Genomic DNA, 144179 nt, shown 5'->3' on the forward strand with positions numbered 1-144179 from the left:
CCCCCCTCCTCCTGTCACCCCACTAGTGACCCTGCTCCCCCTCCTCCTGTCACCCCACTAGTGACCCTGCTCCCCCCCCCCTGTCACCCACTAGTGACCCTGCTCCCCCTCCTCCTGTCACCCACTAGTGACCCTGCTCCCCCCTCCTGTCACCTCACTAGTGACCCTGCCCCCCCCCTCCTGTCACCCACTAGTGACCCTGCTCCCCCCTCCTCCTGTCACCTCACTAGTGACCCTGCTCCCCCTCCTCCTGTCACCCCACTAGTGACCCTGCTCCCCCTCCTCCTGTCACCCACTAGTGACCCTGCTCCCCCTCCTCCTGTCACCCACTAGTGACCCTGCTCCCCCTCCTCCTGTCACCTCACTAGTGACCCTGCTCCCCCCTCCTCCTGTCACCCCACTAGTGACCCTGCTCCCCCTCCTCCTGTCACCCCACTAGTGACCCTGCTCCCCCCTCCTCCTGTCACCCCACTAGTGACCCTGCTCCCCCCTCCTCCTGTCACCCCAGGGAAGAAGCTTAACAGACTCCACCGACTATGATGGGATCCGTTCAGTTTCCGTTCAGGATCCTGTCTTTTTACCGGACACAAACGTGCTGCATACAAGGCTTTTTTGGTCTTTCGACAGAATCTGCAACAGAGGCTCCAAACGCAGATTTGAAGGCCTACGTATTATGTATTTTAGTAATTATCACACGTGCCCCCTCACAGTGTTTGCATTTCTTTCTGGCAAAGCTACCTGGTTCTGGCCCGCAAAATTTATACCATGTCTAATGCGGCCCTCAGACGAAAAATGGTCGGGCACCACTGATCTAGACAAAGTTAATACAAGGCACTTACTAATGTATTCTGATTATCCATATTGCATCCTTTGCTGTCTGTATTCATTTTTCCATCACATTATATAGTGCTCCTTTCCATGGTTACGACCACCCTGCAATCCAGCAGTGGTGGACGTTCTCGCGCACAATAGGAAAAAGGACCAGCCTAAGCGTGCTCCCAGAGAGGTCTGCGTGTATTCCTATAGTGTGCTAGATTGCATGGTGGTCATAACCCCTGGAGACGGGCCGTGTATAATGTGATGGAAAAACCACTCCTGTCAGTTCAATAATGGCTCAAATCCTACTTATCACAATCAACTACCTTATGTGTCACCCCCAATTCCTCATAGATTGTAAGCTCTTGCGAGCAGGGCCCTGACTCCTAGTGTTTCAGTTGCATACTATCCAGTTATTTTAGTTTTTGTATATGAACCCTATGAACTTGTAAAGCGCTGCAGAATATGGTGGCGCTATATAAATAAATGTATTATTATTATTAATCAATCCAGCCAGCAAAGGAGGCAACATGGACCATCACAATACATTAGTAAGTGCCTTATATTGACTTCATCTACATGATAAATTCCACTTGCTGAAGTAAGACCACGAGCATCACCAGAGAGACCACGGGAGCTTAGTGAGTTAAATAAGTGGCTCAGAAGATGGTGCAGGAAGGAAACAAGAACCTGTTACATACAAACATCAACCAAGGTAACCAAAAAATAACAGATATTCACTTTATAGGTAATAGAAATTTAAAATGTATTTTCACAAATGCCAGAAGTCTAGCTAGCAAAATGGGGGAGCTGGGGGCTATGGTACTAGAAGACCACATAGATGCAGTTGGCGTGGCTGAGACATGGTTGGACTCTTCACATGACTGGGTTGTTAATGTTGAGGGTTTTACACTACTTAGGAAAGACTGGGTCAATAGAAAAGATGGTGGCGTGCGCCTGTATGTGAGGAGTGATCTGAAGACAAGTGTGAAAGAGGCAATTGTGGGTGCGGATGGTGAGGATGTGGAAACCTTGTGGGTGGAAGTTCAAAGGGATATAAACACTGAAAAAATAATACTTGGTGTAATCTATAGACCCCCTAACATCACAGAGGAGATAGAAACGCAACTGTATAACCAAATAGAGCGGGCGGCACAGGCTGGTACAGTGGTCATAATAATGGGAGATTTCAACTTCCCAGACATTGACTGGGGTCATATTTCTGTCTGAAAATTCCTCAACTTGCTGCAGGACCACTTTATGGGCCAGTTTGTAGAAGCTCCCACTAGGGGCGATGCTCTGTTGGATCTGGTCATTTCTAATGATGCAGAGCTTGTTGGTAATGTTACTGTTCGAGAAACACTAGGTGATAGTGACCACAATATAATTATATTCCCCCTACACTATAAGAAGCAAACTCTGTCAGGCAGAGCAAAGACACTGAATTTTAAAAAGGATAATTTCCCTGGGTTGAGGGCAGCATTTCAGGGCAGCTACTGTCACATAATAATACTGAGGATAAATGGGAGAGCCAGGGGCGTTGCTAGGTTAAAACATTCGGGGCCTGAACCCCTAAAGTTTTGTCCCAGGCCTCGAATGTCCTGCCTGCCTGCTAGATATTAAGGACAGCAATACAATTTAATCTAATGCCCTGCAAAAGCCGAAGGACCTGTGATGACATCACAGTCCATGTGATCAGTTCTTAATGCAGTAGCTGAAAAGGACCTGCGATGATGTCACCGTCATGTGACCAGTGCAGGAGAGGACGGCTCAGCAGTGAAGAGAAGTCCTGGGAAGAAGCTGTGGTGAGGTCTGTACATGAGGAGAGGTAAGTAAAGATTACTCAGTGTGAGAGGCAGAGCAATGTTGGGAGTTGTAGTTATTTAACTGGGGCTGTATGTTAGGGCTGAAGGGAGGAAAGTTTATTTACATGGGACAGTGAGGTGGAGTGATGTTATTTACATGGGACTGAAATTTGGAAGTGGCTGGGGTAGGGTGATGTTATTTACATGGGATTAAAAGTTGAGGGGGGTGATGTTATTTACATGGGAACACATGTTGGAGGTGGCTGTGGGAGGGAGTGATATTATTTATATGGGACTGAATGTTGAGGGGTAATGCTATTTACATGGGACTGCATGTTGGAGGTGGCTGGGGAGGGGGTGATTTTATTTACATGGGACTGTATGTTGAAGGTGTCTGGGGGGTGATGTTATTTACATGGACTGAATATTGAGGGGGTGATGTTATTTACATGGGGACTGTATGTTGAAAGCGGCTGGGAGCGGATGATGTTATTTACGTGGGACTGTATATTGGAGGGCAGGAGAAATGGTGTGATGTTATTTACATAGGACTGTATTTTGGAGGGGGCTGTAGATAGGGATGTTATTTATATGGGACTGTATATTGGAGGGGGCTGGAGAGATGGTGTGATGTTATTTACATGGGACTCCATGGTGGAGGGGCTGAGGAATTTTAATTTCTTAGGACAGTAAACGGAGGAATAAAACTACAGGGGGCACTGCAGGGAGCATTATAAATACTGGGGGCACTTCAGGGCGAACATTATAACAGTTGGGGGCGATATAAATACTGGGGGCATTATAACAGTATGGGGCGATATAAATACTGGGGGCACTGTGGGGGCATTATAACAGTAGGGGGCGATATAAATACTGGGGCACTTCAGGGTGAGCATTATAACAGTAGGGAGCATTATAAATACTGGGGACATTAGGTGTTCTTATTACTACTGGGGGCTCTATAGGAGGGACTTATAGATCCACATTATTTCTACTAAGAGCACTGTGGGGGTCTTATTACTACTGAAGAGTCTGTAGAGAGCTTTATTACCACTGGGGGAACAATAGGGGGCCTTATTTCTACTGGGGGCTTTGTAAGGGCATTATTAATACTGGAGGGCTGTTCTACTAATGGGGGCACTCTTGGGGAGCACTATCACTGTTGGAGGCACTGTTGGGGGCAGTATTACTAATGAGGGGACTATGAGGGGCACTATTACTATGGGGGGCACTCATTTCCTTCAGGATAGTTTTTGGGGGGTATAGCGAGCAGCAGGATAACACAGTGGGGACTCCAGGTTGTGAGATGATGATAGAAATGTGAGGAAGCTAAGATGTCCATGTGTCACACTGTACAGAGACGAGGCGCGGCTGAGAGAAGTTGTACGGACCAAATGGAGAAGATGACAGAGAAGATCTACATCAGAGGAGACGTCACCTGGGAGGGACTGGATGTGAGCGGTACGTGATGCTGTATAGCAAGTACAGCAAAATGTCTTCAGTGTTAGTGTTTTACGGGGGGGGGGGGGGGGGGGTATTGGTTGGGGGGGTGCGTTTGGTCCATATGCATTGGGGCTTGGGCACCAGATTTTTTGAGACCCTAGCAACGCCCCTGGGGAAAGCATTAAATCCACATTGAGTAATTGCACAAAAAAAGTATCCATTTAGGTAACAAGTATAAACTGCTAAAATTAAACCCCCCCATGGCTTACAGCTACTGTAAAGCGGACAATAAAAGACAAAAAGAGAGCATTTAAAAAATACAAATCTGAGGGGTCAGCTGTAGCGTTTGAAGATTACAAAGGGGGCGAAAGACAGCAAAACAAATCCCAAAAAATTCTTTAAATATATAAATGCTATAAAACCAAGGTCGAGCAGGTAGGTCCCCTAGATAATGGTAAGGGGGGGGGGGTAATGGTAAATGAACAGGGAATGTAAATGGATAGGAGGAAAGAGGGGAAATAAGGAGTAGGAAGGAAGTGCTTATAATTCAGAATCAATAAATAAACGAAGGAGGGAGGATTGAAATCCCAGACTGAAATCCCCGATATGAGATCAAGAAATCAATCTCTTCTCTTTTTTCTATAGAAACCACCAAGACAACCAAGGGGGGGGGGTTATAATTTGTTATTATATATGTATGATATAAGAAAAGAAACAGGATAATGATAGATTCCTGATGATTAATGATAATTATGTAACAAACATTTGTGTATATCTGGGAATTATCACTGTTTATATTTTTGGTTCCCTGTCTGTTCTCTTGTTTTTTTATTTCTTATTTATATGCTGAAAATGAAAATAAAAATAAAAAACCAAGGTCGAGCAGGTAGGTCCCCTAGATAATGGTAAAGGGGGCAGGGGGGGGTAATCGCTGAAGATAAGGAAAAGGCAGAGTTACTAAATGTTTTTTTTTCGCTCTGTATATTCAAAAGAAGAGAAAGGAGCTGATATATGTGGTGCTGGGGCTGTTAGTACATCCCGTAATATACTCAATTGGCTAACTGTAGATAAGGTCCAAGACAAGTTAAATAAGGTAAATGTGAACAAGGCTCCGGGTCCAGATGGAGTACACCGAAGAGTGCTTAAAGGGATTCTGTCATGAGATTTGAGGCCTATAACCTAAACATATGGCCAGGTCCCTACTAATACCCTGAATCCGAAACTGACCTTATTAAATGTGCCTGTGGCTCTATTAGCACATAAAACAGGTTTATATAACCTGTCACTCACCTACCTAATGTGTCCAAGGGGACGTCGCTTCATACAGGGTGCCCGGCTGCAGCCGCCTTCCTACTAGAAATCACTGCCCTCTCTTTCAATAGAGCCGCCTACCTCACCTCATCACCGCCTCCCTCTCCTCAGCCAGATCCCGCGCGTGCGGGGCCATACTACCTCCCCAGTGTCCAATAATACACTTCCGAGCTTGGAAAAGAAGTTTGGATGCAATTTCCCGATGTTGTGGGGCATCAATTTCATCCATCACCCCCAGTATACATGTCTCAAATTGGCTAGGGACTTTAAACCGATGATATTGCTCTATTCTATCATTAACCTTTCCCCAAAACAATATGTGACGAAAAAACAATCTCAGAACGGCCTGGATAAGTCAATGCGTTTTAAAGTTATGAGCACTTAAAGTGACACTGGTCAGATTTGCAAAAAATGGCCAAGTCCTTAAGGTGAAATAGGGCTGAGTCCTTAAGGGGTTAAAGTTTTGTCCCAGGCCTCGAATGTCCTGCCTGCCTGCTAGATATTAAGGACAGCAATACAATTTAATCTAATGCCCTGCAAGAGCTGAAGGACCTGTGATGACATCACAGTCCATGTGATCAGTTCTTAATGCAGTAGCTGAAAAGGACCTGCGATGATGTCACCGTCATGTGACCAGTCTTTATCCATGTCCAGAGTATATGAACATCATCCGCCCCTACTTCTCCACATTTTAAACAACTAAAAATGTTGAGTTTATAACACTTCATTAGTATCTTAGGGGAATGATACAGACGCTATAGTATATTAAATTGAGTAATCCTATGGGAAAAGTTCTTAGAGACCCTATTTTTCTCCTTTATGGCCAATTCCCAAAACTCTTCTTGCTGGGGATCTACGGTATGTCATCTTTCCATTTGTACATTAAGCTATTGGCTGCTTTATTCTTAGTCTTTTGATGCAGTAAACCTTCATATATTTTTTTTCTAATTTCCTGTATTTTAGGGGCTACATTCAGCTGACTGTAGTCCTTGGGGTTTGGAGTTATTTGGATACCCAGATATTTAACGGGTTCATCAATCTGCTTAATTTCCAATGGTCCAGGTATGAAATTGTTCAGAGGATCAAGCGGGATGCAGGCCGATTTAGCCCAATTTATATTAAGCCCAGCATGTTTAGCATATTGGTCAAATACCTGGAAAATCTTCAAAAGTGAACCGTGTGAGCCTACAAACAACATAATGTCATCTGCATATAGAGCAATTTTTTCCTCATGTTCCCCAAACCTGAAACCCACAATCTCTTCATCTTGCCTAATCATATCAGCTAACGGTTCTATTGCTATTGCAAAAAGCAGAGGGGAAAGGGGGCACCCCTGTCTAACCCCCCTGCAATTTTTTTTGTTATCAGAATATTCCCCGTTTAGTATCACTTTTGCTGAGATTTCGGTGTATAACAATCTTACCCATGATATGAAATTATTACCAAAACCCATCTTGTCTAGTGTTGTAATCAAGAAGGGCCATTCTATAGTATCAAACGCCTTTGAGGCATCTATGGTAACAATCAAGCGTTCACCACAATTTGTGGGTTCCAGCTGGGTGTTCACAAAGTAGCGCATAATATTATCAGTTGTAGTTTTGCCCGCCATAAATCCTGTCTGATCCTCATGAACAAGCCCCGAGACCAAACCTCTAAGTCTAGTTGCCAAAATCCTAGCCAATATTTTATCAGTATTAAAGTTCTGCATCTTGGTAGTGATAATCTCTGTGCTACATCCCCTAGGGCAGGGATCTCAAACTGCGGCCCTCCAGCTGTTGCAAAACTACAACTCCCACAATGCCCTGTTGTAGGCTGATACCTGTAGGCTGTCCGGGCATTGTGGGAGTTGTAGTTTTGCAACAGCCGGAGGGCCGCAGTTTGAGATCCCTGCCCTAGGGGATGTAGCACTGGGGGAGTCACTTATAGAGAAGGATTTGGGTGTCCTTGTGGATGGCAGATTAAATAATAGCACACAATGTCAATCAGCTGCTACTAAGGCCACCAGGATACTGTCATGCATTAAACGAGGCATGGACTCGCAGGGCAGGGATGTGATATTACCACTTTACAAAGCGCTGGTGCGGCCTCATCTGGAATATGCAGTCCAGGTCTGGGCACCAGTCCATAGAAAGGACGCACTGCAGCTGGAGAGCGACTAAAATGATAAGAGGAATGGAGGGTCTTAGTTATGAAGAAAAAAGTTAAAAGAATTGAATTTATTTAGGGCTCTTTCACACCTGCGTTCTTGTCTTCCGGCATAGAGTTCCGTCGTCGGGGCTCTATGCCGGAAGAATCCTGATCAGGATTATCCTAATGCATTCTGAATGGAGAGAAATCCGTTCAGGATGCATCAGGATGTCTTCAGTTCCGGAACGGAACGTTTTTTGGCCGGAGAAAATACCGCAGCATGCTGCGCTTTTTGCTCCGGCCAAAAATCCGGAACACTTGCCGCAAGGCCGGATCCGGAATTAATGCCCATTGAAAGGCATTGATCCGGATCCGGCCTTAAGCTAAACGTCGTTTCGGCGCATTACCGGATCCGACGTTTAGCTTTTTCAGAGTGGTTACCATGGCTGCCGGGACGCTAAAGTCCTGGCAGCCATGGTAAAGTGTAGTGGGGAGCGGGGGAGCAGTATACTTACCTTCCGTGCGGCTCCCCGGGCGCTCCAGAGTGACGTCAGGGCGCCCCAAGCTCATGGATCATGTGATCACATGGATCATGTCATCCATGCGCATGGGGCGCTCTGACGTCATTCTGGAGCGCCCCGGGAGCCGCACGGACTGTAAGTATACCGCTCCCCCGCTCCCCACTACTACTATGGCAACCAGGACTTTAATAGCGTCCTGGGTGCCATAGTAACACTGAACGCATTTGGAAGACGGTTCCGTCTTCAAATGCTTTCAGTACACTTGCGTTTTTCCGGATCCGGAGTGTAATTCCGGCAAGTGGAGTACACGCCGGATCCGGACAACGCAAGTGTGAAAGAGGCCTTAGTCTTGAGAAGAGACGTCTAAGGGGGGACATGATTAACCTATACAAGTATATAAATGGGCCATACAAAAAATACAGTGAAAAACTGTTCCATGTAAAATGCCCTAAAAAGACAAGGGGCCACTGCCTCCAACTGGAGAGGAAAATGTTCAGTCTCCAGAAGCGTCAAAGCTTCTTTACTGTAAGAACTGTGAATCTGTGGAATAGACTTCCTCAGGACGTGGTCACAGCAGGAACAGTGGACAGTTTTAAAAAGGGTTTAGACAAATTCTTAAAAGTAAAAAACATTAATGCTTATGAAAACCTGTAGAAATCTGAGTCTCACTTCCTTCTGGGATTCGCGTCCCCACCTATCTCTTGGCTGAACTTGATGGACGTATGTCTTTTTTCAACCGTATCAACTATGTATATCCACCCCTTTAAAGGGTTGTGGTTTTGGTCCGCATCCGATCCGCTTTTTTTGCACATTCATCTCAATAGGGATGCAAAAGAGGCGGACGGTGCACCCGCGTGCTGTCTGCATCCGTAAGTCCCTTCTGTGGCCCCGCAAAAAAAAAAAAAGAAGAAGAACATGTCCTATTCTTGTCCGTTTTGCAAACAAGGATAGAACGTTTGTGAAGAAGTGAAAAAAAAACAAAAAAAAAGTCAGCATGCTCTTGGCCGGTATCCATGTTTTGCAGATCCGCAATTTGCAGACCGCAAATACAGATACAGCCGTTTGCATGAGCCCTACCGGGAGTCTTTCGCCAGGGACCTCCCTATCCAATGGTTTGCTCAGACACATCACTGTGGTTCACCTGATTAAAAGGCTGTTTATCCTTTGTTGATCCAAGGCTTGTGTGAGCCTAAAGCCTCATGCACACGATCGTTCCGTTTTTTTGTGGTCCGCAAAAAAACGGAAGCCACCCGTGTGCCTTCCGCAATTTGCGGAACGGAACGGGCGGCCCATTGTAGAAATGCCTATTCTTGTCCGCAAAACGGACAAGAATAGGACATGTTCTATTTTTTTTGTGGGGCCACAGAACGGAGCAACGGATGCGGACAGCACACACGGAGTGCTGTCCGCATGTTTTGCGGCCCCAGTGAAGTGAATGGGTCCGCATCCGAGCCGCAAAAACGGCGGCTCGGATGCGGACCCAAACAACGGCCATGTGCATGAGGCCTAAGCAAAATCGTAACTGTCAGTACCCCGGCTCCCTCACCTCTCCTCCAGTGGCACACCACCATTCTTCTGCTATCTGGCCTTCTATTGTATAGCATCGCAACATCCACAGGACACACAGGGGCCACCAAGCATATCATGTAGAAAGGGACATAAAAAGAGGAATGGGCTCGTTTTGAAGCATGGGGTCACCAGCCTTTTTTGGGGGGAATTTATGGCACTGGAAATCAGTTCATCTGAATGGAGACTTTTTAGTGGCAAACACATGGATTTCTGCAAGTCTCATTCAAATTAAATTTCTGCAACAATATCCGCTGCATGTGAAGTCACCTATAGACCCTTAAAGGGCATCTGTCAGCAGTTTTGTCCCTATGAAACTGGCTGACCTGTTACATGTGCACTTGAAGACATCTGTGTTGGTCCCATGTTCATATGTGCCCGCATTGCTGAGAGAAATGATGTTTTACTATATGCAAATGATCCTCTAGGAGCAATGGGGGCGTTGCCGTTACACCTAGAGGCTCTGCTCTCTCTGCAACTGCCGTGCTCTCTGCACTTTTATAGGTACACAGGTACAAATCTGCTTACTAATGCCCTTTGAAAGGGTTGTCCAGGACTAGAAAAACATGGCTGCTTCTTGCAAAAACAGCATCACACCTGACTATAGGTAGGGTGTGGCATTACAGCTAAATCCCATTCACTTTAATGGGGTTCAGTTGTAGTACTGGAAACAACCCATGGAAAGGGGAGGGGCTGTTTTTGGAATAAAACCGCCATGTTTCTGTAATCTTGGACGACGCTGTTAAAGCGTTCCCTTTGTTATGGTAAACGGATGCTTATTGCAGTTTGAACGCACATGCAAATGAATTGTTAGGAGCCCTATTCCTTCGGCGCACCCTTATTCCTTCCCTCCGCTCACTGAAGCCCTCCTATCCCTTGGTGATTGGCAGGGCCAGGCGACTGAGTACTGCTCTTGCCTGACCCAGTGATCTTGCGCATGCGCTCTGCGGCAAAATTTTGTTGCACGCAAAATTTGCTACTCTCCAGGGCAGGAGCGAGATGTACTGCACATGCGCCAAAATGTTGGCACCCAATGCATGTGCGAGATTACGAGATACCTGGCCCTGTCAATCACCAAGGAGCAGAGGGAAGGGACAAGGGTGCACCGAAGGGCAAAGGTGCTCCGAAAACATTTGCATATTTATTAAAACTAATTTTTCTGCTCATTGAAGTGAAAGGCAACGCTTTCAACGTCTCTGTAAGCACTGTATGGCGCTATGCATAGTTTAATGAGCAGGGGCGTTGCTAGGGTCTCAAAAGATCTGGGGCCCAAGCCCCAATGAATATGGCCCAGTTCTCTAAGTCGCCCCCCCCCCCTCCCCCTACACACCGCATTTTGCTGTACTTGCTATACAGCAGCACATACCTGTCACATCTAGAGCCTCCGGGTGACGTCTCCTCCGATGTAGATCTTCTCCGTCATCATCTTCTCCATTCGGTCCGGACACTTCTCTCAGCCGCCTCGTCTCTGCAGAGTGTGACACACGGACATCTTAGCTTCCTCACATTTCTATCATTATCTCCCAACCTGGAGTCCCCACAGTGTTATCCTGCTGCTCGCTGTGCCCCCCAATACCGCCAGATACTATCCTGAAGAAATAATAGTGCCCCCATAGTAATACTGCCCCCTACAGTGCCCCAAACTGTGATAATGCTCCCCAAGAGTGCCCCCATTAGTAGAAGAGCACTCCAGTATTAATAATACCCTCACAGGGCCCTCAGTACAAATAAGGCCCCCCCTATTTTTCCCTCAGTGGTAATAAAGCTCTCTACAGACCCCTCAGTAGTAATAAGACCCCCACAGTGCTCTTAGTAGAAATAATGTGGATCTATAAGTCCCTCCTATAGAGCCCTCAGTAGTAATAAGAACGCCTATAATGTCCCCTGGATTTGCAGTGCCCCCTGTTGTTATATTCCCGCCTCCACCATACAGTCCCATGTAAATAACATCACACCATTTCTCCTGCCCCCTCCAAAATACACTCCTATGTAAATAACATCCCTCTCTATCTACAGCCCCCTCCAAAATACAGTCCCATGTAAATAACATCACCTCCTCCCCAGCAGCCTTCAACATACAGTCCCAAGTAAATAACATTGCCCCCTGAACATTCAGTCCAATGTAAATAACCTCAGTCCCTCCCACAGCCGCAATCAACATACAGTCCCAGGTAAATAACATCACTGCCTCCCCCAGCCACCTCCAACATACAGTCCTAGGTAAATAATATCCCCCTCCAACATACAGTCCTATGTAAATAACATCACTCCCTCCTACAGACACTATCAACATACAGTCCCATATAAATAACATGACCCCCTCCCCAGCCACCTCCAACACACAGTTCCATGTAAATAACATCCCTCCCTTCAGTCCTAACATACAGTCCCAGTTAAATAACCACAACTCCCAGCATTGCTCTGCCTCTCCCCTCACTTACCTCTCCTGATGTAGCAGACATCCCCTCAGGTTCTTCACTGCCGCCCTCTGCTGCACTGGTCACATGATGGTGACATCATCGCAGGTCCTTCTCAACCACTGACTGTTTTACTGGTCACATGACCAGTGATGTCACCACAGGTCCTTCAGCTCTTCCACCGCATTAGATTCAATTATATTGCCGTTGTTCTAACAAAAATCCTTACTCGTGAAAATACCTTCCCTCTCGTGACTTCCAGATCTCCTTACCCCTGAGGGCGCACACGCGGTGTCCGTGAGTCAGCGCTCCCTGTAATTTTACCTTACCCGCGCCGTGGTAGTGCGCTTGCGCTGAGGCGCACACCCCCCGGAAGTCACGACGGGTAAGGTATTTTCACGAAGTAAGGATTTTTGTTTGAACACCGTCCAGTGGATGGCAATACAGTTGTATCTAGCAGGCAGGCAGGACATTCGGGGCCTGGGACAAAACATCAGGGGCCCAGGCCCCGAACTAGCAACGCCCCTGTTAATGAGCAACACAAGGCGACAGACGCCCTCAAAGCGGTATTCCAGTTTTGGCACGTCCTGTGGATAGGGGATAACTATTAGATCCGACCACAGGGACCCCAACCGATCACCGAGACTCGGGACACCCCGAAATGAACCACGTGGCAGGTCGGGCATGCACAGTGCTCATAGAGATGAATGGAGCTGCAGTATGCATGCCTAACCAGCCGCGTGGTTCATTTTGGAGGGCCCCGATTCTCAAGTTTGGTGGGGCCCCCACCAACCTAATATGGATTATTGTTTAACTTGCCACAAGTGAAAGCCCCTTTTTAAACCTACCATGTATTCGGGACACACTGGAGGTCATTTATCAAACTGGTATAAAGTAGGGCTGGCTTAGTTGCCCATAGCAACCAATCAGATTGCACCTTTCATTTTCCAAGGGAGCTGTGAAAAATGAAAGGTGGAAGCTCATTGGTTGCTCTGGGCAACTAAGCCAGCCCCACTTTACACCCGTTTGATAAATGACCCCCACTATTCGTGCAGCAGAGTTCCCCTTTAAATAAAATTCCACCACTTACAAACAGGAGTCTAGGAAAACTGTGCGACAACCTTACAATTTACCATATGGGTTGTCACCCAGCTTTCCCAGAAACGGATAGGAATAAGAGGACGCCACAATGATTTGAAGGCACAGATACGTTTATTTTTTAGGAAGAAACGCATTCAAGAGCATAATGTGAACGGCAGAGAGAAAGTGACGGGATATGGAGCGTGAGACGTAAACAGAGCGCCCCCGTCCCAGTCCCCGCACCACCTCACTGCAAAATGGAGGAAACAAACAAGGAAACGAAGACGCTTTTTCTGTGAATGAGGAGGAGGAGGAGGCGGGGAAGGGCGTGCCCACGCTGGCGTAAAAAGCACCCACGTCATCCAATCAGCGGCGGGCGCAGGACAGCCTCAGCCAATCCGGCGCGGCGTCTTCCTCTGAAGCTCCTCCCTTCACCACCACGAACATTGTTGTGGAGTGACGTCAGCTCCAGACGATGCGGGCGGCCATTACTGTTGGCTGCTGTGTGATCCTTAAAGCCATCTGAGGAGAGGGGGAGAAGGCCATGGCCAGGACCACTAGCCAAGTGGTGAGGACCCCCGGCTTGTTTTTTGGGGAGGGGGGCAGGAGGGGTTCGGGCGGGAACCGGCGGGGCTGGGGAGAGTGTGAGAAGCTTTCCTGAGGGAGAGAGGTGTGCGCAGCGGCGGCGGCAGCAGGCCTCTCCCCTCCATAGATGCAAGGATGGGCATCTACCCCTGTGTGCAGAGTCTGTCAGCTGCCCCCACATGGAGAGGAGGTGCTGCCAGCTGACAGGCCCTGGCAGGGTGAGGGTGATGGCACTGCCTGCGTCTTCCTTGCCTTGTTTCTATGGCAGACCCCCTGTAACCTATAGATTCTCTTACATAACAGCCTCGACCCCCACAGCTACCGCCGCACACCGCAGCACACATGTCGTACACCCGCTGTAAGGGAAAGAAACATGTTCTGCTCGACCGTCTCCACGTAAGCAGGCCGCCTGCTCGTCGCACTGCAGATGATCGCGACTCTCCATTAAGAAGCCGTGGTCGGGACGTGCAGGCGGAATCCTCCCCGGTATACAGGGGGCATGCTCCGTCCTGGTGACCGCTGACTTAAAGGGCATTTCCACTTGGTATAACTTGCGTAAGGAAAAGTTCTGCCACTTTCTAATTCATGAGGTATATTACAATTTGCAATATCTCTGCTTGCTGTTGGCGCATGAGGGCCGTCAAAGGGGTTGGTCCATATGAGACACTGATGGCATATCTCTAGGTGCCTGCTGGGACCCCCCTTCTATCTATAGAACGGAGCCCCTGAAGTGAAGGAGAGCGCACACAGCGCTTGTGCAGCGTGTTCTCCATTCATCGCTCTCTTAGCCCTTAGCAGGGAATGGAGAGCGTACTGCGCAAGCGCGGCCACCTCTCAAATTCACCGCTATGGGACTGCAGAAAATGGGTGAGCGGAGGGTGGCTGCGCATGCGCGGCTGTTGTGTGTTCACTTTGGGGGCCTCATTCTGGAGATGGGAGCCGAGAGTTTGCTTCCCTGGGAGGGCCCCCCAGGCTTGTGGTTGGTGGGAGCCCCTACGATCTAAGGCTCCTTTCACACTCTCGTTTGGTGCGGATCCATGACGGATCCGTTCAGATAATACAACCGTCTGCACCCGTTCAGAACGGATCCGTTTGTGTCATCTGTCACGTAGCCAAGACGGATCCGTCATGAACACCATTGAAAGTCAAATGGAGGACGGATCCGTTTTCTATGGTGTCAGAAAAAACGGATCCGTCCCCATTGACTTGCATTGTGCGTCAGGACAGATCCGTTCCCTTTCCTGTCCTGATGGTTTGCTGCAATGTATCGGTGGAGTGTATCACGTCGGAGATCATAGGAGGTAGTCAAGACTGGATGTGATTGTAGCAAACGCTCAGCTGTGAGAAGTATGGGATGAGTACAGGAATGACGGCAGAGATCTTGGGTTGCCGACAACCTGGTCAGTGGATATGTAATAAATGTCTGGATGGACCCCCACCTATCTGGATGTCGGGGTCCCGTAGTCCTAGAAGCGGCGGGTGTTTGGCTTTGCCGGTTTCTAACCCCCCGATAGTGCTGCGGACAGTGCAGCCATCGCCGTTCATTCTCTACCTTGAAAGTAGCAATCGGCAGCCTCCCCCACTCCAGCTGTTGCGAAACTACAATCCCCAGCATGCTCTATTTGCTCAGCTGCTCATAGAATTTGAATGGAACATGCTGGGAGTTGTAGTTTTAACAGCTGTTCCTGATGCCTGACCTAGCAGATCTGGTCGGTGAATGTCCCGGAGCTGTGACCCTACAGTCCCCCTGTGGATGCGTTTCTGTAAGGCTCTGTTCACATGTGCATTGGGCGTTCTGTTTTTATGTTTCATTCCAGAAGCAGAATAAAAGCTGTGACGGATCCAGATGCCGATGGACCCCCTTGACCTAATGGGAGCCATCGAGTTGTGTCACGTCCGAACGCGGAGCTGTTTTCCTCAGAAAACCTGATGGAATCTGCTGCGGAGACTCTGATTGGGTGTGAGCGGAGCCTCGGGGTACGGGCAGATTACATAAAGGGGTCCTCTATAGCATATACTGGCAGGCAGTGTGCAGCTTTGTAGTGGTCTCCCTGCGCCAGTTATATTTCTATGGAATGACTGCAAGCATTGATACGATATATTTATTTCAATGGAGTTGACATAATAGTGTGCTATCCGCATTTGCGGAGCGCAGCCCCTGATCTTTGGGTCCGCAGCTCCGCAAAAGATAGAACAACATGTCCTATTCTTGTCCGCAGCTCGCGGACAAGAATAGGCATTTCTATAGGGGTGCCGGGCGGGTGTGTTGTGGATCCGCAACACACCACGGACGTGTGAATGGAGACTAAGTATTCCCTTAGGTTCACGTGAACTTGGAGGCCCCTAAAAGAGACTTGAGTGTTCACAGGAAGTCGCTAGGATATGCCCCCCCCATGTCTGCTATGTGCGGGTCCCAGACTCCCACCTCTGAGACCCCCACCTACTCTTAGGCCCCTTGCAGACGAACGTGTGCGGATTAGGTCCGGCTGCGTTGCGAATGCGTTCAGTGAAAAATGTGCGATTTCGCAAACAGTCAGTCAGTTTTGTCTACGATTGCGTTCAGTTTTTAACCGCGCTGGTGCAATGCGATTTAATGCGTTTTGCAGGCGCATGATAAAAAAACTGAATGTATACAAACAACATCTTAGCAGCCATCTGTGAAAAACGCACCGCGGATGCGATTTTCACGCAGCTCCATTCACTTCTATGGGGCCTGCGTTGCATAAAAATAGCAGAATATAGAACATGCTGCGATTTTTCACGCAACGCGCAAGTGATGCGTGAAAACCAACGCACATGTACACAGCCCCATTGAAATGACAGGGGTCCGGATTCCGTGCGGGCGCAATGTGTTCGCATCACGCATTGCACCCGCGCGGAATACTCGCTAGTCTGCAAGGGGCCACCCTACATTAATTTCTATGGGAGTGCCGAAAATAGCAAAGCGCTGCGTCGGCTATTTCCATTAGTCCCATAGAAGTGAACGGAGCGGTGCCCGCGCTTGCGCTTCCTTCCATTTCATTGGGATTTCCGGAAAAAGCCATGTGTGCCACTCTGCTATTTTCAGCACTCCGATAGAAATGAATGGAGGGCGGCTGCGCATGCGCTGTGTGCCTTCTGTCACTTTTTTCGGCTCCATTCTAAGGATAGGTGGGACCCACAACTGTCAGACCTTGGGGGCATGTCCTAGAGATATGCCCCCCTATGTACAAAATGCGCCAACCCCTTTAAGCCTCTCTTCGAGAAAACACGAGACGTGTCAGAGAGACCCCCAAGGAGAGATGTGTACAGATGGTAGATAGTGTGGAGACCACTAATGCTGCCTGTCCTAAGGGAGGTGGAGAATGACACTCGGGGGGGCCCCCTATAAGATGACGGGTACCTCTGAGGGAAGATCGTGGGTGCTGTGGCCACCCACACAGTTCGCCCATGGACAAGATCTGTGAACTTACACAGTATGGACTCATTCACATGACCGTATGGTCGCCGTGTCCGTTTTGCGGACCGCCAAACATGGGCACCGGCTGTGTGAAGTCAGCATCACAGATGCGGACGGACCCATTGACTTGAGTGGGTCCGCATTCTGCAAGAGACAGCAAAAGATAGGACACGGACCCGTAAGCCCAAGGAAGGGCTTCTGATCTGTGTCCTATCTTTTGCCGTATCGTGCAGATCGCAGACCCACTCAAGTCAATGGGTCCGCATCTGTGATGCTGACTTCACACAGCCGGTTCCCATGTTTTGCGGTCTGCAAAACTGACACGGCGACAATACCGTTATGTGAATGGGCCCTAAGGATGGTATATTAATCGTTACTTTGCTTCCCAATAGTCCAGTCCTGACAGCTGCCCCCAAAAAACAAAACGACTTAACATGTGCCCGATAGGACACCGTGCATCCACATGTCCTGTCCATTTCAATAAACTTTATTTATAAAAGCGCTGCGAGCCCTTTAAAGGTGACCGGCTGTGACTCCAGTAACTTTGTGCAGATCCCTATTTGTTTTGCTCTCGTAAACCATGTCCCAGTTCCCTTTCTGGCGAGTGAAAATGGGAAGCGAGTCAGAAGGGTGAAGCCGGCGCTTTACTGAATGGTGTCTGGTTTCTCCAAGTCATTCACAAGTGCATTGTCATTCACGGCGGAGAGGAGCGATCTACTCACGTGCTGCGCGCTGTTATCGGGCAAGTTCCCTCCTAGTTTCTCTCCCACATTTATGGCAGGCGTTGTATGGGATAATTATGGCTGCATGTAACTACTTGTGGATGTGTACAAGGCTCTGGAATGTGGAGGTGGCATTTGCTTGACTTTGCCAGATCAGTTTTCTTAATGATTTTATTTTATATATATATTTTTTTTTATTGTGTATGTACAGTATAAATAAAAATAAAACCCACTTCCTGCAGTATTAAAGGGGTCCTCCCTTCTGGGACATTCATGGCATATCGCTAGGATAGATCATCAAGGTCAGATAGGTGCGGGTCCCACCTCTGGCACCCACTCCTATCTCCAGAAGTGAACAGAGAGCAGCCACCCTCCGTTCGCTGCCATGGGAGTCCCAAAAATAGCCAATCCCCGGCTTGACTATCTCTGGCAGTGCCGTAGCGGTGAACGGAGAGGTGGCAGCGCTTGCACAGTGCGCTCTCCATTCATCGCTATGGGGCTTCCAGAAACAACTGAGCGTGCTCACTCTGCTCTTTTCAGCTCTCTCATAGACATGAATGGAGAGCATGCTGTGCAAGTGCGGTGTGCTCTCCTTCACTTCGGGGTCCCCATTCTGGAGACTGGTACAGGTCCCACCTCTGGGGCCCACTCCTATCTGACATTGATGGCATAATTTAGCAGTATGCAATCGTTGTCACAAATGGGGGGCTTTAAGTGCAACTCTAGTTTCTCACGTTTCAAAGTCTTACCTTGACTTCTGCATGGTCGATGCTTTCTTTGGGCCGTACAGTTAAAGGGGTTGTGTTGTGTTTTTATTTTTATTTTTTTTATATTATCTACTTTCTGTGTCAAGCCCCTCCTTCACTGCTTTGATTGACTGACAGGTGCAACAAAAGCATGGGGGTGACACCCTCATTGCACCAAAAGCCTAATTTGCATATTAAGAAAAAATACCATAATTCGGGAATGGAGCCGCGGATCAGGTGAAGCACAGCTGGATGGGGTTGTCGCTGGGGACAGGTTCCCTTTAAGCGTCTGCATTAGCGCCACAACAGTAGAACAAAGCCCCCAACTAAACACCAACTGTTCACTTGCCAAATGGGCCACCCATGTAGAAAGCCAGTCTGCAATACGACCTAGCAAGGCACCGTCAATGTGCAGACTAGTTGTGGACGGACTTGATTAGCGTTTGTAGGCTTGATGGTGACTTTTATGCTTTCTCTCTCTTTTTACATTGTAATTTTGACTTATGTGTAGTTATTTGCCTGTTTATTTGGCTCTTTATATACTTGAGTATTTGAAGATATCGGTGGTTCATAAAGCAGCTTGTACCTGATGGACATGGTTGCCGGTATGATTTGAGAGGTGTGTGGTGGCCCCTGGTTAGAACTTTGCTGGATGAGCTGTCCCCTCTCCTGATAGGTCTGTTTTACTACTTGCATTCCTCAAGTAATAAGTCTGGGGCATCTTAGGCTAATTTCAGACAAGTGCGTTGAATCCGGAAAACACGGGAGGGTTATTACCCGGCCTGGTCTCTGCTTCTGTGACGGGACCTCATGGCACAATAACAATTTATAATGCTGTGTGTCCCTGTTCAACATCGGATGTAATAAATCGTACTGACTGCATTGTGTCAGTACAATTCATTACTGCCGATTTCGGCCAGGGACACACAGCATTATATATGTACTGTATACACTACTCTTGAAAGTTAGGGATATTTGACTTGTGGGTGAAACTTCAGGATGAACCTAAAATGCACTCTAACCTTTACAGATGAACGTTATGTGATCTTCTCTGAACCTTTTGAATGCACCTTTTTTGCACAACTTGCTGTTCTCTAACGAGGAGTTGAACGGCAAAATTCACAACAGATGTTTGATCCATTAATCGCCCAATAAATTTCCTGCTTCAATTAAAATTGGTATTTAACCAGTCCTCCTCATCATGCTGTTCACAATTTGACATCATGAGACAAAGGCGACACCTGACAATTAATCAACAGAACCTCGCCTTTGTGAGGCTTCATGCAGGATGTTCTCAGGTGGATGTGGCCGCTGAGCTTAGAGCGTCATCAGCAGGTTGTATCAGAGATACAGAGACTAGAAGAGTCACAGCGAGGCAGAGAAGTGCCACATCCCATACTGATGACCGCTTCATTGTGAACAATGCCCTGCGGAACCGGATGATGAATGCCACACGACTCCAGGCACAAGTGTCACGTCACATCATTTGAAAGTGTTTACATCGGTTTGGTCTGCATGCTGGACATCCTGCAAGTGTACCTGACCACAGGCGTCATCATCTTGCATGGGCCAGGGAGCATCTACGCTGGATGAGGGACCAGTGGGCCTCAGTGCTGTTCACTGATGAAAGTCGATTCACGCTGAGCAGAAATGATGACCGCCAATGATGTTGAAGACGTCAAGGAGAGCGCTATGCATCAGCCACAGACGAGCCTTTGGTGGTGGTGGTGTGACAGTGTGGGGAGCTGTGTCTAGTCAATACAGAACTGCCTTACACCTTGTGAATGGTCCAGTGACAAGGCCGTACTACCTAAATACCATCATTAATCCCGTCATTGTGCCTCTGCATGAACAACACAGGCCTCATTTCATCTTCATGGACGACAATGCGCCAGCTCATCGAGGTCACGTCATTAGGGGAACAGCTGCTGGATCCTGGGGGACCTCAAATGAAGTCGCTTGCACTTTATCCAGACCTGAATCCCACTAAAAACCTATGGGATCAGCCGAGTCACCGTGTAGAGGCTCGTAACTCTGTACCTCAGAACCTCAATGACCTGAGGGCCGCCCTTCAAGAAGAGTGGGATGCCTCAGCAGACACTAAGTCGACTTGAGAACCGCTTCAGACGTTGTTGTCAAGTTATTGAACACTGCCATTTTGTGGGGGTGTACCCTCCGGTGTTGGCTTTTGAGATGAGGAAATCGCCATTGCTGCTTCTGCTTAAATGCCCGACTTTCATGATACATCCACTTTATTCTAAGCTATCCTGACCATTAGGCCGCCTACACCCTGGTGCGGGTGAATCTGCACTAGTTTCCGTGCGGATGTACGTGCTTTTCTGCGCCAGATCTGCACCAAAATCCACAATTTGTAATTGCCGACTAGATGCGGTTTTGCAGTAGAGCTCGTCCTTCGTTTGGAAAAAGGGTGAAATCTGCAGCTAAAAACGGAAGCTTAATTGACATGCTGCGGATTTGGAAATCCGAAATGCAGGTTAGTTTCCGCACTGCAATAATCGGCAAAGTCTACGGGAGATTGGTGTCATCTCATATGCTTTGCAGCAGTATTTCCGCACTGTAATCACACGCGAAGAAAAACGTGCGTATTCCGCAGCGTGTGCTGGTGACGTTAAAGCTGGAGTAATATGTCATTTTAAAAAACCTAAAATTAAACTCTTAATGTTTTTGCATTATATTTTTCACTTGCCCTGAGGCTCATGTCTGTCCTCCTGGAAATCTACTGAAAATATGTTTTTGTGTTTTCTGTGGCATCATTTAATTTACTGAATTTCACACTTTGTAAAATTCCACTCCAAACAGTGAGACTGATAAGCGGCGCGAGACGGCCTCTCCGTCTCCCAGGCATGAAAATGACTACCACACCTAATATCTGCTTAGGCTACTTTTCACCCTAGCGGTTTCCAGTATTGAGATCCGTCATAGGGGCTCAATACCGGGGGAAAAACGCTTCCGTTTTGGCCCATTCATTGTCAGTGGGGACAAAACGTAACTGAACAGAACGGAGGGCCCCAGAATGCATTCCGTTCTGTTTAGTTGCATTCCTATACCAGAGAGCAAACCGAAACATGTTGTAGTTTGCTTTCTGTCCTTGGATGCGGAGCAAGACGGATCCGTCCTGGCACACAAATCAAGTCAAGGGGACGGATCCATTTTCTCTGCCACAATAGAAAACTGATCTGTCCCCCATTGACTTTCAGTGGAGTTCATGACGGATCCGTCTTGGCAATGTTAAAGATAATACAACCAGATCCGTTCATAACGGATGCAGATGGTTGTATTATCAGTAACGGAAGCGTTTTTGCTGAGCCCTGCCGGATCCAGCAAAAACGCTAGTGTGAAAGTAGCCTTAGTCATTCTGTTTAGGCCTCTTTCACACGACCGTATGGCTTTTTCAGTGTTTTGCGGTCCATTTTTCACGGATCCGTTCAGTTTTTTTGTTTCTGTTCAGTTTTTCTGTATGGCATATACAGTAATTACATAGAACAAATTGGTCTGGGCATAACATTTTCAATAAATGGTTCTGGATGCATTTCCGTATGTGTTCCGTTTTTTTATTTTTTTGCGGACCCATTGACTTGAATGGAGCCACGGAACGTGATTTGCGGGCAATAATAGGACATGTTCTATCTTTCAAAGGAACGGAAATATGTTAACAGAATGCATACGGACTACATTCAGTTTTTTTTTTTTTTTTTTTTTTTTTTTTTGCGGAACCATTGAAATGAATGGTTCCGTATACGGGATGCAAAAAACGCCCCGTAAATGGGGGAAGGAAAAAAAAGGTTGCGTGAAAGAGGCCTTAGGGCTCGTTCACACGACCGTTGGTGTCCCGTTCCCATATTGCGGCCCGCATTTGTCATTTCGCATCACGGATGCGGACCCATTCATTTCAGTGGGTCCGCAAATCCGGGGGTGCGGAACTGAAGAATGGAACACTACGGAGTGCTTCCTGGGGTTCCGTGCCTTCGTCACCGCAAAAAGATAGAACATGCTCTGCGATCCCCATGCGCCTGCCCCACGGAAGGTGCCCATGCATTGTGGACCACAATTTGTGGTTCACAGCACAGGCACGGGACTCCAACAGTCGTGTGAACGAGCCCTTACAGTGTGGATGATGGGTTTCTTTGCATTTGGATTTTTATTTATGCTTGTTTGGCTTCATGCACATGACCGTTCCGTTTTTTGCGGTCCGCAAAACACGGAAGCTGCCCGTGTGCCTTCCGCAATTTGTGGAACGGAACAGACGGCCCATTGTAGAAATGCCTATTCTTGTCTGCAAAACGGACAAGAATAGGGTGTGTGTGTGTGTGTGTGTGTGTGTGTGTGTGTGTGTGTGTGTGTGTGTGTGTGTGTGTTGTGTGTGTGTGTGTGTGTGTGTGTGTGTGTGTGTGTGTGTGTGATATATATATATATATATATATATATATATATATATATATATATTTATTTTTTTGCAGGGCCACGGTGTGCTGTCCGCATCTTTTGCGGCCCCATTGAAGTGAATGGGTCCGCACCTGAGCCGCAAAAAGGGCGGCTCGGATGCGGACCAGAACAACTGTCGTGTGCATGAGGCCTTTGTGTCATTCTTGATTCATGTAACTCCTCAATTTGTTTGTGGAAATTTTATGAAAATGTTATCATTTCTTATTGATTGGAGGATGTCTGGAAAAAATGTAGAGAATTATTCAAAAATCAATGATTCAATAAGGTAATAAGTTATTAAATCTAACCTGTAGATCTCCAAGAGGAAAAATAACTATTAGCCCCTAATAATTATTGTATCTACCGGTAATAACCCGGCCGCTCATGTGATATTAGATGTAGACTATAAATAATACCGTCACGTGTCGTGTTTTCTATATTCCACAAATGATGAGTCTTCTGCTCTTAAGAAGTGATTGAATTGTGAGCACAAAGAGCCTTTCATTCAAAGTAACCACGTGCTAGAGATTGATCAAATCGCTGTTATCTGGAGAAAAAGAAAAATCAGGGGATGTTCATTTTACTAAATATTTCCATAGCAAAGTGTATCCGTAGCGGCAGCCTCCACTTAGTGGGTTTTCCTGTGGATGGCATTTATGATGATGAAATAAATGATATATTTATTGTGTATAATATTTGGAAAAGATAAAATAATCTGCATATCCGGCCGTGATTCATAGATGGGGAAAGTATCTTAGAAGTGAGCAGTGATTGGGATGTAAAGAAGCAAGAAGATATCCAGGCATCGGCTTCTATCTAATTATTCCTTAGGCCTCATGCACACGACCGGTTTTCGGCTCCGTCCCCATTCACTTCAATGGGGCCGCAAAAGATGCGGACAGCACTCCGTGTGCTGTCCGCATCCGTTACTCTGTTCCGAGGCTCCGCAAAAAAAAAAAATATAGCATGTCCTATTCTTGTCTGTTTTGCGGACAAGAATAGTCATGTCTACAATGGGCCGCCCGTTCCGTTCTGCAAATTGCGGAAGGCATACGGACGGCTTCCTTTTTTTGATGATCCGCGGTTTGCGAACCCCAAAAAACGGAATGGACGTGTGCATGAAGCCTTACAATGAATGTATTTAGCGGTATAACAGAACAGAGGCCAGAGCATTGTGTTAAATTTGGGTATTTTCATCTTGTTTGATAAAAATAGCAATAATAATAGTATAATATATAGTAATAACATTCAAATCTAAGGCTACTTTCACACCGGCGTTTTGGCTTTCCGTTCGGGAGATCCGTTCAGGGCTCTCACAAGCGGTCCAAAACCGATCAGTTTTGCCCTAATGAATTCTGAATGGAAAAGGATCCGCTCAGAATGCATCAGTTTGCCTCCGTTCCGCTTGCAGCGTTTTGGTTTCCGTCTGACGAAACTGAGCCAAACGAATCCGTCCTTACACACAATGTAAGTCAATGAGGACGGATCCGTTTTCACTGACACAATCTGGGACAATAGAAAACGGATTCGTCCTCCATTGACTTTCAATGGAGGTCAAGACGGCTCCGTCCTGGCTATGTTAAAGATAATACAAACGCGAGTGTGAAAGTAGTCTGTTAACATTTAAATAGTAATAATATAATGTAGTAATATTTAAATGGTTTGCTTTTTGAAGAAAGGATAGCTTGTATTTAATATGTTTTTGCTGCATTTAAAAAAAAATAATTGCAGGACTGAGAAATTAAACTTGATTCCATGACAAAAAATCATCTTAAGTCGTCTTGGAAATTAATAAACTGTAAAAGGAGTTTCCATGACTCCCCTTTTTTATACTTTTCTATTGAAAAGGAAAAACCTGTATTGCTTTTACCACATTTTATTTTTTTGGACCGTTTTTAGATATTTTTTTATTTACAATGTTTTATTTTACGCACTTTTATAGCACTGACATATTCCGCAGCGCTTTACAGACATTAGCATCACGCTGTCCCCAATCAGTCTGTCTTTGGAGTGCGGGAGGAAACCGGAGAACCTGGGGAGAACATAGAAACTCCATGCAGATGTTGTCCTTGGTCGGATCCGAGCCCAGGACCCCAGCGCAGCGAGGCACCAGTGCTAACCGCCGAGCCAGCGTGATAAGTTCCAGTTTAGCTTTTTAGACTGTTGCCTTGAGATAGAAGTTTATTTTTAAGAATTTTTGGCATTTTATTGTACCTGCAGTTTCTGCGTTCTGCCCGTCAATTCAAAGAAAACCTTTAGTTTCAAGGAATATTCGCACAATCGCAGTTCTGTCGGCTGCTTCTTACTGCCAGACGACAAGCTGCCACTTTACCCTTCATTCTGTTTCTAAAAAAGCATTGGCTGTCTGCGAACCGTGCAGTTATAGGAAGGAGGACGGGGGAGAACTGACAATAATACTGGATCATTTTCGGCTGTGGGCTTTCACCAGGGAAGGTCCAGCGCACTTCAGGTCTGTAGTTCAGGTGTTTTCCAAATGAAAATAGTTTTTCTGCAGTTAATTTGGGACAGATCTTCCAGCTTTGTTCCCAAAAATCACTTTTATTAAAAAAAATTTAGTTTGCAGAGTGCTGTTGCATTGTACATTTTATTTTATTTTTTTGCCTTTGTGCTTTCAGCCATGGCAACGCGCACCTGCGCATTGGATGTGCTGACTGACCCCCAACTTCTCTTTGCAGTTAAATTTTTTTTGTGTATCATTTTTTTTTTTTTTTCATGGGTATATGTATCCAATAAAATGACTACGGTATAGTTTTCACTTTATAACATGTACTTCATGCGACGCACCTAGGTTTTAGAGGAGGAAGATCGCGTAAAAAAAATTTAGATTTTTTTTTCATCAGACTTCAAATCAGACCCCAATTTCCATCAGACTTAATTTTTATAAATGTGGATACAAACAACAAAGCCTTAACAGCTGGTAGAACATCCAAAGTACACTCACCTAAAGAATTATTAGGAACACCATACTAATACGGTGTTGGACCCCCTTTTGCCTTCAGAACTGCCTTAATTCTACGTGGCATTGATTCCACAAGGTGCTGATAGCATTCTTTAGAAATGTTGGCCCATATTGATAGGATAGCATCTTGCAGTTGATGGAGATTTGAGGGATGCACATCCAGGGCACGAAGCTCCCGTTCCACCACATCCCAAAGATGCTCTATTGGGTTGAGATCTGGTGACTGTGGGGCCATTTTAGTACAGTGAACTCATTGTCATGTTCAAGAAACCAATTTGAAATGATTCGAGCTTTGTGACATGGTGCATTATCCTGCTGGAAGTAGCCATCAGAGGATGGATACATGTTCTCATTCTGTTTACGCCAAATTCGGACTCTACCATTTGAATGTCTCAACAGAAATCGAGACTCATCAGACCAGGCAACATTTTTCCAGTCTTTAACAATCCAATTTTGGTGAGCTCGTGCAAATTGTAGCCTCTTTTTCCTATTTGTAGTGGAGATGAGAGGTATCCGGTGGGGTCTTCTGCTGTTGTAGCCCATCCGCCTCAAGGTTGTGCGTGTTGTGGCTTCACAAATGCTTTGCTGCATACCTCGGTTGTAACGAGTGGTTATTTCAGTCAACGTTGCTCTTCTATCAGCTTGAATCAGTCGGCCCATTCTCCTCTGACCTCTAGCATCCACAAGGCATTTTTGCCCACAGGACTGCCGCATACTGGATGTTTTTCCCTTTTCACACCATTCTTTGTAAACCCTAGAAATGGTTGTGCGTGAAAATCCCAGTAACTGAGCAGATTGTGAAATACTCAGACCGGCCCGTCTGGCACCAACAACCATGCCACGCTCAAAATTGCTTAAATCACCTTTCTTTCCCATTCTGACATTCAGTTTGGAGTTCAGGAGATTGTCTTGACCAGGACCACCCCCCTAAATGCATTGAAGCAACTGCCATGTGATTGGTTGACTAGATAATTGCATTAATGAGAAAACGAACAGGTGTTCCTAATAATTCTTTAGGTGAGTGTAGATCAAGTTCACAATAACCCCTCACCCTGATGGAAGTATAGCACTGGGGAGAAACCCTCTACACTGAACCTTTCTAGGATTACGCCACAACGCAGTCACTTGCGTAAACCCCTCCACGTGTAGCAGTTCTTCAAATTATTTCCACGCCCTGCACAGTAAACTGATTGTAGGGGTCTAGGAAGTGTGCAACCACGTGCGACCCCCCCCCCCTCCCTCAGTGAGGTGGACAGAGGGAAAAGTTCAGACAGCAGGTGGCGCTTTACAGATACATTTTATTAAATAACTCTGTAGCTATACTAGATTTTTAATTACATGTAATTACAAAAGTATTCCGATCCGGGTGCTGGATCCCATTCCCCTTGTGACCAATGGGGTTGGAGCGCTCAGATCAGCGGACGGTTGCATCGGTCATGACGACGTATTGATATGCGCTCTGTAGGTGCCATGTAATGATGTCCTTGCCTGTTTTGGTAGCAACAATGCTCCATGTATATATAATTAAGATGTCTTCTGGACGTCTGCGGAGTAGAATACCATCCTTTATTCTTCCTTGGATTAGACAAGGACATTAGCGAGGTTAACCAGTACAAGGCCAATTGTTGTTTTCGACCTGATTGTCGTCCTGCAGTAAAACCCTCACCCGTGAATGACACACAATAAAGTTCCTGTTGGCCTTTGTATCTGAAATTCGATAGGTGTGTAAGCAGCGTCTGGTATGCGACCTAGAATTCTTGCTCCTTCCCCCCCCCCCCCCCTCAGAAATTTGCTGAACCGAGGAGGGACGCTACTTTCCACCAGCTCAAGAAATGCCAAATATAATTCGCCCAGTTTTCTACCACTTTCAACATGTCCAAGTATGTCGCTGATCGCCTTCATAGCACAGAGGAGCAGAAGCCGTGGTGGGGTGTTATTGGTGACGGATATCTCCATCTTTTTTTTTTTTTTTGACTTTTTAAATTCCTGTGCGACAATATATTTATTACAGTGTTTCCCCCCCCCCTGCTGTTTTCAGCACATAGGAGTGGCAGGGGCCAGGAACCCCAGCTCCGGTGAATTTTATTAATTTGACCCCAGGAAAAAGGTATAAGAGTTGCCACAAAACTATGTCCGCAAGGGGCTAGAGTAGATTTTCCAGCAGATGCAAGGGCTACCTAATTGAGCACATGCCCCGTCATAAATTAGGCGCATTGGCTGGCAGCAATGTCAGTGTAAAGGACGCGAAAGACCACCAAAAAATGAGTCTTAGTAAATGACCCATGTTGTACCCATTGCTGCAGAGTGACCGTGTAAACCAGTCTCATTTGTGCACATCTTTCCATATATATTATTTGTGCCCTTATTCTGATCTCTGTTGTTTTACCAGCGATACTCATCCTATTCTGGTTGAAGCACAAGTGTCCTACTCCTAGGACCCCCACCGATCACGAGAACAGGGACCCAGTACCTTGAGGGAACCCCCGGAATGAAAGGAACAGCAGGTTAAGGGTCGATTTACACATCCGTATGTGTTTTGCGGACCGCACATCATTGGCACTCTCATAGAAGAAAATGCCTTTTCTTGTCCACAATTGTGGACAAGACAAGAATAGGACATGTTCTATTTTTTTGCAGATCCGCAAATGTGGATGCGGACAGCACTTTCCAGCCCCATTGAAAATTAAAAAAATTAAAATTGCGGAACGGATGCGGACGTGTGAATGGACCCTAAAGGGGTTGTCTCACTTCAGCTAATGGCATTTATCATGGAGAGAAGGTTAATACAAGGCACTTACTAATGTATTGTGATTCTCCATGTTGCCTCCTTTGCTGGCTGGATTAATTTTTCCATCACATTATACACTGCTCGTTTCCATGGTTACGACGACCCTGTGATCCAGCAGAGGTGGATGTGTTTGCACAATATAGGAAAAAGCACTTGCCTTTCTGGTGGCCGGGACGGCGGGAGTGCACATGGTCCAGTACTTTTTTTTTCTATAGTGTGCAAGCACGACCACCACTGCCAGAATGCAGGGTGGTCATAACCATGGAAACGAGCAGGTGTACAATGTGATGGAAAAATTAATTTAGCCAGCAAAGGAGGCAATATGGACAATCACAATACATTAGTAAGTGCCTTGTATTCACTTTCTCTACATGATAAATGCCATTCTCAGAAGTGAGACGACCCCTTTAAGCATGTGGACTGCTGCTCCATTCACCTCTATGGGACTTCTGGAAATAGAGGAAAGCTATACTATCTCCGGAGCTCCCATAGAGATGAATGGAGAGGCAGTATGCATGTTTGACCTGCTGCTCTGCTCATTTCAGGGGACCCCTTGAGGTATATGGGGTTCTTGTGATTGGTTGGGGTCTCCCTGGTAGGAACTAATAATTATCCCCTATCCTGTGGATAGGGAATAACTTGCTACAACCGGAATTCCCCTTTAAGGCGGCGTCCACACACGATGGCTAATTTCCACCAGGGATTTTGCTGTGGATTTCACCGAATGCTTTGCAAAGTGTGAAATCCTTAGTGAATATCTGGGGCATGTGCGGAGCGGCTTGTTCTGAAGTTCTCTGGTTGATGCGAATGGGGTTTTGAAAAATGTTAATTAGTGCGGAATTCGCCCCTTCCTCGCGCTGTTGATACAGAGAGCAGTTTTCTCAAGTTAATCAATTATTATTCAATTGCCTTCACCCCAAAATTTTTTATAAATTTTGTTCCGCACAGTTGATGCATATGGCTGTGTGTCGCCCTGTATCCTCCCGCTCAGCACTCTGCTGGGTGCCAGTCACATTAGATGACCCTCAGTGAACCCATCAGTTTCGACAGGACCGGCCTACCATCTAAGGCCGCCTGATCAGTGATGGGGGGGGGGGGGGGGGCACGTTCCGACATCTGTTGGATCAGGCATGTTGGAGAGGAGTGTGGCCATGTTCGGGCCGAGCATGCATGTGTATTGAGAGTCAGGAGGCTGAGGGATAGCTTCTGAAGGTCAGTAGGGTATGACTTTGCTGCTTGCCTAATGTACAGAAAAGCTAAACGTGGACAACCCTTCCAGCAGCGTGAGCTTGTGTTTCCAGAAATGATGAGCGCGGAGAACATCCACTACAATTAGGAGGATCTGTGTGACTCATTTGTATTCTCTCCAGCCCCGGGGGGATTTGCAGCCTCCATTAGCCGGCTATATTCAGACTGTGTTTATGTGAGGATTTGCTCAGACCTGCGCCCGGTTTAGAGGGGAAGATCACATTGTACCTTCCGGAGTTGCTGCTTTTAAAAAAAAAAAAAAAAAAAAAATTCTGGATGAGCCGTCTTATCTGTGTGACAGAAGGGATGGTCCGCTTCCTCCCAGATAGTGCAGACTCATTGCCTCATTCTGCGGTGCCACCGTGCCCATGCCTTGTGGTGCCCATGGCTTTAATCCTGTAACGGCATTATTATTACATCCTTCTGAATCCCAAAGCGGCTGACCTCAGGGAGACCGCTTGAGCTTGGCGACTTATCCCACGCAATGTATCACTGGGCACCGAATAGAGCGTTTTAAATGATATAATATTGCATCATATGAGCAAGAAATATTAGGTTTTTACGTGTATTACGTTTTCCCCCTTAGGTGGCGCCCCCTGCTGTTTTCCCTTCTGGTAGACTAAGCTGCTCAGTAGCTTCCTTGCGCCATTCCTGTTGTGATCTCGTAGAGAAGCAGGTGAAGCGACCCTGACACCTTGTCTTTCACTCGTCCCTATATCGCTATATCTCTTTATAGACAGTGAGGGCGTTACATCCTATATGTATATGAGGGGGAATTAGGGGTTAAAGGGAGTCTGTCACCTACTTTAGACACATTAGGGCTCATGCACATGACCGTCTGTATTTTGCAGTCCGCAAATAAATCCGGATGACATCCATGTTGCATCCTTTTTTTTTTTTTTTTTTGCAGATCCATTGTAACCATGCCTGCCCCTGTCCGCGAAACGGACAAGAATCGGACATACAGACACAGAATACACACGGAGTCATTTCCGTTTTTGTTTTTTTTCTTCTTCCAAGCCCCATTGAAATGAATGGTTCCGCATACTGACCTGTAAAAAATTGTAACGGAAACTGAAGAAAAATACATTAGTGTGCGTGAGCCCCTAAACAGTTTTCACTGTCCTGTGGGTGACAAACAGTTAACAGATCGTACCGTTCTTTCTTATTTCTGTGTATTTGATGTTGAATAAACAAAGTTTGAAGATATATGCAAATGAGCTGCAAGTGCCCAGGGGCGTTCCTCCCCGAATGCCAGTGCCCATGTCCTCCGGAGAACGGAGTTAGCGCTCCTCCCATGTTTCACTGTAAGCCGGCCCAGTGCCCTCACATCACGGACTCTGCTCCCTGAAATCCCGCGACAGCTCGCGTCACTGCTGGGCATGCGCCGTACACTGCCCACTGTGGGCAGCTGCATTAGTAAAATGACTGCGCATGTCCGGGCCCGGCATTGACGCGAGCTGTCGCAGGATTTCAGGGAGTGGCAGAGTGATGGTGCACCAGACGTAGGAGCCCCGCCCTTTGTGCGCCAAACGCCTTATTTGTGTCAAGATAAAAAGAAGCATTTCTCAAGATTATGGGACCGTATTTTTGTTTTGTTTTGGGGCAGCTACCCTACATGGTGGTATGCTTACTTTGTTTGCAGGTAACGGAATCCCTTTAAATTCATGCAATAACCCCTTTAACAACACTAGTAAACGTCTCTGCCTATACGGGATGGTGCATGCACCGTTGTGGGTTTTACTAAAGGTCCATCTAGCAGTTTTAATGCCTTTTATATCCTCATTACAGAGCGGACTGCCTTTGGGTATCACACATGACTGATCCATCAGTTTATCCAGCGTGGAAAACTATAATAAAGTCGTGTAACTTCCTACTACACTTCCTGTATTACGTTGCATCTGAAAACCTGTTCTGGCTCGTTACAGTGTATCGATGTAGTCATCGACCTGGAGTCTCCAGAACAGGGGATGGATTTGTAGTAATATCATGCTCCGACCTAAGGTAAATGCATACGTTCAGGATTCACGTGCGGAGAATCCGGAGGTGTTCGCAGGCAAATCCGTGCGGTCAATCTGCATCTATTGGTGCAGATTTTCCGCATGTGGATTTTACGAAGTGAAAGAAGAAAATCCGGTCAGGATAAAATAAAATAAATTGACAGGCTGCAGATTTTAAAATCCGCACCGCAGGTCAAAATCCGTGCGAAAAAAATAAATAAAAAATCAGCATCGTGTGCATTTGAGAATTTCAAATTCTCATAGAATACAATGTACATGACCTACGGTGCGGATTTTCCGCACGCAATCCTGATCGTGTGCATTTAGCCCTGTTCGTGTGCGCGCTCAAGAATGGAGTCGTTTATAAATCCTTCATTATGAAAGGGATTTTGATAAGGTTTAATGCTTCCATAGAACATTGGGGGGGCGGCCGAGGGCCGAGGCGTGCTTATAATAAACTGAATCACCTTGTCCTGTTTACACATACGCCCAGAAAATGCCATGTCATTGTGAATGTGCAGCCTGTACTACGGATCAGGTGCCCAGCACTGCTTCATCTGTCACCTGTGCCAGGCTCTGCCGAGGCCTTGGGTGGGGACTTCAGGTTGGTTGCTGGCGGTGCTGGCTCCTCGTCACCCCCGATATCAGGAGGAATCCTACTGTACATTGTTTTCCATCTACTAAAACCGCTCTTCTAGTGCCCATAGCGCCAGTCACGGCCCGCACATCGCCCCTGAGTGGCAAAATTACATGGTCGTGTTGAGTCTGCCGGAACAAGAAAGCGCTCTCGTCATAGACCTAGACTCCAAGCTGGGGACCCCTCTATAATGTCCAAATATCCTAATAAGGTTACTTTTTGAAGTTTTATTTTTGGTCATGAATGGGCAAATCCTAATCTTCATCAATATCTGATCGTGGGGGGGCCCTTCTCCCAGCAGCGGATGTGGTCTCTTCTCAGCGTACAGCGCCGTATGTTGTGTAGTGGCTGTGCTTGGTATTGCGGCCCAAACCCATTCACTTCAGTAGTGTCACTGGCCTTGGAAGGGAGCACCGCTGCCTCTTCAAACAGCTGATTAGCAGGGGTGCCGGTCATCCAACGATCGGATATTGATGACCTATCCTGAGGATAGGCCATCAGTATTCTGCTCCCAGAAAACCCCTTTAACTGTGTATGTTTGCCGCTTGCACTGGCATAAGTCAAATGTATCCATAGACCCGTATTCACCTGACCGAGGACAAAAGAGTGGTCTGGCCAGTAGATGTCCATATAGCTTTCTTTTACCTGTACGGACTGAGATGTTAGTTACAATCGGAGCCTGCGGGCGAGGGATGCATGTACAGTGACGATGGTCAGAGGTATACACCGGAGAATCCCCCTGATGTATACAGCCGACAGGTGCTGATAAAAACACAGCGTAAAGGTAACCAGAGTCCTATGGAAAAGGGGGTCCCAGATGGGACAACTCCTTTAAAGGGAATTCCCAAATCTGATAGATGCGTGGATTTAACACGGTTTACGCTTTGGATTTGCCCTGGATTTTTACCACCTTCGTTGCGAAGGGTGAAATTCACAGTGAAAAATCGTCAGCGTCTTAAACATTCCCGTAAGATGATTTCTTTCTCGGCACCTTTATCTAGCAGGGAGCGTTCATTTGATGTCAGTGTTTTCAGGGAGCTGCGTATCGGGAGAAACCCCTGTGGTTTTCACTTGAAAGAAGATACAGAAATAGTGCGAGCGGCCAGGTGCGTGGAAAGTACCCCTCGCTGTTTATCAGCTCGTAACATTGACTTGAAGGTTTCGCCTCTGTACCATTTGCTATATGTAGGAGTTTCCTGTCGTATGGGGGTTCATTTAATAAGAATTTTTTTTATTTTATATAATCTAATTTAAGTGCATGGTTGATACGAGTACACAGCAGTGTATATGCAGGCATCAGCTGTAAACCCTGTATTTAAAGGGGTTATCCGGGACATGATAATGATGACTTATCCTCAGGATCTGAGGTCCGACACCCCCGCCGATCAGCTCACCGAAGCCTTAGTGAGCGATGCAGACTCCCAGCAGCTTTCCAAGGACAGCGCTTTACATAGTATAGTGGCAGCGCTTGGTATTGCGGCCCAGCCCCATAAATTGAATAAGGCTGAGCTCCAACTAGGCCATGTGACCGATATACAGTGATGTCACTGGAGGCTGCAGCAGTGAAAAACCTCTAACAGCTGATCAGCAGGGGTCCCGGGTGTCGCACCCCCGCAGATATGATACTGATGACCTATCCTAAGTCATAAATATCTTTTCCTGGATAACCCCTTTAGGGTCCATTCACACGTCCGCAATTCTGTTCCGCATTTTGGGGAACGGAATTGCGGACCCATACATTTCTATGGGGCCACACAATGTGCTGCCCGGATCCGGAAATGTGGGTCCGCAAATCTGTTCCCAAAAAAAAAATAGAACATGTCCCAGGGTGGATTTGATTTAAATCACTAGTCAGTAAGGCTTGATTTAAATCATAGTTTTCTACATAAAGACTAATTCTTGCTGGTATAACTAGATTTTTAGAATAACAACTTTTCATATTAGTTTGATTAGGTTGATTCTGCATTCATAGGTTTGTAGAAGTTAGGATTAATGCTGTGCAGAAGAGGCCTGTGATCTCTGCTGAGTCCAATTCAGTTTTGAGAACTGCAAAAGTAAACCAAGCATCTGTGATAATATCTTGTAGGCAGAGAAACTGCCCAGTAATCTTATAAAAACCTTTTTTGAAGAGCATGACATTGTGAATGGATTAATGGAATTTATTTACCAAAAAAATAATTAAACATACATATACAGCCTTATGCTATATCATTTAAAAAACGAATCTTTATTTCATGACGGAATAACCTTTTGGATGGTAATATATTTTCCCCAAAAAGCATTTTATACAAAAAAAAAATCTGATTTTTAAATCAAAAAAATCTTTTTTTTTTTTTTTTAAATCATAGATTTTTATCCACCCTGACATGTCCTATTCTTGTCTGCAATTGCGGACAAGATTAGGCATTTTCTATTATAGTGACGGCGATGTGCGGTCCGCACAGATGTGTGAATGGACCCTAATGGAGTGGCAGGTTGAGCATGCACGCTGCCCTTACATTCATTTCCCTTGGGACGGCCAGAGGTAGCTGAGCGCAGAGAATGAATGCATTTGGGACCGCCATTCTTGTGATTGGTGTGGGTCCTAGAGGTGTTAGCCTGCACCATCCTGTGGATAGGGGATATGTCGATTTCGGGACCCAACCCCCTTAAAGGGAACCTGTCGCCTGGATTTTGAGTATAGAGCTGAGGAGATGGGCTGCTAGCACATCCGCAATATCCAGTCCCCATAGCTCTCTGTGCTTTTATTGTGTCAAAAAAAAACTGCGCATAAATGAGGTTACTAACATTTCCAGAGCCCAGCACCGCCCACTGTGAAGGAGCCCAGCATCGCCCCGCATCCTCCGAATCTCCTCCTTGCTCCCTGAGGTCACAAAGCTAGAGCTCCGTAATCTCGCGATGCGTGAGCTAGCGCATGCGCAGTGTCTGCATAGTGTTCCTTCCCTGTGCTGGCATCACCCTCAGGGCTAGCTCGCGCATTGCGAGATTACGGCGCTCTAGCTTTGTGACGTCGGGGAGCAAGGAGGAGATTCAGAGGATGCGGGGCGGGGCTGGGCTCCTTCACAGTGGGCGGGGCTGGGCTCCTTCACAGTGGGCGGGGCTGGGCTCCTTCACAGTGGGCGGGGCTGGGCTCCTTCACAGTGGGCGGGGCTGGGCTCCTTCACAGTGGGCGGGGCTGGGCTCCTTCACAGTGGGCGGGGCTGGGCTCCTTCACAGTGGGCGGGGCTGGGCTCATCTAAGGTTCATTTACATATCTATAAAGTCGTTTTTTTTACACACAAAATAAGCACACAGAGCTATGGGGAATGGGTATTGCAGATGTGCTAGCGGTTCCCTTTAATTATTTAGATCAGAGCTCTCCAAATTTTTGCAGGCTGCAACCCAATACAGATGGTTTTGAGCCACATTGAATGTCAAAATGGAAAAATCCAATCCGATATGACCTGATGATATGACTCCTTGTGTAATGCTTTTGATAGAGTAGCTGTGGCTCTCAACCGCTGTGGAGCCACATGAAGAGTCCCAAGGGCCACATTTGGCTCCTGAACACTGAGAAAAGAGCTTGTAGCAGTATGGATGAGAAGATCCGTATCCATCAGTCTTTCCCAGTGCTCCCAGTATATTCTGCGGTGCTGTATGTAGATTGCCACCAGTCATTTACATTCCCGGTCTCGAGCACACACAGTAGGATCGGTATAACCTGTCTGTTTTTGCAGTGTGGGAGGAAACCTGAGAACCTGGAGGAGACCCACACAAGTACAGGAGAACATAGGTCTACGCTGATGTTGTCCTTGGTTAGATTCAGGGACCCAGGACCCTAAATGTTACAAGGCAACAGGATTAACCACTGAGCCACCGCGCAAGGGGAAAATGGCAGTATATCTCTCCTTAGATGCAGTAGTTATTCTAAAGGTGGATTTATACTGCCTGACCGAGAAGGCAATTATCAAGAAGGGACCGTTCCTTCCCAATAAATGCCTGCTCCTCAGAGGGGGTAAGAGCTGCATTTACAGGCGGCAATCTCCTCCACTGCTTACAGATTTATCGCTGTTCACACAGTGTGACCTGCTGCCCAGAAACACTGACTGAGGCGTCTGCATGAAAGATTATTTCACCCAAAGAGCGAGCTTTTGGCTCGTTCATCGGGGGATTGGCGACACCACCTTTACACGGGCAGATTATTTTGTGGCTCCACAAAATACGGATACCGTCCATGTTGCATCCGCATTTTTTTGCTGACCCGTTTACTACAGTGGGTCCGTGGTCTGCATTTTGCAGCCAAATATGACCTATTCTATAATTTTGCAAAATGGAAACATGGATCCGAAAAGCACACAGATCACCCATGTGTTTTTCGCATCCGTGTGTCCGTTCTTCAAAAAGATAGAATTTATATAGGTTATCCAGTAATCGTTAGCATGTATACAACCATTCATAGTCCGCTACGGAACTGATAGGTCCCTGTCCTTGCCCAGGTACAAACTAGATTAGTGGCCCCTCAGGCAACATGGAACATCGTATTTTTGTGCATTGGTAAAGAATGTGTCCAATGAGAGACTGGGAAAAATAATTGGAGCGACCTTCATTTATTGTATGTCTGATTTTCATGTGAGCAAGATCCATATAGCTTTGCTGATCATTTCTTTATTTCTTTTTCCTCCCTTTAGTATGATACTATGCCTATTCAGTCCAACGTGGTTTTGTGCCCCTGCCCATCTCCTTCTCTCGTGATCAATTCAGATTCTGGGTCGTCGTCTGCTCTTGCAAATTGCAGCACCCGTGCAGGCTCTTCCAGTGGCGCCAACTCAGCAGAGTCCGAGCAACAACCCGTACAAAAACCAGCACAACAGCCTCGAAAGAAACGTCCCCAGGACTTTAGGCTTGGCAAAATCCTTGGCGAAGGGTCCTTTTCAACAGTGAGTTCATTTTTCTTGTATCTCTTAGGCCCCTTTCACACGGGGCGAGAATTCCGTGCGGGTGCAATGCGTGAGGTGAACGCATTGCACCCGCACTGAATCCGGACCCATTCACTTCAATGGGGCTGTTCAGATGAGCGGTCATTTTCACGCATCACTTGTGCGTTGCTTGAAAATCGCAGCAGGTTCTCTATATTCTGCGTTTTTCACGCAACGCAGGCCCCATAGAAATGAATAGGTCTGAAAATCGCCAGCAAGTACGGATGCGGTGCAATTTTCACGCATGGTTGCTAGGAGATGATGTAAGTAAATTGATAAGTCAATTTACTGTATTATTTTCCCTTATAACATGGTTATAACAGAAAATAATAGCATTCTTAATACAGAATGCTTAGTAAAATGTGGCTTTAGGGGTTAAAAAAATAAATAAAATAAAATTAACTTCCCTCATCCTGTTTGCGCAGCCGACATCGTCGTCTTTCTTCTTCTTTCAGGACCTGCCAAAGGACCTTTGATGACGTATCGCGCTCACCAGGTGTGAGCGCAATTACGTCATCAAAGGTCCTTTGCAGGTCCTGAAAGAAGATGGTGCCGGCTGCACGAACAACAGGATGAGGTGGGTTCATTTCTTATTTTTTTTAACCCCTAAAGCCAATTTTAGTAAGCATTCTGTATTAAGAATGCTATTTTCCCTTTATAACCTATGTATAAGGGAAAATAATAAAATCTACAGAACACCGAACCCAAACCCGAACTTCAGTGAAGTCTGGGTTCGGGTCTGGGTACCACATTCAGTTTTTGATCACGCGCGTGCAAAACGCATTGCACCAGCGCTATAAAAACTGAACATCAGAACGCAATTGCAGTCAAAACTGACTGCAGTTGTGTACCTACTCGCACGATTTTCCCTGATCGCAGACGCAACGCATCCGGACCTAATCCGGACACGTCTGCAACGGGCCTTAAGGTACTTGCACACAGGTGCAGGTTAACGTGCAGAAAATACACATTGTTCTTGTGCAGATTTCTGTGGCTTTTTCGCACCAAAAGAGCATGTCCAATCGCAGCCAGGAGAAAAAACAGCTCACCTTCTCCCTGACTGTGACGCTCTCCTCTGCGATTGCACAGCGCTACAGCCAGGGAGATAGGAGACGCCATTAAGAAACCCGTCCGTCTCCTCCTCCCTGTACTGAACTCTAAATTACATATTAGGCGCCAAAACAGCGGGGACACCGTGCCAGATTGGAGGGGTATTTTAGAAAAAAGTTCTTGCATCTGTAGGGGCCGCCCTATCTGGCAAGCATACTAGTTTTTTAAGCCATAATCCCATGAAAGGTCCTCTTTATTTCGTCAATCGTAAGCTGTGCACTACTGATATGTCTTGTGCCTGGAAATTTATGTCAGTGTTTTAGGGCTCAAGCACATGACTGATTGCCGAGGAAATACGGCCCATGTGTTAGATGCATCTCATGGCATCCCTGACCTGAATTTACTGTATCATAGTAATTTAAGATACACTCAGTCTCTGATCGTGGGGCGAGTCCAGTGTATTCACATAATGTAATGGCCCTAGACTGACTGTATCCTAATGAAAAACCCTTGAAAAAGTCCTTGCTTCATCATCCTCTTAATAATTTTGGCGCATTTCACTCCACCTCCAAGCAAAATAACACTGCTGCTAGAAACACCAGTCTTGGTAAATCTTCCCTGATGCTTTCTCCTAGAGAAGAAGCCATGCCTTAGACTGGGGATTTCCATATTCCGGCACTTCTGTGGACAAAGTACGACTACCAGCATGCATACTTGCTTGGCTGTTCTCCGAACTCCCATAGACTTCAATGGAGCATGCGGACCCTGCATTAGAGGTTGCAGTGGTCCCTGGTAATTAAACATTGCTCCTGCGTGGCGCTGCAGGGATCGAACACTGTGTTCTGAATTCTAACTCTCCTTACAGTGATTGCTGAAGGTGCCAGTAGTAGAACAACCTGTGAACAGCTCTTATAAATAGGCAGCCCAAAGCGGCATACCCCTTTAAATGACCACATGTGGCTAGGTACTCTCTATGGGGCCTATGTGGAAACAAAATGATTGTGTTCTTTTGCTTTATTCGCGTTAATTACGTTGTGTATGTTACTGAATGCTCTGTTTAACTGTTTTATAGGTTGTTTTGGCCAAAGAGATCGCAACAGGAAGAGAGTATGCCAGTAAGTATATGTATGTAAGGATTTCCGCAGCTGCTTAAAGGGAGGCGTTTGTCACCTTTCTTGGATTTTATGCCCCATAAATGAAAATTGTGAATTCATTAAAGGCCATGTCCAAGGAGACACATTGGTCTGCATAGGATCTGCAGCCCAAAAATGATAGGAACAAACAGTAGGATTGTAATTAGAGGCTACTTTCACATCTGCGCTTTCCCTTTCCGCTATTGAGATCCGTCATAGCATTCAATCGCGGGGTGAAAGCGCTTCCGTTTTGTCCCCATTCATTGTCAATGGACAAAACTGAACGAAATGGAGTTCACCAGAATGCATTCAGTCCATTTGGCTGCGTCCCCATTGCTGACAGAATAACGCTGCAAGGCGGCGTTTTTCTGTCCGCGATGTTGTGGCGAGCAAGACGCACACTGTTGGATTATCGTGACGGAAGCGTTTTTGACGATCCATGATGGATCCAGCAAAAATGCTGGTGTGAAAGTAGCCTTAAATTATTCCAAAGTTCCTTCTTTTTTTTTTGGGTGTGTTGTAGTAATACAATATAATGGTTGTGAAGGTGGACATGGCCTTTAGGAATGTTTCCTCAGACACATCTATTTCATCCTTTATTCATTTATATATTTTTTTTCCTTCTAGTTAAAATTCTACAGAAACGTCACATTATGAAGGAGAATAAGGTACCCTATGTGACCCGGGAACGAGATGTGATGTCACGATTAGATCACCCGTTCTTCGTCAAACTATACTTCACATTTCAAGATGTTGAAAAACTATGTATCCTTTAAAACTATGAAATCTGATGCTTAAACGTGCAAAGCAGCCACGGTTTTTCTATTTTTCTTTTTTTTTTTTAACCCCTTCCTGTAAAATGATATACCGTACCATTTTTTTCCTTATTGTGATGGTCGAACTGCACTAGAATGCAATGGAGAGTCCGTGGATGACGCAGGCAAAGGAGCTGTGGCCACTGTTAGCAGTGGGTGAAGGGTACAATACACAGGGAGTGGCCGGACCTGTAAAGGAAAGATTACTTACCTGCTTCCCGGCGCTGGCTCACCACCTCTTCTCCTCCAGGCCTGCGATTCTCCGCTGGGGCTCCCCAATGTCAACATCCGGTTTGGCATGGTCGCAGCTAATCACTGGCTGCAGCGGTGGCCGGATCCCCTTGTGACATGATGGCAAGGGGTTCCAGTCTCCGCCCCGGCCAGTGAAGAGGAAGGAGCGCTGGATCCGAGTGGGCTGGGAAGAAAAGTGTAAAATTTTTATTAGGGTACTTTCACACTAGCGTTATTCTTTTCCGGCGCGAAGTTCCGTCCTAGGAGCTCAATACAGGAAAATAACTGATCAGGCATATCCCCATGCATTCTGAATGGAGAGCAATCTGTTCAGGACGTCTTCAGTTCAGTCTTTTTGACTTTTCAGGATGGAGATAAAACCGCAGCATGCTGCGGTATTATCTCCGTCCAAAATTCCAGAACACATGCCAGACCCGGCATCTTTTCCCATTGAAATGCATTAATGCCGGATCCGGCCCAAAGTGTTCCGGCAAAACGGATCCGGCATTGCGGTGTGCGCATGCACAGACCACAAAAAATGTAAAAAAAATAAATGCCGGATCCGTTTTTCTCATGCTCATGCGTAGTGCACTCTCCTTAACTTCGGGGGCCCCGTTATGGAGATAGGAGCAGGTCCCAAAGGTGGGGACACCCATTCATCGGACACATATCCTAGCAATATGGATACATTTTTTAATCAATACCAATTGCAAAGTTACTTTATTTTTCATTTTAGAGGTATTGGCACAATTTATAAATGGTTATGGAGGGGAATATGACTTGTCCTGGGGAAACCTTACGAAGTGAAAAAAAAAAACAACCAAAAAAATTTAAAAAACATGATATGAATACTTGCTGCAGCCAAGAAGTGAATGGCCGTGGCTGTCACATGATGAATAACGCATCCAAGGCAAAATCTGAGTCGTGCTCCTATTACTATATGAAATAAAACCAAACGCGCTCTGACAGCCATTCCACTGTTCGCTCTCACTACCTAGGGCTTCACCCAAAGCGATGTGCGATCAGGAAGAAAATAAATTCCAGGCTTCGTCATAGTTACTCCTTAACAATGGCTGCAGACTTTGGCCTCAGTTATGCCAAGAATGGCGAACTACTGAAGTACATAAGGAAGATCGGCTCATTCGATGAAACCTGCACAAGGTTTTACTCCGCTGAAACTGTGTGCGCTTTAGAATACCTACACGAGAAGGGAATTATTCACAGGTGAGATCCTAAAAGGGTTAAAATCTTTTGGTTTAGTGGATTTTTGACACTTTGGATGGCTGCTGCAGGTGTCGCAGGATCTCCAGCCACGTGCCGTGCATGGGGACTTCCAGATTTGTTTGTCTCTCCCCCCGCTAGGGGGAAATTGGATTTTCCAGACACGGTGCATGGGTGATGTAGTGACCTTTTCTGCAAGATGCTTGAACTTTACCATTTCAGCTGTAAGAAGATTTGTCCTGAGCAGCCGAGAGGGCATAATGCAGGGTTTGTAAATCCTTCCCATGCCAGTTTTATCCCTGTGTCCTAACCCTTCATAAGTCCAGCATTATTTAACCCTCCCCCAATTCGCCCAGCAGTCGCATGAAAACTGTAAAAAAAAAACAGGAATTGTCACCTTTTTTTAATTGTAGATTTTTGGATTTATATCTGAAGTAAATCTAGGGGGGGGGGGCCCAAGGACATTTTTAACTCATTAGTGGCATCACTAATATTTAGGCTTTTTAGGGGTTCCACCTCTGCACCTATCCTTAGAATGTGCCAGAGGGTTCACTGCGCATGCACGACCGCTCTCCATTCATTTCTATAGGATCGCCGGCTCGGCTATTTCCATAAGCTCCATAGAACTGAATGGAGGGCAGCCATGCATGTGCCCTCTGGCACTTTGCAGGCTCCATTTTAAGTATAGGTGCAGGTCCCAGAGGTGGGACCCGCACCTATCAAACATTGGGAGCATATCCTAGCGATATTCCCACAATGTCCAAGATGGCAATAATCCATTAAGGACCAGTTACATTTTTCCCTCTCTGTGTTCCAGTGGTCATAACTTTTTATTTCTTTTTTTCAGTTTAGCTATATGAGATCTTGAAATTTGCGCTATGGGGGAAAGGTGAAAAAACAGCAAATTTAACATTATTTTATTAGATAAATTTTTATGTTCACTGTGTGGTATAAATAACATGATGGCTTTATTCTGTGCGTCAGTACGATTTACGATGATAATTTTATTATTATTATTTTTTTAATATTTTTTTTTCTCCTATACTGCAGGCTGTCGGCATCCCCATTTCCCCATCTCCCCATCTCTTCCTTTATGCTGGCCGAGATCACAGCCAGCTGAAGGGGGAGGGCTTCTGTAACTCTTCATATCTCAGGCTGGCAATCTAAGCTTTAAAACATGACTAGAATCACTGCATTATCTCCTCTACATGAAGAAATATAGCTGTTAGCAACTGAAAGTGATAGCAGGCTTCAGCCGCCTTCACTCCCGACCCAATGTCCATCACTCCCGATGTAGAGGAGATAATGCTGTGACTGGTGTTAGCTTTTAAAGAAGACCAGGCCCATATTGCTACTTTCTACCCAGCCCAATATATGATGAGTTGGTGACTGGTGAAGGGCCAACCCCTGGGACCTCCACAGCTCCGGAGACTGAAGGGGCTATAGCACTGATGCAACACCTGGCTGGCTTGGTGGGGGTCCCAGAGGTCATTGACTGATTATAAAGTAATGGCTTACCCTAGCAATATAATAATACCTTTTTAATCTGGACATGCACATAAGTTGAAAGTAAAACCTGCTGATCCGCCATCAGTCTTATACGTTTGGGGGCCTTTTGTCTTTCACCAGCAGATGTCTGTGGTGGGGTGAGGTCAGACTGATGAGGCATGTTGGATTTCAATGCCTGATCGTTTTGTCAGAGGCTTATGAGAATCCTTAGTGAGGCCTCATTCACACATACGTGGATTTTCACGGACCACAGTCCTGCTGAGTGCACAAGTGTTCCGTGAAAATCCACGTATGTGTGAATGAGGCCTAATTGTGGAATAATGTTATTTGTTTCAGAGACCTGAAGCCAGAAAACATTTTGCTTAGTGAAGACATGCACATTCAAATCACAGACTTTGGGACAGCGAAGGTGTTATCATCTGATAGCCGGCAAGGTATGTAATCCGATCACAGTGCAGCATCGGCAGGCAGGCTGCCTGTCCTCAATCCTAGGAGTCAGAATCATGCAGTTCAACATAAAAATGTCTAAAAGCTACTTTTTTCATAGGATGAGATCATTACTGACGATCTCATCCTACCTGATCCCATCCAATTGATCATTGCCCTAAGGCTCCATTCACACGTCCGTGGTGTGTTGCGGACCCTCAACACACCCGCCCGGCACCCCTTTAGAAATGTCTATTCTTGTCCGCAGCTGCGGACAAGAATAGGACATGTTCTATCTTTTGTGGAGCTGCGGACCCGAAGATCGGGGGCGCGCTCCGCAATTGCGGCTGTAGACCGCACACTGTGTGCTGCCCGCATCCATTCCGTCCCCAAAGAGAATGAATGGGTCCGCACCCGTTCCGCAAAATTGCGGACGTGTGAATGGAGCCTAATGCTGAGTCATATCCACAGCTGCGTTTACAATTCTTCAGGTTTCACAGCTGAAATCTCTCAGCCCTCCTTGCTGATTCAGTGTCTGCACAGGCTGTAGAAAATTCTGGCTGACCCGGCGTTATAGGAAGACCTGATGTGCTTCATAGGGGTGTGTCCGGCACCAAACTTGTTGACGGTTTCCAGTGAAAATCAGCAGAACTGTGAATGCCGCTCTGGAGTGCTATAAAGTTTCAACTCAAGATCGATTATTAATAGTTTTTTACAAAGTCGTTGTTGTATTTTATGTGAATCAAACAATATATAAAGTTTCAAACTGTTATAATTTTTGCTTCTCTATAGCACGGGCAAATTCATTTGTCGGAACAGCACAGTACGTGTCTCCTGAGCTTCTTACAGAAAAATCTGCATGTAAAAGGCAAGTCTAATGGTTATTCACAGCTGATTTCCTGTTATGAGCTTGTGAAACATTTCACACAGTCCTTTATGGAAATTGACACTGAAAATCGTCAAGAATCTCAGCAGTCTTCCTCCCAAGTCTTTTTAGAGCATTTCTTTTTCTTTTCTTTTTTTCTGTATAGAAAACCATGGTTGACTGCACTTTTCTACTTGGGCATACCACACAAAAAAAATCATACACTGTGCGGTATACATTTTTTATTTTTTTAAGTCAATGAGTGACGTATGACATTGTATGAAGTGTCATAGATTGGAGGTGAATGTTGAGATATTCTTCTGATGTATACCTCCAACAGAAGCTTAAAGGGGTTATCCCACTTTGCCTTTTCATACTTACCTGCTGCCAGCGCGCCGTTCACTTCCTGGATTCTGGCTGGGGGCGTGCTTTATCTTGATTGAAGTCTTCTCCCGGCCGGGCCGCACGCTGGACTGAACGCGCATGCGCCATGGTGACTTATTCCTGGCCAGTGTAGTACAGAGCCGGCGTGCGCGGCTCTGTACTATTCTCGCCGGGAAGAAGTCGCCATCGCGGCGGCGTGCGCATTCAGGACAGTGAGCAGCCCGGCCGGGCGAAAATAAGGAGTCTTCTGCGCAAGCGCGGCCACCGGGATTCTGGAGAAGAGCGGTGGCTGTAACCAGGGGAGACCAAATGACAGCAATGAGGTAAGTGGGGATGAATTTTATCCTAAACGGTGGGAATTTGTTAATCAAATATATTTACAAAAATGATCACTGTCAAATCATTAACAGATTTAAGAGTGATCATTATGATGGGATAACCCCTTTAAGCTGGACATGACAACCTTTATGGGTGGCTGCACATGGCGCGGATTACGCACATTATCTCTTTACGGATTTACATGCGGAAAAACTGCAGCATAATACAGTACCAGCAAAGTGCATGAGATTAGACAAATCTCATAAATGCATTTTTTTTTTTTCATGCGGAAATTGACCTGCTGTGCAGATTTAGAAATCCGCAGCATGTCAGTTGTTTTCACGTTTTGTTTTTTGTGTGCAGATTTACCCTTCTCAAGGATGAGATCTGCGGAAATTCTGCATCAAATCCACACCAAAAACTGCAAGTAACACATGGTTTTTGGCGCGGAAACTCATAGAAATCCGAACAGATTTTCTGTTTTGAAATCTGCACTTGTGGGAAAGGTACCCTGAGGGGGTCGTTCCATTGCAACAACTTGTCCCCTACTCTCAGGCTTAGGGGATAGGTGTCTGATCAGCGCAGGTCCCACCGCTGGGGGCCCCTACCGATCACGAGAATGAGGTTGAATGGAGCGGCTGTATTGGGATCCCAGGCAGTTTCATAGAAGAGAATGGAGTGGCGGATACGCCTGCCTGCCGCTCCATTCAAACAAGGGCGTACAGGCCCCTGTTCTCATGAGCGATGGGGTCCCCAGTGATCTGACAACCCTTTTAAGGTGGACATACAGATAACTGTTTGACTGCAGCGATCTCCACCTACCTGACACCCCCCCCCCATGAGCATATATCGCGGAGTGTCCGAACAATAACAGCTGATGGTGAGTATCGCAGGTGTGAAACCTAACACAAAAACCAATACGTGTCCAGCAGACGAGGAGTCCTCTTACCTGAGAACAGCAACGTTTTCCAGTAATATCACAGAGATCAGTAACTGGCCACAACAGTCACACGCTTAGATGGCAGTAAACTGGCAGGACTTGATTAAACTGATGCTATTTGTTTTATTATTTTAACAGTCTCCTTGCCTTTTTAGGAAGAAAATTTAGATACTGGACAACCCCCCTTTAAGTGTACACACTGGGTTGATTCACTGATAGTCATATCATGCTTGTCCTTCCGAGGTTTAATTCTACTGGAGAGTACGAAACGTGCGGTTTAGAAATATACATGAATGTTTGAATTCCTGTTACATTTCATGTTAAAGCTTCCTGCCCTTCGGATTATGGAGGATGTAAAGCATGGAAGTTGTAGCCACAGGAGGATGTGCACTAAAGTAACAGAGCTAACTGTAGAGAGGGAGACCCCTGGTGGTCACCATTGTACTTGCATTGTGTTATAAAACTGTGTTCATACTTATTTGTAGTTACCTTATTATTGAATTCATTACATTTTTAAGGTTTTCCCCATGGATGATGATAAGCATTTTACTTCATCTTCAGAAAAAAATAGTTAATAAAGATGTTTTTCAGGAGCATAACACGGATGTTTGACTCTTCGTCACCCTTTGTCACTGTCTCAAGCAGACAGAATCAGAATTAATATTTTCTTTTTTCCTTTTTTCAGTTCGGACCTTTGGGCGTTTGGTTGCATTATCTATCAGTTAGTAGCCGGATTACCACCTTTCAGAGCCGGGTAAGATTGACGCTTAGTGTGGGTGAAGAAGGGCGTTATATTTGTGCAGAATCACAGTTTATGATTGGCGGTGTTTTGTCTCTTGCAGCAATGAATACCTTATATTTCAGAAGATAATAAAGCTGGAATACGACTTCCCAGAAAAGTTCTTCCCTAGAGCTAAAGATCTTGTAGAAAAACTTCTGGTATGTTCTTTAATTCTTCTCAAAAAATGTGAAAAAAAGAAATAAAATAAAAGTTTCTTTATGTATGCAGATGTAGCAGGGCTGTGTTTGCCGAGTGGCACAGCTCAACATGATGTTTCCTGGGGTTTCCCATGTGTTAAAACTGGGAAGTCAAACTCAGGAGGCCCTCCAGCTGTTGCAAAACTACAAGTTCCATCATGCCCGGACAGCCTACTGCTATCAGGGCATGCAGTGAGTGGTAGTTCTGCAACAGCTGGAGGGTCACCAATTTGACCCCATGTTTAACCATAGTGTATTATAATTATGTAAGTCTATTACAGTACATGTAATTATGTTCAGACAGTCAACCATAGCAGTATTAACTCACCTAATGTGTCTGTTGCCGGAATGAAGGCATAAAACGAAGGCATAAAACGACGTGAACCCACCCTCAGGCCTCATGCACACGACCGTATGTATTTTGCAGTCCGTCCGTGTGCATTCCGTATTTTGCAGAACGGAACAGCTGACCCTTAATAGAGCAGTACTATCCTTGTCCGTAATGCGGACAATAATAGGACATGTTAATTTAAATTTTTTTGCGGAATGGAAATACGGAAACAGAATTTTTTTTTTTTTGCGGACCCATTGAAATGAATGGTTCCATATACGGTCCTCAAAAAAAAAATATAAAAAAATGGAATGGACACGGAAAGAACATACGTTCGTGCGCATGAGGCCTCAATGACAAATTCAGCTCTTCAGCATCCGCCTATAAAAGAATTTGCGAGGATGTCCTGCTTTTCTAATATAGAGTCGTATGGATTTATGACTTACTGTTTGAAGCCTTTCCGTATTCATCTTCACAGTGATGGTTGTATGAATATACAGTCTTTTAGTCCTGACCCAAGTCACCTCTTAAATGAAGTCTTATCGGCTTCTGTTGAAGTAAATTTTGAGAGCTTTGTTTTTCCCCCCATTAGGTTCTAGACCCTACTAAACGATTAGGCTGTGAGGAGATGGGAGGATATGGTCCCCTTAAGGCTCATTCATTCTTTGATGGCATCACGTGGCAAGATCTGCATCTTCAGACTCCTCCAAAACTCACAGCCTACTTGCCTGCAATGGCCGAAGACGATGAAGAGTTTTATGGAAATGTAAGTTATTTCAGGTTTTAAAAGCTCTATCTGGAAATCCCTGGCGCTCAGGTAATTTTGCTTCTGGATCATAGTGAAAGCGGAGCACCAGAAGCCGTCCTCATTTGCACACATGGCCTACTCTCCCACCGAGAATGGGGACTTGCCACCTCTTGCTTTTACTGATGCTAGGTGGCCCGTAGGTTGGACCCCACCTGCCATACTTTTATTACCCGTCTAAATTGACAGGACGTAAAAGTTGGGGGAAAAAAAGTAGTGAGACAAGCTCCATATCCCATCTCGATGCTAATTAGTCAGGGCTATCTGCAGTTCACTCCTGTATATTGCTAGTAGCAAATTCTGCTGCTTATTGTGTTTTTTTTGTTGTTAGTTTTTTGCCCGATTACATACTTGCATAATTAATAAAAACAGAGGTTACTTCAAGTTCAGAGCTGCATAAATCTAAACTTACTGAGCAGAACAGCAGCCACCTACACACGGTACCGCCATAAAGTTATAATAATTAGATTTTGTCACCTGATCAGCCAGTCTCTTAGGATAGGGCACAAAAAACCTGACGGCATGCAGCCGCTGCATATTTTAGATTTTTCTAAAGCTGCAGTATGATTTTGCTGGAAATTCCACTAAAATCTTGCTACCACTTCCCAATTTAAAAACTGCAGCGGTTTGCGAAGACTGTATGGGACTACCCATGTGGACTTTTTACGTGAGTGCCCATATTTTCAAGCAGAGACTAGCCAGCCAGCAGCCGAGGATCAGGAGGAATTTTTTTCTTTCATTATTATTATAATTTTAATAACCGATTCCACCCCTTTTTGTAAGAATTTGTTTCTCGCCCATATTCCTTGGGGGACACAGGAAACCATGGGTATAGCTCTGCTCCCTAGGAGGCGTGACACTAAGCGAAAGCTGTAAGCCCCTCCTCCATCAGCTATACCCTTCAGCCTGGAGAAGAGACTGCCAGTTTTTGCTTAGTGTCCAAGGAGGCAAGACACCCCCTGCTTATGCAGGGTTGTTATCCTATGATTTTTATTTTTACGTATTTGTTGTTTTTAACTCGGTTTTTTTCTACCTACAGGGACAACAGAGGCGCATTAGACCCCTCTGTTTCTCCCGGGGTTGAGTTGCGACAGTGCCGGTAATTCCGCACTGCCGCCTCCCCCACAGAAGACAAGGTGGACCAGGGCAGCCTCGCTCCCCTGCGTCCCGCCAGCTCAGGGTCGCCCGCACGCCAAGTCCCTCCCCCGGCTTCCTGCCACCGCGGTGCCAGGAGCTGAAGGGGCGACCCCCGCTGGATGGACTGAGGGCGAACGAAGACAGCGTATGGTGAGAGTGGCTGCTCCAGCCTCCCCTTCCTCCCTCCCACCGCTGCTACCAACTTGGCCACTGTTACATGGCCACTGCTACAATCCCGGACAACCCCCCCCCCCCGCCCCCCCCCCCCCCCCCCCCCCCCCCCCCCCCCCCGCATATCGGGACGTTACCGGGCTTAGTTGGAGGGCAGTTTATCTGGGCAAGTCCTAGAACGCTGCCTTACAGGGGACGGCTGCAGACTTGCAAGCCGTCTGCTACATCTAGGCGCGGTGGGTGCCGTTTTCCTGGCATGAACGGCGCCATGTCATGGCCGGCACTTCAACATCCTTGGGGGTTAAAATCATTTTGCCGCGCGCGCGCGGCTCTGCTTCGGCTTCAGCGCGGCAGAGGGGGGGCGGAGCTTCCTTACACATTCAGCTCCGTGCTGCTGCGCTCCGCTACTTCCGGGTTCATCTCTCTGCCGTGCGATCCTGAAGCCATTCAGCTCCGTGCCGCTGCCTCTCCTCCACAGCCTCCTCAGTCTGTTCCCCATTACAGCTGCCGCTTGTATCTCCGGGTCTGGTAGGACTGTTTAACCCCCACCGTGCCACAGTACTGTTGCTTGGTTCTCACTTTTAAGTGCAACATCTTTCCACCATGTCAGACCCTTCTGCAGCCGCCAAGCCATGGTACCATGCCTGTACTGCTTGTAGGGAACCCTTTCCCCGGGGGCAGTCTGATCCGCACTGTACTGCATGCCGAGCTCCACCGCAGCCTCAGTCGCCCGCTGTGTCGCTCCCTGCTTCCTCTGACCCGCCTGACTGGGCTAGATCCCTGTCCCAGGCCGTGGAAAGCCTCACTCATGTCGTGGGCCGCCTAATAGACAGGCCACCTACCCCGCAGGACGCCACTCTGACTGTCGCGCCCTCCGGGTCCACTGCTTCTGCCGCTGCAGCGGGTTCACCCTCTCCTAGTGACCCCTCCCGAGCTAGGCACTCTCAGAAGCGTATTAGAGTAGAGCGAGCCTCCTCCTCGGATGCCTCCCTCTCCCCGCCACGCGTGCGCACCCAGACGAGCCTCTCCTCTCCAAAGGATTCGCTCTCTGAAGGTGAATTGGCGGCTTCAGATTTGGAAATGGACTCGGCCCTGCCGTCCAAGCTAGCCTCAGCGATGGGTCAACTCATCTCTGATATACGTGACACCTTTAAGGTGCAGGATGACCCCCCTAGCTCGGACGCAGCTAGCGTCTCCTTTATCAGACCCAGGCAGGCCTCAAAAGTCTTTCCAATCCACTCTGATTTCTCCTCCGTGGTGTCTAAGGCTTGGGCTCGCCCGGACGCCCGTTTTGTCAACCCAAAGAAGCTGGACATTTGCTATCCTTTTCCAGCCGATGTCGTGGCCACATGGTCTTCCCCACCCAAGGTGGACCCCCCTGTGGCCCGGCTGTCAAAGAACACGGCCATCCCTGTTCCCGACGGGTCCTCTCTTCAGTCAGCGGAGGACCGTCGCATGGAGACCCTGTCCAAGGGCATTTTTGCTGCCTCCGGTTCTGCCCTCAGACCGGTTTTTGCCTCTGCTTGGGCAGGGAAAGCAATCTCTGCTTGGGGTACACAGCTGGAACAGGAGTTGGACTCGGACATCCCCATCCAGGACCTACGTTCCTTGGCCCAGCTTATTATTCGGGCCGGGAATTTTGTCTGTGAGGCCTCCCTTGATGCGGGAGCCCTTATTGCACGCTCCTCCGCCCTGGCAGTTGCCGTCAGGAGGGAGCTCTGGCTGAAGGTCTGGAAAGCGGACGCTGCCTCCAAACGTTCCTTGGCGGGGGCTACCGTTTGCGGGTTCCCGCCTTTTCGGGGTCCGCTTAGACGAACTTATTTCAGAGGCCACGGGTGGTAAAAGCACCCATCTTCCTCAACCCCAAGCCAGGGGCGCCCCCCGCGGACGCCCTGGTGCGTCTCGTTTTCGGTCCTCCCGCAGGGCCTCTGGGGCTCCCACCACAGCTGCCGCTTCGGCTCCTCCCCAGGACAAGCGTAGGAAGCCGTTTTTTCGGGCGCAGCCCTCCTGGCGCAAGCCGCAGGCTGCCCGCACACCCGCAGCAAAACAGTCCTCTGCCTGAAGGCGCGCCCCCACCCACCCGGGTGGGGGGCCGGCTCCTCCTTTTCAAGGACGTCTGGATGGCTCACGTCTCGGACGCCTGGGCCCTCGAAATTGTGTCCTCCGGATACAAAATCGAATTTGCATCCTTCCCTCCGGATCGGTTCTTTCGCTCCCGCCCCACGCGAGACCCGAAAGACGCGGCTGCGTTCTCCGCGGCCGTTCAAGCCTTACTGGACAGGGGGGTGATTACCCCCGTTCCTCTAGAGGAAAGATTCCAAGGGTTCTACTCGAACCTCTTTGTAGTTCCCAAGAAGGGAGGTTCGGTGCGGCCCATTTTGGACCTCAAAAAGCTCAACCGTTTTCTCCTCCTTCGACGGTTTCGGATGGAGTCCCTCCGCTCCGCGGTGGCTTCCCTGGAGCAGGGAGATTTCATGTCTTCCATCGATATACAGGATGCCTACCTCCATGTTCCGGTAGCCCAGTGTCACCATCGCTTCCTTCGATTCGCCGTGGGGGACCTCCACTTCCAATTTGTCGCCCTTCCCTTTGGACTGGCAACAGCCCCCCGGGTGTTCACCAAGGTCCTGGCCCCGGTTTTAGCCTTACTCCGTTCCAGGGGTGTTTTTCTGCTACCGTACTTGGACGATATCCTCATCAAGGCTCCGTCCCTTTCTCAAGCGGTTGCCAGCGTGGATCTCACTCTAGAGACTCTGGCGAGGTTCGGTTGGGTCATCAACTTCCCCAAGTCCTCCCTTCCCCCCTCCAGACAACTCGTCTTCCTGGGGATGCTTTTAGACACGGGAGCGGCGGAGGTACGTCTTCCCTCGGAAAAACGTCTGATCCTCCGTGGGGCGGTTCGGGGTCTCCTTCTCCACCGTCGACCGTCCTTCCGCTTCTGCATGCGGGTACTGGGGCAGATGGTTGCCTGTTTCGAGGCGATCCCATTTGCGCAGTTTCACTCCCGCCCTCTCCAACGGGCGATCCTCTCCTCCTGGGACAAATCGCCGCAGTCTCTGGATCATCCCTTCCATCTTTCGCCTCCGGTGCGGTCATCTCTCCGCTGGTGGTTACAGTCCCCTCTTCTGGGCAGGTCCTTTCTGCCACTCAACTGGTTGGTGGTTACAACCGATGCCAGTCTCTCGGGCTGGGGAGGCGTGTTTCCTCCCCGATCCGTCCAGGGCATTTGGTCTCCATCGGAGTCCAAACTCTCGATCAATGTCCTGGAACTGAGAGCGGCCCTTCTGTCTCTACGACACTGGACTCATCTGCTGAAGGGTCATCCAGTTCGTGTACAATCAGACAACGCCACGGCCGTGGCGTACATAAACCACCAGGGGGGCACTCGCAGCGCTGCAGCGATGCGGGAGGTCACCAGCATTCTCCGTTGGGCGGAAGCCCACGTCCCGGCCCTATCTGCAATTTTTATTCCAGGGGTGGACAATTGGGCGGCGGACTTCCTCAGTCGCACCACCGTCGACCCCGGCGAGTGGTCTCTTCACCCGGAGGTATTCGAGGCCATTTGCCTTCGTTGGGGCATTCCGGACGTGGACCTCATGGCCTCAAAATTCAATCACAAGGTCCCCGCCTATCTGTCCAGGGCCAGGGATCCGGGAGCTTGCGGAGCCGACGCCCTCGTTCTTCCTTGGCGAGGCTTCGCGCGCCCATACATATTCCCTCCCATCCCTCTCCTACCCAAGGTCCTTCGGAAGATCGCGGCGGAAGGCGTCTCGGTGATTCTGGTCGCTCCGGACTGGCCCCGCCGGTCTTGGTATGCCGACCTCATGCTGCTCCTGGCAGACGCGCCCTGGCCACTGCCCGCCAGGGAAGATCTTCTCTCTCAGGGACCGATCTTCCACCCGCGTTTAGGGTCCCTACGTTTGACGGCGTGGTTGTTGAGACCACCATCCTGACACGTAGGGGCTTTTCTGCGGACGTCGTCCGCACCATGATCCGCGCACGTAAGCCGTCCTCTTCTAGGATCTATTATAGGACCTGGAGGACTTTTTTGGGGTTCTGTGCCGATCTGGGGATTCCTCCGCTCCGCTTTTCTCTCCCCACCGTTTTGTCCTTCCTGCAGAGCGGACTGGCCCAAGGTCTAGGCCTTAGTTCTTTGAAGGGTCAGGTATCTGCGCTGTCCATTTTGTTTCAGCGCCCTCTGGCCCCCCTTGGTCCTGTCAAGACCTTCCTTCAGGGCGTGACTCACGCGGTTCCCCCGTATCGCCCTCCGGTACCGCCCTGGGACCTGAACCTGGTTCTCTCAGCGCTCCAGGCTTCTCCTTTCAAGCCTCTGCGGACGGTTTCCTGGCGACTTCTGTCCTGCAAGGTTATTTTCCTTGTAGCCATCACCTCTCTTCGGAGGGTGTCCGAATTGGCTGCACTCTCCTGTCTGGAACCTTTCCTAGTGTTCCACCAGGACAAGGTGGTTCTTCGTCCGGTCCCTTCCTTCCTTCCTAAGGTGGTCTCCGCCTTTCATCTGAACGAGGACATCGTTCTCCCCTCTTTGTGTCCTTCCCCTTCCCATCCGCGGGAGAGGAAGCTTCATCGCCTGGACGTTGTCAGGGCGCTCAAGATTTACCTGGAAGTAACCAGCTCTTTCAGGCATACTGACTCGCTCTTTGTGGTCCCGGAAGGGTCGCGCAGAGGGATGGCGGCATCCAAAGTTGCTATCGCTCGTTTTGTCAAGATGGCTGTTACTGAGGCTTATCTCGCCAAGGGCAGGGTTCCTCCCCTTGGTGTTACCGCTCACTCCACTAGAGCGGTCGGGGCTTCCTGGGCTCAGAGAAATCGGGCTTCTTCGGAGCAGATTTGCAAGGCGGCCACTTGGTCCTCCTTGCACACCTTCACCAAGTTCTACAGGGTGCATACTCATGCGTCGGCTGACGCTGCTTTAGGCCGTCTGGTGTTGCAGGCGGCAGTTGATTGATGCCTCTGGTGTTGGTTGAGTTTGTTCTGGTCCCTCCCTTCTGGGACTGCTCTGGAACGTCCCATGGTTTCCTGTGTCCCCCAAGGAATATGGGCGAGAAAAGGAGACTTTTGTATTACTTACCAGTAAAGTCTCTTTCTCGCTCTTCCTTGGGGGACACAGCACCCGCCCTTCATTGGGTTACAGTTGTGGTTCCGGCTTGGTTGCCCCCGTTGGGGCTCGACAGTTCTTTTTCCGGTTGGTGGTTATCTTTCACTACTTGGACACGCAACTGGCAGTCTCTTCTCCAGGCTGAAGGGTATAGCTGATGGAGGAGGGGCTTACAGCTTTCGCTTAGTGTCACGCCTCCTAGGGAGCAGAGCTATACCCATGGTTTCCTGTGTCCCCCAAGGAAGAGCGAGAAAGAGACTTTACTGGTAAGTAATACAAAAGTCTCCTTTTATCCAATGGACAACACCTTTAATATAAACTAATTGCTAAGGCTTATTTCATATCACGTTTTGAGCCTTTTGTCAGGAGTGTATGTCTGGAGGACTTAGAGCACCCGTCACCAGAATGCAATGCATTTTGCAGGGAGCAGGTTGGAGAGCAGGTGGAGCGGAGCAGTTTGATGTATAGTTTTGTGAGAAAGAAACTCAGTAAAACTTGTAATTTATACCTTTTTATATCTGCAGCCCTGTGAAGAGCTATCGGTACAGGAGGGGAGGTGTTATTAGTGTGACTGACGCCTATCTTTGTATGCACAGAATCCTGTATCGATAGCTGTTCACAAGAAGTGGAAAAAGCAAAGCTAGAAATGTATGAAATACAGGTTTTACTGACTTTTCCCACAAGAAGATGTATCAATCTGCTCAGCTCCTCCTGCTCTATAACATTTTGCTGTCAGATTTATTTGGTGATGGGGCCTCTTTAGTATACATCTGACGGAAGGCTCAAACATATCCGATTGTATAGGCATCCACCCCACACACACACACACACACACACACACACACACACACACACACACACACACACACACACACACACACACACAGTCCCTCTCTATAGCACCGTAGTGCATTCACTAATGAATTATTTTGCAGAATTTAATTTACAGCTTAATGAAATCTAAGCTCTTGTGTCCTCTGTATTTCCAGTATGACGACCTCTTGAGCCAGTTTGGGGGAATGCAGGTAGCCTCGTCGGTATCCTCGTCGTCGGTATCCTCGCAGACACTTCCCACACCAGAGCCTATTCAGCCACAGAGATCTGGGAGTAACATTGAACAGTACATCCACGACCTTGACAATAACTCTTTTGAGCTTGATCTCCAGTTCTCCGAGGAGGAAAAGCGGCTACTGTTAGAGAAGCAAGCCGGTGGAAACCAATGGTGAGTCCTCGTAATGTATGGTGAATGGCAATTGTGACGAGTCTAGAGGCGAGTCCCCATCCTACTCACGTCTGTGCACAGAAGATGCCATCTATATATGTCATTTTATAAGATTATTTTCTCACTTTTATTCATCTCAGCTGCCACTGAATAGACGTGGGGTGCACAATCTTTACAGGTCTATGGGCCACATTATCATATTGATCCAATCCAAAGGGTCACAATGAAAATTAAAGGGGTATTACCATATGACCTGAAATGGGCCATCAATATAAAAAATCCTGGACAACCTGTTGAATATCTTCTATATAAAAAGAATCTTCATATAAAAGAGAGGATAAAAAAAAAATATATATATATATAAAATTATATGATCCTTCAGGCAGACATAATTGCCTCTAAGTTCTTTTATCGAGTATCTTAATTTTATTTGTGCAAGCAGTGAAACAAATGGACAATTGTCAATGCAAAAATACAAACCAAGAATATACAATTGCAAAGACAAACAATGAAGCTATAAAATAATACCCAAAATACGCCACACGGTGGTGCTAACACACCACTATCTCACCAGCACAGTACTACTTAAAGAGGACCTTTCACCAAAAAAAAAAAGTAAACTAACAACACTACCTTATGCTGCTGCTGCCAGTGATGCCCAGACACGTTTTCTTATTTATAATGGACCCCCCGTTCGTCCGCTTTGCCCCCCGTTATGTTTGGCGCCGAATATGCAAATGAGGCGCCTAAGTTATAGTAGGCGTCGATTCCCTAGGTATGGTAGGCGGTCTTCTGTCTCCCTTGCTGCCAGCGCATCCAATCGCAGCGCTCGGCTCTTAGCAAGGGAGACAGAGCTCAAGTTCTCGCGAGAACTTGTGCTTGCAGAGTTCCGGAGGGGTGATTTTTACACTTACCCGAACGATGCCGTCACTGCTGCTGCTGCTGCTGCTGTCTTCTGCGCTGGGGACTCCGAGACGGCGCCGGCTCCGGAACTCTGCAAGCACAAGTTCTCGCGAGAACTTGAGCTCCGTCTCCCTTGCTAAGAGCCGAGCGCTGCGATTGGATGCGCTGGCAGCAAGGGAGACAGAAGACCGCCTACCATACCTAGGGAATCGACGCCTACTATAACTTAGGCGCCTCATTTGCATATTCGGCGCCAAACATAACGGGGGGCAAAGCGGACGAACGGGGGGTCCATTATAAATAAGAAAACGTGTCTGGGCATCACTGGCAGCAGCAGCATAAGGTAGTGTTGTTAGTTTACTTTTTTTTTTTTTGAAAGGTCCTCTTTAAAGTTTACCTAACTTTTAACAAATAGACCAATGATTTATATTCCAGGAGAAACTTAAGATCTTCTGTTTACCAAACAGGCTATAACAAAACACAGATTAATACAGGAAAAATAAATGTTATGCCTTATGACCAATCAAAAATTTATGATATTAATATGACAAAGTATCCAGCTCGGCAATCAGACTACGGAATATAACTTCCAAGGGTTTAGTCCTCTTCAAATGTCAGATATTCCATTAGCAATATGCATTTTTGCTAAGAGAATAATCAGCGTTATGGAGGCGCCTAACACTATATATTCCCACAGTATGGGGACTTTTGGCTATATACTGAGAGAAATATCTTATTAATATCACAAGCAATAAGCACTATATACGTTACCGGGTCAAAGATAGACAGAGTTTCAGATAGGACCAGTTCTCAAGAACTTTCCTAGTAGTCAAAAAATAATCCAAGTTTCTTTTGGTATATTTTTCTTGTGATCAGTTTCCTTTGTGAGTTTTTCTTTTGGTTTGTGAGTCCTCCCTAACTCTCTGAACACGAGTAATTATTCCCCACCTTATCTAAGAATCATCCCCTTCTGGATTAGGGATTTCCTATCAGGTAAGGTGGGTGTATTTGTATGCTAATAACACAATGATGTCTTATTAACCCTTGACATGGTATAAAACAAATGGTAAAATAATATAATAATGTCCATCTGCCTCCAGATGGCACTGTTGTAACATCAGACTTTTAAGTGAAAACTTAGATAACGTGGCTTTATTTTATTAGGTACCTTTTTAACCTTTCTCAACGTAAATCAAAGAGGAGGGATACTTCTCTGACACTCTGAAGTAATCTTTCCCAGACTTAGTAGAACCAATTTGATGGTTCCCATACCATCTTATTTATGGTCAGATAAGAAATACAATGGGCCTTACACTCGCACTGTGGGTTTGTATATCTAACTGTCCAAGCTATTGAGTAACGACGTCTGGAATAACATTAGCTTTTCTGAGAAACTTCCAACAGCAGAAAACCTTTAGTGCTTTCTATACCCCCTGAGACTATATTCACTGGGTGATACGGCATAAAGTATTACCTTAATATTTGGTTATACTATATATCAATATTGCATATTATACATGAATTATTGATATGTTTATACTAAAAAGCTAAATAAATGCAGACATAAATATATATAATACTTATAAATATATGAATAGACATCACACACCAGATGTGTCTTAAGGAGATAAATTCTTATCTTGCCATGAAACAACCATGGTTCCCTTCAGACAGACATGTCTGGAGAAGCTAGTATACTCCCCATAGATAAACGCACATCTTTTAGCAATCACTTTTAAAATACAATGTCCGTTCATATTCACGATGACTCTTATATAAACTGAACTTGCCACGAACTCCTCTTGGCCTCTTCAGCCACATAACAGAACTTTGGTTCAAGCTGATTTCCTCTTAAAGGCAATGAGCATTCATTTTGGCTATAATAGCATTAGATAATACTGTACACTTATGAAAATGCACAACAAACCCCTTTAATACTTCAGTTGGTTTTGTTTTGCTAGTATGGCTTTGTCCTCTTACGGTATAATGTTAACTGAATCCCTTCCATGTTATTTTACTTCCCTCTTTTGGATGATGAGTATATTTTTACTATCATTACAGGCACCAGTTTGTGGAAAACAATTTAATACTGAAAATGGGTCCAGTTGATAAAAGAAAGGTGAGTGAAGTTTAATGTGACCCTCTTTATTTCCAGGCGGCAGAGAAGACCTCCGATCCTACCAACCATGCATGCAGGCAATAGAAATATCGCCAGTTCCATGCAGCAGATTGTTCTCTTGGCAAACGAGCACGTCCTGTTGCTGATTTTTATTTTTATTTTTTTATTTCATGCTCTCACTGCCTTATGTGTTCGTGTTTGGTCTCTCAGGGGTTGTTTGCTCGTCGGCGTCAGCTTCTTCTTACAGAAGGACCACATCTATACTACGTGGATCCAGTAAATAAAGTCCTGAAAGGAGAAATTCCATGGTCACAGGAGCTGCGCCCAGAAGCAAAGAATTTTAAAACTTTTTTTGTTCATACTGTAAGTATATAATGTAAAAGAGCATCTGATGCCAAATGTGTTCTCCCAAGGATATTCTGTAAAATGATGCCTACTTTTAGTGTCTGATGAGTCTTAGGGGTTTATTGGTCTCAAACCTAAGGGCAGGGGCCACATGGAGACATTTGGACACCGGATTGCCACGTGCTAACCTCATATGGTAACCTTTTGCTGTGTTCAGATCTTGGGAATGTAATTTGCAGTAGCCCAAGACTAAAGCTTGGAGCTTTTGGGGGGTACTCTGACCAATTATGGTTGCTCTTGCTCATCAGTCAATGTGCTGGAAAGGGGAACAGATCTCTATAATGAATGTTCATAAGTGGCCATTATATACAGTTTGGAGATCGATGCTCTTTGAATAGAAGTCTCTGTATTGCTTGTATAATAAAAAGGTAAAAACATGACCTCTGTGTGCTGCTTCACATGCCGGTGTAACGTTACATTACCCTACTTCGTGAGACTTCCCTACCTCGTAACTTCCGGTCGCACCGGAAATGACGCGAGGAGGCGTGCCGGAGTTGTGTCGATCTGCGCATGCGCAAAACGACGGTTTAGGGAAATCTCACAGCGGAGTTCAGCTGGACCTCGGGACACTGCGCATGAAAAAATGGCCATCAGATCTCCCTACCCCCACACTGCGCAGGCGCGGAGATCGGATGGATGTTCTGTAGTTAGCCACGCTTGCGCACTGGGCCGCAATTTTTCCCTACCCTAAGGCTGGTGAGACTCTCCGGCGCATGCGCAGTGTCCTGGTGTCCAGCTGAACTCCGCTGTGAGATTTCCCTAAACCGTCGTTTTGCGCATGCGCAGATTGGCACAACTCCGGCACGCCTCTTCACGTCATTTCCGGTGCGACCGGAAATTACGAGGTAGGGAAATCTCACGAAGTACGGTAATGTAACGTTATACCAGCTGTAAACTGCGCGTGGTGTTCTTTTTGGCAGAACTGGGGTATTTCATGCAATAGCTGTTGTGTTAGAAATTTGTGAAGATTGACCGTTTTAAAGGGTTTGTCTCACTTCAGCAAATGGCATTTATCATATATCTTCATATGTGAGGATGTAGTTTTGATATACCCATCCAACTGTATTGTACAGTATTGCAGTGGATTTGAGGTGCAGAATCTGCCTTGGCATACCCTTAAAAGGGGTTGTCTCACTTAATTCTTTTTTTTTTTCATCTCATTATACACTGATCGTTTCAAGGGGTTACGACCACCCTGCAATCCAGGAGCAGTGGTCGTGCTTGCACACTATAGGAAAAAGTGCAGGCCTGTGCGCACTTATGCAGCCCCAGCCACCAGAGAGGCCTGCACTTTTTCCTAGTGCAGGCATGCTTAACCTGCGGCCCTCCAGCTGTTGTAGTTTTACAACTCCCACAATGCCCTGCTGTAGGCTGTTCGGGCCTGCTGGGAGTTGTAGTTTTTGCAACAGCTGGAGGGCCGCAGGTTGAGCATGCCTGAGCTAGTGCAAGCATAACCACCGCTGATGGATTGCAGTGGTGGTCGTAACCCCTGGAAATGAGCAGTGTATAATGTGATGGAAAAATGAATCAAGGAAGGCATTAAGGGCAATCACAATACATTAGTAAGTGCCTTTTCTCTACATGATAAATGCCATTTGCTAAAGTGAGACAGCCACTTTAAGGGTATGCTCAGACAAATTCCACACCTCAAATCCAATGTAATACTGTACAATACCGTTGGATGGGTATATCGAAACTATTCTCGCATATGCAGAAGTATGAGCATGATGCAGGTTTTCAAACCCACAGTATGCTCAATATATTGCGGAAAAGCAGCATGTTTAGGCTACATGCACACGACCCTATGTGTTTTGCGGTCTGCCCAAAAAAACAGATGCCATCAGTTTTTTTTAGGATCCATTGTAACAATGCCTAAAACAGACAAGAATATAGGACATGTTCTGTTTTTTTTTTTTTTTTTCCCGGGGCTACAGAATGGACATACTGATGCGGACAGCACACGGTGTGCTGTCCACATTTTTTGCGGACCCATTGAAATGAATGGGTCCGCATCCTATCCGCAAAAAAAACAGAACGGACACGGAAACAAACAACGTTCGTGTGCATGTAGCCTTAACCCTTTTTTTCAGTTGTGGTCTGCCCGGGAGGAGTGGCAATGCATGAGCCACCACCACCCCTCCAACCAAGAATGAGGACCAGAGCCCCTTAGACTAGGGCTACATAGCAATTTGTGCTACAAAGCATGAAGACCCCAATGTCGCATTGTCAATGGGGTCACGTTGCGACACCCCCAACGGACCTCGAGACAACTGTTGCTTTTGATTGAAAGTCGTATTAGACTTTGCCATCATACGATGCAAGCTTTTTTTCTTTTATAGCCAAATCGCATTTGTAAAATAGTGGAAGTCACACAAATGTTTTTGGTCATGAGACTTGCTATGTAACCGTAGTCTTATGCTTGGTCACACGTTTAGGTGTCAGAGACAGAAGTGAACAGTTTCATGTCGTGGCGCGATTCCCATGTTATCTACTGAGTCACTCTGATTTGTAACCAACATTTATTTATTTTTTTTCTACTCGGCAAATATTCAGATAAAACTGCCCGGCCAGACATTCCCTTATTATTTTTTTTTTTTTTTTTTTTTTTAACTCCTCCATATTACTTTTGCAGCCTAACCGAACATATTACCTGATGGACCCTAGCGGAAATGCACACAAGTGGTGCAAAAAGATCCAGGAAGTTTGGCGGCACAGATACCAGAATCACCAAAACAGCAGCATATAGCATCGCCTCTTCCACGTCTTGCAAGCTTCCCTCGTGCTGCTAGAGTCCCCGATTCAACAGATGAGCTTTACATAGCAGAACAGAAGAGAAAGCCCTTCTCCGCTCAACCAAGCCACCATCTCTCCATGGGAAAGCATATTTCAGAAATACACATTTGAAAACACAAAACAAACAAAAAAAAAACGTGGACATTAATGGAATCCAGGGTTTACCTTGCTTCTTCTCTGTGCTTCTGTTGAGTTACAACATTGCATATCGTTGCTGTGGTGATTTTTCTTGCTTTTGTGCACACCAGCTCTATATCTAGTGGGTAGGCCTTTGCTAGGCCAGCTTAGCGTACAGTCAGTAGACAACACAGATCATTGTACTCGTGCACATGGTGAGAAACTCCTGTACAGTCGTCTGTGGGACCCTTCATCTTTGCCTATTTTACTTATTTATTTTCTTTTTGTTTCTTGGTTTGGCAATGAGCTAGTCTGATCAGGGAGCTTTTACAACCTTGTACAGTAAGGAAAGAGAAACCCGTGCAGCCGATAAGGGTAACCGCTAGCCGTCGGCGCAGGGGGATCGGCTTACTTCCGTTGATAGTGCATTCGATGAGGTCAAACGCATGCTTCCAAACCTTCTCGTCTTAGGTGGTACTTCTACTTAGTACATGAACTGTGCACCTATCACACAGACTTAGAAATAATGAGAAGCAGGGTAAGAAGAAGAAAAAAAAAAAAAGTATGAAAGTGTGTTGACCGTAGCACTGAATATATCATCGTACATTTTTATTTATATATATATACACATATAGATATAAAGTTGTAAAGAAGAAAAATCCTATATCCCAGATTTTATCCTCACAGTCTGGAAGAACCATTCTCTTCACTGCGTCCTGATATAGCTGCCGAGCTCCCTCCTGCCTCAGGATCCATTTATAAGGAGATCCTTTATTGTCACCATATTATTGAAAAGCACTTTGTGGATTTTTAAAAGGCCAACCATTATTTTTATTTTTTGGGGGTGGGGGTGGGAGACGGGGGGGGGGGGGGGGGGGGGGGGGGGCGTATAGGAATGCTATAAAGACTGTTCTACTGACTCGTTACATTTACCCACAGAGAGATGATGTTTTACCATAGAGCTGTGTCCGTTCATTGGCTTTATGTAATATCTGCCTGCTGCTATTTCAACACATATTTTTTGTGTTTTTTTGTTTTTTTTAAAATAGGGCCACAAATCTTACAGACCAGTCAGGCTTAATTGTCAGAGAGGATTTACGGTACTTGTCACATCCCAGATATCAATTTCTGAATAAGTTCTATTTAGGGTCAAAAACATTTCTGTAAGTAAAAGGAAAAAAAATATATATATGTATGGATAGCGACGAATATAGAAGACCACTCGCTTGTATACAGTTTAGGCAGATGTGTTCTATAGAAGTGTAGCTAGTGTGACCGATGCATTAGAGCAGGCATCCTCAAACTGCGGCCCTCCAGCTGTTGTAAAACTACAACTCCCACCATGCCCTGCTGTAGGCTGATACCTGTAGGCTGTTTGGGCATGCTGGGAGTTGTAGTTTTGCAACAGCTGGAGGGCCGCAGTTTGAGGATGCCTGCATTAGAGGCTGCGGCGTCTCCTCCTTAGGGCGGGTGGAATTGATCATCACTTTTGACAGAGCTGTTTTCCCAGCATCAGCACCACTCTTGTCCATAGGCTGTGCCTGGTACGTATGGACAATAATGATGCTGTTTCAGTCACCTATAACTCATTGAAAAGGGGTTCTCCCATTAAGAAAACCCTATTTCCATATATCCTGTTAGCAGAATCCTAAATTAAAGGGCATCTGTCAGCAGCTTTGTACCTATGAAACTGGCTGACCTGTTACATGGGCGCGTGGCAGCTTGAAGGCATCTGTGTCGGTCCCATGTTCATATGTGCCCGCTTTGCTGAGAAAAATGATGTTTTAATATATGCAAATGAGCCTCTAGGAGCAACGGGGGCGTTGCCATTACACCTAGAAGCTCTGCTCTCTCTGCAACTGCTGCGCCCTCTCCTCTTTAATTGATAGGACCAGGCAGTGAAAACGGCATCATGCCTAGCCCTGTCAAAGTGCATAGGACGTTGCAGAGAGAGCAGAGCCTCTAGGTGTAATGGTAACGCCCCCGTTGCTCCTAGAGGCTCATTTGCATATATGAGCTTTATTTTTCTCAGCAATGCGGGCACATATGAACATGGGTCCAACACAGATGACTTCAGCTGCCAAGTGCTCATATAACAGGTCAGCCAGTGTCATAGGTTCAAAACTGCTGACAGACGCCCTTTAACATAGAGAAGGTCCTCTGTTCAGGATCTTCATCATAGTGGAGAGCAGACAGAAGGACAATCTCCCGCTCTTGAGGACCTGTCCTGTCTACCCAGACAGCCCATTGAATTGAATGGACACTGTGTAATACTTCATTTCCCCTGTGGGAGTGCTGCAAGGAAACTGAACCCTTACTGCCAGGTTTTCCCCACAGATTACAATAGATTGCTGAGGATCCCAGCAGGGAGAGCTGCTTATTGTCAAGGGCCCTTTCTAACAAGTAGGGATTGTTTAAAGCTGAGAACCCCCTTTTAAGGACAGGGACATTATGGTGGTAATATGACTGTTGAGGGACAAGACGGAAACGAAAAAGGATCCCACAGACCAGTTTTAGTAGATGTGTGTGATGGGTGAGTAGCGCAGCCGGCTGTGCTGGTTTTCTGTTATATATCTACCTAAAACCAGTCTGTAGGCTTTTTCATTTTAATAGCCTTATCCCTGCCGAATATTTTAAAGTGGTGGTTACTACATCATACAATATGGCTGCCTCTATCCGGGACGAGTCCTCTAGCCTCTCGTCACACAGCTTGGTGCCCTTTAAGAATAACCGGCGAATTTCTACCAGTAAAGCAATGGTGTCTCTACAGTACTTGGAACCATATTGGGCTCAGGAGCGGGAAGCCTGATGACATCATCCTAACGCTGGATGTGTAGCTCTTAGACTACTTTAGGATTTACCCAGAGCGCCCTGCTCTGCAATACTACGTCTGGTAACATTGACGCCTATGCTGCTCAAAAGGAACGCACATGCAACTTGCACAGTGACCTTAAAAGAAGATAGATAATTATTATTATAATTTTTTTTATTTTTATTTTTTTAAGATATATTCTGTGACGCAGCTAGTATAAGAGCCTGGTGGGGGATAAAAGCGCTCACATAGACCACAGTCTAGGTTTAACACGCTGTCTAATAGGCCTCGATTGGTGGCAGAGTTTATAGTACTGCTGAAGTTAGTTACAGAATTGAAATTCTTGATAGTACGTTGGCTTTCATTTCAGGTTGGTGGCAGTTTCTGTTTTTTTTTTTTTTTTTTTTTTCTCTTCTTTTACTGTTTTGTAGCTGACTGTAACTGTGATGTACAGGCTAAGCTTAAAAAAAAACAACTGAAAAAAAAAATATGACGAAAACAAATAATGCAATGATAGGATATTCACTTTTTGTATTTTTATTCTTGTATAAGGTTATTTGCTGGCTAAATGTTGGCCTCTAGTTCAGTCTGTGTTATTTAAATTCTAATATATGAATTATTTGGATTGAATTCATGTTCCGGGCCACGTTGTTGTATGTATTGATGTACAGCCATGAATGTGAATAATTATTGTAAACTATATTTTACAACTTTTTTTTTTTTTTTTTTCTGGCTTTATTATATAAATTTTCTATTTGGTCAATGATTTAATCATATTTCTCATAATTTAATGATTTTTTTTTTTTTGTTTCTTCTTTCCAAATATTTGTGCCCCTAGATGTTAGTAACTGAATGAGGCATTTTTCACATATGCTCGATTTAGTCTTGTAATAAAAAGCATGTAGGGTTATAGGTGTACAAGTTGTCTGTTTCTTTATTTCCCATTTTAATTTTTTTTGCAGGAAGTTCTGAAAGTTTTTGACGTGTGAATGTGTGTGTGTATATATATATATATATATATGTGTGTGTGTGTGTATGTGTGTGTGTATATATATATATATATATATATATATATATATACACATAAAGGAAAAATGGCGGCACTGGCTATAAATGAGTAAAAAATAGGGTGCACGTTCCCAGGGAATAGACTTCTCACCCCACAATAGAATCCAGAAAAAGGACGGCACTCCAGTAAGATGAAAAGAATCGATGATACCTTTATTCAACCATCCGGTACAACGTTTCGGCTCTAAATGAGCCTTTTTCAAGCTTGAAAAAGGCTTATTTAGAGCCGAAACGTTGCACCGGATGGTTGAATAAAGGGTATCATCGATTCTTTTCATCTTACTGGAGTGCCGTCCTTTTTCTGGATTATATATACACTGCTCAAAAAAATAAAGGGAACACAAAAATAACACATCCTAGATCTGAATTAATTAAATATTCTTCTGAAATACTTTGTTCTTTACATAGTTGAATGTGCTGACAACAAAATCACACAAAAAATGGAAATCAAATTTTTTAACCCATGGAGGTCTGGATTTGGAGTCACACTCAAAATTAAAGTGGAAAAACACACTACAGGCTGATCCAACTTTGATGTAATGTCCTTAAAACAAGTCAAAATGAGGCTCAGTAGTGTGTGTGGCCTCCACGTGCCTGTATGACCTCCCTACAACGCCTGTGCATGCTCCTGATGAGGTGGCGGACGGTCTCCTGAGGGATCTCCTCCCAGACCTGGACTAAAGCATCTGCCAACTCCTGGACAGTCTGTGGTGCAACGTGACGTTGGTGGATAGAGCGAGACATTATGTCCCAGATATGCTCAATTGGATTCAGGTCTGGGGAACGGGCGGGCCAGTCCACAGCATCAATGCCTTCGTCTTGCAGGAACTGCTGACACACTCCAGCCACATGAGGTCTAGCATTGTCTTGCATTAGGAGGAACCCAGGGCCAACCGCACAAGGATATGGTCTCACAAGGGGTCTGAGGATCTCATCTCGGTACCTAATGGCAGTCAGGCTACAGCCCTCCAAAGAAATGCCACCCCACACCATTACTGACCCAATGCCAAACCAGTCATGCTGGAGGATGTTGCAGGCAGCAGAACGTTCTCCACGGCGTCTCCAGACTCTGCCACATGTGCTCAGTGTGAACCTGCTTTCATCTGTGAAGAGCACAGGGCGCCAGTGGCGAATTTGCCAATCTTGGTGTTCTCTGGAAAATGCCAAACGTCCTGCACGGTGTTGGGCTGTAAGCACAACCCCCACCTGTGGACGTCGGGCCCTCATATCACCCTCATGGAGTCTGTTTCTGACCGTTTGAGCAGACACATGCACATTTGTGGCATGCTGGAGGTCATTTTGCAGGGCTCTGGCAGTGCTCCTCCTGTTCCTCCTTGCACAAAGGCAGAGGTAGCGGTCCTGCTGCTGGGTTGTTGGCCTCCTCCACGTCTCCTGATGTACTGGCCTGTCTCCTGGTAGCGCCTCCATGCTCTGGACACTACGCTGACAGACACAGCAAACCTTCTTGCCACAGCTCGCATTGATGTGCCATCCTGGATAAGCTGCACTACCTGAGCCACTTGTGTGGGTTGTAGACTCCGTCTCATGCTACCACTAGAGTGAAAGCACCGCCAGCATTCAAAAGTGACCAAAACATCAGCCAGGAAGCATAGGAACTGAGAAGTGGTCTGTGGTTACCACCTGCAGAACCACTCCTTTATTGGGGGTGTCTTGCTAATTGCCTATAATTTCCACCTGTTGTCTATCCCATTTGCACAACAGCATGTGAAATTGATTGTCACTCACTGTTGCTTCCTAAGTGGACAGTTTTATTTCACAGAAGTGTGATTGACTTGGAGTTACATTGTGTTGTTTAAGTGTTCCCTTTATTTTTTTGAGCAGTGTATATAATGTGTGTGTGTGTATATGTGTATATATATTCATAGAAAATCAACGCAGCACTCTTTATTCACACGTGTGCCACAAAATAGGCAACGTTTCAATCCCCTTCTGGGATCCTTCTCAAGCCAAGTATCCCGGAAGGGGATTGAAACGTTGCCTATTTTGTGGCACACGTGTGAATAAAGAGTGCTGCGTTGATTTTCTATGAATATACAAGCCTGTTGTCAAAGGCGAGACGCTTGCACCGGATAATCTCTAAAGTGAGTGCTGCCGGAATTCACATTATATATATATATATATATATATATATATAATAAAAAATTAAAAAGTCTACACTCCCCTGTTAAAATGTCAGGTTTCTGTACTGTAAAAAAAAATGAGACAAAGGGCTCATGCACACGACAGTATTTTGCGTTCAGCATACTGGCCGTTTTTTTAGTTCAGTATGCGGTACATATACTGAACCATTCATTTCAATGGTTCAGCAAAAAAAAAAAACTGTCTTCGTTTGCATTCCGTTTCAGTATTTCCGTACTGTAAAAAGATAGAACATGTCCTATTCTTGTCCGCAAATCACGGTGCTTGGCTCCATTCAAGTCAATGGGTCCGCAAAAAAAAACGGAACACATACGGAAATGAATCCGTATGTCTTCTGTATCCGTTCCGTTTTTGCGGAACCATCTATTGAAAATGTTATTCCCAGACTATTTTTTTCTATGTAATTACTGTATATGGCATACGGAAACACAACGGATCCGTAAAAAATGGACCGCAAAACACTGAAAAAGCCATATGGTCGTGTGCATGAGCCCAAAGAGAAATCATTTCAGAACTTTTTCCACCTTTTTAATGTGACCTATAATCTGTACAACTCCATTGAAAAACAAACTGAAATCTTTTAGGTGGAGGGAAGAAGAAAAAACTAAAATAATGTGGCTGCATAATTGTCCACACCCTCTTATAACTGGGGATGTAGCTGTGTTCAGAATTAAGCAATCACATTCACAAATCCTGTTAAATAGGAGTCAGCATACACCGGCCATCATTTATAGTGCCTCTGATTAACCCGAAATAAAGTTCAGCCGCTCTAGTTGGTCTTTCCTGAAATGTTCTTAGTCGCATCCCACAGCAAAAGCCGTGGTCTACAGAGAGCTTCCAAAGCATCAGAGGGATCTCATTGTTAGAAGATATCAGTCAGGAGAAGGGGACAAGAGAATTCCCAAGGCATTAGATATACCATGGAACACAGTGGAGACCGTCATCATCAAGTGGAGAAAATATGGCACAACAGTGACATTACAAGAACTGGACGTCCCTCCAAAATTGATGAAAAGATGAGAAGAAAACTGGTCTGGGAGGCGACCAAGAGGCCTACAGCAACATTAAAGGAGCTGCAGGAATATCTGACAAGTACTCGCTGTGTGGTACATGTGACAACAATCTCCCGTATTCTTCATATGTCTGGGCTATGGGGTAGAGTGGCAAGACGAAAGCCTTTTCTTACCAAGAAAAACATCCAAGCCAGGCTACATTTTGCAAAAACACATCTGAAGTCTCCCAAAAGCATCTGGGAAAAGGTGTTATGGTCTGATGAAACCAAGGTTGAACTTTTTGGCCATAATTCCAAAAGAATATGTTTGGCCCAAAAACAACGCCTGGTGGTGGCAGCATCATGCCAAGGGGCGGTTTTTCTTCAGCTGGAACTGGGGCCTTAATTAAGCTGGAGAGAATTATGTACAGTTCCAAATACCAGTCAATATTGGCACAAAACCTTCAGGCTTCTGCTAGAAAGCTGAACATGAAGGGGAACTTCATCTTTCAGCATGACAACGACCCAAAGCATACATCCAAATCAACAAAGGAATGGCTTCACCAGAAGAAGATTACAGTTTTGGAATGGCCCAGCCAGAGCCCAGACCTGAATCCGATTGAAAATCTGTGGGGTGATCCTAGGAGGGCTGTGCCCAGGAGATGCCCTCGCAATCTGACAGATTTGGAGTGTTTTTGCCAAGAAGAGTGGGCAAATCTTGCCAAGTCAAAATGTGCCATGCTGATAGACTCATACCCAAAAAGACTGAGTGCTGTAATAAAATCAAAAGATGCTTCAACAAAGTATTAGTTTATTCTTCCCTCCACCTAAAAGATTTCAATTGAGTTTTACAGTTTATAGGAGCATGAGTATAACCCAGCTCCCGTCCTGAACTCCCAGCACATAATGCTTTCAGTGTTATCCAATACATTCCAGAACTGTAAGGGCTACATAGCATCATAAATCAATATGAACCCATTCAGGACGGGAGCTGCGTTATACTCACGCTCCGAGACCGGAGTGAACAACTCGCTCGTGTGAAAGCGGCCTATGAAACCGTTGTACAGCAGCAAGAAAGAGACTTTTATTATTGCGTGCAACCAAAATCACAATATAACCCTAGCCTTAAAGGGACATTTTTTCCCCCTTGCATTCTACAATTTTTTTTTTTCAAATTGCTCTTTATTAAACATTTGTCAACAGGTTTTTCATCTACAGCTTTCTCTTACTCCAAAATATCCCTGAGCGAATGCTGGCCCTGACTTGGTATAGTAAGTATGTGGACGGTACCTTGTTACATTAAAGTCTATGGAGACAATTGCATTCTACTTATTTTGGCTTAAAAATAATTTTTCCAATTGTTCTTAAAAACAGTTTCGCCTCTACAGCTTTTACTTACAGTGCATTTGTAGACTGCTGCTTTTTTCTTTCACACTGAAGCCGTCAGCCCTTATCTCTGAACTCCTGACAGGTCATAAACACTCATTCAAGTGTATACCATCCACACACTTAGGCCTCTTTCACACGGGCGAGAATTCTGTGCCGGTGCAATGCGTGAGTTGAACGCATTGCACCCGCACTGAATCCGGACCCATTCATTTCTATGGGGCTGTGCAAATGAGCGGTGATTTTCACGCATCACTTGTGCGTTGCGTGAAAATCGCAGCATGCTCTATATTGTGCGTTTTTCACACAACGCATTCCCCATAGAAGTGAATGGGGCTGCGTGAAAATCGCAAGCAAGTGCGGATGCGGTGCGATTTTCACGCATGGTTGCTAGGAGACGATCGGGATGGGGACCCGATCTTCTTTAATATTTTCCCTTATAACATGGTTATAAGGGAAAATAATAGCCATCAGTTGGCATACGTTTTGCCGGATCACTCTGCCGCAAGTGTGAAAGTAGCCTTACATGGTTATCTCCGTTTTCTAATCCTATTCCCCCTCCCTCCCCCACCTCATATCCCAACATGATGCATATTTAACAATATGCAGTCTTTAAGCTCGATGACTGCTCCTCTGGGGCCCCCTTTCACTGCAGGAACCCATCTGCCCCACATCCCCCTTAACTGAGCCTCCAGGTACCAAGCACTGTGTTTGAAGGGTTTCATCATTTCCCCTATTTCCGTGTTGGTCAAGGAGCGACCCGCAAACTTCCTCCGTCTGGAGAAAAATCGTCCAGTGGCTTTTTCCTTATCTGTCCATATGAAGTAAATGCTTCCTAGTGCCCAATGCCATTTCTATGGTCGGGACGGAGGGCTGCAACCAACGTCTCAATATGCTTCTCAAGGGCTCCCGCCATGCATTGGGGACCGCAAATTGCGGATGCGGACCCATTCACGGAGATGCTTCCGTGGTGTTTCTGTCCGTGCCTCCGCACCGCAAAAAAATAGAACATGTTCTATATTATTTATTTTTTTTACGATGCGGATGGCTCACAGACCCATTCAAGTTGAACGGATCTCAATCCGCCCCGGCCGCCGTGCATTGGGGACCGCAAATTGCGGAACGGCCGTGTGCATGAGCCCTGGGTCTGTGAAAAACACGCACGCCATCCGTATTTCACGGATCATTAGGGGGAGATGCTTTGAAAACTATTTTTCAGCTGCACAATGTCCGTGAAACACGTTGGCGTCACTGACCACCTGCTCACTGATTTGCGCACAGACATGGACGTGTGAGGGTCGTATTGTTTTTAATTTTTTATGTGTCATCAAAAAATGACAGCGTTGTCTTCTTCGCCACAGTGTGAATGTGCCCAATGGCAGATTACTTTACAGACGGATTTGCTATGGTTGGTTTGGTTTGGGACCTGGGACCCCCCGCGCCTAACAGGATCCTTCTCCCCAGCCCTGTCTGTGCTGCTGGCTGCCGCCTTGGTCCGGTGTTTACTTCCGCTCAGCGTCACCCTTTATTCCGTCCCCCACGCCTTACGGCGCGTCCACTTCCGGTGTAGCGTCAGCCGCGCGCCCAGCCCGCAGGAGGGGGAAGCTATTAAAGCTCGGACACTTCCGGGGCTGCCAGACAGTGGCTGCTGACGGATATGGCGGAGAACGGTTGTGAGGTGAACGGCTCCGGCGGGTCGGTGTGTCGGAGGTGTACGGCGGCCCCCGGCGAGAGGGGGAGCACACCGGGCGGAGTGTCCAAGTGGGTCCGGCTAAACGTCGGCGGAACGTGTTTTCTGACCACACGGCAAACTCTGTGCAGAGACCCGAAGTCCTTCCTGTACCGGTTATGTCAGGCGGACCCCGACCTGGACTCGGATAAGGTACACGGGCTGTGGGGGACTGTCAGAACTGCGCCGGGTGTGAGGAGCAGGTCCGCTGGGGGGGTTCCGGTGCCGAGTCCCTGGAGCAGACCCCCAGTGTGACTGCCGCTCACAGCTGTGGGGTGCTGCCGCTGCCCTCACCCAGCAGTCACTTTCCTAGAAATGCTAATATTCCTGCATGTTTATTTTTGAGACCTTCTTGGGGTGTCAGTCCTGCCTTGTGCAGAATCATGGGCATCTCTACCAGGGCGGCAGCTGCTTTGGGGCTCAACAACTTAGGGGCACAGAGCGTGGGTGACTATGGCTCCGTTGTAAGGGGTTCCCCTATGTGAGGTGTACAGAGTTATTCTTGTGGGTGACGTCATTTATGTGTTTTTATTCCTGTGCTACTTTTTTTTGTTTGGTGTGTACTATCCCTGTGACTGTGTGCGGTGTCCTATTATCATGTCCCTGTATTGACACCATTGTGTACATTATCCACTGTGTACATCCATGCCGCGTGCACATTTGGTAGCTTTAAATTAAAGCTTTCGTGTTTTGAACCTGCTCCTGAAGGCAGACATGATGGTCTGGGGCCCTATTGCAATGTTTTTTTATATATATATATATATATATATCCCCAGAGAGTTGATTTGGAAAGGTCCTCTAGTCAACTGAAGACTTGAAAGTCTAGAAAGTAGGTCCTTGTCTCACCCATAGAGATCCACGTTTTTGGTGGGGTCTTCACGTGTGGCACAGGAGGAGGCTAAAAATAAATGCATTTCCTTCATTCGTCTGAGCTCATCAGGTGAGAGCGGAGCTGGCCGGGTGCCAGGCATGTGTAGGACATCAGCGCAGCCGCCATGCATCGCTTAGGAACTTCAGGGTTGTGGTTCAGGACAGTAAAGCCTCATTCACACCACCAGTGTTTTGGTCAGTGATTGTGCGCCAAAACCAGGAGCGCGGAGCCTCCAGACATGAGGGAAAGAGCCGCACCGGGTTTTGGGTCACAATCAATGATGGAAATCACTGACTGTGTGAATGAGGCTTAACTTGTATTCTGTAGCCTGACCCGCACCAGCTAAAAGCTATGACTGCTTTGGCGTTCAGCTGACTGGTCCTGTAGGTGTCTACCTGGTAGAGAGAGGCACCTAGGGCTGCATATAGATGTCGCTCATGGTTGGTAGTGAATGTGGCTGCCATGAAGCATCCTAGACTCCTCATTGAAACTCTATCACGGGGCAGTAGTTCTGGTGCCTGAGCTACTCTGAAACAGCTGATGGGGGGGGGGGGGGTGCTGGGTATGGGATCCCCCCCTCCCCATATCCTGGACAACCTCTTTGGTTCTCACATATGTCTGTTTTGCGGTCAGCAAGCCACAGATCCACAAAATAAAAAATGCTGCCCGTGTGTGTTCTGCAGTTCTCACTCCCTTCAGTAGACACTGCTATTCTCAGCGCAATGGGCAAGTATAGGAAGTGTCACCCGTGAGGCCAAATTCTACAACATCGGTCGGCCGTCCATGTTTGTTTTATGTGGTTGTGTGCATGAGGCCTTAAAGGATATGCCACCAGTGTCGGATAGGTTTGTGGGTCCCACCTATCTCCAGAATGGGACCCCCAAAGTAAGTTTAGAGCAGCTTCAGATCTGTGGCTGCCCTCCATTCATTTCTGTGGGACAGCTGGAAATGGCCAAGCACATGGTTCGCTCTCCGTTTTCAGGGCCCCGTTGTGGAGGTAGGCGCAGGTCCCTCCTGTGAGACCTACCCCTATCTTTGTTCGCATATCCTAGTAAAAAGCAATCAGTCCAAGATGACCCAAACCCTTTAAAGGGGTTGTGCACCTTTTAGGTCAGTTGGGGGGGATTTTCGCAGACCTGCAAAGGGTCTGACAACTTCCCGACACTGGCTCTGGGTTCATTTTCTCCGCTGTTCTGCTGCGCTCCCAGGATGTAAATTTCAATTTTGACGCCGATGCAGCCAATAGCTAGCCGCGACAATGACCTGTCCGCCTTGTCAAGTGACCATTTGATATTGCGCCTGGGGCAGGTCACCAGTGCAGCAGAGTCGAAACTGAAGTTTACATCCTGGGAACACAGAGGAGCAGCTGAGATGGGGGAGAGAAGGAGCTGAGAAGCAGGTAAGTATTCTTCCCGTCACAGCGCTGCCCAACATGGGGATTGCCACCCGCTCCCCTAAAGCCGTTAAGCTGAGAAGGAGTGTTAAGTTTAAAGGGTTTTCCAAGACTTTGGTGAGTGACACCCAGAACCCTTGCCGATCAACAGGTGCCAGCGCTCCTGTGAGCCTGTCCTCCATGCTTGGCAAGCACAGCGCTGTAAATTGCATAGTGAATGGGGCTGAGCTGTGCCTAGGCCACATGACTGATGAATGTATCGTCGCTAGCCTAAGGAAAGCAGCGAGAAGGCCTCGGAACTACTGCAATAGCTGCTGCCTTCTCGAACAGCTGATCGGTGGGGGTCCGACACTGATCAGATACTGATGACCAATCCAGAGGATAGGTTGTTTTAAAATCTCAGAAAACCCCTTTAAAGGGAACCGGTCACCGGGATTTTGTGTATAGAGCTGAGGACATGAGTAGCTAGATGGCCGCTAGCACATCCGCAATACCCAGTCCCCATAGCTCTGTGTGCTTTTGTGTAAAATAAACAATTTGATACATATGAAAATTAACCTGAGATGAGTCCTGTATGTGAGATGAGTCCTGTGTGTGAGATGAGTCCTGTGTGTGAGATGAGTCCTGTGTGTGAGATGAGTCCTGTGTGTGAGATGAGTCCTGTGTGTGAGATGAGTCCTGTGTGTGAGATGAGTCCTGTGTGTGAGATGAGTCCTGTGTGTGAGATGAGTCCTGTGTGTGAGATGAGTCCTGTGTGTGAGATGAGTCCTGTGTGTGAGATGAGTCCTGTGTGTGAGATGAGTCCTGTGTGTGAGATGAGTCCTGTGTGTGAGATGAGTCCTGTGTGTGAGATGAGTCCTGTGTGTGAGATGAGTCCTGTGTGTGAGATGAGTCCTGTGTGTGAGATGAGTCCTGTGTGTGAGATGAGTCCTGTGTGTGAGATGAGTCCTGTGTGTGAGATGAGTCCTGTGTGTGAGATGAGTCCTGTGTGTGAGATGAGTCCTGTGTGTGAGATGAGTCCTGTGTGTGAGATGAGTCCTGTGTGTGAGATGAGTCCTGTGTGTGAGATGAGTCCTGTGTGTGAGATGAGTCCTGTGTGTGAGATGAGTCCTGTGTGTGAGATGAGTCCTGTGTGTGAGATGAGTCCTGTGTGTGAGATGAGTCCTGTGTGTGAGATGAGTCCTGTGTGTGAGATGAGTCCTGTGTGTGAGATGAGTCCTGTGTGTGAGATGAGTCCTGTGTGTGAGATGAGTCCTGTGTGTGAGATGAGTCCTGTGTGTGAGATGAGTCCTGTGTGTGAGATGAGTCCTGTGTGTGAGATGAGTCCGGGACAGGACTCATCTCAGGTTAATTTGCATATGTATTGGGGACTGGGTATTGCGGATGTGCTAGGGGCGATCTAGCTAACCATGTCCTCAGCTCTATACACAAAATCCCGGTGACCGGTTCCCTTTAAGCGCAGTGATTCTTCCGCTATACAAAGTATCTGATCTTTGTTGTAAGTGTTTCAGATTTTCGCTTTCTGCTCAGTGTGGTGTTTTGTTGGATTTTCTGTGTATTTAGCACCGTTCTGGTGGATACAAGTCCTGCCTCCTAAGCTTGGGTAGGAAGAATCTTTTTTCCGAAACCCTATGCTTCCCCCACATTGTAAAAGTTGTTTTTTTTTTTGGGTTTTTTTTAATCGGCGGCCTTGACGCGGTAACACTGCCGATAACCTCCTTGGTACTGAAGGGAACAAACAAAACTAGTGAAGTAATGCGGTCTATTCAGTAATGTAAATAAGTGTAAGGCCTCATACATAACAAATCGTGCTCTGTGCGCTCTGTGTTCTCCTCGGTTAGCTCTCGATCAGCTGCATTCATTGGGTATGTTCACACCTGCAGAGGTCGCACTACATTTTTTCCGGAAGAGTAATAATACTACTCTGACCATTTTTGAGGAGTATTTTTACCCGAGGAGGCGTATGAAAGTTGCGGTAATTCAAATACATAATAGGCCTACACTCGCTCACATCTGTCTGGAGCCTCTGTTGCAGATTCCGTCAAAAAGACCGGAAAAATGACAGGAATGGAAACTGAACGGACTCCATCATAGTCGGCGGAGTCTGTTCACCTCTGGCCTCACAGAGCATTTGTCATACGTTTAATGTATACAAAAAAATCTACATATGTTAACAGATGCCGTACTGTGGCATCCGTCACCATAGTTTTATTGTGTGCAAAAAAAGTATACTTTAGCCTATACTTTTTTTGCTGGACTTTGCAGGATGGAAAAATGTAGTACAATACTTTTTAAAAAATTTTTTTTTTTTTTTACAATGGAACTCTATAGTGATGGATGCCACAGTATGGTATCTGTCTAAGGCGTCCGTTAATGTATACGTTTTTTGTGTACATTAAACGTATGACAAACTCACAGATCCAGCACTTCTGTTATTTTTGTTCTGCTCCGTCAGATGAGCAGTGGAACAGAAACAGCGGTGATGTGAACGGGGCCTAAGAGGTGGTTATGTATTCAGGGGAACTGTAACCACCATCATTCCTTCAGAGCTGCAGACATGGATCCTGGCTACATGTGACAATGCGGTGGCCGCGGCGTGTGCAGGGCGTGCACTGGGTGTGTTTCTTTGCTCGGTGACTGGTGTATGTGAGTAATGCACAGGGTAAGTTCTGCCGCTAGGACAGTGCCGGCCCGCAGATTTAATAGTACAAACTACAAGGACTGTCCCATCAAGAAGACCCTTGTCCTGTGCTCGGGACCCTTCTGTATGGTGGGAGAGTTGGTGTAACTAGTTGGGGCAGCGCGAATTTACCCTAGACTCAGTGGGATGATGGATAGAATAAAGCGTTTGCGTAGCGTCTGTGCCTGGACCCTCTGGCCGAGCAGAGAAGCCCTGGACTTGGGAAGTGACTGCTCCAGGCTGGAGACTATTATATTTGGCCATTATTTAGAGAGAGCTGCGGAATGAGGAAGACAATCTGCTCTGTGTTGGTTGTAGTCCTGTCGTCTTGCGCAGCCTCAGATCTGCCAGAGCCTCTCCACGTGTCTCCCTGCCTCAAGAAAACTGCCCACCTCTCCACCGCTAGGTGTGACTGCGATTATCGGGTCCAGGCATAGCGCACAGTGTCAACTCCACTGAACCCCGCGGCAAATCCGGCACTGATGGGATTTAGTATCCAGAGGGTTATTAATAGAAATCCCGCGCTCTGCATCTTGTCACAAAGCTTACTGGCTCAAGTTGTAGGGGAAGGAGAGCGAAAGTGGTTTACATGGTGAAAACGTGACACCGCTGTCATACTTGTCATCGCTCCGTGGTTCCTTGGGCAGCGTGCGCCCCACTCTCCTTGCTATAGCAACTCCTGGGAGCCCGCTCCTCCTCCTTCCAGCTCCCGCTGGCTTCCCCTGCTGCAGGGGCGCTGTATCGCTCCGGCATTTGCCCAAACCAACCAATAGCAAAGCTCCTTGCTGTAAGGAGCTTTGCTATTGGTTATTGCAGGCAGCATCGCTGCGCTGCCTGCGCCGTTCACAGCGCGCTCTGCTCTGATGAAAAGTGGGGAAAAGTCTAAGGCGTATTGTTACGCCTTAGACTTAGACTTTTTCCTGGGAGTAAAATGGCCTGAACAGGAGTCTATGACGCTTGTACAGGCGTTATTGTGACCAGTGCACACATGGCTGACTTTCAGTGGCCTGTCGAAGACTTGCACTGCCTTGGTCCATTTTCTAGACCAAAGACAATCTTTCATGTCTGTGGGGCTTTGAAAACCATGGACGACACACATGCTTTCTAGGCTTATTCAGTTTTTGGTTTTTTTGCAGACCTCTCTGGGAATCCCTATTTTGTCTGCGCAGCGCACACAGCGGGAAATGGTTCGGTGCAAATAGGCCAACCTCCATGACAAACACACGATGCAGTGTGGACATGGTCACGGATGAAAGACTGGCACCAACATGTGAACGAGGGTACGGCCACACTGCAACACTTGTAGCGCAACAAAAGGGGTACAACTGCATTGTGGTCACAGCGTTGTCGCTCAACACTTGGTGTAATGATAGGCAATGGTGTTGCACTGTGACATGGACAGGGATAAAGGGCATCTCCAGTCCATATGTAAAATGTTGGGGTGCAAATGGTTAAATTGATTACCACAGATATCTGCTGTACTGGAAGGAATGTGTTGCCCCTGCAAAAAATATAGAGCATGTCCTATTGTCCACAGACAAGAATAGGCAAAATGCGGAGCGCACACGGGAGTCTGGTCCTAATCTTGTATTCTTCATGTTCCCATTTCATTATGGTCTTTTACTCTGGCAAAAAAATACCCCCCCCCCCCCCCCTATTCCAGCAAAGTATATGGCTGCAAAACTGGTGACGTTCACAGTAATGCATCTGCCGAAACTAGTTATACCAGGGCCCGTCCAGGGAGTGTAACTGCTTTGTGTAGACCTGACTGACTCCTGTGGTAGTGCACGCAGGTACAGTACCAGCCTCACCCCACTGTGTATCTTACCAGCTCGTAAGTGCTTGGTACCTTAAAGGGGTATTCTGGTTAGATTAAGGAAGCTCCTATTCACAGTATAGGTGGGGGTCCTAGTTTACAAGAACAGGGGCCCCATACCCCCTGCAGCCCCACTAAAATGAACAGAGCAGCTGGTCACACGTGTTGCCGCTCCGTTCATTTCTATGGGGATAGGGTACAGGGCCCCTGTTCTTTGTGATTGGCAGGGGTCCCAGCTTTAGACCCCCTTCGATCTATACTGTGGATAGGGGATAACTTGACCTAACCAGAATAGCCCTTTAAGGCTTCACGCACACGGCCGTATCTGTTTTGTGGTCTTCAAACCACAGATCTGAAAAACGCGGGTGCTGCCGTGTGCATGCCTCCATTTCATTCCGTCCTATCGTGAAAAATGAGCAGGACATACGAATGCAGGGTTGTGTACCATCTGTTTTTCATTGAAATGAATGGGTTCGCGTCCGATCCACCAAAATGAGGATCTGATGCAGACCACAAATATGGTCGAGGCCAAAGACTTTAGCTTACGTGGAAACGTTCTAGTGTGGTCTAGTGCCAGCAAGGTGGGGGTACTCGCTGCATCCGGACTAAACCATCAGATCCTTCACTTACAGGGAATTTAAATGATTGAAGGCATGAATATACACTCTCCTCTGGATAGTTAATCAGTATCTGGTGGGGGTCTGACAACTAAGACCACCGCCTATCAACTGAAAAGTGAGCCGGGCAGTAGTCGGTTCCATCAACAGGAGGGGTTTGTGTTTCTCGGATACATGACGTTACTTGCAGTTTGTTTAACCAGAAAGTTTAGCAGAATAGCGTGTAAGCAGAGGGGGCAGGTTGTGGGATCCACGGAGAGCAGACTAGGGACGATGAGACGCCGCCATGATGGCTTGTCCGGGAATAGGACCCACTTAGAAGATGCATCTAGCAGTGGAAGAGGCTAATGGCTTGTGGGACCAAGTGCACATACATAATTTATCCCCATCAGTACTTCTCCTGCGCACAACGCTGCATTAGTGTGTAGGACAGGACCATGACTGTTTCTCTTGGTAGTATATGGCGGCACAGACCTGGTCACTGAGCATCTGCTACCATAGAACAATGGGGTGCTGCAGAGTGAAACTTGGTTATGGGTCAGCACATGGAAAAGCAAAAGTAAACCTGCTCCCGGCCCTCTGTTCCAGTGCGGAGGGTCCTGCTCCTTCTGCTCCCTGGAGTGAAAACGTTCATGCATCGCTGTGGCCAACCACTGGCGTGTCCAAAAGTTTACACGGCAGGGACTGGGACAGTGATGGGCAGCCAGCGTAGGATCCCTGGTTGGCAAGCTCTGGTCCTGAATTTTAGAAGTTTTTCATAGACAGTACTGTAGGCCTGCGTGCGGGCGGGCTCCTCAGGTTGGGGGCCACTGGCGTGAGCTCGGAGACACCTTGATCTTCACAATGAAGCAGTGAGGTCTTTTACATGCAGGATGGAAACGTCTCCCCGCATCGGGGAAGTACTCGTTTAGATATGCAAAGCAGACTCTCGTCTTTGCATATTTCCGACATGGGGATCTATTTGGGGACGTGCGGCTTTGATTGAACATTGAGTCGATTTGGGACTCGTCCTTTTGTGCGAAGGCAAATTGATTCGAGTGATTTGCCTTTGAAAGGGTTCTGGCTCAAGGCCTAAGAAGTGGCTTATGTGACGATCGGGCGCGGTTGCTATATCCAGCGGTGCGTGACCGTGTGCGACGTTATCTCACTAATGTGACCGCTGATATGGCTGTCTCGCATAATTTCAGTATCTGAGACCCCATATATTACACTCCTTCAGTAGTTTGGCCCCTGTACTGCTGCACATACTGTTCTGTCTAGTATATACCAACCTGTAGGCATTGTCATATCCTAGGAGCGCTCTTCTGTGGGGTCTGCGGTACTGTAACCTAGTGGGTGCTGTGGTCTTCTATTGGGGGCTGAAATGGTGTTAGCTGTATGCCATGTGGTGTGGACCTCTCAGCTCACCGTACAGGCGTATATACACGGATCTAAATAGATCTGTTCACCCAACTGAGGCCTAAGTCGCGTATTCCGGCCAGGAGGCTGAAATGACCTCAGCAGAGTATAGAAAAAAGCTGCAGGGACCTATACACCATATGCCTTGGTATGGCTGTACCGTGCTATAGGCCGGAGCTTTATAGGACCGATATCAGGAAATCACAATGTATACCTCCAACCAAAGGGGCGACCACAGTGTGCACATTGCCTGACTTTTAGTTATAGAGATTCCCGTCTGGACTTGTCAGCAGGCTATGCCATAAATGTCTAGTAGGTGATGTTCCCATCTCTGGGACAGCTCCTAGGTCAAGAACGTGGCCTTTATTGAAAGGAGAGCATGCTGCACATTCGTGGCCACTCGCCACTATATGAGATTTCTGAAAATGGTTGAGCGCACAATGCCATAGGGGTGAATGGAGGGGTGGCTGTGCATGTGTGGGGCTTGCGCTCCATTCGTTTCAGGGCCCCTTTTCTGGAGGTGAGAGCTGCACCTATGGGACATTTATGGCATATCCTATTGTTATGCCACAAAGGTCCTGGATAGGAATACCCCTTTAAAGAGCTTGTCCTGCTGGTAAAAAATAAAGTTAAAACGGTTTAAGAACAGTGATGTTCGCCTACCGCTCCCATACGGACACTTTCCGCTCTCCTGGTCCCTGTGAACAAACAGCCAGTGAATGGCTCAGTAGTCATTTCTACCCTGCACCGCCACAAGTCAGCTGTTTTTGGGCAACCGCTGCACACCATACGCTGGACTGCATCTGTCCGCTGTGTCGTTTCTGGCGCCAGCGTACTGCAGCTTATGTCCCATTTAGGCTCCATTCACACATCCGTATGTGTTTTGCGGATCCGCAAAACACGGACACCGGCAATGTACGTTCCGCATTTTGCAGACCACACATCGCCGGCACTATAATAGAAAATGCCTAAGAATGGGGCATCTTCTATTTTTTTTTTTCCGAGAACGAAATTGCGAACCTGGAAGTGCGGATCCGGGCGGCACATCGTGTGGCTCCATAGAAAGGAATGGGTCCGCAATTCCGTTCCACAAAATGCGGATCAGAATTGTGGACATGGGAATGGACCCTTACTCGAATGGTAGCGGAGCTGCAGTACCCGGACACAGCCACTACACAGTGGATGGTGCTGTCCGCCTCCTGCTTCATCCAGCGTATAGCTTCTGACACCGGCGGGTGCCCGAAAAAGCTGATCGGCGAGGATGTCAGGCGACCTGAAATTGATGACCTATCCAGAAGACCCCTTTAATTAAACATTAATTATGGGCAGTGGACTTGTGTCCACGGCGGGTCCACGTGGCGCAGCTGGTGCACGATACCGGTGTTTGTCAGGCTGCTAGCATTATGATTACTCTCTGTAAGTGTCTGCAGGGTACTCGGGGGAGACGCCACGTCTGGGGAATACTCCATTTATTTAGATGCCCTCAGCAAGATGTTAGCAGCCGCTGAATTAAAATAATATGAAAGCATCTGTTCTCCTGGACTAATTTCCTGGCTCGTAATGTGTCGTAAGGTATCTACTGTATATAAATTCTTCTTAAAAAAATAGAATATTTGGGCCGTGTGCATATGAAGAACACGTGAAGGCTGCGCAGTGAGATGGGACGAGATATCCAGCCGTCCGTTACATGTGGTTTCCGATCACAGACCAGTCTCAGATCCTCTATTGATAATGTGGCACGAGGCTCGATCAGGGCTGTCTCCTGGATGGCCGTCTCTTTCCAGTCTGTCTCCTGGATGGCCGTCTTTCTGGTCTTGACATGGAGTGTTTTAAAAAAATCTGTGAAAATAGGTCTTCTCATTGCCTGTCTAGGTCTCTTCAGACCTCATCTGCTTCTGCAAAAGCTGGATGACAGCCAGTATGACCTCTGTTAGTGTCGGGTGTCAGCCTGCTGTCCTAAATTACTCCACTGCTGCCATTCTAATGAATAAAAGCACCTGACTGCAGGATCAGCCTGGTAGAGTTGACCCTTCTGGTTAAAATGTTATAAGATGACTTTTACCCTTATGCAAATTAGGGATTCGGTGTGCCGAGGGGCACACGGAAGTCCTGTTCTTATAACACTGTTGTGCTTTTCCGCTCTTACTCATACTAGAAGTTTTAGTACAGGTAGAACGGGGCGGGAGTGTCCCTTCACAGTCTAACATTATCCTGTCAGAGCTGCCAGTGTCAGACTGTGCAGGGACACGCCCCCGACTGGTATCACCCTTCTGGACCTTCATTGCAAACTGTTAGCAATTCATTCATAACTTATAGTGTACAGATATTACTCTGGCCTCATTCAGACTGGTGATCAGTGGGCTCTATACCATCAGTCTCTGGACAGGGCCACACGTAGACATTAGCTGTACGGGAAGGGCCAGCATTGCCTGCAGGTTCTGTGAGCAGTCTGATGCCGCTTCACCATCTTGCAAATTAAGTTTCCATTAAATTTTACAGAACTTCCTTGTATTCAAAGGACTGGGAAACTTGCAGATTTGCATGTTTCTCTGTACTTTTCTATTATGTAAATTGTTGCTTTCATACTTTGGTAACTACCGCCTATAGGCACTGTGACTCGCCAGGTCCCTCACTTTGTATAAGCTGCGTCTTGACGTTTTCCACTGGCTAATGTCTTATATCTGCTCTCTTTCCAGGATGAAACGGGCGCCTATTTAATAGACAGAGACCCCACGTACTTTGGCCCAGTATTGAATTACCTGAGGCACGGGAAGCTAGTCATAAATAAAGACCTAGCAGAAGAAGGTGAGTGCCCGCTCTTGGCGATGACGTTATACAAATGCTGCTCAGTGGTCCCACAGACTGGCATTACATTCAAAAGGTGTTCCCATCTTAGAGCATTATGGCATATCCACCAGATATTTCATGAATGTCTGATAGGTGCAGGTCCCAGAAGTGGGACTCCGCATCTATCTCCAGAGCAAGTTCTCACATGACGTAAGAGGAGCCGGTCTTCACCGCGGCCAGTGATTGGCTGCGGCAGTGTCAAACTGGATGTTGACATGGTGGGAGCCCAGCCGAACATTGCTGGCCTGGAGGAGAAGGATCGGGGAGCCACACACAGGCAGGATATGCCACAAATGTGTGATAGATGCCGGTTCCACCTCTGGGACCTGTACCTATCTCTAGAATGGTGGAGGGGCCAATGTCCCTATACTGTCACATCCAGACTGTGGGAGGTGTCGGGGTATCCTGTGGATAGGTCCTAAGCGTCCCCTTTAATCAGTTATATATCCTTCAGTGCATTTTGGGAGCGTAGAACGCCTTGGTAGGGTCAATACTTCCAATGCTTGTTCCTGAAGCAGCGGAACCAGTTTGTGCTGAAGGCTTTCCAAGGCGTGACAGTTTCATGTGACATGACAGCGGAGCTGCATTGCCGACCTGTCACTTCCTGCTATTATCTCCTAACATGAGATCACACAGTGTGACTACTGTCAGGATGTCGCACCCGCCATTACCAAACACCATTTTGCTTTTGGCTGCTTTAAGCTGGTTTCACACCTGCAGCTGCTTCTAGGGCAGCGTGTTCCAGCGTTAGGACAGCCTGCCGGAGTTGTCCAGGTCCGGCACTGCCAGATACTGCCACCTGCCTAACCCCATTTACTATAATGGGGTGCGGCAGAGATATCTAACTGACAAATAAGGCGCAAATTGTCCCTGCAAAAACTGCTGCACTGTTTTTTTTTGTTTGGCATTCTCTGCTGGAAAAGCTGGCTGCAGGTGTTAAATTAATCTGTTTTTTTTTTTTGTGTTTCTGCCTTGGTGCTATTTTTTGAATAGGGCTCATGCGCACGTCTATGATCGGCCCGGGAACACAGTAAGCGCCCCCCCTGAATTTGCTGTCTGATAGTGGTTTTTAAGATGCAGTCAGTTTGTATCTTCGTTCAGTACAAGAGATCTGTGATCAGATATGGACTGCATAGACACCAGATACAATCAGTTCAGGGGCACCGCGGTTGGCCCAGGAAATCCGGCAGACACATGGCCCTGGTTTCCTGGCCTGATCCCAGTCGTGTGCATGAGCCCTTACCTGTGAATTTTTTACTGTTGCACCCACAAGGAGTCTGTCCTTCAGCACAGGGTGCACACAGTGCAGCATCTCTTGATATTTAAGTTTGCATGATCAGTAAGATTTTCCTCGCTAGACTTTTTTTTTTTTTTTTTTGCTTTTCTTTCTCTCAGGTGTCCTGGAAGAAGCGGAGTTCTACAATATCACATCATTAATTAAACTGGTAAAGGACAGAATAAGGGAGCGGGACAGTAAAACCTCACAGGTAAGGCGTGCTGGTGCAAGAATGTCTGCCCATATAGGAATAACCGGAGAGACCTTCTCCAGTCATCCCTTACAGGGGTTGTCCAGTCTTTACATTTATGGAATGTCACTAGGAAATGCCATCAATGTCAGGCAGGTGCAGGTCTCCCTTTGGGACCTGCTTTTGTTTCCAGAACGAGTCCCCGTCCCCCTAAGTGAACGGCGAGCACAACATGCATGCTCGGATGCCACTCCATTCACTACTATGGGACTTCGGAAAATAGCGGAGTAAGCGTGCTTTGCTGTTTTGGGAAATCCTGTTGCAGTGAGTGGAGAGCAGACGACCATTTATTTCTGAAAATAGCCGAGCCAGTGCACTTTGGCGGCTTCAGTTTGGAGTCCAGGGACCTATCAGACATTTTCCAGCATTTCTTAGTGATTTCATAAATGTTCATATAAAATCTCAATAAATAAAAAAATCTAAGCTTTTGCTATAGATTTGGGACCTTTACAGCCCTGGTAGCTTGGACTTGGGACAGGCAGTTCCTCTTGTAGGCCACAGCTGAGGGGTATTCCAGTCAGGAGCAATGATCTCCACATGGTAGCTGATGAATGCTAATTCTGGGACCCTCCGCTGATCACCAGATTGTGGTGGATTCCAAATTCTCTGCCCCCTCCATCGGCAAGACCACTGTTGGGAGCAGTTTGACTGTAGAGGTGGCCGAGCATGTGTCCTGCTGCCACGTGCAAAGTCTATTACACTGATGAAAATAGCGGAGCGGGTGACTTTGAATGGAGCGGTAAGGTGCGTGCTCAAACAGTGCTCCATTCTAGAGCATGAAGGGTGGGGTTCCAGCAGTCTCCCCTCTCACCTATCTAGTGAATAGCTGACAACTTGACTGTAATACCCCTTATAAAGAGGTTATAATGTAATAGAAATGGCGCCCCTGTTTGTCCACTGGCAGGTTCTGTTATTGCAACTGTTCGAGTGGTGCTGTTCGAAAGCAGCCAGGTTTTTCTAATCTTAGAGCCCCTTTAAGAACTACTATGATTTATATGATGAGGTGTGTATGATTTCCTCTGTAGCTGCCTGCAGTGTCTTCCCCCATGTGAACGGTGACTGATGCATTGTCTGTACAGGACTGCAGAGTATTTCAGCATCTGTGGCGCCTGTGAATCAGTTGTAGTCTCTGCGTTGCACATTTTTAAATCGACAGCAGATTCTTTACCCTTGACTAATTGTTACTCCAGGACTTAGGATCAGCCGGTGATAAGCAGGCTCCATCCAGGAGTTATTCTTAGCTGCCGCAGTGACTTTTGTATTTAAGTGTAAGGTCGGGTAGGGATATGGGTCAGTCTCGAGCGAGAGCGTTAGGATAGTGTCAGCGACACCTGCAAGGCCGGCGTGTCAACAGATAGGCTTACACGTGATATCTGCAGACAGTGACGGGAATGGCTTGGAAAAGGCCTCATTACTCGTTCCACAATCCTTAGGACACGCTGCAGCCTTATTTATTAGACGGGGGGTGAGCAGTCATTCCGTGCAGGATTTCCTCAAGCAGTTCTTCATTCTTACATGGGGGTGGTGTCCCCAAGTATTTCCAAAGTGGTTGTCCTGCATACAGTGCATCAGAGTACTTATTCCATCAGGGTTCTGTTCATTTAGTTTGAGCCTTACATTTGCTGTATTTTCTGGGAAAGTTCCTGGCATGTATGCCGAATGGATCCAGGTGAGAGGACTATGCTTGAACCTGGCCCTGTCAGTCAAGGAGGAGGAGGAGCAAGGGTGCACAGAGAGGCTTGGCCCTGCCCTCAGTGCACTTAAAGGGAACCTGTCACCAGGATTTTGGGTATAGAGCTGAGGACATGGGTTGCTAGATGGCCGCTAGCACATCCACAATACCCAGTCCCCATAGCTCTGTGTGCTTTTATTCTGTAAAAAAAACTGATTTGATACATATGCAAATTAACATATAAGAGTCATATCTTACTTGTGTGACCAGAGAAGAGTCATATTTTCAAGCTCTGACTCATCTCAGGTTAATTTGCATATGTATCAAATCGTTTTTTTTACACAATAAAAGCACACAGAGCTATGGGGACTGGGTATTGAGGATGTGCTAGTGGCCATCTAGCAACCATGTCCTCAGCTCTATACCCAAAATCCCGGTGACAGGTTCCCTTTTAACTGCTCATTTGCATTTTATCCAGAATAAAGCAACAGATAAGTAAACACCTTTTTGAGCTCGGCAGTCCCCTCCCCCCTCCTCGATTAACAGGGCTAGACAATCATTCAAGGGGGGTGCCCAGCTCAGAGGGTTGTTCAAAAAAAAAGCAGTGCTCTGAGGGCTCGGGACAGCTCCTTGGTTCTCGAACAGCTCCTTGGTTCTCGAACAGCTCATTTGCATATTAATAAACATGCACATCTTGGTGATGGACCTACCTACAGGCATGGCAAAGGTATCTTTAATCGCATGATCAACCCTACCAAACCGCATGTCTGGTTTAATTGGTCCTCTTTAAAGTGTAACCAGTCAGCTCTCCTGGTATGTCTAATTACTTATTCCCCAGTAATAATTCTGGAGTGTCTATCTTTAGAGCAGTCAAAGCAGGGTTAGACTGTAGGCACACACTACTCTGACAAAGAGATTGGTAACACCCAGTTAGTTTATTCATAAGTTTCTAGGGGGAATAACAGAGGGATGGCATAACTGAGATAAATAAATGAAAACACACTCTCTCTATTGGGAATACGAGTGTTTACTAAAATAGAACTGATTGTCCCTCTTTAAAGGTGTTTTCCAAGATATTTTTACTAATCGCCTATCCTCTGGATAGGTCATCGGTATCTGATCAGTGGGGGTCACACTCCGGACCTCCACTGATCAGCTGTTTCAGAAGGCACCGGTGCTTATAGTAGCGTTGCGGCCTTCTCTCAGCTCACCAAGCACAGTGCCGTATGTTGTACAGCAGCTGTGATTGGTATCGCGCTCTGGCCCATTCAATCACTGAGCTGCGCCTAGGCCACGTGACCAATGAACGTGACGAGGTTAAGCCGAGAGAAGGCCTTGGCACTACTGCAAGCGCCAGTGCCTTCTGAAACAGCAGATTGTCAGGGGAACTGGGTGTCAGGCACCCACCGATAAGATACTAATGACCTTTCCCCTTTAAAGGGGGTTTTCCCATCTGACAATGGGGGCATATTGCTAGGATATGCCCCATTGTCTGATAGGTGCGGGTCCCACCGCTGGGACCCGCACCTACAACTAGAACGAAGCGGGGAGCGATGTGACTGGAGGACAGCACTGCCACCACCAAGCACTGCTCCCATAGAAGTGAATGGGAGCGCACTGCGCATGTGCGGCCCATGCTTCTATTAATTTCTATGGGGCAGATGGAAATGAATGAGCCAGCGCTTGGCTATTTTCAGTGGCTCCATAGAAATGAATGGAGGGCGGCTGCGCATGTGCAGTGTGCCCCTCCGTTCATTTCCCTGCTCTGTTCTAATTTCCCACCGCTGGGACCAGCATCTCAGACAATGGGGGCATATCCTAGCGATATGCCCCCATTGTCTGAGATGGGAAAACCCCTTTAAGGTAGCCATACACCTTTTTTAAACGGCCATTGCCAAGTGCTCATTTGGCCAGCAGCTGTTCTTTCCCATCTCTGTAGATGCTCTGTTCAGTAGAAGTGGCTGATTCCCTTCTCTGGTGAGTTCTCACCCTTAAAGTAGCACTGTACTTTCAGTAAACTTTTGATATATCTTAGGGCCTTAAAACGTTGATCGGTGGGGGTCTGAGCACTGAGACCCCTACCGATCTCTAGAATGAGGGGAGAGTAGTGCTCCTTCTCCTTGCTGCACAAGACGGACCCATAGACTTTTGTCTTCCTGTCCTGCAGCGAAGAGAGAACATGCTAAGCAAGCGCTTCTCTCCTGGTTCTGGAGATCGGTGTGGGTCTCGGCACTCAGGCCCCCACTGATCTAAACTTTTGACGCCCCTATGACCTATCAGTACTGCACCCCTTTAAGAACGCAGCATCAGCATGTTGAAATTCAATATGCCCGATCCCTCACCCCCTGTCATTTTTTTTTTTTATGAACGTGAGCCAAACATCTGCATATTAGATTTTTTTTATATATTTTTTTCCCTTTGGTTACAGGCACTGTCTCCAGTGTCTCGTTCCTCTTTCCAGCCCCTTCGCTCTACAGCTTGCGCCTCTGAGAAGCAAACTATTCCAGCGCCTTGACTCGTAGCATCAACAATTTGTTCTACGACTGCTGGCATTTCAATAAACCCAGGGAACGAAAATGCACAAAATGTTCCATAAAAGGCAGTCCTCCGCAGCCGCAAATACTGGACAACGTTAACAAAGTGCCCTCAGTATATGCTTTATCTCCGCAAGAACAGACAAAACACTCATTGAGCTCAGATCATTGACGTCACCCAGATAATGAACCTCAGATTGAGCCCTGGCCGTTAATTCTGACCGCATCTGTGCCTGCGCTGACACCCACATCTGAAGATCTCCTCCACGTGGAGGAGGGTCCTTGTGCTGTGGGATGGTTAGGAGGGCAGTCAGATTTACAGGGGGATATTGGCAGCACGCAGGGCGAGTGTTACTTGTAGAGTAAGCTCAGGATTCCTTGCCGGGAAAGCTCATAAGCTAATTAGTGCTAAATGAGGCTGAGGTCTGCCTGCGAGAGAAGCTCTGGGATAGTACAAGATGTGGATGTGCCTTTATCCCTTTAAGAGTAGCCCCTTTAATTATCAATATACAATACGGGGCCTCATTTATTATAACGGGCCTTGTTGCCTGCACCAGCCAATCACCGTGCCTCTCCTAGTGGGGCCCGTAGCATGTCAACCTGTAATTATGTACAAAAGGGAAATTTCTCAATGTTTAAATGTACATAGTCGTCTATTCGTTAATTTAGTCATACATTTTGTGGAGGAATAATGGGAGGTTCTAAGAAAAGATGCCCCAGCATGGTGGTTATAGAGAGGAATATGCATTCACAGTGATGCATCAGGGGAGCCAACCACTCGTACAAGAGGAGATAAAAATGCTGCCTCCTTCTAGAAATGGCGCCACACCTGTCAGCGGTTTGGACCTGGTATTGCAGCTGTGCGCCACTGAAGTGAATAGGCGTGAACTGCAATACCCCACGCCACCTGTATACATGGGTGGCGCTCTTTGGGAGAAAACTGTTCTAATCCTGTACAGCCCCTCAGGGTGCTGCCACATATAGTTTTGTCCTGCATTGTAATGTTATCCATAGACTTTCAGGCAACATCTGTAGCTGCATTTTGCAAAAAAAAATTTCAAAAATTTCAAAAATGCAAGTCTTAAGACTACCTGCACATGTTGAGGATCAAGCTTTTTTTCAGCGTTGATTTTCATGCAGAAAACCCGTAGCAATATACAGTACCAGAAAAGTAAACTAGATTGGATAAATATTTTATTTTCCTCCTGTAGAAATCCACAGCATGTGTGTTTGTGCAGATTTCACCCTTTGCAATGCCAGGTGTGAGATCGGGGCAAAATCGCAAGTAACGCGTTCAGATTTTGATTTGAAAGAAACCGCCCCTGTGCGTATGTTCCCTTTAGGCCTGACTCTTGTGTCGTTGTGAGGTCCCGTTCTGACCTCCGCTCTTCTGCATGTTGCACAGCATTACACTGATTTTAGAATGCTGTGTGACCAACATAATGCTGTCGGTGTAATTCAGTAGATTCCAGGACTCTCAGGGGGACACAGCATTACAAATCAGTAAAATGCCGTGCGGAGGTCGGAATGCGACCGCACACTGACACGTGAGTTTCTTATCGCGTTGAACTCGCTCGTGTGTCTCTCCTTAATGGGCCTTATGAAAAAGCTTCTCATCACTTTAAATTCTAAGTTGGTCAGCACTTCCTGACAAAGTGAAATAAACGTGCAGACGCCCATATGCTGTGACTGCAGCACAAAGACAAATGCAGCATCAACGCGGGGGATCTGTGCTGACGTGTAGGCTTTTGACACCTTTTGATCAAATGGTGTGACCTGCGTCTAAAAATAAGCAGGTTAGGCAGTAGTGTGGCTGTGTGTAGTCTTGAGTCTTGTAGTCTTTAAGGTGGCCATACAATTTTGATTGCTGTCCTCCTGACCGCCCTGTACACATGCATGCTCACACGTTCTTAATGGAGAGAGGCGACTAAGCTGCTGCTCGATAGATCTCTGGCAGTGGCTTATCAGACCTATCAAATTTGGCACGCCCAATCATTCTTTGTCCTGAATAATCTATTGGGCCGCCAACATAAATATGAAAGTTGGCCAGCCCCCGCAGAGATCTGTTCAGCTGACGCCAATCTAAAGTGTTTGGGCCCCCTTACTGCCATCTCTCCGTTAAAAGGGCGCGGTCCAGACTACAAAGCTGCGCCTGCAAGTTCTAGAGAAGTGGAATTTTTGCTTTGTCTTGAAACAAGTGGGTTCCTTTAATAACTGTCCCAATATTACTTTCCCTTTTCAGGTGCCAGTCAAACATGTTTACAGAGTACTTCAATGTCAGGAGGAAGAGCTAACCCAAATGGTGTCCACAATGTCAGACGGCTGGAAATTCGAGCAGGTAAACTGGTAGAGATCCTGGGGCTTTGCATGTGGCCTCCAAATGGACCACGTTGGTGAAGTGACCACACAGCCTCGCCATCATGCATGTTCTTGGTAAACTGACTTTGGGGATTGTTCTGAAAGTTGAGGTTTTAAGTGGGGGTTTAACAGGTGACGCCAAATCTTGATTGGTGTCGGTAGCACTGTACCTGAATCTGACAAGTGAGCAATGAGCGGGCGTGACCTTGTATGACACATAGATAGCGCTATGCTTTCTGCACACGTTGTCCCACCTAGTTACTGTGCGTTTACTCTGGTTGCAGTTTGTCAGCGTAGGTTCCCTGTATGGATGCGGGCGGGATCATCAGTCAGAGTTTCTGCTCATTGTTTCAAGGGAAGTCAAAGTGGAGGAGACCAGCCTCCAGATGTGCAGCGGCAAGGTGTGTCCATTTCTGCACACTGCTCTTTTCCCAAATTTTTTCCTTTTCCGCTCCCCTATGTACACGTGCATGGCCTTGCATAGAGCCCTATGGGAATACTGCCACCAGGGGTGCAATGTCTGTGCCGCTGAACCCACCGACTACCTTTTTTTAAAATTTATTTATCTTTCTTTTTTTTTTCTTCTTTTTTTTAGCTTGGATATGGCACCTTCTCACTCAGTCTTATTTCCTTGAATTCATTCATGTACATTGCCTTTTACTTGGTTATCTTGTTTAAAGTCTAAGGGTAAGGTGTCCTGGCAGGTGTTGCCCTTCAGTGCAGGTTTCACCCCTATGCATTGAAGGGGTAAAATCGGTGCCGAAAATCCACGTCCTTTCTGCTGCGGATTTTAAAGTCTACATATATTGTACCTTAATTTGCATGTGGATATGTTCTGAATCTGCACCGCAAATCTGCAAAAGAGAAATCCTGTCTGAACTTTCCCTCGAAGGGGTGGATTTTTATCACTTACCCCACAGTGGAGAGGAGTCTGAACGGCTCTGCAGTCGAGCATGCATCCTGTTGCTCCATTTAATGTCTATAGTGCTGGTGGAAACAGCAGAGTACGCTGTCTCTCCATGAGCAGCTTGGATGTTGGATGGAGCAGCACGGCGCTTGCTTGACTCTATCCCTTGCTGTGGCTGCTGTAGGAGAAATCTCCTCTGCCTGTCTATATCCCATAAACCAGGGAAAAAAATCCACTTGGAACGCAGTGCTGTGGAAAATCAATAAACAGAAATAAGATGAAGATCCCTGTGTCTCGGAAGCCGTCGGCCATACAAGCATCAAGCCGTACATTTGAATCCAGCCTTTCCTTGTCCAAGTGTCTTTTTAGTAGATGTAGATGGACATGTCGTAGAGGAATGACTGTTTATAGTCACCATTGGAGGCCACAGTAAGTCCAATACTGGCCATGCAATGGAGAAACATCAGCTGAACCCACCCATCTGGTGTATGTGGGGTCTCCCGATCGCTCTTCCACAGGGGAAAGAGGGATTGGACATGTTGTATTTTAACGTTCCTGATGCTTTGCTCCTGTGAGGAGCGGCTGCCAGTGTGGGTCTGTCGGGCGGCCTAGGTCAGCCACAACTATACATGCCAATGTGTCAATCCCTTATACATTTTTAAGCAATCTAATCAAGTGAAATGCGTAATGTTACATTCTTTCTCAGTGCGCTTCCAGTAACTTCTTAATTGCCGGCGTTCGCTTTGTCCATGACTCATTATTTTTTTTTTTGCTTCATTTGTTTTCTCTTTAAGCTCGTCAGCATCGGTTCTTCCTACAACTATGGAAATGAAGATCAAGCAGAGTTCTTGTGTGTGGTCTCCAAAGAGTTGCACAATACTCCATATGGCACTACTAGTGAACCTAGTGAAAAGGCAAAGGTAAGATTTATGCCCTGGAAAGGGGGAGGGGGGGGGGGTGCTTCAGAAACAATGACACTTTATCCACGGGCCTGTGTCTGATATTGCAGCTTGGCCTCAATCAAGTGTATACTGCAATACCAGCCATAGACCAGACCCATGCTGTTTCTGGAGAGAAAGCATAATTTCAAATGTGATATAACGTCTTTAGAAAATATCTCCTACTCACTAAATTGGCTTAAAGCAATTAGAGTAGGTGTCAAAATTACACACTACAATTGCAAATTAGAGCCTACCATCAAAGGAGCTCTCCGGCTTTTTGATATCTATGGCCTATCCTCACGATGGGTCATCAATATCTGATCGGTAGGGGTCTGACGCCGAGCAGCTCAGTCCCATAGAAGTGAGTGGGGTGAACTGTAATATCAGGCACAGCTGCTATCCTGTGGACAGGACTGTGCTTGGTATACTGCGAGGGGGCTGCGGAGATCACCAGAGCTCCAGTGAGTGCCACACTCTTCAAACCGCTGATCGCCAGGTGTGCCTGGAGTTGGACCTCTGCTGATCTCGTATTGATAGCCTATCCTCAGGATAGGTTATTTATGAAAATCTTGGAGAACCCCCTTCAAAGCTATTTTCCTTAGGTTGGGCCATCAATATCAGATTGAGGGTCCTTCTTCCAGTGCCCACAGCTTATTAAAGGCCTGCAGACAAGTGTTGCGGCCTGTTCACCATTTACCAGGCACAGCACTGCGAGTTGTGTAGTGGCTGTGCCTGGTATTGCAGCTCTCCGCAGATCAGTCCTGTTCAAGTAAATTGGACTGGGCTGTAGTGCCAGGCACAGCTACTGCATGGTGTACAAAGCTGTGTGGTGAAAAAGTCGCAGCACTTGCACAGGTACTGCAGCACATTCAATCAGCTGATCGGTGGAGGTGTCGGGAGTCAGATCCCTACTGGTGGATATTGATGTCCTAACCTAAAGGTAGGCCATCAATATTGGTTCTGAAAATCCCAATAAGACGTGGCATTCTGCATTGACTGCATCCACGTGGCAGTTTCCATTTGGGTGCTGATGATACTTGAGTTCAATGTTCCTAGGTGAAGAATAGGCCTTAGAATGAAACTGCCTAAGACGTGCATCCAGAATAACCTACATGGCCTCCAGTGTCTTACATGATGCCAGTCATCATACAGCTTATTGAAACCCTTCGTACAGAAAGTTGTGGTAGTTGAAAAAGTCGTCCACCCAGAAGATCACCTATGCACTGGATAGGCGATAAATGCTAGACTGCTTGGGTCCAACAACTATAGTGATGTGCTCTGTTGTACCAGCTCCATAGACCTTAAATAAGAGGGGTGGTCGAGCGTGCAGCTCCTGCTGTGCCATTCAAGCTCCTCGTAGCCACGGTCTCGCTCCAGGGGGAACAGGAGACCTGGGTTTTGCTCTGGCGATCACTGGGGCTCCCACAGATCGAACGTTTGCCACCAATAGTGTATGTGCTTTGGAGAGGCTATCAAACAGGTCCAGATCTGTTGCTTTAATTAATGAACGCAACGTCCACCGATCCTGTATGACTGCCATCTTAATGGTTTGCTTGTATACAAAAAAATATACTTTCTTTCCGCAGTCTCCAACACTTATCGTAGAGCTCTTGGAATTGCCTTCTTTCTCTCCTGCTTTCTTCTCTTAGATTACATCAGACATACAGGTAGGGCACAGATGCTCACACAAAACGTCTCTTGCAGACAGCCATATAACAATTTATAAAAATGGGTGTTCCCATCTGAAACATTCCTGTAGGATATGCCATAAATGGTGGATAGGTGTCAGTCTCGCCTCTGGTATCCTTACCTATTGGAAGAAGTGCAATCTAGCAGACACCCCATTGACCAGTGGTTGATTTCCCATAGAGTTCATTGGAGAGGGCTGCATGCGATGGGTGAGTGTCAGAGTGGAGACTCCCAACTTTTGACATCATGTTCTGTCAAAAATATCTTGGGTGGGAAAACCACTAAAGGAATTATCCCCACTTCTCAGATGCAGCAGGGGAATCTAGCATTACACGGCAGTTATTGAAATGAACTGGTGAAGTGCCAGAGCTGCTCTTGAGCGGGTTCATAGAGGGGGGGGGGGGTCCCCCGAGCAGGTTCATAGAAAGGGGGGGGGGGGGTCCAGAGCAGGTTCATAGAGGGGGGGGGGGGGTACACCGAGCAGGTTCATAGAGGGGGTCCCCCGAGCAGGTTCATAGAAAGGGGGGGGGGTCCAGAGCAGGTTCATAGAGGGGGGGGGGGGGGGTACACCGAGCAGGTTCATAGAGGGGGGGGTACACCGAGCAGGTTCATAGAGGGGGGGGGACACCGAGCAGGTTCATAGAGGGGGGGGTACACCGAGCAGGTTCATAGAGGGGGGGGTACACCGAGCAGGTTCATAGAGGGGGGGGTACACCGAGCAGGTTCATAGAGGGGGGGGTACACCGAGCAGGTTCATAGAGGGGGGGGTACACCGAGCAGGTTCATAGAGGGGGGGGGGGGTACACCGAGCAGGTTCATAGAGGGGGGGGGGTACACCGAGCAGGTTCATAGAGGGGGGGGGGGTACACCGAGCAGGTTCATAGAGGGGGGGGGGGTACACCGAGCAGGTTCATAGAGGGGGGGGGGGTACACCGAGCAGGTTCATAGAGGGGGGGGGGGTACACCGAGCAGGTTCATAGAGGGGGGGGGGGGGACACCGAGCAGGTTCATAGAGGGGGGGGGGGGACACCGAGCAGGTTCATAGAGGGGGGGGGGGTACACCGAGCAGGTTCATAGAGGGGGGGGGGGTACACCGAGCAGGTTCATAGAGGGGGGGGGGGTACACCGAGCAGGTTCATAGAGGGGGGGGGGGTACACCGAGCGGGTTCATAGAGGGGGGGGGGGTACACCGAGCAGGTTCATAGAGAGGGGGGGGGGGGTCCCCCGAGCAGGTTCCCCAAGAGGGGTCCCGAGCAGGTTCATAGACGGGTGGTCCCGAGCAGGGGAAGTCTGACTTCTATACAACCAAAATGGTTTGTATTTTATACCACTTGAAAGGGTGTTTGCCCCTTCACACATTGTGCATATAACTTACAGTGCCATGGTCCAATAGTTGTAATTGATGGAAAGAATTTTTAGTTGTGGGCCCAACTGGCGATCTCTTGTGTCATATCTCCTATCAATGCACACACCTTTACATACACCTCTGGTTTGGAGACACCCAGGACAGTTCAATAGGAAATCAATGAATCTACAATTCCGTTACACTCCTTACTAGCAGAATAGTTCAAGCAGCTGCAATAGCCTTATAGAAGGACGACTGTAGGGTCGCACAGTGGTCCCTGCAGCCAGCCGGAAATCTATATGCTGTTATTTACTAGGCTTAGTCTGCAGCATTCGGACTAATGCTGCTGGTTTTTGCTTGCTGCATTCATTTATGTAAAGGAATTGTAGGGAAACCAGATCTGGAATATACATTACCCCGTGTATGTCTATACTGAAGGCCATATAGCATGCTTTACATACAGACTGTGCTCAGTGCGTCCCCTGCTTAGTGCATTTGTGCTTGTCTCATTTCTCTTCTTTCGTTTGCACTTACAAGCTGTTTTTGCTCCTTTTCTTTGCACATGCATGCTGCATGCTGGTACAGAGTGAGGACGAAGAGACGGATTACGATATGAATGACTCAGATTAAGTGTTAAGTCACTGGTGAGCGCTAGCCTTCCTGACTCCCCCACTGCTCCTCATCCCTCACCACTCTCCCAGTTTACTTGCCCTTTCTCCTTAGTGAATTGTTTAGAACCTGAACACATGCTGCACCATGGGAATAAACCGAGGCTCTAGTGCTGCGTCAAATTCACAGGGGACTATATGAAGTTGGATCACTGCTTTATATAATCGCTATGGACTCCTGTCCCGCCTAGTCACCCCCATCGACAATTCACCAGCGTTTGCTGTTGCTGTGCATCAGATCCTGAGCACTAAGCATATTAAAGAATTGTTTGGCGCTGTCAGTAGCTCACATGTCGGTGAATGTAGTAGGCATCAGCTTATGGCTGCTGGTCATGCGGGCACTGTGCCCATTCAGTCTAGTACCTGTGATCAGGCAACCCGCATTGTATCAGGCTGATGGACACAATGTAAGCTGCTGGCTGACCCCAAATCTTTTCGATGCGACTTTAAAGTAAATATCCACCTTTTTTTTAGCTCCAATTCGGTGCGGTTTATAATTTCTTAAATTTATCTATCATTGTTTCGAACTTAGTTTTTTCTGAGCCAGATCTCCTACATAGACGGGTAATAAAATCTGTTTCTTTGCTGCCACCATAGAAGGTGCCTTTGGGTCTTACTGCATACGGTTTTAGCTCCATATGTAAAACTCCCTCTAGTGCAAACTCCAGGCATCCAAAAGAGAACATTCTGGCTTCCTGCAGCTGCCACTAGAGGGAGCTGAAGTGCTAATAGCATACTGGTGTTTGCTGAAATCAATACTAAAGGGGTTTACGGGTTCTCGATATTGAAGACCTATCCTTGGGATAAATCATCAATATTACATTGATTTTAGGGGGTCTGATTCCTGGCACCCCTGCTGATCAGGCGTTCACTGTAGGCGCCAGAGACAGAACAGTGGAAGTAGACCGCTCCCTCCATCGTGTAGTTGCCGTGCCAAGTTATTGCAGCTCATCCCCTGTTCAAGTAAATGTGAGCTGAGCTGCCAATACACAGTGGACGGAGCTTTCAGTTTCTGGCTGCGGACAGCTGATCAGTGGGGGATCGAAGGTGTCAGAACCCCACCAATCTGATATCGGACTTATCGCGAGGATCAGTCATCAATGTCTAGAACCCGGACAGCCCCTTTTAACATTCTGGCTGCCTTCGGCCACCCATTAAAGGGGCTTATTTCATATTGCGTTTTCCTTAAAGTCTGTGCTGATATTTGGAGCATATATCCTAAAAACAAAGCTATAAAGATATAAGGAAATTGAGAGCAAAATTTCGGACAGATTTTGGGAAAGTCTTGTGCTCGAGGAGGGGGGGGGGGACATTAACTTTAAAATAAAGAGCAGAGTCCATTTGGCCAACAGCCTTTTCACTAATGGCTGATGACTCTTATTAAATATGGATGAAGTTTATATGTATTTTTAATTGGCTAATGGGGTTTAATGTGCTTATGTAGGATATTGCTGCCGAATGACAGGAAAAATAACTTTTCAGAAATGTCAATTATATTTATATATCGCATCTCTTGCTGCTGACAAACTCAAACCCTTCTTTCTTAAAGCGAATGTCTTGTTTTTTTCTTCAATTGGATCCAAAATGTTGTGACTTGTGTATTACAAGGCTCCCCCACCCCTTCCCCCCCACATAGACAATCAAATAGTCATTAAATACCGGCTTCCTGCAGTCACCACTAGAGGGGGCTTACTTCATACTGATTGGATATTAAAGGGATAGTTCAGCCACTTACATAAAAAAAAAAAAATCTGAATGCGAATAAAGAAATGCAAACATTGCTGACACTCCCTTCCCCCCTGACAGGGGGCTGCAAAGTCTATTGAGCATTAACTGCACTGTTGTCAGTCTTTTGCCCACCTGCACCTTCCAACATGACGTAGTCGACAGGATTGACACGAATATGGATCATGTGGCTAGACAACCCCTTTAAATAGAACTAACAGTATGCAGTACAGTCTTAAAGGGATTATCCAATGTCTAAAACATGACCCCAATGCCCCGGCCCCTCATATAGATTATACCTACCCTGCTCCCTCACCCCTGCGTCGCTCCTGATCCCTGCACGGCCGCCACTACATCCCCCCGTCGTGTGGTGATGCTAGGGAGGCTTGAGATGTAGTGGTGGCCATGCGGGGATCAGGAGTGGGGCAAGTATAATCTGAGGGGCCTGGGCATTTTGAGGAGGGGGGGGGGGGGGGGGTTAGACATTGGATAACCCCTTTAAGTACTCTACTGGTGGCTGCAGGGAGCCATATCATTTAACTGCATGTGCAGGAGATTTGGAGCTCTGTATTAGAAAAATTAAGTTCTACTACTACAAAAAAGTAATCTACGCAGAATCCTAAAAATGGTGGAGGTGAGTAACTCTAAGCGGTTCAACTCCCCTCGTTAATTTGATAATGACGCCCACGTAATTATTTTTTTATTTAACTTGGGGACACAGTTTGGATTTTAAGCCTTACGTCCTAATGGCCAAGGTTCCTGCCCTATTCAGGCAACCGAATATTCAATATATCCAAAGGATCGAATAGCCCATTTTTGGTGTCCTTATGGACTTGGACGAGGGATGTCACACACTTGCTGAGGCTGTGCATATCTCTGATAATGACCAAGCCAGGAGAGGTGTCTTTGTCATGCCATGTGTTCACACTGTGGTGGGTCCGTTTTTGCTGAATAGTTTAGCACAGTGATGGTGAACCTTTTTAAGACAGAGTGCCCAAACTGTAACCCAAAACCCACTTATTTATCGTAAAGTGCCAACACTGCAATTTACCCTGAATACCAATATAGTATATCTTCCATGTACTTTATCATTTAGCTATAATAGCCTGTCTGCATTCAGTGCGCTGCCTGTGCTGTTCATAGTGTGCCCTGCACTGATGAATGGCAGGAAAAGTCTAAAACGTATTGATACACCTTATATTTTTTCCATGGTGTGGGTGCCCACAGAGAGGGCTCTGAGTGCCACCTCTGGCACCCGTGCCATAGATTCGCCAACACTGGCATAGCAGATGTCTAATTCAATTTGCTAGAGCGTGGCTTTCCTCTGAACTCCCCCCAGTTCTAGGTTCTTACACCAGCAAAGTGTTCTCCTGTAATCTGTTATACTGTCTGGGGAGTAATTGCTGTTTATACCCTGTACACCTGAGCCATTGATGAAATCCTCAGCTGGCTAGGATGATGCAGTACAAGGCTTCAAGGATTTTTAATTAGGAATGTGTCAATCTAGTGGCCAATGACTGATCCAGATCATTGGTGCACAAGTCCTTTTACACAGGGCAGCTAGAACCCAAAGTGCCAATCTGCAATATAAGTCAAGCGCTCTCTGAAGTCCCATAGCAGTGAATAGCACGGCCACATCTCCATTCACCTCTATGGAACTAGCTGAGATGATGTGCTATTTTTTGAAACTCCCATGATGATGAATAGAGGGCTGCCACGCTTGCGCAGTGCACTCTACTTACTTCAGGGGGCCACCTCTGGGCCCAGCACCAATCTGACTTTGATAGCATATCCTAGCGATGTGCTATGTGTCTTAGATGAGACAACCCCTTTAATTATTTTTTGGAACCGTAAATATGAAAAACTTTTGGGGGATTTATTTTTATGGCTTTCACGGTGTGGTATAACTCCCATGTCTTGGGCTGGGTAGCAGCTAGAGGTATGGTCTTGTTCGAAAGTTGCTTTAAAACACCAGAAGCGCAGCATTAGCTCCACAACTTTAGGAGACATAGATGTTAGAAATGGGTTTGGGAGTGAAAGCAGCTGCTTTCAATTTCAGTTGCTGTCCCTTCCAACCCTTGTTCTAGAACTTAGACTGTCATCTTTCAAACAGGACCAGGCTCATAGCTGCAATGATGCTGAGATAGGAGGGGTTGAATCCTTCACCCCGCCATGTCTGTTTTAGTAAATTGTATTGTCGTTCCACTATATTCATACTATAAATTTATGGTTTCACTGCCAACTGGGTGGTATTTATTCCCTTTGTCAAAGGGACATGTCCCTGCAGAGTCTGCCATTGCCAGCACTGATTGGATAGTGTCAACTGTGGAGGGACATGCACCCAACTGGTAAAACCCAGTTGTCACTGTATTCATAAACTTCTAGTAGGAAAAATTGAGGAATAACACAGCATAGATGCTCCAGAATCATCATTTCATATGACAGCAGACCTGTCAGGAGGTGACCAGTTCTCTTTAACCAGAGGAATAATAAATCGGTTTCAGAGAACACAAGGGTGCTCATCTGTTTTCTGGGTCTAACTTTGTGGTACCATCTACAGCCCATCGACAAGACTGGATTGAAGAGAAAAAATACTTAAAAGCTATGGTGGCAATTTTGATTGCATTTGACTCATTTGGGGTTCATCATTTTTTTTATTTTTTTTATTAGTCTTTATGAAAAATATTGAGCCGTTCTGTCACAAGGGTTAACGGTTTTTCTAACTGTGACCGGTACTTTCACTTTCAGCCAGTAATCTAATAACCCTATCTCTAAATTACTAAAAGGTCATAAACAATATATACACACACACACACACACACACACTCTGAGTGTTTAAGGTCTGAGAGCAAACAATAAATATATATATATACACAGTGTTTAAGGTCTGAGAGCAAACAATATACACACACACTTTAAGGTCTGAGACCAGAGATAAGGAGCCATCAGAGAAAATGACTCCATATTTTTAGTGAAGACCATTTGAAAAAATGATTTTTACCTCATAATGGGTACAATGCAATAATTTAAAAAATTGCTCCTCAAAGGTGTACATGGCCTTTAAAAAGATCTCAGGCAGCCCCTTAATTGTCTGTAGCTTCATGTTAGACCTGTTGTAGTTGTGTATTTTTGTTACCTCATATTGACCCTTTTCTGCCATTCACTTCTATCCATAATATTGTCTTCCAGATCTTGCAAGAGAGGGGCTCCCGAATGTGAAGTGTCCTGTAAGAAGATATATATATTATATATTTTTTTTATATAATTTTATTCCAAGCAAGCAATGATCTGGCGGAGAATCTCCACTGTAACAAGCCACCACAAAATGTCTGCTTTCCGATTAGCGTTTCTTGGGCTGTCATGAATAACGTGTACTGTACTTGTGGTGGAAGCTTCAGTGTTTCATTCATGGGGACTTGGTGTTGAAGAACTTTGAAGTGGGTCTGTTCTAATGTATCTTTTCCCTACCCCTGTTTTTATTTTATTTTACTTTATTTTAGGACCTTTTTGTACATCAGTGGTATTACAGCCGGGGTGACCAGACCAGAGTCCATCCAACATGTTGCCCTCTAACATCCCTACACTTTGTACTTCAACACTACATATGACCCACGGTTTTTCTGCCACCTTTAAGTCCTGTCCAAATTTTAGGGAGGCCTCTTTCTCTGCCTGAGACTCTTAGCCAATCACTTCCTCTACCTGGGTTTTGTCAACCCACCTATAGGGATCAGCGAATGTCACATGTTCTCTGCGCTGGTGTATTGTTGCAGAAGGCTTCTTCCGTAGAAACTCTACTTCCTTGGGAAAAAATTGGGCAAACAGGTTTTATATAATTTTTATTTCTGTGACTATTATATTATCTTTCTATCGGACTGCATTTTGGCATATTGCATGTTCAGCAAGGAATGGATTATAAAACTTATTACAGGAAAATTTTTGAAAGTGCTTCTTTTCTCTAAAACGGTTTTGAGTACTTAAAGGGGTTGTCCCTTGAAGGCGACCTACCCCTTATCCACATAATAGTGGATAGGTGTCTGATCAGCAGGGCCTGACCACTGGGTCCCCTGACAATCCCAAGAACGGGGGCTTGTGCTCCATGTTTGAATGGCACAGCAGACACGCATGCGCCTGCCGCTCCATTCCACTGTATGGCATTGCTGGAGATGGCGTACAAGTGCTCGGCCATCTCCAGCAGCTCCATAGAGTTGAATGCAGTGGCATTTTGCATGTGACTTTTTCCTCCAGTCAAACGGGGAGAACAGGTTCCCGTTCTTGAAATCGGCTGGTCCCCCAGCAGTCAGCCCCTGCTGATCAAAAGCTTGTCCACTATCCTGTAGACATCTAGATCTCAGCACATCTTGAGATTCGTATAATGTTCTTCCACTATCACTTGCTTAGTATCGGTCTCATATAGTTATCTGCTCTCGGAGTGTATGACATGGAGCCCGTAACATTGACAGTAAGCCTTTTTGGATTGGGCAACTTGTAGTTGACTCCTCCGTAATCGCTGGCTCTTGTAAAATACTTCCTTACACTACAGCTTTTATTACGATAAGGCCCCATTCACATGACTATTTTTTGCGGATTGGATGCGGACCCATTCACTTCAATGGGACCTCTAAAAACGACAGTGTCCTGTCCACATCCGTATGTCCGTTTCTGGCAAAACAGAACACGTCCTATTTTTGGCAGTTTTGCGGACGAGTAGGCATTGTTACAATGAGTCTGCAAAAGAAAAACTGATGCAGCACAGATGTCATCCGTGTTTTTTTTTTTTTTAACAGATCCTTGTTTTGCGGACCGCAAAATGCATATGGTCGTGTAAAAGCACCCCAAGAGGACTGAAGTCCTAGGACATGTTTTTTTTTTTTTTTTCCCCTTAGTATTGTATTTTTTTTTATAGATTTTGGCTGCCTTCGACTGTATGGATCTATATGGTTAAGGAGGTGTTTCCCCTGGTCGCTCAAGACTAAAATGACCAATCAGGTCTGTTAAATACACCGCTGGCGAGCATGTCTTTGCGTGGGGAATGCAACAGCCCATATAATGTCCTCTATGGCAACCAGAGTTCAGCTTTCATTCCTGAAACTGCTGAGGAAAAGAACAGTTGTGATTGGTTGCTGTAGGTCAGTGATGCTCAACCTGCAGCCCTCTAGCTGTCGCACAACAACTCCCAGCATGCCCTAATAGCTGTAGGCTGTCCAGGCATGCTGGGAGTTGTGGTATTACAACAGCTGGAGGGCCGAGGGTTGGGCATTCCTGCTGTAGGTGATAAGGGGTTCATTTACTTTGTTGCAGGCATGAATTTTCAGTTACCTGCAAGGTGGATGATGGGACTTTAATTTAGCATGGTGTGACTGGTGGGGGAGGGGTGCCAGGGATCAGACCTTCTGTAGGAGGTTCTCACTGGTTTTATGTTATCAGGAAGGAGTCTGCTCCTAGTAGACTTTAAGGGGTATTCCAGTAACAAAGTTAATGGATAGAGCAGTGTTTCCCAACCAGTGTGCCTCCAGCTGTTGCAAAACTACAACTCCCAGCATGCCCGGACAGTTTTTGGCTGTGCGGGCATGCTGAGAGTTTTAGTTTTGCAACAGCTGGAGGCACACTGGTTGGGAAACAGTGGGATAGAGGATATCTGTTAGATTGGTAGGGGTCCCACTGATGAATCTGCAACAAAATTGGAGTTCCTGGATTCCCCGTGTATCAGACTGCCGGTGCTGGCAAACGACATCACTATCCATGGCACTCCCATAAATGGAGTGGCAGTAGCACACCATTCTCATGACTGCTGGGCTATCCCTGTGGTTGGACCCCTACCAATCATAACCGTTGTCCTCCATCCATTGGATAGGGGATAACTAGGCGCAATCGGAACAGAACAAGGTTGAGGGGGATAACACTGTCCAGGAGTAAATGTGGCCATACACATTGGATGAATCTAAGCTGAACTGTCTATGTATGGGATGATTTGCATACTCTCCCCCCGCCAGTGAAAGGATTGGGTAAGTTGGATTTCCACATGACCAATCCTTTATTCTCACAGAAGATATTTCCCCATTGAGAACACATGCATGCTCAGCCAAAATTGGCCTTGTTCACATCTGTTTGGAGATCCGGCAGGCTGTTCCAGCACAGAGCAGCCTGCCGTATCCTCTACTTCACCGCCGGATCCCCATTGACTGCATTGGGGGTCTGGTGGGGATCTGGACGATTTCCAGCATAAATGCTGAGTTTTAGCCAGACGGAAACCGTTGCATACAGCGTTTTTTTTTTGTTTGACTGAAACCCAGCATTTGTGCCGGATCTCTGTAATTGTGTTCTGAACGCAGCCTAAGGCCTCATCCACATGACCATTGTTTTGGTCCGCATCCGAGCGCAGTTTTTGCAGCTCTGTTGCGGACACATTCACTTCAATGGGGCCGCAAAAGATGCATCCGTCACGTAGCCCCGCAAAAAAAATATAACCTGTCCTATTGCCTGTTTTGCGGACAAGAATAGGCATTTCTACAATAGGCCTTCCGTTCCGCAAATTGCAGAAGGCACACGGCGGGCTTCCGTGTTTTGCGCATCTGCAAAAAACTGAACGGTCGTGTGCATGAGGCCTCATGTATGTTTCAGCCTTACATTTGCCGTATTAAACAGGAAAGCTCGTGGTGTAAATGTGAAATGTAATACTAAATAAAGAGTTCTCAGATCTTCACAGGGGTTGTCAGATTTAGATCTTGATGAGCTACCCTCAGGATGGGTTATCAGTATCCGATCGTTGGAGGTCTGACTCCCAGGACCCCTGTCTCTCAGCTGTTTGTGGAGCCTGTGGTGCCCAGGTCTCCTTCCCAGGCCAGTGGCATCATGTTCACTGGTCACATAGACTTAGGGGCAGCTCAGTCCCATTCAAGTGACTGGCCCGAGCTGCAATTCCAAGCATAGTCACTATACAATGGATGGTGTTGTGAGGAGTGAGTGTGTTTTAACCAACCTATGAGCCCCAGGTCTGCATTTAATAAGCTACATAACCATAAAATCACCGTCCTATCCGTAATGGATTTTTGGATTGTACTTTGGGCCTAACGACCATTAGTGGTCTTGGGAAAAGCTTTCTTCTAACCAGTTCCGCCTTATGCCCGCGGAAGCCCTTTCTGTGTGCATTAGAGGGTTTTTATGGTTGTGTTATTGAGGATGTTCTCCGGAGTCTTTACTTTCTAAATAAAAGAATGAAATCCTTAGGGGCTCCTGCTCCCTAGAAACCCTTCACGTGAGTTTCCAGTCTGATCTTAAGATGCCATCTCCTTCCTATAATATGGGACAATTGTCTACATACACCTGCATGGCACATGTCCTCTGCCACCTCCCAAGGTATGAAAACTTATACCAAAATTTAATTTAAAGGTGCTGTCCAGCCATGAAAACAATGTTTTAAAAAGGTTTAGAATTTTCTAAAATAATTGAAGTTGTACTCTACCCTTACCGATTCCATGCTGCTTCAGGTCCAAAGCTTTTTTGGGTCTCCTTCCTGCTCCCAGTCGCTGGCTGTGATGGCCCACGTGTCCATGTCTTGAAGCAATCTGGGTAAGGGGAGTATGACTTCATTTGTTTTAGAACACTTTATTATTTTTTTTAAACAATTTCTCATGGCTGGACAGACCCTTTAAAGCCACTGACTAAAAGGAGGTATTCCTATCCGAGACATATTGCTAGGATATGCTTTCAATGTCTGATATGGGTCCCACCTCTGGTACCCGCTCCTATCTCCAGAACGGGACCCTCAACGTGAAGGCGAGCTTACCACGCCTGCGCAGTCATCCCTCTGCACCCCAGCTGATCAACTATTTAAAGGGCCTCGAGTTTACCTTGGTCTGCCAACCTGTGTGCCTTGTAGCGGCAGTGTGGGGTACTGATTTGGGACTTGCACTGCCATTACTATATGTACAACGTGCAGGTATACTCAGTTATAAGCATTGACTACCCTGTGGCCCCTGCAAACAGCTGACCGGTGGGAGTGCAGAGTGTCTCATCCCCACCAATCTGATATTGATGGCCTGTCCTAAGGGTAGGCCATCAATGTGCTCATCCCAGAAATCAAATGCCTACCCTGTCCGACCTATATTGCGTATGCCAAGATATATTGCCTGCTGGGGTAAGATGATATAAGCCTAGGTATCTCTTCACTAACCTGTTTTGTAACTCTGCAGCTGTCCGGTTTGTGTCACTTGTACTTCACATGTTGTAAAGGGCTAATATAATCTTTGAAATTATACTGTATAATAAAAACTAATGAAGTAAAGGGCTAACCTGTAACTACTTTCTTTTGACTGGGGTCCAAATACCTGATCTTTTTGCTACATCGCTAAGCACTAGTATCCAGTTGCTGTCACTTGTGGTCCTTTCTGTCTTGTGCTATGTTGGCTGCCCATTTGTGCTAGTGGGGGGGCAGTTATGGAAACTGGCGCTGTAACCCCAATCCTAGGGTATCGGGGGGCCTATTACACCTTTGGTGGACTGTGACTTAGCTATTTTATAAATTATACCGGTTTACAGCAATGGCCACCGCTAGGACGCTTGCATGCCTTACGTGTCGTATTAATATCCGCACTGAACCCAGACTATATTCTGTGCATTGTGGGGGGTTTCCGCTCCTTTCGAACCACACCGACAATCTATTAAGTGCAGTTTTCCTTCCAGTTCTTCTTGTCAACTAATGGATTTTGTGAAGTTTTTTTATTTTTTTAACTCATTTTATCTAGTGATCTATAGTTCTGTCGGTGAAACCGTTCTGCGGGTGTAATTTGCAGACATGTCCTGAAAGCCTCTCGCTGTGAACTAATCCTGTTATAAAGTCCAGTGCACTTTATACTCGTCAATAATTCAATGGCTTCTTCAGTGTTGTCACGTTAAATTGTCTGGTTGTAAGCGGCTGTAATCTTCACATAACCTGGGAAATGCTTTAGGACTATTTGAACTAAGCCTCTGCTTTATGGCAGCTTATGTGTTGTAAAATCACTAGGGTTAAAGGGGTGTTCCAGTGAAACGAAAATGGTTGGCAGTGGGTTCAGAGGGGGGGCATAGAAACAAAACATATCTACTTGCCGCTGCCGTTCTAAGGCTGTCCAGGTCCTCTCTGGATGAGAGGCATTTCTTAAAAGGGGATAACTTTAACCAGAATACCCCATCAGATCGGTGGGGGTCCTACTGCTGGGATCACCACCGATCGCAAAAACGGGAGCTCCATACCCCCTGTAGCTTCCCTTAAAAAAAAAATTGAGCGGTCAGCCACTTCTTTAATTTCTATGGGAGTTCAGGAGATGGCACGGCACTCCACTGTCTCAATACTCTCCCCTCTGGTCATTTCAGGGGAGCTGCAGGGAGTACGGAGCCCCTGTTGGCTTGATCGGTGGGGGTCCCAGCAGTAGGACACCCATTGATCTGATAGTTATCTCTTTTCCTGTGGATGTTGGATAACTTTAAAGGGTAACTGTCATATTCATTTTTTTTTTTTTTTTTTTTTTGATTTGCTAGTTTATTACAGCTAGGCATGTATACCTGAGTTAGTCTGTCAATGATTGTCAAAAGATCTGTAATTACCTTATAATAACAGCTTTCATTAATGTCCTCTGTCCCTTTCCACTGCTTCCTTAAAAGACAGTTGCTATGGTTTGTCTGTCTCCGGCTAGGAAGACAGAGGGGCGGTCCTTCACACTGCATGCCTGCATTAGGCTTCAGAGAGGAGGCGTGTCTCTCAGTAATCCAATCTGATTGGCTGCCAGGGAGCTGCTGGCTACAGCAAGTGTGTGTGTGACCTGAGGGAATGCAGTTCTGGCTTCAGAGAACTGGCAGAGGAGCCATCTTGAGAAGGTCATCATGTTGTAAATGTTTATACAGCCGTAACTAAGGGGAAAACAAGGAAAACAGTGGTAAGTGAAGAAACTAAAGATTGCTTTATGCATAATGCTGCAGCAGCAGTAACATATGCTAAAATTGATTATTGGATGAAAACATGAGTTACCCTTTAACTGACCGGAATATAAAGGATATGGACACCTTTCAGCTGATAGGACTGAGATGATACTCTGCAAACAGATTTTTAACCTTTATCTCAAAAACAGCTGAGCATTTTTAATAAAGACCAATTAAAAAAGTAATTTACTCATTGTCCTGAAGGAGGCCATAGCTTTTAAGTGTCGAGACATGCACCAGAGGTAGAGGCAGCATTGGAACGGCAGTGGCAGGGGGATCAATGGAGGGGGGGTATATTGCTGCCAATTTTTAATTATCTGGAACAGCCATTTAAATGCCTGGCAAGGGCGAGTTCCCTCGTAGCAGCCTAAAAACCGCTGTGTGGTTTTCTAGGGTGCTGTTTTGCAAGTAAGCCTAGTTTTAGGCTATACCATAGCCGCTTACGTGACCACTCTCCCTGACTCCCGAAACCTAAATAGATGGCTTTTTACTTTGTAAGGCCTGCTGCATTGGCGTCTTGTGCTTTAGTCCTTTGGCTTCTCATCTCTTTTCCCTGGAGTTCTGACCACTAACATTGTTTTTCCTGTATAAAGAAGCATTCCAGGTCCAGTTATGGCTGTGAGGGGGCAGCACAAAACGAGGGATTGTTTTTAATGTATTTTCGATCCCTTTGTCCTGCAGCCATGTTTTTCCAATCCTGTACAACCCCTTTAAAGTACTCTTGGCACTGTTGCTCCTTTTGACCATCCAGCTGGCACATCAGGAGTAATTTAGTCGGGGGCGGCAGGGTGTCTGACCATCACTGATCAGATACTGATGCCTGATTCTGGGTGAGAATAGGTCATCGATATGCAAGTCTCAGAAAATTCTTTAAGTGCTATCTCACCATGAAGAGGGAGGAAAGGAAGGTTTCCTGTGAAGTTCTTGATTAGTGTTGAGTGAACTTAAAAAAATAAGTTCTGCGTCCAGGAACCATAACTGGATTCTTCAATAACCCAAACTTTGGACGCAGAACTTAAAAAAAACAAGTTTGCTCAACACACTTATTTTTAATAGGCGGAGGTCCTGCAGCTGAGATACTTGTCCTGAACAAGAGCATCGTGATACTACTTTTCAGCTTCGCTTACATGGGCATGTCTCCTGTAATAATTGATTCCTTCAGGAGTTTACAATGTTTGAAATACCCCATTGGTACAGTACTTTGTCTAAAAATAAAAAAATTCTGTCCATTAGGAATGGAGTAAGTGGAGCTATTGATTTGGTCTTGGCGTCACAGAGCCAGTGCCAACCTCTGTTCTTGAAAGCAGATCAGAGCTCTTGCTCGGTCGGAGTGAAAAATTTACAAACTCTTTCAAAGGGGTTAGCCAGGATTAGAAAAGGGCTTGCTCCCCTTCAATGTTTTAGCAGTAGGCTGTGCCTGTAATGCATCTCGGCACACAATCCTATTTTTGGTCTGCTTCCACTTTATAAGGGTACTTTTCACACTTGCGTTAAAGTTTTTCGGTATTGAGTTCTGTCCTCGGGGCTCAATACTGGGGGGGGGGGGGGGGGAGAAATCTGATAAGTTTTATCCTAATGCATTATGAATAGAGCCCAATCCATTCAGTCCCTCTTACATTTTTTTTGGGATGGAGAAAATACCGCAGCATGCTGCAGTTCTCTCCGGCCAAAAATCCTGAACACTTGCCGGGACGCCGGATCCAGCATTAATTTACATTGAAGTGTATTAGTGCCGGATCTGGCATTAAGGGGGTTCTGCACTTTGTTTTAACTGATCTATCCTCTGGATAGATCATCAGCTGCAGATCGGTGGGGGTCTGACACCCGGGACCCCTGCCAATCAGCTGTTTGAGAAGGCAGCGGCGCCATGGCCTTCTCACTGTTTACCGCTGGCCCAGTGATGTCACGACTTGTATCAACTAGTGTGGGTGGGGATAAGCTCTGGTCACTTGAGAGGACCTTACCCCCGCCCACGCTAGTTGATACTAGTCGTGAAGTCAGTGGGCTGGTGGTAAACAGTGAGAAGGACGTGGTGCTACTGGAGCGGATGATGTATCATCTGGATAGATCAGTTAAAACAAACTGCAGAACCTCCTCAAGTGTTCCAGCAAAATGGAGCCCGCTTTCTGGTCTGTGCATGAGCAGACCTTTTACAAATGCAAAAAATACCGGCTCTGTTTTTCCAGCTGACACCAGAGACACGTGTCCAGTATTGCAATGCATTTGTGTCTGGATTGAGGGATCTGACAGGTAGCTCCGGCGATGGCACTGCCTGCCGGAATCCTCTGCAGCAACTGTGAAAGTAGCCTAAAAAGGATTAATATTTTGACAACGTGTGATCAGTCGGTGTCAATCATTGGCTCCATTCTAGTCTAGTTTTTATTTTTTTTCCCCTCTCAGGCACAGTGTCTTGTCTGTCCCTGCTACCGCAGTTCCTACATATCCTGTTAGGCCCTGGGATAGAGGACAGACAACCACACATCAATAGCCTATCCTAAAATAAAAATCCATGATGTTACCTGGGAGACGCATGTAATTGATTGTGCAGAATTTGCATGAATACATCTTATGACTCCCCCTGTCATTGTCAGGGTCTTGTACCTCTTTCACACGGTTCATTCAGTCCTATAGTGTCACTTACTGTACAGGAGAGATGATACATTTTGGTTGAAATACTTGAGGTGATTTCAAATGGTCCTAATCCTTGGCATATTGGCCTTTACAAGGAGCCCACCTTCCCTTCCATGTATTTAACTTTTGTATATTGTACAGAGTTTCTCAATATTTTATTAGAATGCTGCAAACTCTATATGGGAAATAAAACCTGCTGTCTGAAAGTCTGGTGTCTGATTTCTGTCCTCCAGTGTGAGACTTTTAGATCTTCCCTATCGATGCTGATATGTTAACCGTTCTGCCCCCAGGGTGTGTTATATGTATATTATTGCTTTCATCATCCCAACCCCCAAACAATAAATACTTCCTTTCAGTCTCTTCTATCTTGTGTAAATGGGTTCAGAATACAACACCCTCTGGACAATGTGGCTTTTTTCCCCCTGACCACTGATGTTTTTTTTAAAAGGTCTTTCTGCTCCATATGAACAGTTGCATGGCCAAAATGCTTACTTTTATGTACCTCTAAACCCGTGCCTGGGTGGGATTTGTGTAACCCCTACCCCCTCTGCAGTCCGTTGTGTCCTAGCAGGAGTGAGACTGTTGGCCTGCATGCCTGTTCTCATACAGAGCTCCAATGGCCATAAAGGGGTTAATCCAGGAATTTGATTTTGATGACCCGTCCTAAGGCTAGGGTCTGGCTGCTGTGCTCACCAGAGCTAGAGTTCTGGGTCAGAAATATGTAGCGCTATAGAAAGCTGTTAAGTAAATCAGAATTGTGAATGTCCACAAACTAGCCGACAAGTTAAACCGAAACTCACAGTAAGTTACACTGAAATGCAGACTCCACTTACAGAACATTCCACAGCAAGGAGTTGGACAACAAGCAACATGTATCACCTTGCGACAGCTAATGGATAATACATTTATGATTGACGAGGGACTGAGCCCTACCACTGGTGCTCACGTTCTTGTCTTGGGCTTGACACAAAGAAATGGCTTGGAATGGGAGGGATTCACAGAGTGGGTGTTACTAGCCGTTTCTGAGATTTTTTTTAAAATTATTTATAACTGATGACCTATCCTCTGGATAAGTCATCAGTATCTGAAGGGCGGGTCCCCTGCTGATCGGCTGTTTGAGAAGCCACCGACGCTCACAGCAGCTTTCTGAGTGTGTATACCGCTAGCTGGATGATCACGTCTTTTATACAGCACTAAAAACATTGCCCGTGGTGCTTCGTGATATCACAAATTTTTTATTGAGGGCACATTCTAAGGCCCCCTTCACACGGGCGAGAATTCCATGTGGGTGCAATGCGTGAGTTGAACGCATTGCACCTGCACTGAAGCCGGACCCATTCACTTCCATGGGGCTGTGATTTTCACGCATCACTTTGATGATGTAATCGCGCGGTGATGTCAGCTCAGGTCCTGCTGAATGAAGATAGATTTCTATAACCCTGTTATAAGGGAAAATAATAAAATATACAGAACACCTAACCCAAACTTCAGTGAAGAAGTCCGGGTTTAGGTTTGGGTACCACAGTCAGTTTTTTTTTTATCACGTGGGTGCAAAACGCATTGCACCCGCACGATAAAAACTGAACATCGGAAACGCAATCGCAGTCAAAACTGACTGCAATTGCGTACCTACTCGCATGATTTTCAGTGATCGCAGACGCAACGCATCCAGACACGGTCTGCAAGGGGCCTAAGTGTTGTCCAATTTTCTTCCTGAACCCAGTCAGTCGATGACCAATTTCAGGATCGGTAATAAATATCAGCCTGGAAGGGATTTGACGACTCCGTGGCCTACAATGCCACATTCACCAGTCACATGGTCTTTCTGCAGTTCATTCAAGTTGCAAAAAAAGTTGGGGGTTAAAGTACTTTCACACTAGCGGCAGGACACCCTGTCGGATCTGTCCTGCCGCTATTTCGCCATTGACTATAATGGGGGCGGAGCTCCGGCGCAGCACAGCGAAAGGCCGCCGGACTAAAACTACGACATGTCTGACTTTTTAGTCCGACGGCCTCTCGCCGTGCTGCGCCAGAGCTCCGCCCCCGTCCCCATTATAGTCAATGCGGACGGAGTGGCGGCAGGGCGGATCCGTTACCACAGCTGTTAGCACAAAAGCAAAAAACAATGCAACAGCACTCCGCAAACACAAATAATAAAGTAAGTACAATCGTGCCATACTCACTATAGAAAATGTACTAATGCTATGTTATAAATGTGAGATTCTTGGCAAATACATTTTGTACAAAATGATTTGTGCCTGTCCGCCAACAAGGCGATCTCCTTAGGAGAGGAACCTACACTAAATACTACCTCCACTAGTGCCATAGTGGCACCCATTACATTTAGGGAATGCAGGTTACACATGCATGCTGAGCCCACTCTATTATACCTCTTACGGTGCCATGTGATTGAGCGCTGCAATACCGAGTACAACCACTATAAAAGATATGGCACTGTGTTTGGTTACAATAAGAAGGCTGCAGTTGCCGTCCGAGTGACACTGTCCCTTCAACTCGTTGTCAGGAGTCAGATCGTACTCATCTCATATCGACCTATCCTGAAGCTAGGTCATCAATATACAAGTCTAGGACCCCTTTAAGGCCTCATGCACACGACTGTAGTTTTGGTCCGCGTCTGATCTGTATTTTTTGCGGATTGCACGTGGACCCATTCATTTCAGTGGGTGCATAAAAAATGTAAACGGCACACAGAGGTCCATGGCCGTTCTGCAAATTATAGAACATGTCCTATTCTTGTCCATTTTGTGGACAAGAATAGGCATTTCTACTGATAAGAGTGGGAAAATTGCGGAATTTACACAGAAGGTATCTGTATTTGCTGGTTCCGTGGTTTGTGGACGGCAAAAATGGATATGGTTGTGTGCATGAAGCCTAATAAAGGAAATGGAGGGACATTTGAAAGATCCTTCTAGTGCCTCCTTTGGGCCCCTTTCAGACGAGCTAGTCCAACGCATCAGATTTGCAGCGTGAGTATGTGGCAGTGCCCGTCCTGACCTCCCAGCACTGACCAGGTCGCATAGCATTATACTGATTTATGATGGCTATGTAACCCTTACAGTTCTGGAATGTATTGGATAACACTGACAGCATTATGTCAGTGTTATCCAATACATTCCAGAACGGTAAGGGTTACATAGCATCATAAATCAATATAATGATATGCGACCTGGTCAGGGCTGGGAGGTCAGGGCGGGAGCTGCAGTATAATCATGCATGGGACTCGCTCATCTGAAAGGGGCCTTAGTCAAAAAAAAAATTGGTGAATGCAAGATATCAATCCCTTTCTTGAGACTGGATTAAATGTCCTTTATTTTTCACCACTGGGTTCATAGAGATATCGTATTCCGGTGTTACATAATACAACAAGGACAGGAAGAGAAAGCGTCAAACGCGAAGAAATAAGGTTTCGTACGAGAAGAGATTGCAGGATATGGTATGATCCCTTCTATATATAACACGGCCTCTTCCTGTGGGTTCAGATTTCAGGCTGGAAACCAGACTACAGGCACCTGGTTGGTAATGATATACGATGGATCCGCTTTGGGGTGGAAAATTGAAATCCGATAGTGGACCGGGACTTGTATTCGGGGAATATGCTGCTTACAGCTGATTGAGACATGCCGAGAATGAAGTATTTATGGCCTGCGTTCTTTAGTCGAATTTGCTTTCAGCAACCTTTATCTCAGGCGTCAAAATATGGCAAATTAAAGAAAATCTATCACAATGAGAGACCACCATGACGCAGCAGCCCCCAGTTATAGGGAAAGCTTTTAGACCCTCCTAGTGACTCGCTCACAGTGTAGAAGGCAGCAAGAAAATTGATGACACAACAGGGCTCATGCACACGAATGTCCACAATATATGGGCATCGGCCGCATGCGCTCCATATCACGGATGCGGACCCATAGACCATGTTCTTTTTGCAGTGCGGACTGAATCTTGTGGATTGTGGACCAATTCAAAGGAATGGATCCGCAAACAGCAGGCACAAGGCCGGTGCCCATGCATTGCAGACCGCTATTTGTGGTCCGTATCACGGGCCATACACGTTTGTGTGCATTAACCCTTAGTAAAAGACAGAACAATGTGCCTCCGTGATTTATAATGCCGAGCAGCTTAGTGTGGCTGGGGCTTCAACGTGACTGATAGTCCCGCAGTTACGTCACAGTCCTGGGATGTGAGATTTCCGCACAACTACCAGCCTAATAAAATCTTTTGCAATACCACCAACTAGCAATGATCTCTACTGGCAGCTTTGGGGCATATGAAGATGAATGGAACTCATTTTCATTTGAAAAAACTTTGGCCACAAATATGCAGTGTGTGAACATACCCTTAGAATAAACAATGCAGCAATATATATATATATATATATATATATATATATATATACACACACACATACATATACACAGTCAGGTCCATAAATATTGGGACATCGACACAATTCTAACATTTTTGGCTCTATACACCACCACAATGGATTTGAAATGAAACGTACAAGATGTGCTTTAACTGCAGACTGTCAGCTTTAATTTGAGGGTATTTACATCCAAATCAGGTGAACGGTGTAGGAATTACAACAGTTTGCATATGTGCCTCCGACTTGTTAAGGAACCAAAAGTAATGGAACAATTGGCTTCTCAGCTGTTCCATGGCCGGGTGTGTGTTATTCCCTCATTATCCCAATTAGGCCTCATGCACACGACCGTTGTTTTGGTCCTCATCCGAGCCGCAGTTTTTGCGGCTTGGATGCGGACCCATTCACTTCAATGGGGCCGCAAAAGATGCGGACAGCACTCCGTGTGCTGTCCACATCTATTGCTCCGTTCCGTGGTCCGCATATAAAATATAACCTGTCCTATTCTTGTCCGCAAAACGGACAAGAATAGGCAGTTATATCAATGGCTGTCCGTGCCGTTCCGACGGACGCCATCCGTGTTTTGCGGATCCGCAATTTGCGGACCGCAAAACACAACGGTCGTGTGCATGTAGCCTTACAATGAGCAGATAAAAGGTCCAGAGTTAATTTCCAGTCTGCTATTTGCATTTGGAATCTGTTGCTGTCAACTCTCAAGATGAGATCCAAAGAGCTGTCACTATCAGTGAAGCAAGCCATCATTAGGCTGAAAAAACAAAACAAACCCATCAGAGAGATAGCAAAAACATTTGGCGAGGCCAAAACAACTGTTTGGAACATTCTTAAAAAGAAGGAACGCATCGGTGAGCTCAGCAACACCAAAAGACCCGGAAGACCACAGAAAACAACTGTGGTGGATGACTGAAGAATTCTTTCCCTGGTGAAGAAAACACCCTTCACAACAGTTGGCCAGATCAAGAACACTCTCCAGGAGGTAGGTGTATGTGCGTCAAAGTCAACAATCAAGAGAAGACTTCACCAGAGTGAATACAGAGGGTTCACCACAAGATGTAAACCATTGGTGAGCCTCAAAAACAGGAAGGCCAGATTAGAGTTTGCCAAACGACATCTAAAAAAGCCTTCACAGTTCTGGAAGAACATCCTATGGACAGATGAGACCAAGATCAACTTGTACCAGAGTGATGGGAAGAGAAGAGTATGGAGAAGGAAAGGAACTGCTCATGATCCTAAGCATACCACCTCATCAGTGAAGCATGGTGGTGGTAGTGTCATGGCGTGGGCATGTATGGCTGCCAATGGAACTGCTTCTCTTGTATTTATTGATGATGTGACTGCTGACAAAAGCAGCAGGATGAATTCTGAAGTGTTTCGGGCAATATTATCTGCTCATATTCAGCCAAATGCTTCAGATCTCATTGGACGGCGCTTCACAGTGCAGATGGACAATGACCCAAAGAATACTGCAAAAGCAACCAAAGAGTTTTTTAAGGCAAGAAAGTGGAATGTTATTCAATGGCTAAGTCAATCACCGGACCTGAATCCGATTGAGCATGCATTTCACTTGCTGAAGACAAAACTGAAGGGAAAATGCCCCAAGAACAAGCAGGAACTGAAGACAGTTGCAGTAGAGGCCTGGCAGAGCATCACCAGGGATGAAACCCAGCGTCTGGTGATGTCTATGCGTTCCAGACTTCAGGCTGTAATTGACTGCAAAGGATTTGCAACCAAGTATTAAAAAGTGAAAGTTTGATTTATGATTATTATTCTGTCCCATTACTTTTGGCCCCTTAACAAGTGGGAGGCACATATGCAAACTGTTGTAATTGCACCGTTCACCTGATTTGGATGTAAATACCCTCAAATTAAAGCTGACAGTCTGCAGTTAAAGCACATCTTGTTTGTTTCATTTCACATCCATTGTGGTGGTGTATAGAGCCAAAAATGTTAGAATTGTGTCGATGTCCCAATATTAATGGACCTGACTGTATATATATATATATATATATATATATATATATATATATACAGTACTGTGGAAATAAAAATGCTAGAAGTAGGAACGCTTTCAAAAATAGAAGTGATAATAGTTTATCAATTAACAAATTGCAGTGAACTAAAGAGAAATCTAAATCCAGTGAATATTGGGTGTGACGAGCCTCTGCCTTTAGCATCAGTTTTTCTAGGAACACTTGCAGAAAGTTTTTGAAGGAACTTGACAGGGAGGTTGTTCCAAACATCTCGGAGGACCACAGATCTTCTGTGGAGGTAGGCTTGCTCAGATCCTTCTGTCTCTTCATGTAAGGCTACTTTCACACTTGCGGCAGGACGGATCTGACATGCTGTTCACCATGTCGGATCCGTCCTGCCGCTATTTCGCTGTGCCGCCGGACCGCAGCTCCGTCCCCATTGACTATAATGGGGAATGGGGCGGAGCTCCGGCGCAGCACGGCGAAAGCCGCCGGACTAAAAAGTCGGACATGCAGGACTTTTTAGTCCGGCGGCTTTCGCCGTGCACTGCCGGAGCTCCGCCGAAATAGCGGCAGGACGGATCCAACATGGTGAACAGCATGTCGGATCCGTCCTGCCGCAAGTGTGAAAGTACCCTAATCCCAGACAGACTGGATGAGATCAGGGCTCTGCTGGGGCCATATCATCACTTCCAGGACTCCTTCTTCTGTATGATGCAGATGTTCTCAATGACATTGGCTGTATGTTTGGGGTTGTTGTCCTGCTGCAGAATATATTTGGAGCCAATCAGAGCCTGATGATATTACATGATGGATAAGCATCTGCCTGTATTTCTCAGGATTAATCCTGACCAAATCCCTAACGCCATTTGCTGAAATGCCTCCCCAAAGGTACCTCCACCATGCTTCACTGCTGCCTGTAGACACTACTTATTGTACCACTTCAGCCCTTTTTCTTCACATTTTGACTCATCAGTACAGAGTATGACTGGCAGGTGGTGGAGGTCTAGAACAATACAATTGACCGCACAGTGAAGACCCCATCGCCTCTACATATATGTAAATTCCTGTAAGATCCTCTATCTGTAGAAGGACCCTCCTGAATCAGGCAGTGTTCCCTTACTGGTGTGCCCCTATGACATAGCCCAAGGAGAGCTGACATTGCTATACTGTGTAGGAAGACATCCGTCTCACAAGGGGAATGGTAACACTAATTGTCAATTTATTCTCAAATTTCAAGGAGGAGTAACAGAGGAACGTCACAACAGGGGGGTGCATTTTGGCAGATCTGGGGCCTCTATCGCACCACTAAGCCCCAATCTCAGTTCAGCAGTTAAGCCTGGGCACTACTGCTCTACAGATGGGCATGGCTCCCCTCCACCAATGGGCTCCTGTGCAGGTGGTATTTCCACCCCTGGTTTATTCATTTTATTTTATTTTTCCAGTCAACTGCTTGTAACCAGCAGGGGGCCCCCTGATCTCTGGTAAACCAAGCACTTGCTTGGTTTACATGGTGGTAAAGTCTTCAGGAGAGGAGACAGGTTCCCTTAAAGGGGTTATCCCACTTCACATTTTCATACTTACCTGCTGCCAGCGCGCCGTTCACTTCCTGGATTCTGGCTGGGGGCGGGCTTCATCTTGATTGAAGTCTTCTCCCGGCTGGGCCGCTCGCTGTCCTGAACGCGCACGCTGCCACGCATGCGCCATGGTGACTTATTCCTGGCTAGTATAGTACAGAGTCGGCGTGTGCGTTCGCGGATCTGTACTATTCTGGCCCGAAAGAAGTCACCATCGTGCATGCTTGGCGGCGTGCGCGTTCAGGACAGCGAGCGGGCCAGCCGGGAGAAAAGTCTTCTGCGCAAACGCGGCCACCGGGATTCCGGATAAGAGCGGTGGCCGTAACCAGGGGAGACTGAATTTTCTCCAAAAAGGTGGGAATTGGTTAATCAAATATATTTACAAAAATTATCACTGTCAAATCATTACCAGATTTATCAGTGATCATTATGATGGGATAACCCCTTTAAGGGTCCATTCACACGTCCGTAGAATGGGTGCAGAAGGAATCCGGACCCATTCATTCTCTATGGGGCCGGAAGAGATGCGGACAGCACACAGTGTGCTGTTCGCATCCCGGTCTTCCGGTCCGTGGCTCCCGAAAAAAATAGAACATGTCCTATTCTTGTCCACAATTGCGGACAAGAATAGGCAGTTCTATGGGGGTGCCGGCCGGGTGTACTGCGGATCCGCAATACACTACGGACGTGTGAATGGACCCTTAAAAGGGGCTGTCTACAAGATTACAAAAAAATGTGGGGCACGGGCCGGAGATGGCAGAAAATAAGCATTGAATTGTGCTGTCTTTCTGGTCCTCTTTGCCAGTGTTTTACAGGGCTTCGGCACTGACATTACAGCGACATGACATCAGAGCTGCCGAGGACCAGAAAGGCAGCAATGCATCAGCAGGTGATTACACAATGATTATTCTGCCTGTGCCGCACTTTTTCCTAATCTCGAACAACCCCTTTAAAGCACATCTGTCAGCAGATTTGTGCCTATGACACTGGCTGACCTGTTACATGTGCGCTTGGCAGCTGAAGGCATCCATGTTGGTCCCATGTTCATATGTGCCCGCATTGCTGCGAAAAATTAAGTTTTAATATATACAAATGAGCCTCTAGGATTGGCTCTTTATACAAATTGCAATCGAATTATTAAAATAAAAAGGTAAAACAATTATAATATATATATTTATATCACCCCTTTCCCTAAAATAAAAATGATCAAAAATAAATATATATCATTCGCATCGCCCATTCTATTAAAATATAAAATATCAGAATATGGCAATGAAAAGAAAGAATACCTTTTTTCCAAAGTTTAGCTTTTTTTTTTGCCTTAAAATATAAGAAAAACTATACAAATGTGGTATTGCTGTAATCGTATTGACCCGGAGAATGAAAAGCACAAGTCAGTTTTACCGCCGTAAAAACAAAACCCATCAAACTGTGGAGGAATTGCATTTTTTTTCCTTCCAATTCCACCACTTTCATTTCAGTTTGTTTCCAGCTTCCCACTCCATCCTATGAATAGTAAATGGTGCCATTAGAAAGTACAACTTGTCCCGTCTTCATACAGCTATGTGAACGAAAAAATAAAAAAAAGCTAAGGCAGGGAGTAAAAAAAAATATATATATATATATATATATATAATAAAAAATCACCCTGTCAGGAAGGGGTTAAATATGACATGGAAACTCTGCAAATATACAAACTTTTTGCATCGAATAGCAATGATTCCTGATGCTACTATACAGTAAATAGGGATATCGTAATTAGGAGCCACAGTGACACAAATTTACTAACACAGATCGATTGATATGCTCCATAAAGAGACATTTCCAGGTTATGAGGGTAGAAGGAAGTTCGCACGCTCAAAATCCGAGACAAAGGGGACAATTGGGAGGTGTGCGTCTACTACCTACATGTCGTCAGCATTAAAATGCTGAATTTCATGTATAACCTGCACTTGTTAATGGCACAGTAGATCATTCCAGTTATCACAAGCACACAGTGCGCCCTCTGGTGTTAAAATATCATACTGCATAGAGGAGGCTAGTTCAAAGGACTTGGTGAATGTCTTCTTATTACCTGGGTTCTAACAGATAAAAAACATGACTATTTAGTATTATTCCCAGACTTATAATTTATTCTACAGCAACTTTTACTTCCCCGCACAGCCATCAATCTACTACCCCTGCCTAGACTAAAACCAACTTAACAGGGTTACCCCATGACTGATGTAAAAACTCAAAATCAGACATCAACCAGTCCTGTACCTCACATGGATCCAGAGATCTCCCCATTCATTGCTCTGCTAGATTTATATCAAGCTGACAGCTCAAGGGGAGTGTCTTTTCTGCAGCAGCTCAGGGGGCGTGTCCATGCTCCACCTATCACAGCTCAGGAGGCAGTTGAAGGATGAAACTGAGCATGTGCGACCATCTCAGTGAGCAGGTCAAAGAAATAAGAAAAAGAACAAAAACAGCAGGTGGCGCTATACAGATACATTTTATTGAATAACTCAGTGGCTATGCTAAATTTTTAATTACATCCAGTTACAAAAGTGTTCAGATCCAGGTGCTGGTTTAAAAACTGTAGAATATTTTTTGCAGGACCATCACTTTAAGGTGCTACTTTTTTTTAAAGTATACCAACCTACTGGTTGTTGGGTTAAAGGAACTCTGCCACAGGCATACCTTAATATGGAAATGACTTTAAAAGAGACACTTTTTATAAACAGGGGCTGTGCAGGGGGTAAATATTGATGACCTATCCTAAGGATGGGTCATTAATATCAGATCAGTGGAGGTCTGACTTCTGGCACCCCCGCCAATCAGCTGTTGGAAGGGATAGTGGCGCTCATGCTCAAATGAATGGGATGGTGCAGTTGCAATAACACTGCGCTGCCACTACAAAAGAGACGCCACGCAGGTAATTTTGAAGAAGGAGTAGTAGTGCTCCCACGAGCGTTGCTACCCCTTTAAACAGCTGATCGTGGGGGTGCCAGGAGTCGCGCCCCCCCCTCCCCCACCAATCTGATCTGATATTGATGACCTATCCTGAAGATAGCTCAGCAATATTTACCCACTGCACAATTTATTTATTTTTTTCCTCTCTGCACAACCCATTTAAGGATTCCCAATTCTCCAAAATATTTTTTAGAAATCTGCCCACCAAGTCTGTTATACTATTTAGGCTGGGTTCACACTTGGCGATATGGGGCTGATTTTCAGATGTGCCAGATCTGCAGCATTGGGCACTGCCAGCAAAATGGATAAAGTGTTTAAGAACTCTCATCCTAAGGGCTCATTCAGACGGCCGTAGCGTTTTGTGGTCTGCAAATTGCAGATCCACAAAACACGGATACCAGCCCGTGTGCCTTCTGCAATTTGCGGACCGCACATGGCCGGCGCTATGATCGAAATGCCTATTCTTATCCGCAGGGGGGCTGCAGAATGGAACAACGGATGCGGACAGCACACGGTGTTCTGTCCGCATTCGTTACGCATGAATGAGCCCAAACACTGTGTAAAAAAAATCAGCAGCGTAACTTGACCCGCGATGTGGATCTGAAATCTGCAGACTGCCTTTGGCAATGAAGTGAAGTGCGTTTTTTGTCACAGATCTACATCATAACCCACTTTTCCTCTGTTTGTTAGGCCTCATGCACACGACCGGTTGTTTTCCGTTCCGCAAAATGGGGTTCCGTTGTTCCGTTTCCGTTTTTGTTTCCGTGTGTCTTCCTTTATTTTTGGAGGATCACCAGACATGAAGGAAAGTAAAAAAAAAGTCTAAGTCAAAATTGGCATGTAATTGATAGAAAAAAAACGGACGCGGATGACAATCTTGTGTGCCTCCGCGTTTTTTCACGGTCCCATTGACTTGAATGGGTTCGCGAACCGTTTTCCGTGATAAAAAATAGGACAGGTTATATTTTTTTTGGAACCACGGATCATGGACGCGGATGACAAACGGTGCATTAGCCGAGTTTTTAACCGACCCTTTGAAAGTCAATGGGTCCGCAGAAAATCACGGAAAACGGAACAACGGACACGGAATAAAACATGAGGCCTTAGGGTGCATTCACACAACCGTAAGTATTTTGCGGTCCGCAAAACACGGATACTGCATTTTGCAGACCGCACGTGGCCGGCGTTAGATAATGCCTTTTCATGTCCACGGTTGCGGACAAGAATAGGACATGCTCTATATTTTTTGCAGGGCAGCGGAACAGAACAACAGATTTTTTGCAGCCCCAATGAAATGAATGGGTACGCACCCGTTCCGCAAAATTGCGGTGCGGATCCATTTTTACAGTCGTGTGAACGCACCCTAAGTCTCATATGGACATACCCTAAATACACATCGAGCTCTGTAACTCCTCCCTTTTCACCTCCTTCCTGCCGTTCCTTTCCTATAGTAGTGAGACTTGAACCGCCCTCCCGAATGGGATGTCATTGATGACGTTCCATCCACTGGGGTACTGGCATCCCAAGCATCACTTCCATTAAAAATCTGGCGGCCCCAGCACCACTTGGTTGGCTCCGCAAGAAGAATAAATATGGCCAAACTACATTTGGAAAGTTATAAAAAAAATAATATAATAATATATATATTAAATTAACAGTAAAATAAAACAAAAAAAATCCTTATTTACCCTCATCGATCCTCAGCCATTTCCATTCCGATGCTGCTCTGCCATTCCTGGCCCTAGGTCGAAACCGGAAATGCCAGAAAAGGGGGCGCTGCTTTAGCTGCTGATATCTCCTGATCATTGACCCACATAATAAAATTATGTTAGTTAGGGCCCATTCACACATCTGTATGTGTTTTGCCGATCCGCAAAACAAGGACACCGGCAATGTGCACATCGCCGGCACTCTAATAGAAAATGCCTTTTCTTGTCCACAATTGCGGACAAGAATAGGACATGTTCTATTTTTTTGCAGAACAGAAGTACGGATCCGCAAATGCGGACAGCACATTCCAGCCCCATTGAAAATGAATGGGTCCGCACCTGTTCCGCAAAATTGCAGAACGGATGCGGACCCTTTTTGCGGACGTGTGAATGGACTCTTATACCACACAGCGAACGCCATAAATAAATTCCACAAAATAACATTAAAATTGCTGTTTTTTCTTTCTTTCCCTCCCAAAAATAAAATGATAAAAGTTATTTACTACACTATATATACCCCAAAATGGTTCCTAAAAAACCTACAACTAATCCCGCTAAATAAAAAATAATTTTGAAATTTTTTTTTTAAAGTTATGACTGCTGGAACATAAAGGGGGAAATATTATTGGCCCTTAAGGCTAAAATTAATTATGTCACTAAGGAGTTAAAAATGCAATTGTGTCCCGAGATCCCGTGAATGTGCAATTCACCACTGGGACCGGGCATACGCACTGTGATGACCACTGTGGGCAGCGACATCGCTCCATGCAGTGTGCATGCGCTTGCGGGATCTCGTCCAGTACACTAGATGACACAAGGGGCTTACAGGGCGGGACAAGCAAGAGGCTGGGGTTATCTGAGAAGAGGCAGAGCGGCCTGGGCACTTACAACCCGAACACCGCTCCTGGGCACTTACAACCCGAACACCGCTCCTGGGCACTTACAACCCGAACACCGCTCCTGGGCATTTACAGCCCGAACGCCCCCCCTGGGCACTTACAGCCCGAACGCCGCCCCTGGGCACTTACAGCCCAAACGCCCCCCCTGGGCACTTACAGCCCAAACGCCCCCCCCCCCCCCCCCTGGGCACTTACAGCCCAAACGCCCCCCCCCCCTGGGCACTCACAGCCCGAACGCCCCCCCCCCCCTGGGCACTTACAGCCCGAACGCCCCCGCCGGGCACTTACAGCCCGAACGCCCCCCCCCCCCCCCCCCCCCCCCCCCCCGGGCACTTACAGCCCGAACGCCCCCCCCCTGGGCACTTGCAAGCCCTCATTTGCATATGAATAAAACTGCGTTTTTGCTGCTGGTCAATGTCACAACAAAAGAACAAAAAGGTATCATTTGAATTATGTACATTTATGCTACAGCGCTACGTAAGCAGTGTATAAGGTGAAATTGTGGTGACAGACTCCCTTTAAGGGTATATTCACATGACAAAATATGAGACAGAAAAATCAGTCACAAAATCTGACTCCAAAAAAGCTGATTTTGGAGATTACACCCTGTTTTTGGCACTGATAATTATTGTTTCTTCTGCTTGTGAGGGAAAAATGCTGCCTAAAACACTGAAAGAAGGGACATTCTACTATACACACCATATGATTCACATTGTATATTTCCCATTGAAAACAATGGGAAGTTGTTTTGAAGCGTTTGGGGATGTGTAACATACCTTAGCTGTGTGAACATATCCTTGTACTTATTATTTTAGAAAGAGGGAAAGAAAAAGTATGAGTTGGACATCCCCATTAAATTGGTGGCTGTTCACTGTCCACCACCTTTGCAGCTCTTCTGAAACCAGAGCCTTGGAAGGAAAGTTTTCTGGGCAAAACTGACTGAAATACTGCAGAAGTACGACCACTGATGGCCTCCAGCCCTCGCTAATGTTATAAATACAGTACAGACCAAAAGTTTGGACACACCTTCTCATTCAAAGAGTTTTCTTTATTTTCATGACTATGAAGGCATCAAAACTATGAATTAACACATGTGGAATTATATACATAACAAACAAGTGTGAAACAACTGAAAATATGTCATATTCTAGGTTCTTCAAAGTAGCCACCTTTTGCTTTGATTACTGCTTTGCACACTCTTGGCATTCTCTTGATGAGCTTCAAGAGGTAGTCCCCTGAAATGGTCTTCCAACAGTCTTGAAGGAGTTCCCAGAGATGCTTAGCACTTGTTGGCCCTTTTGCCTTCACTCTGCGGTCCAGCTCACCCCAAACCATCTCGATTGGGTTCAGGTCCGGTGACTGTGGAGGCCAGGTCATCTGGCGCAGCACCCCATCACTCTCCTTCATGGTCAAATAGCCCTTACTTTCAAAGTTTTCCCAATTTTTCGGCTGAATGACTGACCTTCATTTCTTAAAGTAATGATGGCCACTCGTTTTTCTTTACTTAGCTGCTTTTTTCTTGCCATAATACAAATTCTAACAGTCTATTCAGTAGGACTATCAGCTGTGTATCCACCTGACTTCTCCTCAACGCAACTGATGGTCCCAACCCCATTTATAAGGCAAGAAATCCCACTTATTAAACCTGACAGGGCACACCTGGGAAGTGAAAACCATTTCAGGGGACTACCTCTTGAAGCTTATCAAGAGAATGCCAAGAGTGTGCAAAGCAGTAATCAAAGCAAAAGGTGGCTACTTTGAAGAACCTAGAATATGACATATTTTCAGTTGTTTCACACTTGTTTGTTATGTATATAATTCCACATGTGTTAATTCATAGTTTTGATGCCTTCAGTGTGAATCTACAATTCTCATAGTCATGAAAATAAAGAAAAATCTTTGAATGAGAAGGTGTCCAAACTTTTGGTCTGTACTGTACATGGCAAGCTTTCCACTTTTCATTCCTTCAGCTCCGAACATAAAGTGTCACAGGTGGGCCTATTGGCCGTGCCCATAGCTGTGCCACATAGATAACATCTATCCAATTAATGTGTGTCTCGCAGTCAGCAACCTTGGAATGGAGAGCTGGAGCGTTTTATCCCATTGAAAACAATGGGAAGCTGTTTGAAAGCATTTTGTGGCAACATACCCTAGCTCTGTGAACATACGTTTATATCGGTTACTATTTTGAATGAGTTGGACATCTCCAGTAAACTAGTGGCCGCTCACTGTACACCACATTTGCGGCCTTCAGAAGGCACAGGATTGGAGGGAAGTACGACCACTGATTGCCACCAGCCCTTTCTAAGGTTATAAATACATGGCACGCGTTCCACCTCTAGTTCCTTCAGCTCTGAACTTGAAGTGACACAAGTGGGCCTACTGGCCGTGCCCATGGCTGTGCCATGTGGTTAATAACATCTATCCAGCTGATATGTGTGTGTCTCGTCAGCAACCTTGGGATGGCCGGCTAGAGTGTTTTATAATGCACTGATCATGGATACATGCACACCCTGCTGTAAATAACAGGAATATTAGTCCCCGACAGTATATGCTTGTATACATGATTTGACTTCTGATATTTTTAAAGGGGTATTCCAACACAATCGAGTCCCCCTGATCAGATAATCATCAGAAAAAATAAATAAACGTGCTGATACTCACCTCTCTGATCTCCTGCCAATGCTGCTCCAATGCACCGGAGTCCCTGCAGCGCTCCACTTCCTGCTCCTGTCTCCACCCGGCAGGAAATGGCTGGGAATGACACTCACCCAATCACTGGCTGAGGTGGTCATCTCTGCAGCCGGTGATTGGCTGAGCAGCATTATTCACAGCCAGTTTTTAATGTGTTCAGACACAAAGTGGGGCGCAGCAGGGACCCCAGCACCGTCAGAGAGGCATCGGCAGGGGATCGTGAGATTAGTAGAATTGTTTTTATTTTATTTTTTTATCGCATTTGGGGGACTGATTTCGATTGTGTTGGAATACCCCTTTAATAATTTATATTAAGGGGTACACAGTTCCTTATAATTCTTTACAGGAAGGGTCTGCACTAGTTGAGGAGTCTATTACAGTGACCACCAGAACCTTTTTAAAAAGCAAAAAAATGAATCTAGGGCAATATAGTGTACACTGCAGCTGCTGAAGAACCTCTTCCTAATAAGATGGAGAAACTATACGTCAATCAGATAGTAGCACAGAAGACAGAACTTCATCTAAAAGTGTATTTGCCGTGGATTTGCACTTTTCTGACAATCTGATCAAAAATTATCCCCGCCAAAACCGAGGCAGGAATGAAGACGTTTAACCTTTTTTTTTTTTATTCCAATCCCACCATATTTTATACAGTGTATTCAGTGCTGAAATCTATAGCAAAAAAAAAAATGATTACATTATCGAATCCGCACCATAGTTCATTTAATGCAAATTTCTCAGTGAGCAGATTTACAGTAGGGGTTTTTCAAGTGTTTAAAGGGAACCTGTTACCATGAAAATGCAGTTTAATCTGCCAGCAGCATGTTATAGAGCAGGAGGAGCTGAGCAGATTAATTTATAGTTTTATCAGAAATGATTCAGTACAACTTTTATTCACTTAAATTCCTGCTCATTCTGGGATTTGTAGTCCAGGAGGCGGTCCTATCAGTGACTGACAGCCTTCCCTCTATGAGGAGCCGGTCCTATCAGTGACTGACAGCCTTCCCTCTATGAGGAGGAGGTCCTATCAGTGACTGACAGCCTTCCCTCTATGAGGAGGTCCTATCAGTGACTGACAGCCTACCCTCTATGAGGAGGAGGTCCTATCAGTGACTGACAGCCTTCCTTCTATGAGGAGGAGGTCCTATTAGTGATTGACAGCCTACCCTCTATGAGGAGACGGTCCTATCAGTGACTGACAGCCTTCCCTCTACGAGGAGCCGGTCCTAATTATCAGAAAAAAAATAAACGTGCTGATACTCACCTCTCTGATCTTCTGCCAATGCTGCTCCAACGCACCGGAGTCCCCGCAGCGCTCCACTTCCTGCTCCTGTCTCCACCCGGCAGGAAACGGCTGCGAATGACACCCACGGTCCTATCAATGATTGACAGCCTTCCCTCTATGAGGAGGCGGTCCTATCAGTGATTGATAGCTATCTGTGTATACACCGTCATAGAGGGAAGGCTGTCAATCACTGATAGGACCTCCTCCTCATAGAGGGAAGGCTGTCAGTCACTGATAGGGCCGCCTCCTCATAGAGGGAAGGCTGTCAGTCACTGATAGGACCACCTCCTCATAGAGGGAAGGCTGTCAGTCACTGATAGGACCTCCTCCTCATAGAGGGAAGGCTGTCAGTAACTGATAGGACCGGCTCCTAGGCCTTCCCTCTATGAGGAGGCGGTCCTATCAGTGACTGACAGCCTTCCCTCTATGAGGAGGCGGTCCTATCAGTGATTGACAGCCTTCCCTCTATGAGGAGGAGGTCCTATCAGTGATTGACAGCCTTCCCTCTGTGAGGAGGAGGTCCTATCAGTGATTGACAGCCTTCCCTCTATGACGGTGTATACACAGATAGCTATCAATCACTGATAGGACCGCCTCCTCATAGAGGGAAGGCTGTCAGTCACTGATAGGACCGCCTCCTCATAGAGGGAAGGTTGTCAATCATTGATAGGACCTCCTCCTCATAGAGGGAAGGCTGTCAATCACTGATAGGACCTCCTCCTCATAGAGGGAAAGCTGTCAATCACTGATAGGACCGCCTCCTCATAGAGGGAAGGTTGTCAATCATTGATAGGACCTCCTCCTCATAGAGGGAAAGCTGTCAATCACTGATAGGACCGTCTCCTCATAGAGGGAAGGTTGTCAATCATTGATAGGACCTCCTCCTCATAGAGGGAAAGCTGTCAATCACTGATAGGACCGCCTCCTTGACTTCAAAGCCCAGAATGAGCAGGAATTTAAATGAATGAAATACAAGTTATACTGAATCTTTTCCCATATCAATATGCTCAGCTCCTCCTGCTCTATAACATACTGTCTGCAGGTTACTTTGCATTTTCATAGTAACAGGCTCCCTTTAATACTGATCCTCAGGACTGGTCACTAGTACCTCATTGGTGGAGGTCTAACACTTGGCACCCTCGCAGATCTGTTTGAAGTGAGTGCCTTGGCCTCCTTGGAGCTTACCATGTACTGCCATGATTATTGGATAGCAGCTGTGCTTAGTATCACTGCTAAGGCCCATTCACTTGAATAGTGCCGAGATGCTCCTAGACCATGTGACCGATGAACACGACATCATTGGCCTAGGTCTAGGAAGTAGAGCGCTGTGGCCTCTTCAATCAGCTGATCGGCAGTGGGGCTGGGAGTCAAACCCTAACCGATAAGATACTGATGACCTATCCAGAGGATAGGCCATCAGTATTAAACATTTGGGGGGAAAAAAACTTTAACATCGTTTTTCAGTGAAAAAAATAAAAAAATAAAAGGACGAATACATTCATTCTTGACATGGTTTTAAAGCAGAAACTGCAGAGGGAGTCTGTCTGCGGAGTAGCGTCATTGTCAGAGGTTATAATAATAATTAGAGATGAGTGAATTTCAGGTTATGAAATTCGTTCACTGGTAAAAGGTGAATTGCGTTATGGATTCCGTTACCACGGACCATAACACAATTCTATGACGGAATGCATAACGGAACGCCTTTAGAGGCATTCGGTCATAATAGAAGTCTATGGGCTGCAAAACGGATCCGTCCCATTTTCGTTATGCAGGGGAGTCCTCTCTGGGATGGATCCGTTATGCAGCCCATAGACTTCTATTATGAAAGTATGAATAACGGAATCCCTCTAAAGGCGTTCAGTCATAGAATTGCGTTATGGTCCGCGGTAACGGAATCCATGACGCAATTCACCTTTTACCAGTAAACGAAGCGTGAACGAATTTTAAAATATGAAATTCGCTCATCTCTAATAATAATCTTTATTTATATAGCGCCAACATATTCCACAGCGTACAAACAGTCATAAATAACATAGCAACAGACAAGTCAATAATTAGAACAAAAGGAATGAGGGCCCTGCTCGCAAGAGCTCACAATCTATGAGGGTTAATCTGCAGTTCAAACCACAAATCCGTGGCAGAAATCTGCATTTCACAGCAAATACACAGCAGATTTTTCTGACGTGTATTTTCCAACATTTGGATTTGGGGGGGGGGGGGGGATATCTCTCCTTGGGTAGAGAGCGCCTTAATCGGCCTGAGGAGACGTATAGGCCATTCATGCTCTTCTGGAATTCTGGGAAGAAAGTGATGCAAATGAGCTATTAACAAGCTCTGCCTCTGATGCCACCAGATGTAAGGCAGCTATCCTATAAGTCAGTGTTTGATCCGTTAAACAGGCCTTGAGACATGACTTGGATATTAACTAAGCCAGCATCTCATCTGCAGACAGCTGTTTCGGGGACGATTGACCCTCATCAGTGCAGTCTGGATATCCCGGATGCTTCTGCAGGAAAAGTGAAGCGGTGCCTAAGGACCGATGTGCCCTTACTTACCTTACCACTTGGCTCGAGCCATTAGTGATGAGCGGCATAGTCAATATTCGAATTCGCAATATTTTGCAAATTTTGGGCCGAATATTCGCCATAATTTTTGCAAATTCGAGATCTCCAGTCATTGTTTACTTGATTGCGAAAATCGGCAATGTAATATATTCGCGATAAATTTGCGATTAGAATGTTCAACACTATTCGCGAATACGAATATATAGCACTATAGTCTAAGTGTTCGCGAATCCTCGAAGTGGCGATATTCGCGATTAAAATTCACCATTCGAATATTCACACTCAACACTTACGAGCCATCCCAACTTGTCCATTGCTCACAACACCCGACGGAGAATGCTAACTTTTTTTTCCCCAGTTGTCGGCACCACGCCTCCAATCAGAAAGCGACGTTTCTACGCATCTCTCTAACCAAACCCTGAAAAGTCTCACAAACAGAGGAGCAGATCGGATCCTGGCAGCTGCTGCGCCTGTCACATTATTGAAAGAAATCCCTATAATTGGGGCTGATGTACAGCATGAGAGGAGCAGATGGCGTCCCCATATTTGTGTAGCGTGTTACTTGGAGCGATCCCGCGCAGAGGTATTATCACAGTGCGACAGTCATTCTCCATAATGGAGGCCGGTAATTGCATCTGACAGCCCGCGCCGTGTCTTCTTGTCATTCTCAGGCTCCAGCGGTGATCAGCGCCTTCCTTTTGTGAACGATATCAAAGCTAATTGAAAGTAAGCAGGAGCGACCACTCCGCCGACACAGATCCCCCGTCGTAGGTCATTTCTACACAAGTGGTAGTCGGTGGGTGGGGGGCAGGATCTGTACGCCTTCTCTCCTCTGCAATACTTCTCATGGAAATCACTCAATGTTGTAGTTCTGTTACATTTTAGCAAACGTGAAATGATAAAATAAGACGTTTTTCTTTTTATTATCATTATTTTTGACACGATTATAGAGGCCACAGAGGGCAAGAGAACGGACGTCTATAGGACAGTGTTGTGGGCGTGCTCTGTGCAGAGGTCATTGTGCAGGGAGGGGGAGGAGCGGAGCTGTGACACCAGCTATCGTCCATTGTAGCTCCTTCAGCCTCATAACAGAGGTGTTACCTTTCATTCTAATCCCCCCCGTGATGATCATGAAATGGCTGCTGCCTCCTGTGTACGTAGACAGTACAAGCTGAAAAAAAACTAAAAACATCTCTGTAAAATTGGGGTGGAGGGCGGGGGGGCTCAGTGGCTGGTGTTAAAACATTGGAAAAATTCTGGATTATTTTTAATATAATTACAAATATTTTAAAATATATTTAAACATACCATAGAGACAAAAAATGTATATTGTGATTATATACTCCATCAAAGGGGTTTTCAGTGATAAAATCCATGCATTTGGGTTCAAAACCTTTCCCCTTACCGATCCAGCTCTGGTCGCCCACCACATCATCTTTCCGTATGCACTGATGTGCAATGGCGGCTACGTCTATTGGAGCCAGCGATCACGTGATCACCAGGTGGCATCGGCATGGCAGAGCTGCTGGGTGTGAGCAGACCCAGATCAGCTCTGCCACGGCAGGGTCACCTTTTTCCTGTAACTGGGATGGATGCCCCCGTTACTGTGGGAAAACTGCAAATAAAAAAATAATAAAAAAATAAAAAAGTGACAGACAAAATATTCTTTTATAAGACCTCATGGGAAATATATTACGTTAAAAAGTAAAAAAAAAATCCACAAAATGATGCACGTTATGTACTGCAACAACCGAAACAAAATAGGGAACCCATTTTAATACTAACACTGGAGCCGAAACCCAGTGGCAGGGATCAGGTTCATAGGGTCACCACCGTTGGTCCAAACACTCTGTGAGGTCTGTAAAAAAAAATATATATATATAAAAATGTATAAATAAAAAAAATAAAAATTGGCTTGAAAATTATTTTTGGTAGCCCAAGGGGAAAAAAAAAAAAAAAGTTTTAAAACCAAAATTGCATAAAAATTTGTCTGGTAATAAGACTGAAAAAAAATCTGGTCATTAGGGAGTGAAATGAGTAAAAACCTGGTGATACTTCTTATATCAGATCCAGCAAAATTGTGTGTATAATTGCGGAGTTGCTGTGTAACACAACCGGCAGCAGTCTTTTGCCATAAATGTTAGTATCACTGCCACGGCCGGGGATTGGGCTGCAGCGATCACATGGATGTACAGCATGTCACCACTGCAGCACAGAGGATCACCAGCATCTGAGAACCGTATGGCTTAGGATTTAACTGCTAATTTTATCACATTGCCTACTGTTAAGCTCGGTGTATAAAACCCGGGACAACCCCTGTAGTTATACTATAATAACCCATTTAACTATTCTAATTATAACCTTATTAAAAGTTACTAATAACACATTATATTTAAAGATATAAGTGTCATTATTTGCATTAAATTATCGGAATTATTCATTTATATCATTATTTCAAATATTTTTTCCACTTAGTATTATTTGTATTTTTTTTTTACTCTCTATATTCATAATTTATTATAACCATTATTACCGCTATGGGTTCTATTCACCCTGTATAACGATTAGCATTGTTTTCACCATTACTATTTTTAATTCTTTTAAGGATTTTTATTTTAAGCAATTGTTTTTTTCACTTTAGAATTATTTTTTACTATGATTAAGAAGTATTTTTTTTATTATTTTTAATTTTATGCTAATTATTATTATTCAGTATAGAATTGTTTTTATTATTTTTAAGTCTTTTAGGATTTTTTTTCTATTTTAAACTAATTATTATTCCCTATTATTAACGAGTATTATGAATTAATTATTTTTATTTTATGCTTATTTTTTATCTTGATTAACTTATGAATTCTCTTCTGGAATATTTTTTCTTTATTTTAATTATTCACTTTTTAGAATTATTTTTGCCATTATTTAAATATATTTATTTTAAGCTAATTACTATTCACTTTAGAATTATTTTTGTCATTTTTAAAATTTTTATCATTTTTTATTTTAAGCTACTATTCACTTTAGAATTATTTTTTATATTAGTTATATATTTTTTATATATATATATATATATATATATATATATATATATATCTTTTTTTTAAAAAAAATATTTTTTGTTTAAGCTAATTACTATTCACTTTAGAACTATTTTTATTCCCAAGTATTATTATTTATTTTCTGGATTATTCTTTTAGGCTAATCCTCAGTGTTCCCTTTCGGCCTCCTGCCCATTGTTCTGGCTCAGCAGTCAGGGAGCCTCCATGGATTTCAGCTCACATTACATTACTTCCATCAGGCAGAACTTAGGGACCATCTCCACTCCTCCGCTCTCCTCTCTCCAGCACGGACAACGTCTTTGTTACGAGCCCTGTCATTGGTCAGCAAGCCCCCTCTCCGCCCACTCTCTTCTAGTCCCACCAATCAGAGCCGAGCTCTCTCCCGCCTGCGTTCTACTTTCCATTCCGTGTGGAGGAAAAAACCCTGAGCCATTTTAGGCCTCACGTCACAGTTCGGCGTCAATATACGAACCCCGGGCCTTTTATTCGATATATATCGATGATTAAACTCCTCTTCTACTGACATATCGCGATTTCACGCGGTTATCTGCTTCACGCTCTCTGCTGCGACTTGTTACACACTCCTTGAGGCCTAGTCCTTCGTCCCGACCGGCGCTTTGTAGACGGTCCCTTATTTTTAGAACGCGGCTCCTTTAAGTGCATAGCTGTCCACGGATTTGCCTGCAGAGTTTTTCCCCCTCTATTTCTTCTTTGACTATTAGCCGGCGCTGTACCGGTGCGATATCATCCGGTTTATGCCTGTTTTATAACCGGCCCGTTTTTAATGTTCAACTATAAACCGGCCACCGGCTGGGTGACAGGTGGTCCGCCCTCACCATAGAGCAGCGGACCCTTGTCATGCACACGGTGGCTAGACGGTATTTATTGAGTGAGGCGCCTCCTGCTGGGCGGGGTAGGAGTCGTCTGGGGGCTTTGGCGGGGTTTCCCCTTTTTGTGCAGGCAGCTGTGAGGGCAGCCGCGGGGCCGGGGTCCTTGTGACATGAGGTCTTATTTAGTCTGGGTCAGGTTCAGTGCTGCTTCAGGAGGGAAACTTCAGGGGCTTTGTCCCGACACAAAGAGCAGTCGCCGCCGCGGAGCCCGGATTGTCAGGGGGTGAAGCTACAGCAGGTGAGCGGCTCCCGGGGCCGGCGAGGAAAGGGTTTCTCCCGGCTGAGCTCCCTCCTCAGCACGGGCGGGGGCGGCGGTGGGAGGCCGCATCGTGACCCGGGACTGGCCCCCCTCCCCCCGCTGTAGGACCCAGCCTGTAGCCGTTACCGGCTGCCTCGTCCTGACCGGGGATGGAGAGGGGGGCTCCTGCCGTTGTGTTCTGTGTTTTTTTTTATTTTTATTTCCCCCTAGTCCCCGCAGCAGCAGCGCACCTCCCATTCATTGCTATGGGTGTCACAGGGTGCAGGTGGTCACAGTCCTGGACGTGGGGACCAAGGCTTCACATCCACATGGCTAGGGGGGCAACTTCCTCCCAGCTGTCAGTGCCCACATGGACGGGCTTTATTTAAAGGGATGTTCCATTTTGGGTAATTGCTTAAATAGCAATCCTGCAGGGGGCCAGTATTTACACCCCACGTCTTCATCGGTGACCCGCGGGGCGCCCCCCCCCCCTTCATCTGGATGGCGGCAGATGATGAGCTCAGATCTGATTAATATTCCTTTGTGGAATTGCTAGTTATGCGATTCCCTCTTACAAGGAGCTTTAGAATTCCCCAAAAAATATATATATATTATAAAAAAATATGGGAAAGTGAAGCTGAAAAGTTCAGTCGGTATAGAGGTCTCGGATGGGAGGCGGGCGCGAGCGGTTTTATTAGGGCGTTGCATGGCGAGCAGTTGCCTCACGGCTAGGTTCCCACCTTGTACACGTGGGAGCAGTTCTGATAATAGACTGTAGGTGGCGCCTGCTTTGTAGAAACCTAGTGAGATCTGTGGTGGCATCCTGACAACCAGGATAGGGGGCCGCTCGTCTGGTCCGGCGCCGATGATCGCTACACGATTTTATTTTTTTTTCCTTCGCGGCTAGTCGGCGACTATTCCTAGGCCCTGACGTTACGAGAGGAGGCCCTCGGTCGAGCGTTACTAGAGTCGGAGCAAGTTTACTGTAGGACGAAGAAGCCAGCGACTCCTCTTCACGGTGTACACCACTTTCAAGATCTCTCTGCTTGCTGTCGGTGAATGGAGATTGTGTCTTGATGGATTCAAGTGCAGGGCTCGTCAGAGGAACGCTTAAGGGCCTGAGTGGGCGGGGGCATGATGAGAGGTGTCGTCCTCCGCCCCCCCCCTCCAGGTTCTGAACTAGGCCTGAACGTAAATTCTCCTGAAGTTTTATAGTGTTGTGTGAATGCGATGGGGGCCGGGTTTCTATTCGGAGACTGCAAACTGTGATGTAACCTAAAAGTGTTCATGGGGCGTTTCAGAAGTTCTGCAACAGAAAATCTGTGCGTCTGAATAGTACGTGGGTTTCTGCAAACTCAATTCAGAAAATATCTGCAGAGTGTGAATTCGCCCCTAAAGGCAGTGATTATAAAAGGTCTCGAAAGTTCACTTCTCTACTCGGGTCCCAGTGACATCAACCCCCCCCCCCCATCTTTGGCTTCGACTTCCTGTTTAGGGCTCCTTCATTTGACAAATAGTAGCTGCTATCTGATTGGTTGTTGTGGCGAGCCTGCCAGTTTCTAGAAGTATTCGCCGTATCGACTGACTCTGCATAGACACAGGTGACCGACGGTCTGATGTACAGGGCATGCTCACAACTGTCCCCATCAGATAAGCAGCTGTCCCTGCACCTCCGGCAGCCACTGACATGACCATGTGCGGCTATGGGGAGGTCACGGAGCGGGCGGTGGGCCCACAGCTCTGCTTGCTTCGTCGATGGATCCTGCAGCTTCATGCTCCCGTGGAAGAGACTTCAGCACGTGGGCTGCTTTCTCCTGTAGCATGCCCTTCTAGAAGGAAGACGGTAGGGAGCTGGCCACGTGTCCCGGGCAAGCACCCATAGACATAAGTGGCTGGCTCCTGGCAGGAGGATTAGAAGGTAAGCTCCTCCGCTGTGGATGCCCTGCGCTTAGTCTCCATAATGAGTGGTGCAGCATACTTCCATGCAGGCTAGTCGTCGGGATGACCATGACCTGGGCAGGATGGCCGATGGGTAAGAAGATATTATGTGAAGACCCACAGCCTTGGAGAGAAGCTCTGCTCTGCTTTGTCGGCCTCTAGAAGTCACTTTATCATTGCAAGTGCTTGTCTATGCCCTAAACATGGCTGCCTATCGGGGGTCTGGTATTGAGACCCCCACAGCATTAAATGAACAGTAAGGAAAGCGCAGAAGGGTCATGGATTGGTACTTCCGTAGTATTCTGCAGCTGAAGGTTGGTGGAACAGAGTCAGAAGGATGGAAATGAAGCCTCTGGACTCCTGGTTGGAGATCTTGAGGAACGTCGCTAGTACATGAGAAGTGAAGGACAGACTGACCGAGAAAGAAGAAATGAAAGGCTTTACCTGACGGAGATGACTCTTCCTACACAAGTTTGACTTCTTTTGGGATTTTTTTCAAGCCTGGATCTTGCATGTGCTCCTCACGTCAGTAGGACAGTGCGTTCCCTCAGGTGTGGGCCCACATTAGCACATCTATGAGGTCAGTTCTTCTGACCCCTGAATCATGTTTTGAGTCAATGACCTCGATCACTTGACTTGGAGGAAGCTTATATTTTTCTTAATTGTCTAGTATAGTGAGAGGAGCCTCCTGACAAGGACTCGGAGCAGGAATTCAGGTCACCTGAAACCTACTGGTGAAAACGCTCTCCCCGTATGACTTCAGCTCTGTTGCATTTTGCTCCCTGGGCACCACATGCAGCGTACATTCGGCCCGCCATCTGCACCCTTAGACTCCCCCTTTTTTATTTACAGAGCTGTCGGCCAGGAAGGACCCAATCAGGATTTCGTGCAGCTCACGGTTGAGGTGACCAGTTCCCTTTTTAAATTTTACTGGTATTTTGATTCGACAAGTGAAGTCCTGGTTATTTGTGTGTAGACTTTCGATTCTGGTTACCCTTGGACTCGCTCCTGTTGGTCTCGCATCGAGCCGCGCAGTTTGATGGCAATCTCCTAAAACGCACCTGAGCACGTTCTTCTGCTGCTCCTACTGCCTGTGACAGCCCTAGGGGTCGTTGCCGCTCTGCAGGCCCAGGTTCAAATCTGACCAAAGGTAACATCTGCGCAGACTTGGTTTGCATGGGTTTCCTCTGAGTACTTCGGTTTCTACCTACACCCCAAAAACATTTTGCGACTAGTCAGTCTAAAAAAATAAATAAAGTGGATCCCTAAGTGGTAGTGCTGCCCAAAAAGAGCCAGGAAGAAATATTTCTAATGAGGTTTGTTTTGTGCACTTCGTCAGGTCTTGCTTAATGATCTTGGACGGAGCTGACGCCGGTTTTCCCTCCCGGGTCACCTGCCCGAGGTCCAATGTTAACATGTTTGCAGCGTTGTCCAATAAGAGTTTCAGGAGTTCTTAGAAGATGACTTGCTGTCAGAAAACCCATTTCGGCGCAGATTATGACCTGATGAAGGGAGCCGTGCTGAAACCGAGTCCCATGCAGCAGGGCCGCCTTCTGTCACTAGCTCTTATTTGGGCTCAGCCCTTTTTCTGACTGAGAATTGATTGTATTACCTCATTGTGGGGGCAGTAAAAAATAAAATAAAAAAAGTGCCGCCACTCCGATCCCTAGAGGGCCAGTACTGGTAACTTCACGGGCACTGGCTTCAGTCGTCACATGTGCATGAATAATACGTCGCTGCTGAGGCCAGTCATTTGATGAATGGCCTGTGACGGCTGCAGGTCCAGTGAGGATCAGGAAGGTGAGTAGATCCATTCTTTTGACTGCAAGAATAAAAGTGCGCACTAAGGAAGCGACGGTAGAGAACGTATTTATTGCAGGTGTGAATGTGGCTTATTGGCGCGTGTCATATTTATTTGCCTTGAGTTCTTTTACGTTGGGGGGGGGGGGGGGGGGGGGGGAGTTTATAGAGGAAACTTCCATCAAAGATGTGTATCTGGCCTAAGTCCTGTGCTCCGTTTCCCACAGTTGGCATCTTGGCCACTAGATGGTGATATGTAAAAGCTGATACTGTATGTAACCCAGCGCTTTATGTTACAGGAACCCAAACTATGTCTGGCATAGCCCTGAGCAGACTCGCACAGGAAAGGAAAGCTTGGAGAAAAGACCATCCTTTTGTAAGTTTCATTTATTAATTTCTAACCTGATGAGTTTTATATAACACTACTTTTATAATTTTTTTTTTTTTTTTTTCTCCCCCTATCTCTTAAGGGGTTTGTTGCAGTACCAACAAAAAATCCAGATGGCACAATGAACTTGATGAACTGGGAATGTGCTATTCCAGGCAAGAAAGGGGTAAGAGAATCATTTTCGCACAGCTTTCTGCATTACTTATGTAGCGTTAAAAGAGCAAACCCAAACATGGAGGCTCTACTGATGCCAAAAGATCCACAGACTGTGGGGGTCACTTATTAAGACTGACGTCTTAGACACCGGTCTTAAAGGAAACCTGTCACCAGGATTTTGTGTATAGAGCTGAGGACATGATTACGGCGCTCTAGCTTTCTGACGTCGGGGAGCAAGGAGGAGATTCGGAGGATGTGGGGCAGTGCAGGGCTCCTTCACGCTGGACTCATCTCAGGGACAGGACTCGTCTCAGGTTAATTTGCATATGTATCAAATCTTTTTTTTTTTATTTATTTTTTTATACACAATAAAAGCACACAGAGCTATGGGGACTGGGTATTGCGGATGTGCTAGCGGCCATCTAGCAACCCATGTCCTCAGCTCTATACACAAAATCCCGGTGACAGGTTCCCTTTAAGCCCCTGCAGTGGAACTGCTGAAGTTATGTAGAGGTTCTGGCTCCCTTGCTGGTGTAGATTTAGACCGTTTTCTACACCTAAGGGTCCATTCACACGTCCGCATCTGTTCTGCAATTTTGCAGAATGGGTGCAGACCCATTCATTTTCAATGGGGCCGGAATGTGCTGTGCGCATCCGCGGATCCGTGCTTCCGTTTCCGCAAAAAAATAGAGCATGTCCTATTCTTGTCCGCAATTGCGGATAAGATTAGGCATTTTCTATTATAGTGCTGGCGATGTGAGGTCCGCAAATTGCGGAATGCACATTGCCAGTGTCCGTGTTTTGCGGATCCACAAAACACTTACGGAAGTGTGAATGGACCCTAAAACAGGCACAGAAAATGAATGAGACAGGCCTGCCCACGCCAGGCCCATTTCTTTAGACCTGGGATAAGCCAGGAAACGTTGCAGATTGCGCCGCGAGGAACCTTTTGTGCCAAAATCTGCGCCAGAAATACTCCTAGTACAGGCGGATTTCTGTTAGTAAATAACCCCCAATATCCCTGGGTTGACATCAGTGCAGCAGGGGCTCCCATCCCATGTCTGAAGAGATCTGTGTCCATTTTATGTACTAGATCTTGCAGGTAATTTAGTCTAAAACGGTCTGCCTCGTCAAAGGCCATCATACATTTGTCAATCCCCATATTAATTTGAAGAGACTGTCTGTCTGGTAGTCATACAATAAACATTTTTGGAATAGCAATAGGTTTTGCTATACATGCAAGATCATGAGGGTCTTGTGTACCCCACTTGTAAAGGAGGCTGCCCTTGAGGCCAGCCATAGTTGAAAGGCTTTTCTCAGTATGCCTCCGAATCATCCCATGGTTTAAAAAAAAAAGTACACACCTCATTGATCCATGACTGTTCAGACTATGCCCAGGTCCTCGCTGCGCTCCATATCCTACTCCTGTCTGAACGTAGCAGGAAATGGGAATGCCATTGGGGCAGGTTATAACCTCTGTGGTATGCTTCCTTTTTTTTTTTTTTTTTTTTTTTTTTTTTTTTTCTTACCTGGAATAACCCTTAAGTTATACTTAAAGTGGTTGGTCATCGATATCAGATCGGTGGGGGGTCTGACACCTGGAACCCCCACAGGTCAGCTGGTTGAAGAGAAGGCATGTCCTGTGCCATTGCAGCCTTCTCTTCAACCCAAAAAAATTAAAATGCCATCTACATGCGGTATCTGAACTGTCTTAAAAGACCCAAATAAAAACTGATTCAGTTATAGATGTTGATGATCTGCATGTTTAATCTTAATGATCATGTGTTTGTGTTCTGCAGACCCCATGGGAAGGAGGATTATTTAAACTACGAATGCTTTTTAAGGATGATTATCCCTCTTCGCCTCCGAAATGTAAGTATTCGGCTCCTGCCATGCCTCCAAGTTTGGACATGTCGTGACTCCCCAATGATGTGCATCTTGGCGGGACATAGAGGAGGATCAGACATGTTAAATTTCCACATATTAATTCCAGGAGCGAACTTATAACTTAGTGACCCCGGAAAAAATAAGTGGCACAATTTTGTAGTCTGGTCCAAATTAAAGGAAGACGGGACCAACGCCAGTACTACCATATTGCAGCACATTATACCAGCCCAGCAAAGCCAAATACCAAAGGGCATCGCAAAATACTGCCCCAGCAGCACAAAAAAACTACCCGTGTGGTGGCAGTAGGCTTGAGCGAATTGAGCTTTGGGTCATGGATCCGAAGTCTATTCGTTCAGACACTTTGTTTTAATGCTGCCTGAGACCTGTCTCCATACAACATTAAAATGTATTGTCTCTGTGGAGGCAATATTAATTTACCCGAAGTCACATGAGACATTGGTGAATTAATTTTGTATTAATTTCTACATCTTTAAAAACACTTAAAATTCGTAATCCGAAGTTAGGTTGGTACCGAGGTACCAGCTGTTACCAAACCAGACTGCGGATTCCGAATTTTAAATGTTTTAAAGATTTATACATGAATACCGAAGTCTTGCGTGAGTTCGGATAAAGGCGAATTTTGCCTCTATGGAGGCAATACATTTTAAAGCTGTACGGAGGCAGGACTCCAGACTGCATTGAAACAAAGTGTTTGAATGAATCAACTTCAGATCTATGATCCGAAGCTCTAGTGGCCAGCTGCCGTGTTCTGTCCTCATGATGGCAATACAATTAAAGGGGTTGTCTGAGTTATGAAAAGAAATATATAGCACTGTAAATCTGATGGGCAGCAATATATAACTAAGCCAAGCAAGTTTTAGGTTAAGGAAAAAAATAAATACAAATTTATTTCTCTGGTTCTCTTCTGGCCCTTTGTTTACCTGCAATAACAACAATCTCTGCCCCTCCCCCAGCTCTGCAAAGGGAGTAAATAAGTCTGCCCTAAATTACATGTCTGCCTGCTGGGAGACTTGGCAGAATGTTGTATGTGTGGGACTACATGACACTGCTAATACACACAGGATTTCCCCCCCCCCCCCCCCATCTGTTGTGCAATGCTCTGCAGAACTCCTCTGTCAGCTCCTGTGCCCAGCATTTATCTCCTCACTGCCTGCAGCTACTCAGTAAGGGTACTTTCACACTTGCAGCAGAGGATTCCGGCAGGCAGTTCCGTCGCCGGAACTGCCTGCCTGATCCAGCAATCTGGACACAAACTGATGGCATTTGTCAGACAAATGTATTGAAATACCAGATCCGTCTCTCCGGTGTCATCCGGGAAAAACAGATCCGGTATAAATTTTATATATATTTTATTTGCATGCACAGACCAGAAAGTCGAGACCATTTTGTGCACAAATCATGATCAGAGCAGGGAGAGAAG

General features: G+C 46.2%; 3 protein-coding genes and 1 long non-coding RNA gene across 5 annotated transcripts in view; all 4 read left to right on the forward strand.

Annotated features, from left to right (window-relative positions):
* Positions 1-13534: 13534 nt before the first annotated feature.
* On the forward strand, positions 13535-63801 carry PDPK1 (3-phosphoinositide dependent protein kinase 1). Its single transcript, XM_040439364.1, has 14 exons — positions 13535-13654; positions 37342-37590; positions 39752-39794; positions 40440-40577; positions 41938-42082; positions 43925-44022; positions 44807-44882; positions 47207-47275; positions 47364-47460; positions 48423-48596; positions 56049-56281; positions 59246-59303; positions 59514-59666; positions 62341-63801. Exons 1-14 carry the CDS (start codon positions 13631-13633, stop codon positions 62452-62454), a joined length of 1671 nt encoding a protein of 556 aa, XP_040295298.1. The 5' UTR covers positions 13535-13630; the 3' UTR covers positions 62455-63801.
* Positions 63802-72636: 8835 nt separating this feature from the next.
* LOC121007538 (BTB/POZ domain-containing protein KCTD5) lies at positions 72637-103584 on the forward strand. 2 transcript variants are annotated; one of them, XM_040439550.1, is made up of 7 exons: positions 72637-72917; positions 84236-84344; positions 85782-85873; positions 92361-92456; positions 92761-92877; positions 94178-94303; positions 102941-103584. In XM_040439550.1, the coding sequence occupies exons 1-7, from the start codon at positions 72693-72695 to the stop codon at positions 102968-102970; spliced, it is 795 nt and encodes a 264-aa protein (XP_040295484.1). In that variant the 5' UTR covers positions 72637-72692; the 3' UTR covers positions 102971-103584. The 2 variants fall into 2 exon arrangements, with proteins under 2 accessions (XP_040295484.1, XP_040295485.1); XM_040439551.1 differs by lacking the exon at positions 92761-92877 and having other exon boundaries at positions 72639-72917.
* A 7913-nt stretch (positions 103585-111497) lies between these two features.
* LOC121007881 lies at positions 111498-112202 on the forward strand. Its single transcript, XR_005780480.1, has 2 exons — positions 111498-112077; positions 112109-112202. It is a non-coding gene; the product is annotated as an uncharacterized LOC121007881 (long non-coding RNA).
* A 24193-nt stretch (positions 112203-136395) lies between these two features.
* The window catches only part of UBE2I (ubiquitin conjugating enzyme E2 I), a 14969-nt gene continuing 7185 nt past the window's right edge, over positions 136396-144179 (forward strand). Inside the window, exons 1-4 of the mRNA XM_040440153.1 lie at positions 136396-136569; positions 140607-140683; positions 140778-140861; positions 142651-142723. Coding sequence (XP_040296087.1) covers positions 140618-140683; positions 140778-140861; positions 142651-142723 — 223 coding nt within the window. The 5' untranslated portion in view covers positions 136396-136569; positions 140607-140617. The remainder of the gene's footprint in view (positions 136570-140606; positions 140684-140777; positions 140862-142650; positions 142724-144179) is intronic.

The sequence above is a fragment of the Bufo bufo genome, chromosome 7, assembly GCF_905171765.1.
Source record: "Bufo bufo chromosome 7, aBufBuf1.1, whole genome shotgun sequence".
NCBI classification, from domain to species: Eukaryota; Metazoa; Chordata; class Amphibia; order Anura; family Bufonidae; genus Bufo; species Bufo bufo.

Bases quoted from the DNA above. Each gene is read 5' to 3' on its own strand.
- PDPK1 (XM_040439364.1), top strand. From the start codon at position 13,631: ATGGCCAGGACCACTAGCCAAGTG. The intron at 42,083-43,924 runs GTGAGATCCTAA...TATTTGTTTCAG, and splicing joins GAGAAGGGAATTATTCACAG to AGACCTGAAGCCAGAAAACA. The intron at 59,667-62,340 runs GTAAGTATATAA...TTACTTTTGCAG, and splicing joins AAACTTTTTTTGTTCATACT to CCTAACCGAACATATTACCT.
- LOC121007538 (XM_040439550.1), top strand. From the start codon at position 72,693: ATGGCGGAGAACGGTTGTGAGGTGAACGGCTCCGGCGGGTCGGTGTGT. The intron at 72,918-84,235 runs GTACACGGGCTG...CTCTCTTTCCAG, and splicing joins CCGACCTGGACTCGGATAAG to GATGAAACGGGCGCCTATTT. The intron at 92,878-94,177 runs GTGTGTCCATTT...TTTCTCTTTAAG, and splicing joins TCCAGATGTGCAGCGGCAAG to CTCGTCAGCATCGGTTCTTC.